General features: G+C 47.4%; 5 protein-coding genes across 10 annotated transcripts; 3 read left to right on the forward strand and 2 right to left on the reverse strand.

Moving 5' to 3' along the window:
- Nucleotides 1-20,298: 20,298 nt before the first annotated feature.
- Nucleotides 20,299-26,292, forward strand: CASP14 (caspase 14). The gene is made up of 7 exons (XM_014853549.3): nt 20,299-20,449; nt 21,879-21,948; nt 22,752-22,901; nt 22,998-23,223; nt 23,381-23,497; nt 23,673-23,776; nt 24,282-26,292. Exons 2-7 carry the CDS (start codon nt 21,922-21,924, stop codon nt 24,384-24,386), a joined length of 729 nt encoding a protein of 242 aa, XP_014709035.1. The 5' UTR covers nt 20,299-20,449; nt 21,879-21,921; the 3' UTR covers nt 24,387-26,292.
- LOC139046385 (uncharacterized) lies at nt 23,233-90,631 on the reverse strand. 3 transcript variants are annotated; one of them, XM_070519265.1, is made up of 3 exons: nt 77,576-78,577; nt 76,513-76,571; nt 23,233-23,392 (listed from the first exon to the last, which is right to left on the reverse strand). In XM_070519265.1, exons 1-3 carry the CDS (start codon nt 78,454-78,456, stop codon nt 23,301-23,303), a joined length of 1,032 nt encoding a protein of 343 aa, XP_070375366.1. In that variant the 5' UTR covers nt 78,457-78,577; the 3' UTR covers nt 23,233-23,300. The 3 variants fall into 3 exon arrangements, 1 of the variants encoding a protein (XP_070375366.1); XR_011506374.1 differs by lacking the exon at nt 77,576-78,577 and adding an exon at nt 90,496-90,631 and having other exon boundaries at nt 23,265-23,392; XR_011506375.1 differs by lacking the exons at nt 23,233-23,392; nt 76,513-76,571; nt 77,576-78,577 and adding exons at nt 80,865-81,003; nt 90,496-90,630.
- On the forward strand, nt 73,263-75,771 carry OR1I1 (olfactory receptor family 1 subfamily I member 1). The gene has a single exon (XM_014853577.3). It carries the CDS (start codon nt 74,830-74,832, stop codon nt 75,769-75,771), a length of 942 nt encoding a protein of 313 aa, XP_014709063.1. The 5' UTR covers nt 73,263-74,829.
- Nucleotides 84,882-90,858, forward strand: SYDE1 (synapse defective Rho GTPase homolog 1). Of its 3 annotated transcripts, XM_070519264.1 has the most exons (9): nt 84,882-85,089; nt 86,666-87,007; nt 87,107-87,432; nt 87,559-87,751; nt 87,931-88,145; nt 88,751-88,877; nt 89,084-89,244; nt 89,848-90,073; nt 90,455-90,858. In XM_070519264.1, exons 1-9 carry the CDS (start codon nt 84,996-84,998, stop codon nt 90,856-90,858), a joined length of 2,088 nt encoding a protein of 695 aa, XP_070375365.1. In that variant the 5' UTR covers nt 84,882-84,995. The 3 variants fall into 3 exon arrangements, with proteins under 3 accessions (XP_070375365.1, XP_044635279.1, XP_044635280.1); XM_044779344.2 differs by having other exon boundaries at nt 87,107-87,751; XM_044779345.2 differs by lacking the exon at nt 84,882-85,089 and adding an exon at nt 85,339-85,514 and having other exon boundaries at nt 87,107-87,751.
- Nucleotides 90,859-91,835: 977 nt separating this feature from the next.
- On the reverse strand, nt 91,836-101,291 carry ILVBL (ilvB acetolactate synthase like). 2 transcript variants are annotated; one of them, XM_014853547.3, is made up of 16 exons: nt 100,762-101,291; nt 100,488-100,609; nt 99,189-99,390; nt 98,938-99,065; nt 98,713-98,851; nt 98,512-98,623; nt 95,867-95,966; nt 95,634-95,731; nt 95,382-95,518; nt 94,321-94,455; nt 93,249-93,363; nt 92,987-93,156; nt 92,840-92,910; nt 92,688-92,759; nt 92,412-92,517; nt 91,836-92,282 (listed from the first exon to the last, which is right to left on the reverse strand). In XM_014853547.3, exons 2-16 carry the CDS (start codon nt 100,599-100,601, stop codon nt 92,104-92,106), a joined length of 1,878 nt encoding a protein of 625 aa, XP_014709033.1. In that variant the 5' UTR covers nt 100,602-100,609; nt 100,762-101,291; the 3' UTR covers nt 91,836-92,103. The 2 variants fall into 2 exon arrangements, with proteins under 2 accessions (XP_014709033.1, XP_044635282.1); XM_044779347.2 differs by having other exon boundaries at nt 99,189-99,578; nt 99,995-100,609; nt 100,762-100,788.
- Nucleotides 101,292-143,111: the final 41,820 nt, after the last annotated feature.

Consider the following 143,111-nt stretch of genomic DNA (forward strand, 5'->3'; position numbering starts at 1 on the left):
GCAGCTCAGGTGGGGAGGTGCAATAGTCCCATTGCCCTCTTCTCTATTTACCTCTGGGGTGGAGGGGAAACTGCTCCTTCAAGATTCACAGCATCCTTCATTGGTTTATTGAGACCCTACAAGTGTGAGGTTCTGAGCCAGGCACAGAGTGCAGCAGTGAGTGGAGCTGACTGGTCCCTGCTCTCAGGGAGCCCACAAGCTGATCAGGTGCAGCCAAAATGGTCCTTTTGGATGCAGATCTAGTGTGGCCTCCTATAGGAAGCCCACCTGGCTGCATCTGCCCATCCAGGCATAGCTCAGTTTCTCCTCTGTCTTCTCACAGCCTTCTGGACACTGTCCCATCACAGAGCTCCTCACAACAAGCTATGAGAATTATCTTCTCTCCAGGGGGAGACTCCAGGGTGTGGCATACATACAATAGGGGGTTCATTCAAGCCACAAATACTTCCCAAGCACCTGCTCTGTACCAGAGGCTGTTAGGGGAAATGGCAAAGACCAAAGCAGACATTCCTCCCCCTTGGAACTGATCATGCATATGCCGAGGATGGCCCTCATGAACATTAGCTTTTTGGCAAAGCCAGCCAGTCACATGACACAAGTAGTCCAGCTGACATTTTACAGAGAAGGAAATGCAGCTCAAGAAAGTGAACTCCTTTGCCCAAGGTCACACAGCCAGCAAGGGACAAACAAGGATTTACACCCGGGTCTGAATCCATGCTCTCTCCTTTGCTCCGCACTGCAAGCATCAACCATGGTCTCACCATCATCTTCATTGGTCCCCATGACAACTGAGTGGAGATGGGGTAAATTATGCCCATTTGACAGAGAAATACAGAGGAAAAGGGAACTGCCTGCCGAGGATCACAGAGTTGAGAAGGAGTAGAGCTGGGGAGGGGGTGGAGGGGCATCAAACCAGCTGTATCTCACTCAGAACCTTTGGGCATCCCAGCCAGTTCCCTTATCTCAAGGGGAATTTCACAGCCCAGGGGTCACCGGATGCTCCCTGGGGCTCAGTCTTCCCTGGGAATGTTCTTCATGCACTTCTTCCTTGTACCAATCAGGATGCCACAGGAAGAAGGGAGCACATCCAACTTGAAGGAAGTTTAACAGAGATGTCAGTCGATCCCCACTATTTGCAGATTCCATATTTGTGAATTCACCTAAATCACTAAAATTTATTCATAACCCCAAAAATCAGTACTGTGGCACTTTCACAGTGATTTGCAGATGTGCACAGAGCAGTAAAAGATTTTAGTGGCCGGGCCCAGTGTACACGTTCCCAGCCAAGGTCCAACAAGGTGACACTCTCCCTTCCTGTTTCAGCTCTCATACCTACACATGTCCTTTCCACAGTCTACTCAGTGCCACATTTTTTCCTGCTTTTGTGAGTTTTGTTGGTGACTGTTCTGTTTACAACATCCCCTAAGGATAGTGCTGAAGTGCTGTCTAGTGCTCCCAAGTGCAAGAAGGCTGGGAAGTGACTTACAGAGAAGCATGTGTTTGACAAGCGTTGTTCGGGCACGAGTTATAGTGCTGTTGGCTGTGAGTTCAGTGCTAATGAATCATCAGTGTATAGTAAAGAAGTGTCTTTAAACAGAAACACACACAAAACAAGGTCAGGTATTGATCAGTTGACAAAAATGTTGTGACCAGAGGCTCACAAGGACCTGCCCTTGTAAATCTCCCCAGGAAGCCATGGTTCACTACTCAGAGACCTTATAGAACACAACTACCACGGGTAATGAGAATGGACTGAATTTTCAAAGGTGTAGGCAGGGTGGAGGGCACCCTCAAAGGGTAGCACAAGACCTGAGTGCTAGCTATTGTGGGGAGCCACCTTTGCCACCCCTAAATCTGAAGGGACAAGTTAGTGAGAGGCAGCCAGACTTGCAATGCTGCCGTGTAGATGCTGGGGGAATAAACGCTTCTCCTCCTCCTCCCTTCGTTGGCCCATGTTCCCTACTGGTCAAAGCCAAAGAGAAAAGGAGCCCCTTGGTGCAGTCCATATATCCTCCCAGGGCCCAGAGCCCCCATCACCCTGCCGACTTTGAGCCTCTTGCTGATCCTCCCCAGGGTCAGGGATTGTCCCTTTGCCTGCATCTTTGTTCATCCATCATGCCCATAATCCTTGCCTGGGATGCAAATACTCCCCGCACATACAATGCCGTGCCCTCTGGGTTGCAACCTGCCATCCCCGTCCTTGCTGGCACAGCCCGTTTGCCACCTCAGCTCACTCGATGTTCCTCTACAGCGTTTGCACAATTCCCTCAGTTGCCTCAGAGCTGAGCTTTCAGCTGCTGCCCCAGGTCAAGTCGTGGGCACTGGGCGAGCCTCTCAATGACACCCCAAGGTGGGTGTCATCATCCCCAAGTTAGCAATTAAGAAATAGGCTCAGAGCAGTGGCAATACTTAAAATGCCACCCAGCAAGGGAGGGGTTAAGTCTGGACTTAAATTGTGTGGGGATGTTCCCACATGGGGATACACCACTGCCCCCAAAGAATGGTCCAGGTACCCTTTGCATGAGAACACCTACAGTGCCTGTCAGTGACACAGATTCCTGGGCCACACTCCAGACCTACAGAATCTGAATCTCAGGGAGCAGGGCCTAGGAATATGCATTTCTAGTGAGCTTCCCTGGGGAGTCTCACGCACGCCAGTGTCCGAGATGCATTCCCTCCCTGCTGCCAATTTCTGCACTGGCCACAGCCAACACTGAGGGATGTCCTACAAAAACGTTTTAATTTTAATTTCTTTTAAAGTCAGAGGAAACATAGGAATATATAAAAGTAGATATGTCATATTGCATATTATCTATACTATATATTTATACTCTATAGTATATATGTCATATAATTATATAATATAAAAATTAAAATTATTAAATAATAAATCCAGCCTGGATTATTTTCATCTTTATGCCAATGCAGTGTTTTTTTCCATTTTTTTAAATTGTGGTAAAATACATATAATATAAAATTTACCATCTTAGCTATTTTCCAGTGTATGTTTAGTAGCATTAAGCACATCCACATTGTTGTGCAGCCGTCCCCGCCGTCCACCTCCAGAACTCTTTTCACCTTGCAAAACAAACTGTGTCTCCACTGAACACTGACTCCCCAGCCCCTCCCCCAGCCCCTGGTGCCCACCGACCTACTTTCTGAAAAATGATTCTGAGCACTCGAGGGACACATATATGTTATACCACTGCAGGTTTTAAATACATTTTTAATATTTGTTTATGGAGGAAGGGGCCCAGGAAGGGGAAAGTGTCTCCGGCCCATGAAAGTCATAATTTGGTCCTACAAATTCTCCCTTAGGTATTGGGCACACCCAACTCATTCATTTAGTCACTCGATCAACATCATTTGGTGGCATCAACTGAAGCCAGCCACTATGCTGAGCACTAGGAGAAGAGTTTTTGCAATCAAGTGCCCTGTTGATATTACTCCTAATGACTTTAAATCTGTCTCTTTTCCTCCACCTTCTGGTCCAGGCCACCATCAGCTCTTGCCTGGGTGGTCCTACAGCCTCCTAACTGGTCTTCCTGCTGCTGTCTTTCCCCGTAATGTGCAAACACGTCTCAGCCAGCACAGGCATTTCAGTCCACAGAGCAGGTCACTGCCCTGCCACCACCACCAGCAGCACCCACTGCCCCTGGAACATGGTCCTCCTGTCTTAGTCCATTCAGGCTGTGATAACAAAATACTACAGACTGGGTGGCTTATATACAACAGAAATTTTTTGCTCACAATTCTGGAGGCTGGGAAGTCCAAGCTCAAGGTGTCAGCCTGGTCACATTCTGGTGAGGACTTTCTTCCCAGCTCACAGCCGGTGTCTTGTCACTATGTCCTCACATGGTGGAAGGGGCCAGAGAGCTCTGTGGGGTCTCTTTTATAAGGACATTAATCCCATTCATGGGGGCTCCACTCTCAGGACCTAATTGCCTCCCAAAGGCCCCACCTCCTAATACCATCATCTTTGGGAGTTAGGTTTCAACATATGAATGGGGGGGGGGCGAGCACAAACATTCAAACCATAGCCATCTGACCTCACTGCGGACTCCCTCTCCTGCCCCCCATCATCTCAGACAGCTCTCCCCCGCCCCTTCCAAGACTTTGAGCTTCAGCCATTTTCATTTTTGTGTGAATTTCCTATTGCTGATGTAACAAACTATCACCAAATTAGTGGCTCAAAACAATGCAAATTTAGACCTTACAGTTCTGGAACTCAGAAGTCCAAACTGAGCTGAAATCAGTGTGTCCACAGAGCCACAGTTCCTCCAGAGGCTCTGGGGGAAAACCCATCTGCTTGCCTTTTCCCGCTTCTAGAGGCTGCCTGCAGTGCCTGGCCCCTCCCTCCACCTTCAAAGCCAGCAGCAGCATCTCTAAATCCCTGTCTGACTCTCACTCTTTGCTTCCGTCATCACATGTCCTTCTTCTGACTCTGGCCCTCTTGCCTGCCTCCTGTAAGGAGTCCTGTGACTTCACTGGGTCCACTCCAATAATCCAGGACAATCTCCTCATCTCAAGATCCTTAATCACGGGTGCAATGTCCCTTTTACCATGTAGGGTAACATATTCACAGATTCCAAGTATTTGAACATGGACAATTTGGAGGGAGGAGGGATCACTATTCAGGTGACCACAGTTTCTTCCACACGTCAAACTTTCTTTGGCCTCAGAGCATTTGCAGATGTTACTCCCTCTGCTTAGAAATTTCTCTCCCACGGTATTATATCAGTAAATGGAAGGGGCACATGCATGTGGTGATGGGTGGCAACTAGACTTTTGGTGGTGAACACGATGTGATTGATACAGCGGTTGAAATATAATGAAGTACACCTGAAATGTATATAATGTTATAAGCCAATATGACCTCAAAAAATAAATAAAAACGTGGCTGTTTTTGTTTAATATTCTAATTGGTGGGATAAAACAGTAGTTCTTCACTGTGGTTACATGAAGGGGTCAGCGTTGCAAAAAAAATCAGCAATACATTGTTTTCTTTTAAGGAGTCAGCAATATATGGTTGCATTAGTTATCTATTTCTATGTAACAAATTGCCCAAAACGCAATGGCTTTAAACAAAGACACGTGTTATCTCTCAGTTGTGTATCTGAAGGTCTCTCACCAGGCTGAAGTCAAGATGCCAGCCGGGGCTGTGGTCTCATCAGGAGGCTCTGCTGAGGAGGCTATGTCTCCAGCCTTGCTCGCAGGCTGTGGGCAGATTCAGCTCCTCACAGGCTCTGGCCACGGCGGCCTCTCCAACGTGGCGGCTCACGTCATCGAAGTGTGAAAACCAAGGGAAGCAAGACAAGCCAGAGAGAGAGAACAAGGCCGGAGTCGTGGGCTCTCTGTAACCCAGTCTCAGAGGTGCCGGCCCATCACCTTTGCCGTGTTCCATTCACGAGAAGTGAGGCACTAGGTCCAAACTACACTGAAGGCGAGCAAGTTACACAAAGGAAGGAAGGACATGGGGACCATTGGGAGCAATGTCAGAAGCTGTCTATCACAGGGCCCAATATTTAACATATCTGGGGTTTAGTGCTAAGCAAAACTATTTAGCGATTTGAGAACAGACAAGGTGCAATTTGGGGGTGGTTTTCTGAGGATGCACAGTGTTTTTCTGACTGTGATACAGTGTGCATGCTCAGCCACAAGGGGAATTTGGATAAGCTAAGGGTAAAATGAAAGGATCACTTGCCAGCTTCATTCTTCTCTTTTGGAGAAATTTCCTTGTTTTGTCCTCCGGGACTCCTTGCTTTTTCTCTGTAGGTGTCTCCTTGTCCATCTTTCTCCAAAAGTAGGTTTTAAGTGGGCATAAGAGACGGAAACTTGGGAAGGAAGCCTGTAGATTTCAAACTTCACCTCCTGCTGGTATCGACTTAGAGCCAGAGATGTTTTGGAGTTTGAACAACCATAGGCTTTTTGACACAAGCCACACGTATAATTTCTTCAACAATAAAATTCTCCCAAAAAGTTAGTAGACTTCCAGTCTCTTGATGTCCAATCACATCCATCTGTGAGGAGTCACTATACCCAACAAGTTCATCTACACACACTTAATATGCCTAAAAAATCTCCTACGTTCACAATGTTGTGCAACCATCACCACTATCTAGTTCTAAAACATTTTAGTCACCCCAAAATAAAACGCCATACCCATTAAGCAGTTGCTCCCCATCACTCCTCCCCCAGCCCCTGGCAACCACAAACCTACTTTCCGTCCCTATGGGTTTGCCTGTCCTAGACATTTCACACAAAAGAAATCACAATATGTGACCTTTGTGCCTGGCTTCTTTCACTCAGCGTAATGTCTTCTCCTTCTGTTTCTGTTTGCACACTGGCTGGTTCCACTTGGAGTCCATCTTTTGCTTTTATAGGACTTTGCTGACAGCAGCAAGAAGCAGTCAACACATTCCAACATCCTAAATTTGTAAACCATTTTCTCTAGAGCTGCAGCCTTGCTCACATTGTGATTGACAGACTTACCAGGGGTTTCATCAGAGCAAAGTGTGAGTGGTCAGCTTCCCAGCATCCCTACACGTGTCCTCACCACTTCCTGCTAAGCCCCAGTTTCTCAACTGTGACACTGTTGACACTTTGGGCTAGATCATCCTTTGCACTGGGGGCCTGTCCTGTGTCTTGTAGGATATTCAGCTGCATCCTTGGCCCACTAGATGTCAGTAACATCTCCTTCCAATTCAAGATAACCTAAAATGTTTCCTGATTTTGCCAAATGTCCTGGGGGGAGGGGCAGACTGCCCCTGATTGAGAATGACTATACTAAACCAATGTCATATATTTGGGGTTCTGTTGAGGCAGCCTGTTTCTCCTGGTACCAAATTCTGTGTTAGTTAGGATACAGATTTGTTTTTTTAAACACGGAGATCCAGTATTATGGAGCAGCAAGGGAAAGTTCTGGGTGGGCAGTGCTAGCCTGGAGTGAGGATGGGGGCTCCATGACTCTCTTGTGATGGCTTCTGCCTCGTCTTCCACGACCGCTGCCCCAGTGCCCCTCCTCACACCAGTGACCAGCAGGAAGTGGGAAGGAAGAAGGAAAGGACATGCTCCTCCCCTTTAAGGGAGGGACCTGGAAGTTGTATACACAAGTTCTGCCCACTTCCTCTTGGTCACACGACCACCCTTAGCTGCAAAGGAGCCTGGGAGATGTAATCTTTAGCTTGGCAGCCACATTCCCAGCTCAGGCTTATATTACTCTGCGTAATATGGAGCGTGGACTTGGGGGAAAACTTGAAGTTTTTGTGACACCCTCCATCCATCAACAAAGGTTTAGCTGAGGCTTCAGGCTTTGAGGTAATGCTTGAAAGATGGAATGGAAAGTTGAGCAATCTGGGGCTCAGAATAACCATTGGTGGAGTAGGAGCAAGCTTCTCAGTCCTAACAAAGGTGTTAGTCCCTGGAATTCTGCAGAAGATGGTGAGGAACTTTCTAGAACCTGGAAGGAGATGAGAGAATAGGTGGGAAATGGTGCAGTTACCTCATTTTACAAATGGAGATCCTGAGACCCAGGAAGGAGAAGCAATTCTATTTAGGTCTCACATCAAGCTTGTACCAGGTTAGGGCTGGAATTGAGGTCTCCTGACTCCCTGCTCAGAGCTCCCTCCACAACCCTGGTCAGTCTCTAGGGCTGCTGTCTGAGGAAGCAACCCTGAGGCTTGTGGCTTTGACATGTGGGTATCAGGACACCACTGGATCTTTGCTAAGGAAGATCTGAGCTGAGGATGGGTTGGGAGGGCATGGAGAATCCAGGCATGCTAGGTGTGGCTATGGAAGTATATTCTGGCCTATGAGATGTGAGTCGAAGCTACATGTGCAGTATGCTAGTCATTCTCTTAAAGGAAGGGAACATGTACTTCCCCTCCCCTTTCCTCTTTTCTGCTAACGGGAATGTAGGCTATGATGGTGGGAGCTGGAGCAGCCATTTGGGGCCACAAGATGAAAGCTGCATACTGATGGGAGCCGAGCAACAAAATAGAGGGAGTGTAGCTACCTGGTGATGGCTGAGCTTTCATTCCAGCTCTGAACCACCTATCTCCATTTTTACATGAAATGAAAAATGACTTTCTATATCTTAAGCCAGTTACAACCACCAAAGTTATTTTCTAAATAATATATTTTTTTAAATATGATTCCTTTTCGTTCCCACCTTGTGTTAGCAGGAGAAATTCAGGGTCTGCTTTGTCTCCTTCCTCTGGGGACATAATCTTGCACCACTAAGCAGCTGTCTGCCCCACTTTCCGCAGTTCATCACCTGAGTCACCCACTGACTCAACCCTCACACACCCCTGCAAATCATCATATCCCTCTAGTGAGAACCAGCGTGGGGTTAATGATCCCTGTTTTCTGGGATAAGCTCTGAGTGCCAGGGTGGCCTGGAAGTAGCAGGCCCGTCTTGCTATTCTCTTGCTCTGAGAAGCCCCTGCATAAGTCTCCAGGCTCACACCTCTTCCTTCTGTGCTACAAGAAGTAGTGAATAACATGGATGCTGGAGTCAGATAGCAGTTCAAACTCGGGTGCTGCCAAGTATTAGTTGAGAGACTTTGGCCAACTTATTTAATCTTGCCATGCCTCAGTTTCCCCAACATATAAAATGGTCATAATAGCAGTTCTTACATCTCAGCCAAGAGCATTAAATGAGATGATACATTTAAAGTGCTTATGATAGTGCCTGGCGCACAGTGAGCACTCCATAAACAGGACAAATTTCAACCTGAGTAATTAGAAATGTCATAAAGGAGAAGAGTAAGGTGTGACAGATGCATGAAACTAGGGAGATCTTATCTAACAGAGAAAAGGCAGGTCAGGAAATGCTGCCCTAAAGAAGTTGCTATTAAAGCTGTCACCTGGGGGCCGGCCCCGTGGCCGAGTGGTTAAATTCACGCGCTCTAATCCTTCAGCAGCCTGGGGTCTTCCCAGTTCGGATCCTGGACGCAGACATGGCGCCGCTCATCAGGCCATGCTAAGGCGGCGTCCCACATAGCACAACCAGAGGCCCTCACAGCTAGAATATACAACTATGTACTGGGGGGCTTTAGGGAGAAGAAGAAGGAAAAAAAATTAGAAGATTGGTAACAGATGGTAGCTGAGGTGACAATCTTTAAAAAAAAAAACTGTCACTTGAAATATGAACAGGAACCAGTTAGGTTAAAAAAAAAAAAAGGAGGGGTGAGGGGAGTGGAGAAGAGTGTTTTAGGAAGGGAGAACAGCCTGGGCAAAGATTCCAGGGCAAGAGAAAAAGCAACTGACACATTTGAGAAGCTGAAAACTATTTTCAGGATGGCAGTGGATGAGGCTGGAAAGGTGGCCAGGGGCCCAATTTTGCAGATCAGATTCCTGTTTGGATGTGGTCCAGGTGCTTCTTCCCTTGTATTCATTTAATTTGGGACTCCCCCTCTTCTTCTGCACATCGCTCATTGTTTTCCTCACACTGGTCTCTTGGAAAGTCGCTTTCTTCCATCAGGAATTCATTAGCATTGATGGAAATTTCTGCACTCCATCAGTATACTGGAGGGTTCAAGCACTGTTGGGATCAGCCACTCCGAGTACCCAATCTTTATGAACAGATTCCTAAAGAGGTTCACTCCCTCCAGGACACTTACAAAGCACCTGGCCTAATGCCTTAAAAATTGGGAAAAGGCTTTTCAGGGTTTGATTTGATTGATCTTGGAGCTACGTCTATCTCTTGAGTCCTGACTCTGCCAGCTGCAGCAATTGGATGTCAATGTAGGGAGATCTGATTCCATTCCGTTTGGAGGAAAGAGTCATTTTAGGACACAAGTCTGCAGGGCCAGCTTCTGCTTCTCTCTCTCCATCACATCTCAGACCACTCCCCCATCATCCCTCTCGTTGGCTTCTTCACCAGCCCCAGGGCCTTTTGTCCCCATTGATTCTCTACCTGGGCCACTCTTTCTCTCTCCACTCCCCCGACACACCTCTGCCCAGAAGATCCCCACTCAAGTCTGTCTCTTCTCCAGGTAGCTCTTCCCAGACCTCTTAGTAGCCTCAGCTGGTCTCTTTACATTCTCATAGCCGCCTACTTCTCCCTTCAGTGTAATTTTCTCAGCTTCTGACTATGTATTCATGAATGTGGTTGTTTCACTAATGACTGTCTCCACCCAGTAAGTGTAAAGTCCTTGACAGCATGGACCATATCTAATTTTTCTCCAATATATTTACCATGCCTGGGATCTAGTAGGCAGCTAATAAAGATAGCAGGAAAGAGAGACGGAGACAGGGAGGGAGGAAGGGAAGGACGGAAGGGAGGGAAGGAAAAGAAAGGAAGTCTTACCTAAAAACATTGCCCTCAATGTGGAAAATGGCCCTTTTTGTGTAACATCGTTAAGCGTCCCCCAGCAGAAGCAGCTCCACATCTTGCCCACAATCAGGAGAGCTTCATGAGGTCAGCCTGGAAGATCTGATTTCACACAGACACTTTCCATTTCTGGTGGAAAGGCCCCAGAAGGCCTCGATCTGTCATCAATAGATACCGCTGAGGTTCAAGATGTCTTCCTAGTTGATGTGCAGCTGACAGCATTGGGGCTCCAGCTCCATCCGTCTTTGGAGAATGGCCTTGTGCGGTCAGTTCTACTGCGGCCCCTTTTCCAGCAGTGACTTTCCGCCCAAGCACCCTCTCACATACTTGCTGGGGTTCCCTCTCACTCATTTGTCTGTTTCCTCACCCATTTTTGAACACAAAAACATGTTTGTGTCTGTTCACTGCAAGAGCAACCACAAGTGCCATTTCTGCTTGTTCGTGGCACTAACACACTACAACTATTCTTTTCTCTTCATCTTGTGCCTCATTAGTAGCACAATCATTGTAGTCACCATTAACAGCTTTTAAGTGACTGCATCCTACAGCGATGTGAACCAGCTTCCTCCCCAGGAGGCTTGGCTCAGTCTACGGATAGTGTCAGTGTATGGCCCCCTCCTTCCCTTCCCCTTTCCTCCACCCTCGCCATGAAGAAGACGCACAGTGCACACACCACGCAGCTTCCACAACACAACCCGCGGACCAGAGCCAAGCTCCTTGTGTGTACTGAAGAAGCCGGTGTCCCGGGGTGCAGCAGGGGCTTGTCCAGGGCACACAACCAGCTGGCAGAGATCAATTAGGAGTCTGCAGCTGCCATCCAGGTCATGGATGTTAGCCATCTCAATCAACTAGGAAGTGATGCTGGAGAGAAAAGGATGAATCCAAGAGGTATTTAGGAAGTGAAATAGAGTGCTTTCTAAATAACAAATGCTTTTCTAAGTGCTTTGGATATATTAACTCCTCGCAACACTCAAGCACAGTGGGCATTCTTTATGGACGAGGACATGGAGCCACTGGGGCCGGGCATCCTAAGAGTCTGATCCCGAAGCCTCCATCTTTGCCATTATGCTATTGTGCCTTCTGCTCAACTATCTGCTTGCTACAGAGTGAAGACCGCCCACTTATTTGCATCCTTCCACCTGAACCGCCCCCTACACACACACTCATGTCTACAGTAGATTGGCAGGAATGGAAGCAACTGAGACGTGTAGATGCCCAAGGGGTGGGCCAGGCCAGAGAACGCGGCTGTGCAGCGTGGGTGCACCCAGTCACAGCCAGAGAGAGCACTGCCTTGGTTGCCAGATCTGCTTCAGGCCACGCTGAGCAGCCTGGGCTGGCTCGCTGTTCTGCTGAGCTCGTGGGACCTCCTCCAGCTGGACTTGGGAGAGGAGCCGAGCCCTGCTTTGACTTCTTTTTCACTGATCTGACCCTTGGGCTACGAAGGAAGGGAAATAAGAGGATTCAGGAGTCTGAAACAGCTACCCTCTGAGCCCAGCTGTGCCACTTCTGAGCCGCCTTACTTAACGTTTGTAAATCTGTTTTCTCCGTGCAATCTCACAGTCCCTGTCAGGATTCGAGCTCCCATTTTTCACATGCTCTGAGGAGCCATAGCTGCATCCGTGTCCTCCCCGTCGTACTGTGAGCTCAGCAACTTGCAAAACTTTGAGACGTTCAGGGAGGGAAAGAGCGCCGGAGGCACAGGGGTGTCTCCCCAACTGTGGCAGACAAAATCCTGCCTGACGAGACGCCACCTTAGCCTCCTCTTGTTGGTTGCCTATGGGTTGTTTACCCCCAAGGAGCCAGGGATGATGATGACAAGTTGCCAAGTCTTTGAGCAACACCACCTCCCTTCATCACAATGAGACCTCACGGCAGCTCCAGACACTGGCGAAGAGAACCCAGAGGTCAGGACCTGAGGTTGAAGGGAACAACAGGATGGTGACACAGGTGAGAATAAAGACATCAAGCAGAGAAAGGGTTCTGTTTTTGCAAAGAGGAATTCAGGGATGTGCCCATGGGCTGAGCGTGAGCTCTTTGGGTACATGGCCATTCTCTGGCAGTGGGTGAAGGCAGGACACAGCCACCATGCCTGTGAACTCACAGGAAAGTGGTGCCTGGGAAGGGCATGAGTGTTTATTGAAGCATCTTCCCTCATTCTTCTGCAAAACAGCCCGAGAGACTGGGCAGCTTAGGGACTGGCACCCTTACCCACATTTGCTTGGAAAATAAGACCGTTTCAGGCCTGGGATGTCATTGCTGACTGTGATGGTAAACAATGTCAACCCACGCCTGGGCATCAATGTGGGATTTTTGTTTTGTTTTGTTTTGTTTTGGTGAGGAAGATTGGCCCTGAGCTAACACCAGTTCCCAATCTTCCTCTTTTTTGTTTTTTTCTCCCCAAAGCCCCAGTACATAGTTGTATATCCTAGTTGGGAGTCCTTCTAGTTCTTCTATGTGGGATGCCACCACAGCATGGCTTGATGAGCAGGTGTAGGTCCACGCTCAGAATTCCAACCAGTGAACTCTGGGCCACTGAAGCAGAGCTTGCAAACTTAACCACTACACCAGTGGGCTAGCCCCGTCAATCTGTTATTGATCAAAATCCAATATGGTATAAGATGGTGGTTCACAAGCTTTGCTGCACCTCACAGTCATCTGGACCTTTTAAAAATCTCGCGGCACCATGTACTATGTGGCCTTTTGTGTCTGCCTCCTTTTGCTGAGCATACAGCATTGAAGGTTCATCCTGAGGCATGTATCACTGATACACTGAGGCATGTATCAGTGCTTCGTTCTTTTTGACATCTGAGTAATATCCCACTGTATGAATCCAGATTTTGTTCATGGAGTCATTCACCAACGGACGTTTGAGTTGCTTCCACCTTTTGGCCATTGTGAATAAGAATAAGTAAATCCATAGAGACAGTGACTAACCCAGATTAATGGTTGTAAGGGCTGAGAGAAGGGGAGGATGGACAGTAGTTTCTTAATGGGGCAGGGTTTCCATTTGGGGTGATGAAAACATTGTGGAACTAGATAGAGGTGATGGTCGCGCAACATTGTGAGTGTGCTCAATGCCACTGAGTTCTTCACTTTAAAATGGTTGCAATGGTAAATTTTAAGTTATATTTGTCCTGGGCCCCAACTAAACCAGATCTCTGAGAGTGGAAGCCTGCATTACAGTTCCTTAAAACTTCTTCAGTAATGCCAATGTTCAGCCAAGTTGGGGAACAGTGGTGTAAGGAAGGGGGAAGAAGCCACGTGAATCGAGCCCCCACATTTCCCTGGGCAGGTGCTGTTTCCTCTGAGGCCCATGCCAACCGTCCTGTCACCACATCTGGTCCTTCCCTGTCACCTCATCCGGGCTGTCTCCTTTTTAAACGCACATCACCATCTGCATTATCTGGTTCATCCACTTGCTCGCTTATTATCTGTCCCCTCCCACAAAACCAATCACATGGGCCCCTTTTTAAAAATACCAATGTTGGGACCCCACCTTGATCGCTTAAATCAGAAACTCCTGGGGGAGAACCCAAGAATCTGTATTTTTAAGAGCTCCCCAGGTAATTGCAACATGCAGCCGTGGAGGAGAAGTGCTACCCTGTAATGTGAGCCTGCCAAAACTGTGTCTGCAGCTCCAAGAACGGGGTCAGACCCAGAGCCTGCCAAACTGCCAGGTGATGCCGGGTCACTTCACAGAAATTACTTCATTTCATCCTCAGAACAGTTCTCAAGTAGGTTTTAACAAGTGAGGCAATTCTGGCTCAGAAAGGTTAGGTGACCAGCCTGCAGCCACACCAGAACAGGAACGAGTCAGGGATAGCCCAGCTTGCTTTCTGTGCCGGGCTGGGTCAGGGGTCTCCTCCCAGCTCCACGGCCTCCTGTATCCCCATCTCAGCACTGGTCACTCTAACCTCTGTCTACGGGCTCTCTGGATCCCCCCAAAAGAGCTCCAGGAGGAGAGTTCACCATCAGAAAATAAAACAATAAAGTGAAGATTAGACGACTATTGAATTAGTAATAATAATAATAATAAATGTAATAATAGTACATAATAGTAATAATAAATGTAATTCATCAACTTAATTAGGTGACTAATTAACTAGTGATTGCTCATCCTTTTCTGCCTTACCCTTCTGGCTTGTGCTCCACTAATACGTCTTGAGCATTTATTCTTCAGCTCCCCGCCCCAAGTCCTGTGTCAGATGATTTCATACTACAGTCTCGATGGGGAAGCTGGCATTATTCCCAGTTTATACTTGAAAAATTAGGGAGCACGAGTATCAATTCTGACAATGCCAGGCATTTGCTCCCCATCCACAGACCTTTACTGAACATTTTCCATGAGCCATGCTGTGTGCTAGGTAAACATAACATGTGTGGCTCATGGTCTCACCAGCCAGCTGTCCTTTGGGGAAGGCAGACATCAAACCAGCATTATAAGAGCAACGTGATTGCCCAAGAGAACTGCAGGGAGCCCTGGAAATTGGGATCTGACCTGGTCCAGGGAGAGTTAGAGACGGCTTCCTGCAGGATCTTCATTTTACCTGAGATCCGATTATCTTCTAACAACCAATGGTTATCGTATCACTCCCTAGCTCAGAATTCCTCAGTGGCTCCCCATTTCCTATTGGATAGAGGACCAACTCATTTTGCTTTACCTGAGACTTCTCCAGGTTTTTTGGCACTGAAATTTCTGCATCTTGGGAAATCCATCAGCCCTAGGAAAATCAGAATGGTCGTTCTCCCTACAACCCAGCCAAACCCAGACTCGTACAGAGGCTTCAAGTCCCTTCATGATCTGACCCCTTCCTAGACTCACCTTTCACTACCTGGGCTCACCTCTCACCACCACCATCCCTTACACTTTATTTTCCAGCTACACGGCAGCAGGCATGGTACCTTGAAGGCACCAAGCTCTCTCCTTCACCTCTGCTATTGCCCACACTGGGATCCCTCTACATGGGCTGCCTTCCCCACGTGCCCACCTGGAAAGCCCCTCCTCATTCCTCAGGTCTCAAATGAAACACCAGCTCCTCTGGGAAGCCAACCTGCAACCTTATCATCTTAGACATGGATCCCTCCATGGAGCCTTCACACCAGGTTGTCCTTCTCCAGCTAACTAATTGTCAGATAGCTCTGATGAATATAATTAATTTAACTCGTGAGTTAATTAATTAGCAAATAGTTGGTCCAAAAAATGTGTAGTGACACATCCTTCTCTCACACACTGACACTGTGTAAATATGTGTCTCATCAGAGGAGCCAGGACATTCTGAAGTCTCGTCATTGATGGATTAAAGGAGGAACTGATGAGGAACCATCTCTGCCATCACGGCAGTGCATTCATCCACCCAGCTCTTCCTTCTTGTACACCTACTATGGCTTTGAGTGAAATGTTCAAAGCTGGCCCTCGCCACCAGGGACTGGGCTGTCTGGACCCACCTGCTTTCCCGAAGAAAGGCTGCCTCAGGAAATACCCTTTTCAGTGCTGGGCACATGGGGTTGGACCCTCTTAGGACTCCCTCTGAGACACTCAGTGGTGTGCTGCAGCCAGCTCTTCCCAACTCCACATTCAGTGATGCCATGAAAGTGGCATCAGCCGCCCTGGGAGTATTTACACCATGGATGTTGGCACACACTACAAATCAGGACTTCTTTTGCTTTTTGTTGTTTGCTTCTTCGTTTACAGCAAGCCAGTTGTTAAATGTTTTCCAGCACATCGTTGCAAACATTCACATCCCCTATTCCTTCTTCTAAGATCCAGGCTTCTTAGCTGACCAGGCTCTATGAAAGAATGAGATTTCAAAAAGGGAGAAGGTCGCAGAAGCAGAGTTTAGCTAAAATGTTTGGCATGCAATGTTGGATCCAGCTTGACTGGGTCCTTCTCTGGTTTTTGTTTCTCTTCCAATGAATGATGTGTGCTTTCTATACCATCACAGACCAAGGCGACAGCATGTCTCCCAACCTCTGAAGATGACTCCATGCACTCCCAGGGGTATTGGTCTATCCTCTCCTGAAATGGTCAGACCTTCCCTGGGTCAATTTGAAGAAACATAAGAAAGGATGCTTCCCAACATGCTTCGCATTCACAGCCTGACAACCTGCAAGCTCTACCCCTGCACAGAAAACTTATGTTTGGGACATGATCTATAATTAATACTTGTCATGGTGCTAGGGATAATAACGAACTTTGCAAGATCTATGGGTGCTCTTGGTGACAATGAAGATGGAGGAGGAGGAAGAGAAAGAGAAGATGACATGAGATTGTAATTGGCACAAAGATAGACTACATCAGTTTTATTTACTAATGTTGACCCAGCATCAGACATAGTGCTCAATAAATATTTGTGGAATAAATTGAACAAAGAAGGAGGAGAACTAGGAGGAGGAAAAGGAAGAGATGGAAAAGAAGAAAACATAGCATTCTCCTCTGCCAAGAACAAGCACGGCCAGGTGCTTTACATACAGCATACTTTTCTGAATCCCCCCTGCAGCCCCAGAAGGTAGGTCTTCTTTCTCACATGAGTAAACTAAGGCTCAGTGGGAATATTCTGTGTTGTTGAGGATTCAGGGAAGTGGACACTCTGTCATATATTGTTTGAGACGGAAGGCAAATTGCTAAAGCCTTTGGGGAAGGTAAGTTGGCAGCCAGAATTTATCAAGATTTTTGATGCCTATGCCCTTTGAACCAATAATTCCACCTCTAGGAACCCCTCCTCTGGAAGAAGCTCAATCTTGTGCCTAAGGAGGAATGTACAAGGTTGTTCACGGCAGCATTGTCCTGGTGAAAACTGGAAACGCCTGAAACATCCATCAGCAGGACAATGACTAAACAAGTTACCATATGTCCATTCTGTGGAATATTGTGCAGTTTATAAAACCAATGATGTAGCAAATGCACTGGAATGGCTTAAATGAAAAAGATGAGGAGTACCAAGTGTTGGCATGGACCTGGAACCTTCATGCACTGCTGGTGGGACGGTTAAAGTGGTACAACCCTTTGGAAAATGATTTGACAATAACTACTTAAGGTACACATGTGCATTCCCTATTATTGAGCGGCTCCACTCAAGTATATACCCAACAGAAATGTGTACATATATCTATTGAAAGGCATGTACTAGAATGTGCATCACTCCATGGCTTGTGATCTCCACAAAACTAGAAACTACCCAAATGCCCATCAATAATAGATTGGATAAATAAGTTTCAGTATATTCACAAAATGGAATACTATAAAGCACGTGTCCTCAATGAGAGCAACATTCTACCTCCACAGGGGCAAAAATTGGTTTGGGGGGAGTAAAAAATATACATATATACATACAATATAGAGATATAAATAGAGATAGATGATAGACAGACAGATAGATAGGTATAGATGATAGATGATGGATAGAGATATACAGTATATCTGTGGTATTAAATTTCATGGAAGTAATTATGGAAAATGCCTAAAACGGGTTGTTGGGGGGCAAAAGTGAAAAACAAGATTGAGAAATACTGCTATTAAGAAATAAGATTGAAGATCTACAGACGTGTGCAAAAAGATTGAATCCCGCAAACATAATGTTGAATGAATGAAGCCAGACACAAAAGACAACATACTCTGTGACTCCATTTATGTAAAGTACCAAAAGCAAGAAAAGTTCATGTCTAGTGTGTTCCATATCAAGGTAGTGTTTGGGGAAGTCAGGGGAAGGGTAGTGACAAGAAAGGAAGCAGAAGAGGAAATCCAGGGGCAGGGAGCTGGTCACATTCTTTTCCTTAATCAGGTCCTGGCTGCACAGATGTGTTCAGTGTGTGAAAATTCATCGAGCTTCATGCTTAATATTTGTGCTGTTTTCTGCATGGAGGTGACTCTTCAATAAAAGGTTTTTAAGAAGAAGACAAAAAATGAGTTTGTTCCATATGTACCAACATGGAAAGATGACCCAGGCATGTAATTAAGTGAACAAAGCAAGTAACAGAACAATTCAGTAGAATGAGCCAATGTATGTAACAAACAGCTATAAATGCGAAAGTCAATGCAAAGATGGGGATTTGGAGAAACACTGCCCAGGCTGGTGCCTGAGTTAGTTTGAAACAAAAGGAAGAATTAGGGGAATGAGAATGTTCCAGTTTTTCAAATTTTGTTCAGTGGCAAAATGTACAAACGTGAAATTTACCATTTTGACCATTTTTAAGTGTACAGTTCAGTGGCATTAAGTACATTCACATTGTCATGCAGTCATCACCACCATCCACCTCCAGAAGTTTTCGTCCTGCAAAACTGAAACTCTGTCCTCAGGACACACTAACTCCCCATGCCCCTCCCCCAGCCCCTGGCCCCACCATCCTACTTTCTGTCTCTATGAAGCTGACTCCTCTAGGCACCTCATATGAGTGGGATCACACAGTATTTGTTTTTTTGTGTCTGGCTTATTTCACTCAGCCTAATGTCCTCAAGATTCATCTATGTTGTGGCGTGTGTCAGAATTCCCTTCCTTGTTAAGGCTGAAAAATATCCCATTGTATGTATACGCCACATTTTGTTTATCCATTTCTCTGTCAGTGGACATTTGGGTTGTCTCCACCTTTTGGCTGCTGTGAATAATGCTGCTGTGAACACTGGTGTACCAATATCTCTTCGAGTCCCTCTTTTCAATTCCTTTGTGTATATACTCCAAAGTGAAAATTGCTGTATCAAATGGTAATTCTAGATTTAATTTTTGAGGAACCACCATACTGTTTTCAACAGCTGGTTGTAGCATTTTGTGGGAATGTTCTAGTTTTTCTGAATATATTTCAGTATTGTTTGAATATTCCACTTCTAGGTGTAAGTCCAAGAGAAATGAAAACAAATCCACAGAAAGACTTACATGCTAATGTTTATAGCAACATCATTCATAATAGCCAGAAGGTGGAAATAACCCAAATATCCATTAATGGATGGATGGATAAACAAAATGAGGTATATCCATAGAATGGAATATTATTCAGCTATTTTAAAAAATGATGTAGTGATATATGCCTCAACATGGATGAACCTTAAAAACGTCATGCTAAGTGAGAGAAGCCAAACGCAAAAGACCACATATATGATTCCATTCATGTGAAACGTCCCTAATAGGGAAATCTATAGAGACAGAAGGTAGATTGGTGGTTGCCAGGGGCTTGGAGGTATGGGGGCAATCACTAAAGGGTAGAGGGTTTATTTTTGAGGTGGTGAAAATGGTCTAAAACCAACTGTGGTGATGGTTGCAACTGAAAATATAGTAAAAACGATTGAATTGCATACCTTAAATGGGTGAATTGTATGGTATGTGAATTATATCTCTTCAAAGCTGTTAATATAAAATGAATTGAAGTGAAGTGAAATAAAGGTTGAAAAGGAATACAGGAGGAAGGTCACGAGGAAGAGAAGACAGAGGCCGAGGAGCTGTAAAGCATCAGTTAAGGCAGTTGTATTGGACCGTGTGGGGCTGGACCCTCCTGGATCTGAATGCCAACTATGCCGATTACTGGTGGAGTGACCTCGGCAGTCGTTTCACCTCTGTGAATCTCAGTTGCCTCTTCTGAAAAATGGGAGCAACGATGCTGATATCTTGGGGCTGTTGAACACCCGATGAGTTAATAAAAAGTGAAACTGGTGCTATCTCACAGTTGAATGTGGAAGGGATGGAAGTGGACATCATGGCGGAAATGATGGATTGATGATAGCCAGATGAACTGGACCTGGGGAGTGCTTTGTGGTTAGGCTGGCATAAAAGCCCTGGCCGATTTGAGTACTCTGTCTCAGCCTCCTTACCCAGGGGATGTTGCCTGAGCTTTGCCGTGACTCATTCCGCGGGCGTTTGGCTCCATTTCTTCACAAAGTCTGTGCCAAGGGTGTGTCCCTCCCATCATGAGGTTTCTCAAGTGACAGAAAACTTGCTGGAAATAAAGGGCCAGATGGCTGTGCTGCCCAATTCATAGACAGGCCTCTCGGGGGAAACCTGGGATGGTCCCGCACTGTCAGCCTCTTCTCTGAGGTCAGCAGGTGGGCCTGACCCCTCCTCAGTGCCTGTTGGCAACGAGGAGAGTGACAAGACTCGGCCTGGCTTTAGGGAGCAGCTGGTTCTGGAGCCGGTAAGTGACTTGGCAGATATCAGTCCTTCTCTCTCTCAATCTCAATCTCTCTCTCCTTCTCATTCTCCCCCCCTCCCTTCACGAATGGATGCTCTGGCCAGTTTGGGGAGAACTTAAGAAATTTGCATCCATTCATCCTTCCTTTCATTTGTTCATTTGTTTTTTATTTGTTTACTCAACCAAAAGCTCTGCTGTAATGCAAGCATAAAGAGTCTGGAAAAAGGGAGAAGTAACTTCCAGTGAGTTAACAGGGATCATAAAATCTACCTTGCTAGATTGTTGAAAGGCATCTAGCACTCTTTCAAGGTCCTTTTCAGATGGAAAAACCAAGACTCAGAGAGGAGAGTCCGATGCTCAAGTTCCCTAGCTGGGAAGGGGCCAGAGGCAGGACTCCACCATCCTGGTGTGTCTGGCTCCAGAGTCCATGCTCCTTCCACTCTCTCTCACAGTATTTGGTTCCTCTGTCCTCACAGCACTGGCTCCATTGCACGTGTGCATGTGTGTGTGTGTGTGTAAGAGAAAAAGAGAGACAGAGAGGATGTTCATTTCTGTCATAGACTAGAGCTACATGAGGGCAGGGAGCATGTCTGTCTTACAGAGTGTATTCCCAGTGTCTAGCACATAGTAGGCTCCCAGAAAATATTTTCTGGATAGATAGATGTATGAGTGGTTGGATGGATAAGTGGATGGATGGATGGATCAATCGATGGATGAGTGAACGGTGGGGGAAGGCATAGCAGACATTATGCCACCCAAATTGGCAAAGAAGCATTCCAAGCTGAGGAGGAAGTGTAAGAAAAAACAAGGAGATGAGAAAACGCCAAGAATACGGCAGAAGTCATTCTGTTCAGCCAGAGAGTAGAATAGGACTCAGAGATTAGAATGAAGAAATTGGACAGATGTTCAGGCTCGAGGCAGACAGAGGGAGCTGGATTAACTTGTTCGGATCAGAGACCCACTGGGACAGTTTCAAAGTAGTATTACCACTTTGATGACATTCTCATTTTAAACCCAACCCCAAAGCATCTCCTTGTTGATGTCTCCCCAGACAGCCACTCCTGGTTGGCAGAGGGGAGTCCACGGGGCCACTGGCCCCTCATCAGTCCAGGGTCTTCAGGGGGATGTCCAGTCTGTCACAGGCTGGCGAGTGTCTGGAGGGAAGGGTAGGGAAAGTCTCACATAGGTGGCATTGTGGGGCAGGCCTAGCAGGGGCTCTGGACATCCAGGGATGGAAGACACCATTGGAGTGTCACATTAAGGAGGACACACTTTGTGGACTGTCATCTCTTCCCCAGGTCTGACCATAAACCAAGTCCCCACCACTGGCATCTTATATAGCCTCAAAATTCAGACAAACAAACTAGTCTGTCCCCTGCGCCCCTCTTCCTTCCTTTGGAGACCTTCAATCTATCTTCTCTTCACCCCCCAGGATCAGCCAACGGTGCTGAAAGCCACTCAGAGTCAGAGGAAACATGAGCAATCCTCGGCCCTTGGAAGAGGTGGGCTGGGTGCGGGTTGGGGGTGACGGGCGGGAGCATCTGTGGAGGGACGTGAGGAGCATAATGCTTCGGAGACAGTGGAGGGGGTGAAAAGTCATGACCTGGATTCAGAGCTATAGGGTGCTATGTGATCATTCAGACAGAGAAAAACACTCAGAGATGGAACCCAAGTCTGGGGGAACCCTGAGACATCTGTTTCAGCGATCAAATTCTCATCACTGCGCTGCCCAGGATCCTACTCCTCTTCTGAACAAGAATTTTGACCCCCATATCCTTCTTCCTCAGACAGCATGAGATAGGGTCTCAGTATTAGCTTCAGAAATTCTAAGACCTCTACAAGCGAGAAAGTAACGCTCGGAACGCTTTTGGGAAGAATGAAGAGAGACAAAGCCACCAAGTGTGACAACTGGAAAGGACTTTAAAATCACACACACACACACCCATGGTCCATATTTGGAAACTGAGGCTCAGCTAGGAGCAGTGACTTGCCCAAGTTCACACACGGATAAAACAGAGCCAGAACCCAGGTTGAGTCGCCAGATTCGGCAAATAAAAATAATGGATGCCCAGTCAAATTTGAATTTCAGATCAATAACAAATAATTTGTAGTAAAAGTATATCCCATGCAATATATGGGTTATACTTATGCTAAAAAACTTAAATTTTTTAATCTGAAATTTGAGTATAACTGACCATCCCATATTTAACCCGGCAACCCCAACCCCAAGCCTCTTTGGAACACACCGCCTGCTTCTCCTTGACCTCCCTCCTCATCTGAGGATTTTTGTCATCTCTTGGCCCAGGAGGCATACGACATGTCAGGCGCCCGCTTGGCCCTGACGCTGTGCGTCACCAAAGCCCGGGAAGGTTCAGAGGCGGACCTGGATGCCCTGGAGCGCATGTTCCAGCAGCTGGGGTTTGAGAGCACCATGAAGAGGGACCCCACCGCCCAGGTATCGTGCAACCAGCCCCAGGCCAGCGGGGAGGGGCTGGACCAGAAAAGTGGGCTCTGGGGCCACACCTGAGTCTGGCCATTCCTCTCACTCCAGCAATTCCAGGAAGAATTGGAAAAATTCCAGCAGGCCATGGATGCCCGGGAAGACCTCGTGAGCTGTGCTTTTGTGGTGCTCATGGCACACGGGGTGGAAGGTCGTCTCAAAGGGGAGGATGAGCAGATGGTTGAGCTGGAGAGCCTCTTCCAGGTTCTGAACAACAAGAATTGCCAAGCCCTGAAAGCCAGGCCCAAGGTGTACATCGTGCAGGCCTGTCGAGGAGGTGGGGACAGAGCCGGGACCACATAGCTTGTGCTCCTGGTGCAGCCCCATCCTAGATCCGGTGCCCCAGCTGAGCCTTCATCGCCAATCTGTCTTGTGGCCTTCCCCTTTTCCTATCTTCTTTCTGACTTGGCCTCTTCCTCTCCTCGGTGCTTCAGAACAAAGGGACCCTGGTGAAACAGTAGGCTCAGATGACATCATGATGATCGCAAAAGACAGTCCCGAAACCATCCCAACGTACACGGACACACTCCACATCTACTCCACCGTGGAGGGTATGACTCCCAGCTGACGGGGTGTCCTTCTGCTCCTAGGCCTCACCCACCGCTCCTGACCCCCGAGACGCTCTTCCAGGACCCACCCTCTTTCAGGGCCTCCTGCACCACACACCCCCCCACCCGCCTGCCCCCTGTGGGAGTTCCCCTGAGCCCGCTTTTCTGAAATCCCCAGGGTACATCGCCTACAGACATGACAAGGAGGGCTCCTGCTTCATCCAGACACTGGTTGATGTGTTCACAGAGAGGAGAGGCCCCATCCTGGAGCTGCTGACGGAGGTGAGTTGGAACGAGGTACCTGGAACCCCTACCCAGCCTGAGCAGGGAGCAACAACAGTGGGCTGAGCCTCTTCACACCTTCCTGCTTTTCCCCCTCCCCCGCCGCAGCCCCAAATCCAATCTGAGTCCCAACACAGGAACTAGGACGCTCATCTCCCAGCAACGACTTTCCCTAAAGCAGGGAATGTCAAAGCCCACGGTGTGTGCCATGATTTAGACGAAACACGCGCAAATTTCTGTGAACAAAATCCTCAGGTTTAACCAATGTTTGAGCACTTTTTTCTTCCAATGGTTATGTGCTTTTATGGTGGATTAGGGAAAAAACATAACAAGAATGTGCAACCAGTGATTCCATAGAGATTATAATTCAAGATGAGACAATAAAGGTCTCCCATCTTAGGACATGGAGACCCGCCCACCCTGTTCTCTAACCTTCTCCTCGTAAGCCCATTACCCCAGCCCCCGCAGTGACCCAGGCCCAAGCTGACCACCTCTGTTGCTGCAGGTGACCCGGCGGATGGCTGAGGCAGAGCTGGTTCAGGAAGGAAGAACGAGGAAAGTGAACCCCGAAATCCAAAGCACCCTTCGGAAACGGCTTTATCTGCAGTAGAAGTAGAAAGGGTAGCAGGGGCTCTCTTTCAGGTCCTCTGTCTGCCCCACAGATATTTAGAGGCAGCTTTCACCACTTTCCCAAAATTTTCTTTCCCCAAGGCCAAATGGCACCAGCCCCTCTTTCATCACATCCCTCATGCAGGCCCTCCTCCAATCCATTCCTGTCCTTCTCAGAACAAGCCAGGTAAAACTGAGCACAAGGCATGGTGGTAACATTAACAGCACCTCCCTCAGGCTGGAATCTCTACCTCTATCAATGCAACCTAAGAGCCTATTCACTTACCCTAATTTCTGCTCCTATTTTCAGCTGACAACCTCTGCTTTCTCCCATGAATCATACCTATGCAAATGTAACTGCACAAGGCTCAAGACTTTCCATCGATAAACCAATGCCCACTCACCACCTCCCACCCCAACCAAACCCTGGCTGGCTCCTGAGTCTCACCCGGAGTTGTAATGTCCTCCTGAGAACCACATCCATCCCCCTCTCCCAGAGACTCCCTTCCAACCCTGGAAATTCAGTAAGACAAAAATTGTTCTCTCGCCAAGATCCTTCTTCCCTGGCTTAGCACGCTGGTGCCTTGACACAATTCTCCTTCTAGCTCATGGGCTTTCTCTGGCTAACGGAGCTGCCTCCTCCATTTCTGGGTCTCTCCCTCCCAATTAATGCCATGCACACACACACACACTGCACTCTGCTCTCTCTCCAAGAAAATCCATCTGCTCATTCGTTCTCACGGTTTCAACTTTCAACCACCGAATCAGAGTACATTGGAGCTATGGCAAATCCCCTAGTGTCACCTGCTATATTTCAGACAGTGTGATAGACGCCCAGAGAGGTTAAATGGCTTGTCAAACGCCATACAGTGAGTCACTGGGAGGGTCCAGGTCTGGCTTCCAATCCAGCTCCCTTGCCCCTGCCAGCTAAGCCTTGACCCATCAGACAACTTTTCTGATTAGAGGAACTGCCTGATAAAAGTTCTCCCTACCTTAGAGGTAGAAGGTCCCTGGAAGACTCTTAAGGATCTGTGATAACCAGCAGTCAAGGTTGCCTCGCTGGGATTTCGGCACTGGGCTGGAATTTGGAGCAGATGCACTGCCTTCCAAGTCTCTGATGCACGTCTCCCCATCTCCAGCCCTGACCTTTCCCAGTCAAATAGCCTGTGGGCAGATCTGCCATCATTGAAAATTCATGGCTAAAGAGGAGTCCTTCCTTGCAGGCCCCTCCTCCAAGTGTTCCCTGACACTCTGGACCTCAGACCCTAGGTTCAGAATTTCGTAGTTTTCTATGACTTTCCTCTTCTTCCATCTTCATATGCCACTAACCACCACAACCAGCCCAGCCTGACTTTGAAACAGTTTTCATATCTGTCTTCTCATCTCTTACACGTCGCTCTTCAGGCTCAAGTCCCATCCTCTCACGTCTGGGTCTTTGCACCTGCTGCCTTCCTTGCCTCTCTGCCCATCTCATCCCTCATCTGCTCTCCACACCATCAACAAGTCTCGATCTTCCTAGAACACTCAGGAAGACACAGCAGCACCCCACTATTTACAGACCAAGGTCAAACTTCACATCCTGATTTCTCACACCCTTACAATTCCATCTCCTACCAGCCATCAGCTAAATTCATTCCCCATCTCCCGCTCCGTGAATTCACTCTTCCAACAGAAATAATGTCCTCATACTCATCCTCCCTTTGCCAAGCTAGAGTGCCTTCTGTCTCCCTTCACCCCTTTCCACTACGTCCCACCTCTACTTATTCCGGAGAGCCACTCCCAATATTCTTTCTAGTTGATTCCACTCTCTGGCCCAGGATGAGACACTGACGATTGCAGTTTCTTAAGGGCAGGGGGCAAGTCTTTGATGAACATAATGGGTGTTCAATAAACAGTTGTCAAAGTTTAAAAATATGTGTTGGAATCTTGCCTCTGTGCTTAAGCTGGTGGGCTGATGTGAAAGGTGTTATGGGTTTGACTTCTTTTTCTCAATGGTCAGCTACCTCCCAGGTGTGTCTATTGTTCCCAGAGAATCCAGAGCCTCCTCCCTTCTCTTTCATAAAAGCAGATATCTTGGGATTTTGTAAAGTTACAAGCCACGTTTCCATGCCAAGTGGCTATATTTTGCATGATTGTTCCATCTCCAGAATCCTCCAAAGGAAGCCTCCAGACACAGAACTGTAGCTTCTCAGAACCCTAGAGGACCTTGGAGATCAGCTAGTTACAGGATCACAAATATTTAGCAAGTGTGCCATCTCTCTCTATCCAGGTGTCCATGGCAGACATGACTAATCGAACACATCTTCTTTCCTGTGGAACTCAGGTGTGGCCTCAAAGTCTTTCTCCTCTCAGCCTACAGGAAGCATAGGTACGTCAGGCCTGATCCTGTTGAACCCCTTCACTGGGGAGTGACTTCTCTAGGGTCACCAAGTTCTTAAGTAGTAAACCCAGGGCTCCTCATTCTACAGTATCAGCCATGGCAGCAGCTGGGGCTTTATCCAAGGGAATAGCAGAGCAAGTGGCTGAGACAGGCGTGAGTACACAGGGCCAAGTAGATCTTGGATGATGCATATACTCAGTCTTATACACCCACCATGTATAAACCTGTGGTCCAAACACCCCATGATTCTGGAGTCTCTGAATACAGGGGTCAGCAAATGATGGCCGACTCACCAAATCCAGCCTGCAGCCTGTTTTCACAAATAAAGCTTTATTGGCACACAGTCAAGCTCATTCATTACATATTGTCAATTTCTACCTTTGCCCTGCAACAGCAGACTTGAATAGTTACAACAGACAGCACACGGCCTGCAAAGCCAAAAACATTTACTGCCTGGCCCTTTACAGAAAAAGTGTGCCAACTCCTGCCTTAATATCCTTCCAACAAATTCCCATTTTGCTGAAGTCAGCCGGAGTTGGTCACCACCAAGAACCACACCTGACACAACAGGTGACACAGCACTGAAATCCATGGCTTAGTTCTTCAAGACCCCTGATTAAGGATTTCCCCCAAGTGAGGACTGAAAAGTTCATCCTGGAAGTTTATTACTGAGCATCCAAGGCAGATCCAGGTTTTGCAGGACCTGTATGATTGGTGCGGGAGGAGTTCCTCCTTAAGAAAAATACAAGAATACCAACACGGAGTTAGTACAGCCACATAAGCACATTCTCAGTCTCTCCAGGGCCTTGGAGGGTCCGTAAAGTGAGAGTCCTGCTGTTCATGCTGTGTTCACTTCACAGCAAGTCCACCTCTGTCCACCTCTGTTCTCCCGGTCATTTTCCAACAGCAGCCAGAATAGTTATTTTGAAATGGAAATCCGACCTGCTGCATGACTTTTTAGAGTCTTTCGGTGGTTTCCCACTCTTCTTTGGATGAGTAAAAAGTCTTAATTTGACTTCTAGGTTCTCATCTCTAACCCTTCACTTTTTTTGTCCCAGCCACTTTGGCCTTCTTTTTTTCCCCCAAATAGACTTTTTCCCACCTCAGGTACCTCTGCCTAGATCATTCCACCCAACCACCTCTTCATCCTCCATTTTAAAGCTCCAGTATCATTTCTTCAGGGAGTCTCCTTGTTCATCACCCCAGATGAGACCAACACTTACAGTTCTCTGTGGGCTTTTTCTTCCAACCACAAGTCCTGCTTTAAAATTATGTCTTTAGTTTTGTGATTATTTATTTATAATCTAGCTCCTCCATTTAAAGGCTTCAAGACTAGATTTCTGTTGCCATAAGCCAGTGAGCTTCAGGGGACGATTTGTTACTACAGCATAACCTAACCTACGCTGACTGATATGACAAGCAAAACTGCAGCCTAAAGTGGAGGAGCCAGGTCTAAGAAGTACACATTACAATGAAAGATGCTCCAAGGTCCCCAGCAGCCAAACAGGAAATTCAAAGCCTCCATGAGATAAAAACAAATCTATTTCCTATATTTATGAGTAGTTTATGCTGAGCCAGGTTAAAAGTTTATCCACTTAAGCATTTTGCATTATACGCACGTATCAAATCATCACATTGCACACCTTAAACTTCCACAATGTTACATGTCAATACTATCTCAATAAAGCTGGGAAAATTCTTAATCACCAAGTTTTTTTTAATTTTTAAAGTATATCCACTAACAAAGGAGGCACAAGGAACTGATGGCCTAAGCCATTTAAAGGCCTCAGTTCAGCCCAAGACAGGAAAGGGCGCGGACATCCAGCTTTGAGAACTGGGAATACAAACCGGTCTGCCTTCTTTCTGACTGGCTGAGTTATTTAGAGGGTAAAACATTTCGGCTGCTTATGAAGTTGCTCTTCCAGATGATCAGTTATAGGAAATGAAGTCACCCTTATGTCGGCCGATTAATTAAACCAATCGCCCTCCTGTGTAGCTCCTTGCCCACAGTCCACACTATGGCCTCAAGGTGAGCTCCTTATGCCCAGGTGGCTTCTTGTTATGTTCTAACAATATCAGATACAAGAGGGAGACAGGAAGAAGGAAGAGGGACACACGACTTGGCTCTTCCCATGTTGGTGACCAGCAGCATCGGATCATTCCATTATTCAACTTTCTTGGCCCACGTGCAAAACGAGCATCACTGTGCCCCCTCAAATATACCAGGACCAGCTGGTGAGCAATGGGTGCCAGATCCACATGGTATCCTCCATTCCCTCATCTAAGCTTGTAGGGTCCGGTAACCACAGCTATTCCCTTCTTTTTCAGGCCTAGGCTGCTCAGTTGATTCCACAGAAACCCTCCCTGTTTCAACTCTAGTAGGGCTTTCTTATCTTTCTGGTCATCCAGAATCCACACATTCAATGCCCTCTCTTAAAATATCTTGAGTGCTTCCAAAAGTCCCATGCACCCGTATGTTCATTGAAGCATTATTTACAATATCCAAGATGTGTGAGCAACCTAAGTGCCCATCAACTGATGACTGAGCAAAGAAGATATGGTATATGTATGCAATGAAATACTACTCAGCTATTAAAAAGAATAAAATCATCCCATTCACAACAACATGGATGGACCTTGAGGGAATTATGTTAAGTGAAATAAGCCAGATAGAGAAAGACAATCTCTGTATGACTCCACTCACATGAGGAATTTAAAAATGCAGCCAAAGAGAACAGATTAGTGGCTACCAGGGGAAAGGTGGGGTGGGGGGTGGGCACAAAGGGTGAAGGGGTGCACCTACAACAGGACTGACAAACATTAATGTACAACTGAAATTTCACAAGATTGTAAACTATCATAAACTCAATAAAAATTAACTTAAAAAAATACCTTGAGTGCTTCTACAACATGAATGAATCTTGAAAATGTGCTAAGTGAAATAAGCCAGACACAAAAGCACATATATTGCATGATTCCACTTATATGAGGTATCCAGAATAGGCAAATTCATAGAGACAGAAAGTATATTCGAGGTTACCAGGGGCTGGAGGCAGGGGGAATGAGGAGCTCTTGTTTAATGATTACAGAGTTTCTGTTTGTGGTGATGAAAACGTTTTGGAAGTACATAGCCCTGTTGGTTGCACAATATCATGAATATAATTTATTCCACTGAACTTTACACTTAAAAATGGTTAAAATGGGGGGCTGGCCCTGTGGCTGAGTGGTTAAAGTTCCACATGCTCTGCTTTGGCGGCCAAGGTTCACGGGTTCGGATCCTGGGCGCAGACCTACTCCACTCATCAGCCACACCGTGTAGGCACCCCACATGCAAAATACAGGGAGACTGAAAAAAAGAATACAGGAAGATTGGCACAGATGTTAGCTCAGGCAGAATCTTCCTCACCAAAAAAAAAAAAAAGATTAAAATGGCAAATTTTACATTATATATATTTTACTGCAATTTTTAAAAATTAATAATGTAAATAACTGCTCACCCAAAGAAAAATAGAGTTAGTGCCCTTGCACATTACTAACAGAGTGCTTTTTGAATAGAGAGCATGATTAACTTTGGATGGGAAGGCAAGTTTTTACTGAGGAAATGTAATTTAAGGTATAAGAGGAGGTGGTGCTATCTACACGAGACAATGGATGTTAACTAAACCCACTGTGGTAATTATTTCACAATATATGTAAATCAAACCATCATGCTGTACCCCTTAAACTTACACAGTGATGCATGTCAATTATTTCTCAATAAAACTGGGAGAAAAATAATAATGTAATATACAAAAAATGATGAATTATACACTTTAAGTGGGTAAATTGTATGGTATGCAAATTATATTTCAATAAACTTGTTTAAAAATTTTCTTGAGTCCTTTAAAGTGAAGAAAACTACCTTAACCAAATGAAGAAGGTTAACATCAACAGGGATTCATATGGATTTTGTGTACCCTCTGATACGATGTAATTAAAGAGCATTTCACCTCTGGGGTATTCTTTCCATAAACCCACAACCCCATCTAATCATGAGAAAAGCATCAGACAAATTCAGACTGGTTGACAACTAAAGGATAGCTGGCCAGTCCTCCTCAAGACTGTCAAGTTCATAAAGAATAAGGAGAGACTGAGTAACTATCACCAACTGAAGGAGACTGGGGAGATAGACAAATACAATGTGGTACCCTGGACTGGAGCTTGGGACAGAAAGAGGGCAAGAATGGAAAAATTCATAAAACCTTAATAAAGTCTAGAGTTTAGTTTTTGAGAAATAAATAAATGGGGCATTCTCTTCCCAAAATTCCATAACCCCATGCTAACAATGAGAAAACTTCAGGTAAACCTAAATTGAAGGGCATTCTAATACCTTATCACTACTCTTTAAAACCATCAAGTTCATGAAAAACAGGAAAAGGCAGAGAAACTGTCATGGATCAGAGGAGAATAAAGAAACAAGATCGCTAAATGCAACGTGGTATCCTGCACTGGATCCTGCAACAGAAAAAGGACATTCGTAAGGAAACTGGCGAACTCTGAATAAAGTCTGGAGTTTAGACAGAACTGTGTCAATGTTAGTTTTAATGAATGTACCCTGGTTACGTAAGATGTTAACATTAAAAGAATAGAACAGGAACTCCCTGTATTATTTTTGCAACTAAAAGTATTCCAAAATGAAGAATTTATTTAAAATAAATGAAAATAACAACTGGGGTAGTTTTCGTTTCCCTGACAACTCTGATTGCTACAGGGTGTAATTATCATCGATTATAAAGTAGTAGAAATGGACCTACAGTATGTAATCTATGTAAGTGAATTCACCAGTTTTAATCTGTTGCTATTAGAATAGAATGTAATTTCTGAGGCATGATAAAAGAGTGGCAAAGTGTACAATTTTTTTACTAGACATTTGTGCAATGATAATTTTTTAGCATTTTAACATTTTTTCCAGTTTTATTGAGATATAATTGACATACAGCACTGTATAAGTTTAAGGTGTACAGCATAATGACTTGACTTACACATTTTGTGAAATGATTACCACAATAAGTTTAGTTAAATACATCAACTCATATAGATACCAAAAAAGGAAAAATAAAAAAATGGTTTTTTCCTTGTGATGAGAACTCTTAGGATCCACTCTCTTAACAACTTTCAAATCACCATCCAGCAGTGTTAGCTATAGTCATCAGGTTGTACATGACGTCCCTAGGACTTATCTATCTTACAACTGGAAGTTTATGCCTTTTGACCACATTCATCCTATTCCCCCTCTTCCCACACCCACTTTTGGTAACCACAAATCTGATCTCTTTTTCTATGAGTTTGGTTTTGGGTTTTTTCTTTTTTAGATTCCACATATAAGTGAGATCATGTTAAATTTTGACATTATACTTGACTCGAGAAAAATTTAGATTTTGCACCTGGTTCTGGGGTTAGAACACTACGGTACCAAAATGAATTATCATTCAACCGCTCAACACCATCCTGGGTGGGTTTAACCCTTTAAGGCAACGTATCTATTCCTTTGGACAGATTCTTGGGGATGGCTGGAGGAGACTAGGGAACTCGTATTGAGCATTTCCTGGCCACACCCAACATTTTCCCACCGATTGTTCTCTAGAATATGGTGAAGCTAGCGTTCATGGGAAGACTGAACGAATGATCCTCCCATCCAAACCACAGAATTAAAGAAGGTTTGCAAACCCAGAAGACACGCCCCTGGTTGTTCACATTGATTGTGCAAATATCCAAGTGGGGTTTTTATGTCACAGTTTCCCAGACTTTGGTCTTTGGCATGCTGTGTCTACATACCCCTGTACTGTTAGTTTGCTTATATTTCTCTTTAAACTGATTCTTTCTTTTACCACTTAAAGGCAAACTGTTGTCCATACAATGGAATATTATTTGGCAATTAAAAAAATGAAGTACTGATGCATGTTATAACATAGATAAACCTTGAAAACATTATGCTCTTAAAGGAGAGGCCACTCTTTCTGGCTTCAGGTGAAGCAAGGACCAACAGGCAGAAATGTTGAGTAAGCAGATTTTAGCTTACCCTGAGGAAGAACCTTCTAGCCCTGTAAACTACCCCCATTGAAACTGCCCAGCTCTGAATTTCAAGACCTCCCTGCTCAGCACCTCTGAAGCTGTTTAAGCAGAGCTCACCCACAACAAGCCCCAAAACAGACTCTGCAAACCCCAGGCCAGCACATAGGAGTTATTCTGCACTGGCAGGCAAAGAAATGCAAATTCCACCAGCCCTGCAGGGAGCTGTTAAAACCCTAACCAATTAGCTCAGAGTTTTATGAGCTAGCAGTAAAACTCCTGGTGGCAGTATAAATTGTTAGAAGCTTTGGGAAGTACTGACTTTGTCAAAACCTATAAAAATGTTCTCTTCTTTTGATCCAGTAATTCCACTTTGGGAAAGTTGACATAAAGAAATAATTCAACAAAAGAAGAAAACATTTAGGGGCCAGCCCAGTGGCACAGCAGTTAAGTTCACACATTCTGCTTTGGTGGCCTGGGGTTCGCTGGTTCGGATCCTGGGTGCGGACCTACATACAGCTTGTCAAGCCATGCTGTGGCAGGCGTCCCACATATAAAGTAGAGGAAGATGGGCATGGATGTTAGCTCAGGGCCAGGCTTCCTCAGCAAAAAGAGGAGGATTGGCAGCAGATGTTAGCTCAGGGATAATCTTCCTCAAGAAAAAAAGAAGAAGAAAAAATTCTAAGTGGTTATCTCAGCCTTATCTACAATTTTAAAAAGTAACAAGAAGGTTAAGTGAATCTTTATTTATGCACTCCACGGGATATTAAGCAGCCATCGAAGTGGTAATCATGAAGACACATGGCAATAGAGAGGAGAGTGATCATGGAACATTAGGTAGGGGAAAGCGCAGGAGAAAATGATATGTCCTGTGCTGTTCCAACCAAGTGCAAATACACACGCAGATGGGCCTAGAGTGGACGGAAACTAAACGGGGTGAGATTCTCTAAATACAGCATTACTTTTTGCATGTGCTATTTCCTCTGCCTGGAATGTTCTCACACATATAGACACACACAAATGCACACATTCACATGCACACATATACACTCACATATACCCATGCACATATGTCCACACAATGCACATACAGATACATAAGTACACATTCACATACACACATATGTACTCGTGCATAACATAACTCATGTTATGGGCTGAATTGTGTCCCCCAAAATTTATATGTTAAAGTGCTAACCCCCAGGACCTCAGAGTGTGACTGTATTTGGAGACAAGGTGTTTAAACAGGTGATTAAGGTCAAATGGAGTCATTAGGGTGGGCCCTAATCCAATATGACTGATGTCCTTATGAGAAGAGGAGATCAGGACACAAACAGTTAGGGAAGACGATGTGAAGACAGAGAGAAGATCACCAGCTAACAGTCAAAGAGAGACACCTTGAATAAATCAACCAGGTCGATGCCTTGACCTGACACTTCCAGCCTCCAGAACTTTCAGAAAATTAATTTCTGTTGTTCAAGACACCCATTGTCTGATATTTTTTAATGGCAGCCTTAGGAAGCTAATACGCACACAAACCTATGCCTACACAATAGACATACACACGTATATATCCATATACACACACACATGCCCACACAATACACATACACACATATGTACACATTCGCACACACACGTAGACACTCGTATGCACACACATGTGCCCACACAGTACACATACACACATGTACACATTCACACACACGTAGACATTCATATACACACACATGCTCACACAATACACGTATACACACATGTACACATTTTCATACACAGACACTCATATACACACACATATGCCCACACAGTACACATACACACACATATACACATTCGCACACACGCGTAGACACTCATATGCCCACACATATGCCCATACAGTACACATACACACATATGTACACATTCATACGCACACATGTATACACTCATATGTACACATAGACATATGTCCACACAATACACATACACAAACACTCCCTTCTCCTTTAAGACCTGGCTCACCTCACTACTTCTCTGATTGCATTCCCTGGCCCTTTCATAAGTTCCTTTTTCTTCCATTATCTAACCAGTTTATTCATTCTTTCATCCCACAAATATCTGTTGAGCACTGACATTCTTCCAAGAGCTGGTAATACAGCAGAGACCCAATCTCTTCTCCCTGGCACTCACACTCAATTATAATATGTATCTCATTGAGTTGGAGTTTTTGTTTATATGCCTACCTTCTACCTCAGACTATGAACTCATAGGATATCTAGCAAATAATGCTTGTATCTGTAGAGAAGAGACTTAATAGATTTCTGTTGACCTCATAGGTAGATAGATGGATAAATTTGCCAAATAAAGAATTGTCTTAGGTTGGTGGAATCTGGGTTTCTTGATTTGATAACTTGGATTCCCCTAAAAGCAACTGCTAAGACAAGTCTTTAGGTGCAAGATGACTCCAGCAATAATGATGAAGGAGCTGAGAAGTGAGATGGAGCAGGGAGGCAAGCCAGTAAAGAGAGAGTTAATGAATTGAGCCTCAATTCTGCTGGAGGCCTATGGGAGACGGAACAGAACATGCCTCATAATTGTCCCACTGAGTGGCAAAGGATATGGGTATTTATCCATCATCTGATTGGCTTGGGGTTGCTTCTGTGGGTTTTAATTCCCTTGACATGTGCAGTCCTTCTCATGTAGGACCAAGCACGCTTAGGCATCTGATGAATCTGGTCAGGCAGAAAGATGCAAATGTTGGAGGCAAGAAGCCATCAACATATGCAGGATCTGTCCCCCAAACCTGAAGGTGACCTCTGAGGTGGACAGGTCACAAGTCCCTGACAGTATCTACTGTCCTTCTGTTTCCATTTTTTTAATTTGGGAAGAAGTTGGTTTCTGTTACATGTTCTTTCAAGGAGAGGTGGTGTCTGTGTGTGTGTGCGTGTGTGCATGCGTATGCTTGCAATTTTGGAAGGAAGAAGTTCTGTGCCTACTCAGTATCTCTATCTGTCATAGTATTGCAGAAAAGATTCCTGCTTTGGGTGGGATATCAACCTAGAACAGGGGTCAACATACCACGGCCCACCAAATCTTGTCCAACGCCTGTTTTGTAAAACAGAGTTTTATTGGCACAAATTCACTACAATTCTTTCACTTGTTGCCTATGGCTTCTTTTGAACTACAAAGGTAGAGATGGGTAATTGCAGCAGAGATGGTATGGCTCACAAAGCGAATATATTTCTCTCTGGCCCTTTCTAGAAAAAGTTTGCCAACCTCTGAGCTACACAACTCTAACACTCATTCTTGTTTCTCTAAGACCATTTTAGGGGCTCCCTGGAGCTACGGATAAGTCATTTCTCCTTTTTTTCCTACTCCAAGTTGCTGCTTGACTGGTCAGGAGAGAAAATAAGAGGAAGAAACAGGCAGACACGTTCTCTTAAAGGGAAAGGAAGTGACATCACTGTGAACCTGTATGTTCTTCACATGCACCCCTCATTTAACTTCCTGTCACAAGGAGCCTGCACAAGACGTGGCTACCGCCGATCTCTGTCTTCAGAGAAGAGATTAAAGCTTTGAGAGATGAGAGTATCACAAGCCAGTAAGTGACACAAGCCAATTCCATCTGTGCTCTGAACTCTTCCCACATTTAGTTTTCTTAAAAGGGCACCAATATTGATCAGGCTTCAGACCCAGGACAGGAACAGAGACTCCAGAGCAAACATCTGAGCCACTGTGAGTCAGGAACAAAGGAGATGGAGAGGGAGAGACCTGAGGCCAGTGTCAGGGTGTGGTAAAACTGATACCAACCCTGACATCAGTTTTTCCCTACATTAAACCCAGCATATATGGGGTTAAAACCAAAACACTCATTCCCTGCTTACTCCCTGGCTTCCTGGCTCCAGAATCTACTATCCTCCATGGAAACAGACACAGCCAGGGATAAGCACCTGGACTCATTATCTCCTCCCCACAAAGAGATACAGGCTGGTGGGAAAGCTGCCGGCCAGTGAGGTCGCAGGCTCCCTCCTCTCTGCAAGTCGTCTCAAGGTCAAAGACAGGCTGGCGGGAAAGCTCTGACCAGCAAGACCATATGTGTCTTGAAATTGACTTGCTGTGCAACGGGTGAGTGAACTCACTTCAGGTTCGATATCAGAACCTTATTCTAGCTGTTGGGAAAGAGCTTGACTTTCCAAATCTTGGGGGTGGCCCACCATGCCCTGCTCGCAAGCCTGCTAGTCATCAGGGTATCATAGAGCTAAAGCAATATGCTTTACCTCACCTTCCTTCTGCTGATAAAGCCTAAATGGGAGGGGGCTGAGCCTCAGAGATTCCTCACAAATACAGTCATGTGCAGCATAACAACGTTTCAGTCAATGACAGACTGTATATATGACAGTGACCCTATAAGACCAAAATGGAGCTGAAAAATTCCTATCACGTAGTGATGTCATAGACATCATAACGTCATAACACGATGCATTATCACCTGTTTGTTGTGATGCTGGTGTAAACAAACCTACTGCACTGCCAGCTGTATAAAAGTATAGTACATATAATTACGTGCAGTACATAATACTTGATAATAAACAAGTATGTTACTGGCTTATGTATTTACTATACTACACTTTTTCTTATTATTTTAAAGTGTGCTTTTTCTACTTAGAAAAAAGTTTAATGAGCCAGCCCTGATGGCCTAGTGGTTAAGTTCGGTGCTCTCACCACTTCAGCAGCCCGGGTTCAATTCCCGGGCACAGAACCATGCCACTCGTCTGTCAGTAGCCATGCTGTGGTGGTGGCTCACAAACAAGAACCAGAAGGACTTACAAGTAGAATATACAACTATGCACTGGGGCTTTGGGGAGGGAAAAAAGAAGAGGAAGATTGGCAACAGATTGCTTTGCTCACCATGGTCCCTAAGTGTAAAAATCCACTGCTAGTGTTGCCAGTAACAAGCTATGTTGAAATTAAAAGTGATTAAGGACTGCAAAGGTTGAAAATCAGTGACGGTTATTGCTCACCACTCAGGCACGTTCCATTCCACTATAGCTACAATTTTGAAGAACAAAAACAAAGTGATGGAAGCTGTTAAAGGATCTGCTTCATTGAAGGCAACAAGAAGGGCCTGTATCAGACATGGAGAAACTTCTGATGACCTGGACTGAAGACCAGACACAGAAGCATATCCCTTTCAGCACCATGACAATCACGGCCAAAGCAAAAAGTTTGTGATGTTGAAAGAAAAGGCTGGACTTGACTACAAAGTGGAATTTGCTGCTAGCTCTGGGTGGTTTAAACAACCCAGGAGGTGTTATTCATTACATAATGTGAGGGTGAGTGGTGAGTCTGCAAGTGCTGATGTGAAGGCATCTGAAGAATTTGGGAAACTCTAGATATGCTAATTATGAAGGAAATCTCTGGAAACGGATGCTTGAAAGGCTTCCATCCATAAGAAGGCCAAGTCAATGCCAGACTTCCAGGCTTTTCAGGACAGGATAACAGTCTTGCTTGGGGGCACTGTCACAGGCCACAAATTGAAAGCCTTTGTGATCTGGCACAGTGAAAACCCCAGGGCCTTCAAGTCTATCAATAAGCACACACTGCCAGTGTACTACAGGAGCAGTAAGAAGTCATGGATGATCCAGCTCCTCTTCCAAGATGCCCCCCTGTAATGCTGTGCCAGCAAAAAGGAGAAGTACTGTTTGGAGAATAACATACCTCTCAAGATTTTGCTTATCATTGATAATGTTCATGGATATCCTCTTTTTATTGGTGATCTTTATCCCAATACTAAAGCAGTGTTTCTCCCTCCAAATACCACTTCTTCTACCCAACCAATGAATCAAGGAGTTATAGAAGCTTTTAAGGCCTTCTACCTGAAGAGAACATTTGCCCAGGCTATTGCTGCAACTAAAGAAGATGCTGAGAAGACACTGATGCAATTCTGGAAGGATTACAACATCTATGACTGCATCAAGAACTTGGCTTGGCTTGGGGTGATGTCGCCAAGAAGTGTATGAATGGCATCTGGAAGAAGACACTCAAGAGGCTCATCCATGACTTCAAAGGACTTGCCAAGGATGAGGAGGTTGCAAACATCAACAAGGCTGTGGTTGGGATGGCAAACAGCTTTAACCTGGGTGTGGATGAGGATGACACTGAGGAGCTGCTGGAGGTGGTTCCTGAGGACTTGACTAATGAGGAGTTGTTGGAACTGGAACAGGAACGTATAGCTGAAGAAGACGCAAGAGAAAAAGAAACAGCAGAAGAAAAGGAAGAAGAATTCCAGAGAAATTTCACAGTGAAGGGCTGAGCAGAAGCTTCTGCAGACCTCAACAAGCTCCTTAAAAGGTTTGAAAACATAGACCTCCAACACCAAAAGGTTTTCATTAATAGAGAGGAATGTTCACGGTGCGCTATCTGCTTAAAAGTAAATCTATGATGAAAAAAAGAAACAAACCAAGCAAACCACCAACGACATATTTCTTAAAGGAGTGACACCTCCTCAAGAAGAGCCTCAGGCAGGTCCTTCAGGAGGTGTTGCAGAAGAAGGCATTGTTATCACAGGAGATGACAGCTCCACGCTTGTTCCTGCCCTGAAGACCTTCCAGCAGGACAGGATGTGGAGGTGCAGTGGTATTGATGACCCTGACCCTGTGTAGGCCTAGGCTAATGTATGTGTTTGTATCTTAGCTTTTAACAAAAAAAGTTTAAAAAGTAAAAAAAGATTGAGAAAAGCTTATAGAATAAGGCTATAAAGAAAGAAAGTAGTTTTGTACAGCTGTACAATGTGTTTTGTGTTTCAAGCTAAGGGTTATTACAAATTAGTCAAAAAGTTTTAAAAAATTAAAAAGTTTATATAGTAAAATTTGCAGTAAGCAAAGATTAATTTATTATTGAAGAAAGAAAAATATTTTTCTATAAATTTAGTGTACCCTAAGTGTATAGTGTTTATAAAGTCAACAGCAGTGTCCAGTGATGTCCTAGGCCATCACATTCACTCACCACTCACTCACTGACTCACCCAGAGCAACTTCCAGTCCTGCAAGCGTCATTCACAGTAAGTGTCCTATAGAGGTGTACAATTTTTATCTTTTATACCCTATTTTTACTGTACCTTTCTATGTTTACATACACAAATACTTGTCACTGAGTTACAATTGCCTATAGGATTTAATACAGTAACATGCTGTATAAGTTTGTAGCCTCAGAGCAATAGGCTGCACCATATAGCCTAGGTGTGTAGTAAGCTATACCATCCAGGTTTGTGTAAGTACCCCCTATGATGTTTACACTATGATGAAACTGCCTAACAACACATTTCTCAGAACGTGTCCCTGTCGTCACATGACCCATGACTGTATTTATAGTCACCTAGATATTCTCAGACAATAGCAGGCAGAGAAGTCCTTAGCTCCATGGTCCTTGACCCTGGCTGTACCTCACACTCCCAAACCCAACAGTTCTGATTCAATAAGCCTGAAGTAAATCCAAGGCAATTACATTTTTTTTTTATTGAGTTATTGATAGGTTACAATCTTGTGAAATTTCAGTTGTACATTAATGTTTGTCAGTCATGTTGTAGGTGCACCCCTTCACCCTTTGTGCCCACCCCCCACCCCACCTTTCCCCTGGTAGCCACTAAACTGTTCTTAGTCCATAATTTTAAATTCCTCATATGAGTGGAGTCATACACAGATTATCCTTCTCTCGCTGGCTTATTTCACTTAACATAATTCTCTCAAGGTCCATCCATGTTCTTGCAAATGGAATGATTTTGTTCTGTTTTGCAGCTGAGTAGTATTCCATTGTATATATGTACCACATCTTCTTTATCCATTCGTCTGTTGCTGGACACTTAGGTTGCTTCCACGTCTTGGTTATTGTAAACAGTGCTGCAATAAACATTGGGGTGCATAGGACTTTTGGGATTGCTGACTTCAAGCTCTTTGGATAAATACCCAGTAGTGGGATGGCTGGATCGTATGGTAGTTCTATTTTTAATTTTTTGAGGAATCTCCATACTGTTTTCCATAGTGGCTGCACCAGTTTGCAATCCCACCAGCAGTGTATGAGGGTTCCTTTTTCTCCGCAACCTTTCCAACATTTGTTGCTATTAGTTTTATATATTTTTGTCATTCTAACGGGTGTAAGGTGATATCTTAGTGTAGTTTTGATTTGCATTTCCCTGATGATCAGCGATGATGAGCATCTTTTCATGTGCCTATTGGCCATCAGTATATCTTCTTTGGAGAAATGTCTGTTCATGTCTCCAGTCCATTTTTTGATTGGGTTGTTTGATGTTTTGTTGTTGAGTTGTGAGAGTTCTTTATATATTATGGATATTAAGCCTTTGTCAGATATATGACTTGCAAATATTTTTTCCCAGTTAGTGGGTTGTTTTTTTGTTTCAATCCTGTTTTCATTTGCCTTGAAGAAGCTCTTTAATCTGATGAAGTCCCATTTGTTTATTCTTTCTATTGTTTCCCTTCTCTGAGAAGGCATGGTGTCCGAAAAGATCCTTTTAATACTGATGTCAAAGAGTGTACTGCCTACGTTTTCTTCCAGAAGCCTTATGGTTTCAGGTCTCACCTTTAGGTCTTTGATCCATTTTGAGTTTATTTTTGTGAATGGTGAAAAAGAATGGTCAATTTTCATTCTTTTACATGTAGCTTTCCAGTTTTCCCAGCACCATTTGTTGAAAAGACTTGGCAATGACATTTTTTAAAACTCCCCAGATGATGTTAACATGCCACTTGGGTTTGTGTCCTTCTGCTAATTGACACCTACAAAATAGTGTTTATAGCTTGCAGAGGCCAAACATCCAGACAGGAGTGGAGTCTGTGAATCCACCTTTCCCTGGAAGGTGGGATGCTGTTACCATCAAGCCAAACCCAGTTGTCTCCTTTACTTGGGATTGTGAGAAGCCAAAACAAGGGATTGATTGGGAACTTACTCCCACCCCAAGAGTATGCTTTATCCAATATGGAAGCAAGTATATGGATTTGAAAATCTGGTGCTGTCACTCACTCTATGAGTGAGACTGGGAAAATCACATGACCAGCCTGAGACTCAGTTGCCTCATCAATAAAATGGAGTGAGACTCTCAGAGGGGTGACAGCAGCATCATGGTGGAGTGAGTTGTTCCCTTTTGCTCTCCATTCTAAGTTACAACTACACAGACATCCATTAAACAACAGAGGACTCCCTACACAACACAATAGGACACCTGAGAGATCCACACAGCCGTACATCTGAAGGTGGGTGTACTGGATCTCCAGGAAGTCATGAAACTAGGTGAGGGAGCCCTTCCCCCTCCAGGACAACAGCGATCCAGGTCATAGGTCCTCACACAATGGCTGGCCCAACTATAAGAGGAGGTGAGGGCAGTCAACCTGAGAACAAATGCTTTCAGAGTGGTAGCCTGGCCCACAGGAGCACCCACCATGCAATGGCAGCCTGGCCCATGACACTCGCCACAGAGTGGCAGCAGATCAGCCTTTGTGAAGGGACCCCCCCCCCACCTAGCACAGCAGCTCAGCCAGTCCCCCCCTCGAAGTGCAGTTGTCCCACCTGCATGACAGTGGTCCACTGTCAGAGCACAGAGGCCCTGCCTGTGTGTGCATACATGACCCACCAAGTGGCTTCAGCCAGCAAAGAAATGCAGAGCACGTCTACTGGCACAACTTCTAGCAGAAGGGGCAGGATCAGAACACACAACCAACACATAATACACAACCAGCAGTGGCAGGTGGAATCTGCGACCTGAAACTACCACAAATGCATCATGAAAGGATCAGTTCATCAAACACCATGAAGAGCTACATTAACACTCCAGAGCAAAAGGAAAATGACAAGTCTCCAGAAACCAATCCTGAACTCACAGAAAGTTACAATCTAAACGACAGAGAATTCAAAATAGTTATCATAAAGAAACTCAATGAGTTAAAAGAAAACTCAGAAAGACAGTTCAATAAGCTCAGGAATAAAATTAATGAGCAGAAGGAATACTTCACCAAAGAGACTGAAGCTCTAAAAAAAAAAAAAACAGAAATTCAGTATATGAAGAACACAATTAATGAGATAAAAAATAATCTAGAGAGAGATGTCAGCAATGTAGCAGAGTGAGCTGTTCCTTTATCTCTCTCCCACTTTGAACTACACCTAAATGGATATTCATTGACCAATGGAGGACACCACACAGCACAGAAGGACGCCTGAGAGACCCACGCAGCTGTACATCTGAAGGTGGGCGGACTGGGCCCCCAGGAAGTAGTGGAGATAGGTGAGCCCACCTCTATCCTTCCCCAGCAGCCTCGTGCATGCATGTGAACACTTTCCCAGGCAGCGAGAGCACCCACAGTACCTCTGCAGTCCCGCAAGTGGGAATGCACCTCAGCAAAACTGTAAGAGGAGGCAGCAGCAGCCCTAAGCCCACACACAAACACAAGTGAGTGGGAGAGCCCACCATGCTGATGTGGTCCCAACCAGTGGTCCAGACTCGGACTCTGTGAAGAAGCCCTGCCTACCAAATACAGTGGCTGGCGCAACCGTAAGAAGAGATGGCAGCAGATCTACACACACGTGAGCACTTCCCAGCAAGTGAGAGTGCCCATAGCAATGCTGCAGCCCCACACATGGGAGCACGCCTTGTTGCGACTGTAAGAAGAGGTGGTGGCAGCCCCGGGCCCACACACAAACACTTTCCTGGCTGGTGGGAGAGCCCACTGTATCCCCACAACTTCTGGCAGATGGAGTGAGATCAGAAACACAGCTCCTGCTTACCCCCAGCAGTAGCAGATGGACTCTTCAACCTGATACTACCTCAAATGCACCAGAAAAGGATTAGTTCACCAAACACCATGAGAAACTACAGCAGAAATTCAGAGCAGAAGGAGAATGACAAGGCTCCAGAAACCAACCCTGAAGTCACAGAAATTTACAATCTAAATGACAGAGAATTCAAAATAGTTGTCATAAATAAACTCAATGAGTTGCAATAAAACTCAGAAAGACAGTTCAATGAACTCAGGAATAAAATTAATGAAAAGAAGGAATACTTCACGAAAGAGATTAAACTATGAAAAAAAACAAGTAGAAATTCTGGATATGAAGAACACAATTAATGAGATTTAAAAAATCTAGAATCCCTTAAAGAAGATGTGGTATATATACACAATGGAATACTACTCAGCCATAAAAAAAGACGAAATTGGCCCATTCACAACAACGTGGATGGACCTCGAGGGCATTATGTTAAGCGAAATAAGTCAGTCAGAGAAAGACGAACTCTATATGACTCCACTCATAGGTGGAAATTAGTATATTGAGAAGGAGATCTGAACGGTGGTTACCAGGGAAAAGGGGGGGTGGGGGGAGGGTACGGAGGGGGAAGTGGTGTACCCACAATATGACTAACAAAAATGTACAACTGAAATCTCAAAAGGTTGTAATCTATCATAACATTAATAAAAAAAAAAATCTAGAATCCTTAAAAAATAGAGCAGACATTATGGAGGAAAGAATTAGTGATTCAGCAGACAGGAATGTACAAATGCTTCCAGTGGAGGAGAAGAGAGAACTAAGATTTTTTAAAAATGAAGAAATTCTTTCAGAAATATCCAACTTAATTAGGAAAAGCAACATAAATATTATAGGTACCCCAGATGGAGAAGGGAGGGAGAAAGGGGCAGAGATCTTGTTCAAAGAAATAATAGCTGAGAACTTCCTAAACCTGGGGAAGGAACTGGACTTACAATACATGAAGCCAATATAACTCCTAATTACATCAGTGCAAAAAGACCTTCTCCAAGACGTATACTATTAAAACCGGCAAAAGTCAATGACAAAGAAACAACATTATGGGCAGCAAGGCAGAAGAAAACAACCTACAAAAGAACCCCTATCAGGCTTTCAGCAGATTTCTTGGCAAAAACATTACAGGCTAGGAGAGAGTGGAATTATATATTCAAAATGCTGAATGACAAAAACTTTCAGTCAAGAATATTCTATCTAGTGAAACTATCCTTCAGATATGATGGAGAAATAGAATCTTTCCCAGATAAACAAAAGCTGAGGGAGTTCCTTGCCACTAGACCTGCCTTACAAGAAGTGATCAAAATGCCCTCCTACCTGAAACAAAAGGTAAAGGTTTACAAAGCTTTGATCAAGGAGATAAGTAGACAGACAATTAGAAAACTGCAGCTGTCTTTCAGAACAGGAAAGCAAATACGTAGTTATAAATTAAAAGATAAAGGGAAGGAAAGCATCAAAAGTAACTATAAGCACTTAACTTAGTCACAAACTCACAACAAAAAACAGAATAATTTGTGACAATAACTCAGAAGGAGAAGAGGAAAGGGATGGAACTTCCATAGGCAAATGGAGATAAGAGGCTATCAGAAAATGGACTATCTCATCTACGAGATCTTTATACAAATTTCACATTACCACTAAAAAAAAACAGAGCAGAGTCACAATTCATAAAAAAAGGAGAAAATGACAAAACTGTAAAGGCAGTCAGAAATAGAAAGGAAGAGAAACAATGGAGATACAGAACTGGAAAACAAGAGAGAAAATGGCAGTATTTAGCCCTCATATATCAATAGCTACTCTAAATGTAAATGGATTGAATTCTCCAATCAAAAGACACAGAGTAACTGGATGAAATAAAAAACAAGATCCAGGGACCAGCCTGGTGGTGTCGTGGTTAAGTTCACGCACTCCACTTTGCAGGCCCGGACCCTGGGCATGGACATATCACTACTTGTCAGGCCACAATGTGGTAGCATCCCACATAAAGTATGCGAAGATTGGCACAGATATTAGCTCAGTGACAATTTTCCTCAAGGAAAAAGAGGAAGATTGGCAACAGATGTTAGCTCAGGGCCGATCTTACTCAAAAAAAAAAAAAATAGGACCCAATAATATGTTGCTTCCGGGAAACACATCTCAGCTCTAAAGACAAACATAGGCTCAGAGTGAAGGGATGGAAGACAATACTCCAAGCTAATGGTAAACAAAAGAAAGCAGGTGTTGCCATACTTATATAAGACAAAGCAGACTTCAAGATAAAAAAGACAATGAGAGACAAAGAGGTGCAGTATATAATGATAAAAGGGACATTCCACCAAGAAGACATAACACTTATTAATATATATGCACCTAACACAGGGGCACCAAAGTATATAAAGCAACTATTAACAGACCTTAAGAGAGAAATAAACAGCAACACAATAATAATAGGGGACCTCACCACCCTCCTACATCAATAGACAGATCATTCAGACAGAAAGTCAACAAGAAAATGGTGGATTTAAATGAAACACTTGATCAGATGGACTTAATAGACATGCATAAAACATTCTATCCCAAAATAGCAGAATACACATTCTTCCCAAGTACACAAAGATCATTCTCAAAGATAGACGATATGTTGGGAAACAAGGCAAGCCTCAACAAATTTAAGAAGAATTGAAATCATCTCAAGCATCTTTTCCAACCACAAGGCTATGAAACTAGAAATCAACTACAAAAATAAAAACTAGAAAAGTCACAAATATGTGGAGACTAAACAACATGCTACTGAACAACCATTGGATGAATGAATAAACCAAAGGAGAAAAGAAAAAAATACCTGGAGACAAATGAAAATGGGATGCAACAAAAGTGGTTATAAGAGGGAAATAGATAGCAACACAGGCCACCTCTACAAACAAGAAAAATCTCATGGGCCGGCCTGGTGGTGCAGTGGTTAGGTTTGCACATTCTGCTTCAGCAGCCCGGGGTTCGCCAGTTTGGATCCCAGGTGCAGACATGGCACCACTTGGCAAGCCACGCAGTGGCAGGCATCCCACATATAAAGTAGAGGAAGAAGGGCACGGATGTTAGCTCAGGGCCAGTCTTCCTGAGCAAAAAGAGGAGGATTGGCAGCAGATGTTAGCTCAGGGCTAAACTTCCTCAAAAAAAAAAATCTCAAGTGATCTTAAACTACATCTAACAGAACTAGAAGAAGAAGAACAAACAAAGCTCAAAGTCAGTAGAATGAGGAAAATAATAAAAATTAGAGCAGAAATAAATGAAATAGAGACTAAAAAGAAAAACCAGTAGAAAGGATCAATGAAACTAAGAGCTGGTTCTTTTAGAAGATAAATAAAGGGGCCGGACAAAAACAGACACACAGATCAATAGAACAGAATCGAGAACCCAGAAATAAACCCACACATTTATGGTCAGCTAATATTCAACAAGGGAGCCAAGAGCATACGATGGAGAAAGGAGAGTCTCTTCAATAAATGGTCTTGGGAAAACTGGACAGCCACATGCAAAAGAATGAAAGTAGACCATTCCCTTACACCATGCACAAAAATCAACTCAAAATGGATTAAAGATTTGGATGTAAGACCTGAAACCATGAAACTTCTAGAAGAAAACATAGGCAGTACGCTCTTTGACAGCGTTCTTAGCAGCATATTTTCAAGTACCATGTCTAACCAGGCAAGGGAAACGAAAGAAAAAATGAACAAATGGGACTACATCAAACTAAAAAGCTTCTGCACAGCAAAGGAAACCATCAACAAAACGAAAAGACAACCTAACAATTGGGAGAAGATATTTGCAAACCATATATCAGATAAGGAGTTAATATTCAAAATATACAAAGAACTCATATAGCTCAACAACAACAAAACCAACAACCCAATTAAAAAATGGGCAAAAGATCTGAACAGAGATTTCTCCAAAGAAGACATACGGATGGCCAACATGCATGTGAAAAGATGCTCAACATCATTAGCTATCAGGGAAATGCAAATCAAAACTACAATGAGGTATCACCTCGCTCCGGTCTGAACGGCTATAATTAACAAGACAGGAAACAACAAATTTTGTAGAGGATGTGGAGAGATGGGAACCCTCATACACTGCTCGTGGGAGTGCAAACTGGTACAGCCCACTATGGAAAGCAGTATGGAGTTTCCTCAGAAAATTAAGGATAGATCTACCATATGATCCAGCTATTCCACTGCTGGGTATTTATCCAAAGATCTTGAAAACACAAAAGCATAAAGATACATGCACCCCTATGTTCATCGCAGCATTATTCACAATAGCCAAGACTTGGAAGCAATCTAGGCGCCCATCAAGGGACGAATGGATAAAGAAGATGTGGTATTTATACACTATGGAATACTACTCAACCATAACAAATGATGAAATCTGGCCATTTGTGACAACATGGATGGACCTTGAGGGTATTATACTGAGTGAAATAAGTCAGAGACAGAAAGTCAAATACCACATGATCTCACTCACAAGTAGAAGATAAAAACAATGACAAACAAACACATAGCAACAGAGAATGGATTGGTGGTTACCATGGGGGAAGTAGGGGAAGGGCAAAAGGGGTGATTAGGCTCACATGTGAGGGGATGGACTATAATTAGTTTTTGGGTGGTGAAGATGATGTAATCTACACAGAATTCGGAATATATTATGATGTACATCCAAAAGCTATATTAAGTTATAATCCAATGTTACTGCAATTAAAAATACAAATAAATAAATAAACAAACAAACAAAATTACCTGTAACTGGGAAAAAAAGGTTTTTCAAGTTACAAGAATAAGGTCTGGGGATGTAACGAACAGCATGGTGATAGTGAAAGTTGCTAAGAGAGTAGATCTTGAAAGTTCTCAAACACACATCTTGTAACTATGTGAGATGATAGAGGTGTTAACTACCCATATTTTGTGGTAATAATCATTTCACAATATATACATATATCAAACCATCATGTTGTATTCCTTAAACTTACACAATGTTATATGTCAATTATATCTCAATAAAGCTGGGAAAATTTTAAAAATAAAGGGGCTGGCCCCATGGCCGAGTGGTTAAGTTCCTGCACTCCGCTTCAGCAGCCCAGGTTCGGATCCTGGGCACAGACTTGGTACTGCTCACTAGGCCATGTTGAGGTGGCGTCCCACATGCCACAACTAGAAGGACCCACAACTAAAATATATAACTATGTACTAGGGGTATTTGGGGAGAAAAAAAGCAGGAATAAAAAAGAAGACAAATCAAATTGACAACTCTTAGCCAGGCTCACCAAGAAAAAAAGAGAAGGCTCAAATACATAAAATTATAAATGAAGGAGAAATTACAATGAACACCGCAGAAATACAAAGGATTATAAGAAAATACTATGAAAAACTATATGCCAACAAGTTGGATAACCTAGAAGAATTGGATAAATTCTTAGACTCATATAACCTCCCAGAACAGAATCAATAAAAAATAGAGAATCTGAATAGACCAATCACAAGTAAACAAATTGAAACAGTAATCAAAAACCTCCCAAAGAACAAAAGTCCAGGACCAGGTGGCTTCTCTGGAGAATTCTACCAAACATTGAAAGAAGATTTAATACCTATCCTCCTCAAACAACTCCAAAAAATTGAAGAAGATAGAACACTTCCTGACACATTCTATGAGACCAACATTACCATGATGCCAAAACCAGACAAGGACAACACAAAGAAAGAAAATATTGCTGATGAATATAGATGCAAAAATCCTCAACAAGATATTGGCAAACCAAATACAGCAATACATTAAAAGGATTATACACGATGAACAAGTGGGATTTATCCCAGGGACACAAGGATAGTTCAACATCCGCAAATCAATCAATATGATACACCACATTAACAAAAATGAGGAATAAAAACCATGTGATCATCCCAATAGATGCAGAGAAAGCATTCGACAAGATCCACTATCTATTTACAAACAAAACTCTCAATAAAATGGGTATAGAAGAAAAGTACCTCACCATAATAAAGGACATATATGACAAACCCACAGCCAGCATCATACTTAAAAGTGAAAAACTGAAAGCCATCCCTCTGAGAACAGGAACAAGACAAGGATGCCCACTCTTGCCACTCCTATTCAACATTGTACCAGAGGTTTTGGCCAGAGCGATTAGGCAAGAAAAAGAAAAAAAAAAGGTATCCAAATTGGGAAAGAAGAAACAAAGCTCAGTGTTTGCAGATGACATGATTCTATATATAGAAAACCATAAAGAATCCATCAAAAAACTATTAGAAATAACAACTAAAGCAAATTTGCAGGGTACAAGTTCAACTGACAAAAATTAGTGGTATTTTATACAGTAATAACAAACTAGTAGAAAGAGAAGTCAGAATACAATCCCATTTATAATCACAACAAAAAGAACAAAATATCTAGGAATAAATTTAACCAAAGAGGTGAAAGACCTATACACTGAAAACTATAAGACATTATTGAAAGAAACTGAAGAAGACATGAAGAGATGGAAAGATATTCCATGCTCATGGACTGGAAGAATAAACATAAAAATAAAATGTCCATATTACCTAAAGCAATCTACAGATTCAATGTAATCTCGATCAGAATCTCAGTGATATTCTTCACAGAAATAGAACAAAAAAATCCTAAAATTCATATGGAACAACAAAAGACCTCAAATAGCCAAAGGAATTCTGAAAAAAAAGAATAAAGCTGGAGGCATCACAATCTCTGACTTCAAAATATACTACAAAGCTATAGTAATCCAAACAGCATGGTACTGGCACAAAAACAAACACACAGATCAATGCAACAGAACTGAAAACCCAGAGATGAAATTATGCCTCTATGGACAGCTAATCTTTGGCACAGGAGCCAAGAACATACAAGGGAGAAAAGAAAGTCTCTTCAATAAATATTGTTGGGAAAACTCGACAGGCATATGCAAAAGAATGAAAGTAGACCGTTATCCTGCACCACACACAAAATTAACTCAAAATGGATTAAAGACTTGAAAGTAAGACGTGAAACCATAAATTTCCTAGAAGAAAATATAGGCAGTACACTCTTTGACATAGATCGTAGCAGCATCTTTTCAAATGCCATCTTCACTCAGGCAAGGGAAACAAAAGAAAAAGTTAAATGGGACTACATCAGACTAAAAAGCTTCTGCAAGGCAAAGGAAAACACAAACAAAATGAAAAGACAACCTGCCAACTGGGAAAAATATTTGCAAATCGTATATCCACAAGGGGTTAATTTCCAAAATATATAAAGAACTCATACAACTCAACCACAAAAAAACAAACAACCTGATCAAAAAATGGGCAGAGTATATGAACAGACATTTTTCCAAACAAGATGTACAGATGGCCAACAAACAAATGAAAAGATATCCAACATTACTAATTGTTAGAGAAATGCAATTCAAAACTACAATGAGATATCACCTTACACCTGTCAGAATGGCTATAATCACCAAGACAAAAAACAATAAATGTTGGAGAGTATGTGGAGAGAGGGGAACCCTCGTACACTTCTGGTGGGAGTGCAAACTGGTGCAGCCACTATGGATAACAGTATGGAGATTTCTCAAAAAACTAAAAATAGAAATACTGTATGATCCAGCTATCCCTCTACTGGGTACTTGTCCAAAGAACTTGAAATCAACAATCTAAAGAGACTTATGTACCCCTATGTTCATTGCAGCATTATTCACAATAGCCAAGACATAGAAGCAACCCAAGTACCCTTCTATGGATGAATGGATAAAGAAGATGTGGTGTATATATACACAATGGAATACTACTAAACTATAAAAAAAAAAAATCATTCTATTTGCAAGCACATGGATGGACCCTTGAGGGTACTATGTTAAGTGAAATAAGCCAGACAGAGAAAGACAAATACCGCATGATTTCACTGATACATGGCAGATAAATGAAAACATGGATAAAGAGAACAGATAAGTGGTTACCAAGGGGAAAGGGGCTAGGGGGTGGGCAAAAGGCATAAAGGGGCATATATGTATGGTGACGGATAAAAATTAGACTACCAGTGGTGAGTATGATGCAGTCTATACAGAAATTGATAAACAATAATGTACACCTGAAATTACACAATGTTATAAACCATTATGATCTCAATAAAATAATTTTTTAAAAAAGAAAATACTTTCAGATATGTTTCAAAAATAAATAAATGCAAACATAAGCTATCGATAAAAGATATGCCTAAAATAAAAAATAAACGAAATAAAAATAAAATGGAATGATAATATCTGAAGTGCAGGGTTGGTGAAATTATAGATAATGTGTGTAAAACGCCTGGTGCAAATATGTTCTCAATAAATAGAACCCAATACTACTATTTATTCCCTCCCAAGAAAAGCTATATTCCATACTAATCCCCAGAAGGCTGAAAGCACAAAATTAAGACTCAAATGCTGGTTCAAATCTCAGCTCTGCCACTTCCTACCTGTGCAATATTAAATAATCAAGTTCAGCTCCCTGACACTTGTCTCATCATATGTAAACCAAAGTTGGTCATGCCTACTTCATAGAGCTGTTGTGAGGATTAAATGAGATAATTAACATATGTGACGTGTTTAGGACAGTGTATGGCACAAAGTACTCAACAAAGAGTAACATTGTCATTATCCTAAAAACAGAAGTCTCTGAATTTCCATCCACAATTGCTTTAAGTTCAGACTTCATCGGTGATATTTCTAAAACTCTAATTCATTATTCTTGCATTCCGTACAAAAGCTGAAGATGCAACAGCTCCCATTGTTCAAATGTGCCTGGGAATGCCATCTCTCACCTTCTTAGACAGGAAGTGCCTTGTAACTTCCCTGAGTTTGGAGGAAAGAGGGTATTTCAAGCATGAGTACCTTCTGGAAGACCCCCTTCCCATACTCTAAAGGAACCCCAATTTTTATTTTTTACATCTCTTTTCTAGAATGTCAGGTAGTCTCTTCCAAACACTTTCAGATCAGATTAAATTTTGTACCCAAAAAAATAGTCCTTAGGGCTGGCCCGGTGGTGTAGTGGTTAAGTTCTTGCGCACCACTTCAGTGGCCCGGAGTTCACAGATTCAGATCCTGGGCACAGACCTACACACCACTCATCAGGCCATGCTGTGGCAGTGTCCCACATACAAAATAGAGGAAGACTGGCACAGATGTTAGCTCAGGGACAATCTTCCTCACCAAAAAATAATATTCCTTATAGTAAATTTCTACTTACACAGAACTCAGTCGAGAGGATACAAATAATCAGATGTTTTCCAAAATATTGTACAATAAGTTATTGTTATGATGATACCAAAGTTCTGTGAGTATACTTTTTATCATCAAAAAATAGCATATGATCAGAGTATTCTGTATTGAATGTATTTTATTGTATTCTTAGACTCATAATTTTTAAGTTAAATACTTTTTAGTTTTGAGTACACTGATTGGAGCTCTATGGTTCCTTCCCAGGTTTCCTCATCCATATAGGCCATACATATTCTCCGATCATACTCCAGTGAAAATAAAAATGAATAAATGAGTAAAAAAATAAATAAGGTGGCCATGATATCAAATTGTTACTATTTGAAAATTGAGTAACATTGTGATAAGCTTCCTCGAAACATCCCCAAATAAAATTCTGGTTATAAAATCCCAACAAAGAGCTAAATGCTGCTTAAGTAACCCATTTTGTTCATCTGTGAACAATGTCCCAAGAAACTAAAGTCTTAATCCAGTGCCATGTATCACTGAATCACAGTCAGCAGTTAGCTGACATGGATTCACATAGTGTAGACAGGAGACACTAAAAAAATTTAGCTCCTCTCTCTAGCTCCATGCCAATTAAACTGAGACTTTGTCATTCTCTTTAAAATCATGGTGGCAGTGATTTTAATACTAGACAGCAAAGCCAAAGGGTTGGAGTCTCATGCAAGACTGAATGAGACTACACCTATGTGCTCAGGTATGAAGATCTAGCTAATTGAGATGGCCACATCAGTGTCACAAGGATACAGCACTAACACTGGGATTTGTCCTTGACGTCAACTAATGACCGTTGGTGGAAGCCTAAGTTCAAAATCAACTGAGAAGAGGATGTTCAGAAGTGAACGATAATTGGATGACAAGGTCTTTGGCAAATCAGAAGATGAACTTGAAGCCCTTGGACGGGTCATTCTGGTTTTCAAATGTAAGTTCTTCTTGCTGTGGGCTAGAGAAGAGGCTGTAGGGGTGCAATCAAATTCCAATCTAGAAAATTCCACCGGGACCAAATGTGAAAACTAACCCCAGCATTCCCAAGACTCCTCCTGGGACCAGGAAATGTGTGCATTTCTTGATACAACTGTTGCGTGCATGCTAAGTAAATCCAGAGCTGCTGCACCTTCTTAGGACAAAGGACTTGCTGTGAAATCTTGGTATAACTCACATGACTCAAACATGCTTAATGAACATGCTAGAAGATCTTCAAAAGTCTCTTGCATAACTCTCAGAAAAAGAAAATATTTAAAATCTTACAAACTATCAAAAAAATGAAAAGGAGAACACTTCATACCAAATAGATGAGCCATTGTTAAAACTGTTCTTAGAAGAAAACCTATAAACTTAAATGTCTGTTATTAAATAAGAAACATTAAAATGAAGAAATTAAATGTCCGGGGCCAGCTCCGTGGCCGAGTGGTTAAGTTCACAACTATATGTCAAAATGTATAGAAAATAAGTCATTTGAAAATGTATAGAAAATAAGTGATTTCCTAACAAAATATAATTCAGCGAAGTTGACCCAAGAATGACTGGTGTAATTGCTGTGATAGAGATTGGAAAATCATTACAGACTTACCAAGACAAAAGTTCTCAACCTTGACTACATGTTGGAATCACTTCAGGAGGTTTAAAACAATGTCCCAAGAAACTAAAGTCTTAATCCAGTGCCTCCTGAAACCTCCTGAAGTCATGGAAGAATAAAAGGGTGCAGCTGCTGTGGGAGACAATTGGCAATTCCTCAATAAGTGAAACACAGAATTACCATATGACCCTGAAATTCTTCTCCTAGGAATACCCCAAAAGAATCAAATATAGGTGTTCAAACAAAAGTTTGTACATGAATTTTCATAGCAGCACTATTCACAACAGCTACAAGGTGGAAACAGCCCAAATGTTCACCAACAGATCAGTGGATAAGCAGAATGTGGTAGGTCCATGCAACAGTTGTTATTCAACCATAACAAGGAGAGAAGCACTGATACACGCTACACCATGGACGAACCTCAAAATCGTTATGCTGAGTGAAAGAAGCCAAACACAAAAGGCCACATATTATAGGATTCCATTTATATAAAATATCCAGAATAGATAAATCCATAGGCAAAGAAAGTAGATTAGTGGCAGCCAAAGTCTAGGGGACAGGGAATGGAGAGTGACTGCTAATGGGTATGGTGTTTCTTTTTGGAATGAGGAAAATGTTCTGGAACTAGACAGAGGTGGTGGTTGCACAACATGTGAGTGCACTAAATGCCGCTGAATTGTTCACTTTCAAATGGTTTAAATGGTGACTTTTATATTATGTGAATGTTTTGTTGTTGTTAGTGCCATCAAGTCAGTTCCAACTCCTGGTGACCCTGTGCACAGCAGAGTGGAACCCTGCCTCGTCTTTCTGTGCCATCGTCTCACCTTTTGGCACTATATCAGACAATGCTGCACTGCTAATCATAGGGTTTTCATGGCCAATTTGTTGGAAGTGGTCCTTCCACCTTATCTGTCTTAGTCTGGAATCTCAACTGAAACCTGTCCACCATGGGTGACCCTGCTGGTATGTGAAATACTGGAGGCATGGTTTTCAGCATCACAGCAACACACAGCCACTACAGTATGACAACTGACAGACACATGGTGTGTTGTGGTTTTCTGACCAGGAAATGAACCCAGGCCCAGCGCAGAGAGCACCAAATCTTAACCACTAGACCACCAGGGCTGGTTAACATGTGAACTTTACCACAATAAAAAAAATTCCTGATTCCTGGGCCCCGTGCCAACCACCCAAACCCAGGTCTCTGGGGTTGGGGCCCAGGCATCGGGAGTCAAAGCTCCGCAGGTAATTCCCATGAGCAGCCAGGGCTGAGACAGTCGGGTGTCTAGAATCCACTTAAAGCAGGTAAATGTGTCAGGGTTAATGTTATCATGCACAGTTCTGGGGCCACATAACACTTGTAACAAATAAAAGATAAATATTTATGACATACAAAGAGCTCTTGCAAATAAAATACAACCCAAATGTGCCCAAATATGTAAATTATATTTGAACTGGGCAAGCACAAAAGAGGAAATCTTTAAAATAAAATGAAATAAACAAATGAAAAGAAGTTCGACTTCACTAGCAGTCAGGAAAATGAAAATAAAAGTATCAATGTCTTCTTACTTTTCACTCATCAGATGAGCAATAATTTTAAAAAATTATTAAGACCCTGTGCTTACAAAGATGTGTTGAAAAGGCACTCCTGTATATTGTTAGTGGGAATACGACTTATTACTGCAATTTTAGAAAGTTAATATGACAATACCTATTTGAAATCCCATATCTGGGACTCCACCTTATAGAAACACGTTTACCAAAGAATTGTTTTTAGTGACAACAAAAAAAAACCTGGAAATAACCTCGTGCCCTCAAAGGTGGAATGGCTGAATAATCAGAATACACTCACAACATGGGATGTTAGGCAGCTATTAAAAATAATGAGTTAGACAGCTATCTACTCACCTGGAGGAATTCCACGACTTATGTACTGCCAAATTAAAAAATAAAATAAAGAGCTAATTTTAGAGAAATATACTGTATGATCTCAGGTAGGAAGAAAACACCAGGATACATCGTGCTGTTAATACTAATCACCTAAAGGGAGGTGTAGAGCAGGGCAAAGAGAAATAAGAAGGAAAAACAAGTAGCATCAAAGTAGCAAATATTTGTGCATGCTGTTGACTGAAAGCCTGGAACATACAGTACTGTGATGTTACTGCTCATATTCTGAAACTGACTATGCACATGAACTTGCACTATTGAATAATTTTTGTCTTGAATTGTTATTTAAAACGCTGTTGGCAATTAAATAATTTTCATTTTTTAAGAATATATTCAAATCATTAAAAAACTATTTCAAGCCATCCCTTATGACAACATGATAATACTCTGTTGGTGTTTCATGCCATATTTAACCAGTCTTTCAGTGGACATGTAAATGACTTCCAGTTCCTCACCATTTCAAAAGCAATTCAGTGAACATCACTATACTTACTTACATTTTGTCCATAGCTCCAGTTATATAAATTATCCCCAAGGGGTTGTTGTTAGGACAACTTAGATGGTGCAAGTGTTGGCACCCTGGAATAATAACAATACGTATTGAATGCTTATCATTAATATTTCTCTCTATCCAGCACTCTCAGTAGAAATTCAGACTCTAGCCTACTCCTAAACTGAACACCTGCTAGTTTGCTGAACAACTAAATCCTGCACCTGCTTTTGCAAAACCTGCAGTTCTCCACCTGGCATCATGATATCTTGCATGAGTATCAGTCATGCTTCTGTCCATAAGTAGCTCTTATGGTATTATAGTATCTTAACTAGTTATAAACAAATACAGATTTATTGACTTTTAAAATTTAGAAAAATCTGGAGCCACATGAAGAATAAAAATCAAAATTATCCCCCATTCCCAGATGCCAGAGATAAACAGCAGGAAAAATTTTTCCTGTGTATCCTCCTATTCCTGCTCTATTCCTGGGTTTCCCAACCTCAGCACTATTTGAGGCTGGATAGTTGTTTGTTGCGGTGGGGTCTGTCTGGTGCACTGCAGGATGTTGAGCAGCATCCCTGGTTGCAACAACTACAATGTCTCTAGACGCTGCAAGTGTCCCCTGGGGGAAAAATAGTCCCTGGTTGAGAACCAATGCTCTATACATATGTGTGCATACTTTTTTACACAAGGAAAATCATACTGTAAAATAAAATAAATAAATAAAAACCACTGCTTTGTAAATTGAACAACACAGTTTAAACCATTCCACCTAGCTATAAAAAGAGTCAGATAACACCGCAATACAATATACACCATGTACTATAATGGCCATGATACTTGTTTGTTACAGAACCTTTTTTCCTTATAATTTCTTTATCTCATTTGATCATTCCCACAGTCTTATTAGGTAGGCATTATTATGGATCCCACTTTATAGATGAGGAAATGAGGTTAAAGAATAAGACTCAATGGAAAGAGCAAAGACAGGAGATAGACAGACATTGGGTTCATATCTTGGCTCCTCCAATTACCAGCCATGTGTCCTTTGACAAATCACTTTATCTCACTAAGCCTATGTTTCTCTGTTTGCAAAATGAGAGTAGAAATAGCTACTTTGGAGAATAGTCACGAGACTTAGCAGCAAAGCCTGAAGTGTGCCTGGTACACTGATCACTCAATCAATGGCACCTCTTATTAGCAATGAGGATGAACAGAATCACATGTGAGTAAGTGGTGGGGCTAAGTCTCAAATGGTGTCCTGCTTGACCCCTCCATTCTGCCTCTTTTTCCCTCTCCCCTCACAGTGCTCACCCTCACCTTCCCCTTCTCCAGACAGCACGTCTGCTGCTGCTGAAAATTACGTCATAAGAACCTTTGGGAACTTTCTGTCAACACACCATCTTCAGCCTTCAACCTTGGAAGCATTTCTCAAGTTGCTCCTCACTTGTGGGCCCTCCAGGGTGGTGACTTATCATTCTCCACAAGCAGGAACTGGCTCTGGTTTGGGTGGATGTGCGACTGCTGTGGTGAGACTTGGTTAGTCACAAAGAAAACACACACCCCAGCCTACATCCTCATCAAAGCCTGGGACCTGGCCTGAGTGTGTGATCCCAGGTTACATTGTTGTCATTAAACAATGCCACTGTGTCAAAGAAGGGTTGGGTCCCTTGTCCACATGTTTGCAAGCATCAAGGGGCTTGTTGGAAAAGCAAGAATGTGTTGAATTTCCCCCTTTGAGGCGTTTGTGTGCAATTCTCAGAGAAGCTAGTCATCGGAATGACTTTGAAACTGGGTCAATGTCACTCTGGCTTTCTCTCCCAGAGACACCATGTTTTAATTTCAAGGGTGAGCCCTGAAAAGAAATAGCAGCCTTGACATCTCACAGCTGGGCCTCATGATAATCAATTCCATGAACACCAACATCAGACAAGGCCACTCTGACTGTGATGGGACAGAACGAAAAGAAGCACTCTCCATAATCGTCTGAGCACAGACAAAACTAGAATATTGCCCAAGGCACTTCTGAGTAGTATATATCCAAGAAAATTAAAATCAGGATCTCAAAGAAATATCTGCACTCTCATTTTCACTGCAGCATTATTTGCAAAAACCAAGATATAGAAATAACTTAAATTTCCATTGATGGATGAATGGATAAAAAAATGTGGTATATGTACAATGAAATATTATTCAGACTTTAAAAAAGAAAGAAACTGCAATATATGACAACATGGATGAACCTGGAGGACATCATGTTAAGTGAAATGTGCCAGTCACAGAAGGACAAATACTGCATGATTCCATTTAGGGATCTAACATAGTCAAACTCATAGGAGGAAATAACAGAATGGTTGCTGGGGCTGGGGGAGAGAGAAATAGGAAGATCCTGTTCAATGGGTATTAAGTTTCTATTATACAAGATAAATGAGTTCTAGAGATATGCTGTACAACATTGTGCCTATAGTTGACAATACTGTATTGCACACCAAAAATTTTAAGAGGGTAGATCTCATGTTGCATTCTTACCACATGGAGAGGTGGGGGGAGGGTAAAAGGGTGGGAGGGAGGAAGCAAGGAAGGAAAGAGGGAAGAAAGAAATGAAGGAAGGAAGGAAGGAAAGAAAGAAAGAAGGAAGAAATGGCTTCTTTCCACAGCTGAGAGTAGGTCCAGCAGATGCTGCAGATGCCCCACCCCACAGCCCCTTGGCTCACCCCTGAGTTCACCTTACAACAGCAGAGGATGCAAGCCTCTGTGACTCTCTTCTCTGCCTAGAGACCTTCTCCAGTACCACGGGAGTTTGCTTGGCCAGTGTGTGCAGCAGTCCAGATGGCAGGGGATTTAACACCCCCAGGGACCACCCTCAACAAATGAGGGATGGGAGTCAATGGTAAATACCCAGGGACTCTTCCTTCAGTGGAATAATTCTGAGAGCATGTTCTACATGATACCTCAGAAGGTGCCCAGCAGGACTGAGCCTTGTTGCCCACACAAGGAATCTGTTTGTTAACACACTCCCTTCCCTGCTTCACATTCCCCTCTCCTGGGACCAACTGCCCAATAAAGCACCTGCACTCAAGTCTTTATTAGAGCCTACTTTGAGCCCAAATCAAGACTCTCAGTTCCACTTGGTCCCTGACACACCAGGAGCCCACCCCAAGAATTAAATAACCCCTAATTCTTCTAGATTCTAATCAAGGAAGAAAACCAGGGGATGCATAAAAAACTTTTAGTTATTGGATAGAAAACATTTGTGGTTGTACAAATGGGTGGAGAGTGTCTGGAGTCCAAGACTCTGAGAGACGTTTGGACCTTGGTCATAGAGAGGATAGCATGAAGCAGAACAGCACCAGGCCTGGTGCCACATAAAGACTGTGAGACGCTCCCAACCCAGTCAGCCACTGGACTACAAACCAACACAGACTAGAAAATTGGGTTCTGGAAGTGAGTGTTGGAGTAATCTCATTTCACATCAATTTCTCAGGGGGCAAAATATTATTTTCTGATAACACGATAACATTTTTGATAAAATTATATCAAAACAAAAGGCTCTTTTTCCTTCCTGAAAATACCTCTGGCTGGTACTTGTTCCTATTTATCTCCTGTGTCTCCCTTCTCCCACTACTCCTTCTATAGCTGGTTTCAGAACTCGTAGGAGAATTTGAATGAGAGACACAAGTGTCCTACCGTGGCTTTGGGTGAAATACTTCTTCAGGACCCTGGACAATAATAAATGTGTGGTCCTTCTCCTGGCTTTTTAGTTGGGTTTCCCTCTAGCTTTGGTTTTAAACTGAGAGCAATGATGTGGCCCCAAAGGGGGGAGCATGACAGTGGGAATGTGGGACCAGGTGGCAGCAGTCCTGAGCTCCTGCGTGATCACACTCTCATCCAGTGGGAGAGTCCACAGTCCCACTGTGGTCCCAGGGAGTGGCTCTGGCTAGGACCCAGTGGGGAGACCCCACCCAACAAGCACAATGGCTGGTGTGACCTAGGAGCAGATGGCGGTGGAGCTGCAAGCCAAAGCGAACAAACTCCTGGCTGCCACAAACGCCCATAGAACCACTGAGGCCCCAAAGTGGGGAGCACATCTCGGCAGGACTGAGGGAGTGGGAGGCAGCAGCCCTGAGCCCCATGTGATTGCTTTCCCATCTGGTGGGAGACCCCACAGGGCCACTGCAGTCCCAAAGAGAGGCCAGGCTTGGTCAGGCACAGCTGACAGGGATAGCAGCAGGCTCAGATTACACAGCCCCTGCCCTCCCCCTGCCCCGTGGTGACGAGTGGAACCTGTGACCAGATACTATCACTATGCAACAGCACAAATCCACTCCATCAAATAGTATGAAGAAATATGTTAAGACTCCAGACAAGAAGGAAAAAGACAAACTCCCAGAAATCAATCCTGAAGGCACAGAAGTCTACAATCTAAATCACAGAGAATTCAAAACAGCCATCATAAAAATCTCACTGAGTTACAAGAGAATTCAGAAAGACAGTTCAATGAAATCAGGAACAAAATTAATGAACAGAGGGAATTCTTCACAAAAGAGATCAAAACTATAAAGAAAAACCAATCAGAAACACTGGAGATGAAAAACACAATGGATGAGATAAAGAAAAATCTAGAGTCCTTAAATAACACAGCTCATATTACAGAGGACAGAATTAGCAGTCTAGAGGATAGGAATATAGAAATGCTTCAGATGGAGGAGAAGAGAGATCTAAGACTAAAAAGAAATGAAGAAATTCTCCAGGAAATATCCAACTCAATTAGGAAATGCAACATAGGATTATAGGTATCCCAGAGGGAGAAGAGAAGGAGAACGGAGCAGAGAGCTTGAGAACTTCCCAAACTCGGGGAAGGAGCTAGAATTACAAGTAAAAGAAGCAAACAGAATTCCTAATTACATCAATGTAAAAAGACCTTCTCCACGGCACATATTAGTAAAACTGGCAAAAGTCAATGACAGAAAAATATTAACAGCAGCAAGGCAGAAGAAAATAACCTACAAAGGAATCCCTATCATTTTCAGTGGATTTCTCAGCAGAAACCTTACAGGCTAGGCGAGAGTGGAATGATATATTTAAAATTCTGAAATACAAAAACTTTCAGCAAATAATACTCTATCCAGTGAAAATATCCATCACATATGATGGAGAAATAAAAATTTTCCCAGATAAACAAAAGCTCAGGGAGTTTAGCACCATAAGAGCCCCTCTACAAGATTTGATCAAGAAGGCCCTCATATCTGAAAAAAAAGAAAGAAAGAAATGGTTTACAAAGCCTTGAGCAAGGAGATAAATAGGCAGACAAAATCATAAAATTGCAACTCTCTATCACAACAGATTAGCAAACACTTAATTATAACTCCAAATATAAAGGGAAGAAAGATGTCAAAAATAAATATAATCATTTTAACCACAAATTCACAACACATAAGAGAATAAGTTGTGACAACAACAACTCAGAAGGGGAAGAGGAAAGGGATGGAATCACCTTAGTCTAAGAAAATAAGAGGCTGAGAATGGACTATCTCATCGACAAGATCTTTTATACACACCTCACAGTAACCACTAAACAAAAAATCAGAACAGAGACACATGTGATAAATAATGAGAAAACCATCATAGGGAGCCACCAAACTGAGTTGGCAGTCCGAAATACATGGGATGAGAAACAAGGGAGATACAAAACAGGAAAACAAGTGATAGAATGGCAGCACTAAGCCCTCATATATCAATAATCACTCTAAATGTAAATAGATTGAATTCCCCAATCAAAAGACACAAAGTGGCTGGATGGATTAAAAAACAAGATCCAACAATTTGCTGCCTCCAGGCAACACATCTCAGCTCTAAAGACAAACACAGGTTCAGAGTAAAGGGATGAAAGATGATACTCCAAGCTAATGGTAAACAAAAGAAAGCAGGTGTTGCCATACTTATATCAGACAAAGTAGACTTCAAGGTAAAAAAGACAATGAGAGACAAAGAAGGGCAGTACATAATGATAAAAGGGACACTCCACCAAGAGGACATAGCACTTATAAATATATGTGCACCTAACACAGGAGCACCAAAGTACATAGAGCAACTATTAACTGACCTAAAGGGAGGCATTAACAGAAACACCATAATAATAGGGGATCTTAACACTCCACTGTCATCAATGGATAGATCCCCCAGACAGAAAGTCAACAAGGAAACAGTGGCACGAAACAAAAAACTAGACCAGATGGATTTCATAGATATATATAGAACACTCCATCCAAAATCAGCAGAATACACATTCTTCTCAAGTGCACATGGAACATTCTCAAGGAGAGACCATACGCTGGGAAACAAGGCAAGCCTCAATAAATTTAAGAAGATTGAAATCATCTCAAGCATCTTTTCCAAATATAATGCTATGAAACTAGAAATCAACTGCAAGAAATATGCTGGGAAAGTGACAAACATGTGGAGACTAAGCAACATGCTACTGAACAACCAATGGATCATTGGAGAAATTAAAGGAGAAATCAAAGAATATCTGGAGACAAGTGAAAATGAAAATACAACATACAAACTCATATAGGACGTAGCAAAAGCAGTCCTAAGAGGGAAAGTCATACCAATACAGGCCTACCTCAACAAACCAGAAAAATCTCAAAATAAGCGATCTTAAACTACACCTAACAGAACTAGAAAAATAAAAACAAAGCTCAAAGACAGCAGAAGGAGGGAAATAGTAAAAATTGGAGCAGGAATAAATGAAATCTAAACCAAAAAAACAAAAACAGTAGAAAGGATCAATGAAACTAAGAGCTGGTTCTTTGAGAAGATAAACAAAATCGACAAACCCTTAGCCAGACTCACTAAGAAAAAAAGAAAGAAGGCTCAAATAAATAAAATTAGAAATGAAAGAGGAGAAATCACAACAGATACCATGAAAATACAAAGGGTTATAAGAGAATACTATGAAAACTATATGCCTACAAATTCGGTAACCTAGAAGAGATGGATGAATTCTCAGACTCATACAACCTCCCAAATCTGAACCAAGAAGAAATAGAGAATCTGAACAGACCAATTACAAGAGATTGAAACAATAATCAAAAAACTCCCAAAAAATAAAAGTCGAGGACTAGATGGCTTCTCTGGAGAATTCCACCAAACATTCAAAGAAGACTTAATACTTATACTCCTCAAACTACTCCAAGAAATTGAAGAAGACAGAATTCCTCCGAACACATTCTATGAGACCAACATTACCCTGATAACAAAACCAGACCAGGACAACACAAAGAAGGAAAATTACAGACCAATATCGCTGATGAACATAGATGCAAAAAGCCTCAACAAAATATTGGCAAGGTAAATACAGCAATACATTAAAAGGATCATACATGAAGATCGAGTGGGATTTATACCAGGGATGCAGGGATGGTTCAGCATTCACAAATCAATCAACGTGATAGACCACATTGACAAAATGAAGAATAAAAACCACATAATCATCTCACTAGATGCTGAGAAAGCATTTGACAAGATCCAACATCCATTTATGATAAAAATTCTCAATAAAATGGGTATGGAAGGAAAGTACCTCAATATAATAAAGGCCATATGTGACCCACAGCCAACATCATACTTACTAGGGAAAAACTGAAAGTCACCGCTCTGAGAATAGGAACAAGACAAGGGTGCCCACTCTGGCCACTCCTATTCAAAATAGTTCTGGAGGTTTGGGCAAGAGCAATTAGACAAGAAAAAGAAACAGAAGATATCCAAATTGGCAAGGAGAAAGTGAAATCCTCCTGTTTGCAGATGATATGATTTTATTTATAGAAAATTCTAAAGAATCCATCAGAAAACTATTAGAAATAATCAACAGGGGCCAGCCTGGTAGCGTAGCAGTTAAAGTTCACATGCTTCACTTTGGTATCCCGGGATTTGCAGGTTTGAATCCCAGGCACAGACCTAGTACCACTTGTCGAACCACACTGTGGTGGCATCCCACGTAACATAGAGGAAGATTGACACAGATGTTGGCTCAGTGACAATCTTCCTCAAGCAAAAAGAGAAAGATTGGCAACAGATGTTAGCTTGGGGTCAATCTTCCTCACCAAAAAAAAAGAAAGAAAGAAAGAATCAACAACTACAGCAAAGTTGTAGGGTACAAAATCAACTTACAAAAATCAGTTGCATCTCTATATCCTAATAATGAACTAACAGAAAGAGAACTCAAGAGTACAATCCCATTTACAACTGCAACAAAAAGAACAAAATATTGAGGAATAAATTTAACCAAGGAGGTGAAAGACCTATACAATGAAAACTATAAGATATTATTGAAGGAAATTGAAGAAGACATAAACAGATGGAAAGATATTCCATGTTTGTGGGTTGGAAGAATAAAGATAGTTGAAATGTCCATACTACCTAAAGCAATCCACAGATTCAAGGCAATCCTGATCAGAATCCCAATGACATTCTTTATGGAAATAGAACAAAGAATCCTAAAATTCACATTCAGCAACAAAAGACCCCAAATAGTTAAAGAAATCCTGAGAAAAAAGAACAAAGTTGGAGGCATCACAATCTCTGACTTCAAAATATACTACAAAGCTATAGCAATCAAAACAGCATAGTACTGGTACAAAAACAGACACACAGCTCAATGGAACAGAATTGAAAGCCCAGAAATAAAACCACACATCTACAGACAGCTAATCTTTGACAAAGGAGCCAAGAACATACAATGGAGAAAGGAAATTCTCTTCAATAAATGGTGTTGGGAAAACTGGACAGCTACATGCAAAAGAATGAAAGTAGACTATTATCTTTCACCATACAGAAAAATTAACTCAAAATGTATTAAAGACTTGAAGGTAAGAGGTGAAATCATAAAACTCCTAGAAGAAAATATAGGCAGTACACTCTTTGACATTGGTCTTAGAAGGATATTTTCGAATACCATATCTACTCAGGCAGAGGAAACAAAACAAAAAATTAACAAATGGGGCTTCTTCAGGCTAAAGAGCTTCTGCAAGGCAAAGGAAACCATGAACAAAACAAAAAGATAACCCACTAACTGGGAGAAAATATTTGCAAATCATATATCTGATAAGGGGTTGATCTCAAAAATATATGAAGAACTCATACAACTCAACAACAAAAAAACAAACAACCTGATCAAAAAATGGGCAGAGGATATGAACAGACGTTTTTCCAAAGAAGATACAAGGATGGCCAACAGGCACATGAAAAGATGTTCAACAGCAGTAATGATCAGGGAAATGCAAATCAAAACTACAATGAGATATCACCTTACACCTGATAGAATGACTATAATTACCAAGACAAAAACCAACTCCTAAATGTTGCAGAGGGTGTGGAGAAAAGGGAACCCTCACACACTGCTGGTAGGAATGCAAACTGGTAACAGCCACTATGGAAAACAATGTAGAGATTTCTCAAAAAATTAAAAATCGAAATACCATATGACCCAGCTATTCCACTACTGGGTATTTATCCAAAGAATATGAAATCAACAATTGAAAAAGATTTATACATCCCTATGTTCATGGCAGCATTATTCATAATAGCCAAGTCATGGAAGCAACCCAAGTGCCCACTGACTGATGAATGGATAAAGACAATGTGGTATACACACACACACACACACACACACACACACACACACACCGTGGAATACTACTCAGCCATGAAAAAGACAAAATCATCCCATTTGCAACAACATGGATAGACCCTTGAGGGTATTCTGTTAAGCTAGATAAGCCAGATGGAGAAAGACAAACACCATATAATTTCACTCATATTTGGAAGATTAACAAATACACAGACAAAGAGAACAGATTAGTGGTTACCAGAGGGGTGGGGGTTGCGAGGTGGGCATAAGGGGTAAAGGGGCACATACGTATGGTGACTGATAAATAACAGTGTACAACTGAAATTTCACAATGTTGTAAACTATTATGACATCTCTTTAAAAAAAGAACAGCAACGAGGTCCCAGCATCAATTTATGTCTCTGTGTATCCAATGTAAAGCCAGGCTGCCTTGTTCTTGATTTGAAGCCAACCTGCCCAGAGCTGCACTCCAAGATATATAGTCCAATGGCCAACATTACCAGGAAATGCCATTCTAATGCTTACTAAAGCCCCTAAAAGAATTTCAAAAGGGATCCTACATAGGAAAACGTCCTAAAATCCATTTCCTATTCATTTTCTGCATGCCTAAAGATTCAGCAATTCCTACACCAAGTACAAACCTCCAGAGAAACTCTGAAACATGAAGTGGTGTGTTCGAGGATGTTCATTATAACAAAGAGATGGAAACAACCAAAATGCCCATCCAGAGTGGCATGAAAAATAAATGTGATACCTATATACAATGCAACAATATACACATGTTAAAATGAATGAATGAATTCTACATATGTAGATGTTGATAGATCTTGAAAATCTAACTTTGAGATAAAAAAGCAGGAGACAAAAGGAAATATGTGTACAATATCATTTATGTATTTTTCAAAAAACAAAATTAAACAAAACTATATTTTTCATGGATATACAAAAATGTATGTAGAGATTTGGATGGTCAATTGAATGAACACACAATATGAGCACGTATGACTAGGAGTGAAGGGAAATTAAATAGAGACTGAAAAATAGAGGTCACTCCGGGACTGATAGAGAAGGTGAACCATGAAATGAAGAGTAAAATTGATCAACCCAATCCAATTATGTACACTTTGGGTTGAAATCTGCTGAAAGAGAGAGAGAGGAAGATATATCTTTACTCCCCACAGCTGCCCCTAAATATTTCTTCTCCCTTTTCAGGATTTCCCAAAACTCTCCACAAGCCCAGCCTGCACTTTCTTGTCCCAGGTCTTTCATGCCCCAGGAGTTGTCCATCAACTCCAGACAAAGGTTGGTGCACTGACCAAGGAAGATGGAAGATTCTGGAAGCAGGTTCACTGCAGGGCTGGGCTGCCCTGAGAAGGATGCACTTAGGGTGTACTGGATACCCATTCAAGGCAGAGGATTGAGACTCAGGAGGTAGGAGGGTGCACAGAAACCGTCATGAGAGACAGGCAGTGATGAATGTCAACTCCTTTTGACAGATACAGAAACTGAGACCCAAGAGGTGACATCACTTGTTTACATTCCCAAAACAAGTAAGAAATGGGGATGATATTCTGCAATCTACTTGCAAAGCCAGAGCTCTCCCCATCCAGCCCACTGCTGTCAGTGGAAAATCCTAGAGATTCCCAATTACAGCAACAAAGCCTTAACGATCTGTGTCCATGGTGCTGAAATGGTCCAGCATATTCGCCTCCCTGGCCGCCATAGGCATCAGCTCCTAGAAGCCCAGAGGTACAAAAGAACAAAGTCAGAGGCACATGGTGATTGGTCAGCTTTGCCCAGCAAGTTGGGCCTGTTGCCTGCAGGAGAGCCAGAGAACAGCATTGTTCAGCACTTCTCCTTACAACCATGACACTTCTTCCCATGGGCACATGTTGATCAACAGCAACAACCAAAATTAAGGAGAGGCACAGTCTGAAACTTTCTACTTTTGCCTCAAATGAATCAATTCCTCACTGACTATATAACTGGCCACAGTCAGTCAGCCTGGTCAGAATAGCCTTTCTCTTCCCTTTCCCCCCTACTTAGACTTTACTCCTTCTTGCCTAGATCTGACTAAAGGATATGACTTTGAGAGTTCAATACTGTCAGTTTAGCTCTAGGGGAATATCTTGGCTGCTGGAAATACATGCAAACCTGCTGAGCTCCAGAAATCCTCATTCAAAGGAGCTACAGTGAAATAATCACAGGAACTTTTATTAAGTGTTGACTGTATACAATAGCTGCCCTATGCACTTTACATATATTGTGCCATTTAAGCCTCACAACCTGCCTGCAAGGTGAGTGATAGGTAGTACCATCCTCTTATATCAGTAAGGAAAGGAAGCCTCAGTGGTATTTCAATCACTTCCCAAGGATCTCACAGCTGCCAAGTGGAGTGCTAAGGCTTGTCTGAGTTTAACCGTCACACTCCTGCCTCCCAACGTTCCCGAAGACCAGCAGACATATACAGAAGATGGTGCACAGTGCCACGGAAACAGTTCCAACGGACTGGGCTCAAGTTCAGACTCCACCATCTTCAGCTGAGTGACTCTGAGCCAACCTCTCACATAACGCTTATGGAATACCTATGATGTAGGTCCTCAGGCTTTTGGAGTATTTTATTTGTGATGCTCATTCAAATACTGGATATCAGTTTTAGGGATCCTTCTTTCCAAGTAAAAGGAACACAACTCAAAATATCTTAATTAACTCATACTACAGCAGTGAGAAGAGATGGACTACTTCCATATACAACTGGGATGAATCTCACAAATATAATGTTAAGTAAAATAGAACAGGAAAAAAGTGTACATACTATATGACTGAGTTTAAATAAAGCTCAAGAAAAGGCACAACTAATCTATGGTGTTAGAAATCAGGAAAGTAGTTATCTTTGGGGAGAAAAGATGGAGTAAGAAAGTGGAGGAATGATAAAGCGACTTTAGGTGCTGGATAGATAGAGAGACAGATAAATAGATAGATTAAATATCTATAGTTTTATATATACAGTTTCCTATAAATATATAAGATTTACATATATTCATATATATATATATATAGTTTTTATAGTTAAACATACACTTAACATACAACCCAGCACTCATACTCCTAAAGATATGAAAATGTATGTCCACATAAAAACCTGCACAGGAATGTTCATAGCAACTTTATGTTTAGTAGCCAGAACTGGAAACAACCTTCAATGAATGACTGGATAAACACACTATGGTTCATCCATACCATGGACACTGCTCAGCCATAAAAAGGAATGAACTAGATACACACAACTCGGATGGATCTTAAGAATGTTATGCTGAGGGTAAAAAGCCAGGCTTTGTCTAAAGGCTACATGCTGTGTGATTCCATTAATATAACATTTTGGAAGTGACAAAGGTAAACTATGAAATGATGATGTATATCAAGTATTCATTTTAGCAAAGACTGGAAACATCCATCAATAGAAAACTGGTTACATAAATTATGGCACCATCAATAGAAAATTAGTTATACAGATTACAGCACCATCTGTGCAATGGAAAATAAGGGGCTGTAAAAAAAATAAGAATATGAAAAGATCACAAAAATAAATGGAGTGATAAATACGAGGTGCAGAACAGAATTATGGTATGTTATTTTTATGTACAAAATGGAAGGAGAATATACGTGTGTGTGTATGTGTAAAGAGACTCTGGAAGGTTATACAAGAAACCATTAACAGCTTATCCACTGAGGGTGCTTGTTAAGAATTGGAGGGATGGGGACCTGGATTTGGGGACGGCACTTCATTATTTCATTCCATGACTACTTTCTTAACCGAATTAATATTTCACATTTAAAAAGATAAATTTTTTTAAATCATAAAAAAGCCAGTGGGGGAGAAGGTAAAATTAGAAGGGTCCTGGGAGATAGAGCAGCTCCCTGGGGAAACATAAATGGGGGTCATGGTGTGGGCGCCCCAACAGAAAAGAACAAAGCCCACCAAAATTGTTGATGAGCAAGAGTAGAAGAGAGATTCCCTAATCCTCATCCAGAGAGGGCTTGGTAGGGACTAAAACAGGTTAATGAAGACTGAGCCCTTCCTCTGGCTGTTGGGAGGCGTCTTCAGCAAGCATGTGTTTTGAAACCCCAGTGCCAAGCACAGCTCCTGACCTATGGCAGGTGACCGGTAAGTGTTTGACAAATTCATCCATTTGATGTACATTTATTGACTATTTCTTCCCAGGAACTTTCCTTGGTGAACCCAACAGTATAAATTCCCTCCCCTCATGGAGTTTCCATCATGATGGAATAAGTGAAAGGACATCTTTGATTCAGGCATCTGAGTGCCCTGTGAAGGACTTGGACCTCCAGACCACCCTGCCTGGGAACTGCCATGAGGGGGGTGTCCTTGTGAGAGTGAATGCCTAGTGACTTCTTCATCTCCTCACACACTCCATCATCCCAAAGTGCACAGACCCGAGAGAATAGGCCACAAGTGGCAAGAGTAGAAACAAAATAATTAGCATCTACCCCTTAACAAGGAGCCATGGGAATGGAGTCCCCAAGAGCCCCCAAACTGTAAATATCCTATTGTGTCCCTGGCCCCCCGCTCATCTGCCCCAGGCTGGGCAGGGGAAACACATGATTTCCCCCCATAGATACCAGACTTGTCCCAGCCATCATAGCTGACTGGACTCCCCACACCCTTCCTGGGGGCTTAGTGCTGATCTCAGGATCCCACGGCAATCAGTGGAGAAGAAGGTTTGCCAAGACCACCCTCTTGGTGAAACCATCCTGGTAAGTCAATGAGGGGTGGAGAAGAAGAGTGAGCTGGATGGGATCGGAGAAGAGAAATCTCTTTCCTTCCTTCCTGGAGAGAGAGAGAAAGAAGAGAGAGAAGTGACTGAGACTAACTCTATACCCTCTGAATGGACAAAAGGTACAGAGGGCAGACCCTCCGTGGCTGATCATGTGGAGGAAAAGCATCTATGGTCTGTGGTTGGGGGACACCTGCACAAATGGGTGAGATGCTAAAAAACAGCTTTCTCCAATGCAGTGGTTCCCCAGGTGTGGTCTCAGGCCAGCAGCAGCCGCATCCCCAGGGAATCTCCTAGAAGTGCTAATTCTTGAGCTCCACCCCGGACACTCCAAGGAGTGGGCCCAGCTACCTGTATTTTATCCAGCCCTCTCCCTATGGTATGCTGAGGCACACTCAAGGGTTGAGAACCACTGCTCTGGTGCAACCAAGGACTTCATGTCAACAACCGAGGACTATTGCAAAGACGTTGCTGGGAGGGGTCCCACAGTAGCATATGCAGCCAAGAGAAAGCTGAGCGTCACCTTGCAAAAACCTCAAACTCAACTCTAAAAAACCTTGAAAAGTAATATAAGGCTTTGCTGGAGATCTCTTGAGGTTACCAGAGGAGATTGTGCTTCTAACCTTCCTAAAAGCTCCCTTTTGACACCTCTTCCACCTCCAAGGGTCCTACTCCTCTTGGCAGGTATTTGCATCTCTCCCTTGTTCTTGCAACACCTTGGAGTCATCCATAGCCTTTCTTACACAGACCCATCTATGTGCTATGTTTTCCCATTTACATCTTGATCCCACTCCGAAAACCTTAACTCTTTCTGGAGACTAATGTTCCTTGGGAGACAGGAAGACAAAAATTTAAAACACCTACAATTGAATAGTTTTCCCCAGCATGTGTTGACAGCACAGAGTTTAGCCTTGAAACACCTCCACCCATAATGAAGTGTGAGTGGCCACGTTCAGAGAGGCAATGGGGCATGAGAGGGTGAAAATAAATCTCAGTTCAAACGAGAGATCAAGCACTTGCAAGCTAGCATCTCTCTCAGCACCTCCCATCTTCTCATCATAAGTTGTGGCCGACACCAACTCCTTCTCAGAGTTGTGAGACCTACACGTAAAGAACTTGTGATTCCTAAGAAGGCTCAACACTTTACAGATATTGTCACTAAACTCCCCTGATGTGTTGTTACTGGCTATTGATTATAAGACACAGGGACCTAACCAGGGAAGAAATGAGTTAAGCAAAGAAAAATTCTCTCTTTGCTGGAAAGAGACAATATTGAGGTTTTACAAGGACTTGGTGAGTCATGCCATGCTGGGGTTTTTTTTCTATTTCATCCATGTCTTATAAGAGGAACAGATAGTGCCCGACACCCAACACATTCTTCATTAATGTTCATTAAGTGAAATAAAGGATAAATACGCCCACTGGGAAATGGAGACTTAGAAAGGCAAATGCAGCCAGGCTTCGGTGGTCTTGTACGGATGGGATAAAGGTCTGCTTTTGACACGAAGCTGCTCCTAGGTCCCAAACTGCTGACGCCAAAGCAGAGAGGAGTTCAAAACTTGCCTGTAACTCTACATATTAAAACGCCCTCAGATGAACTCCAACTTCCTTGCTAAATAGATGGGGAAACAAAACCAGGGTCATACTCATTAGCAATTTAAAATGGATGAATGAGAATATTATTGGAACGTGCCTAAGAGTTTGCGTTTCTTTAAATCTTGCTCTCACGTATTCACCACTTTAGTTGCAATTTTACTATTTGTTCACATAAGAATTTTATTTCATAAACTCGCTTTTCTTGGATCATAGTGACCACAGGAATAAGCACAGTGCACACCTATCTTTCCATCAAGGAGGCATTCGAGCACACTTTTGTCGCTTTTATGAAAACAGCTTATCTTTGAACAGTCCAGGATGCGTCTGGAAGTTTTATTTTGAATAAACTTTTTTAACAGCTGTTTCAAGTGATATAACAAGGTATATTTTACTGAGGGTGCAAAACTGTTTCAATTGGCAGTGACAGTCTGTCTAGAACATAAGAAAACACAAATTTTTTTGTCCCACAAAGCTACTGCTGACGGCAAAAAATACCTCCAAAATACCATTAGCTTTAAAGCTCAACGTGTTTTCCTTTTATTACCGTGAACACTCTCTTTAAAAATTCCACTTAAGCAGCTTTCTGGGTTCATCCATGGCTTCTATCTCCCCTGAAGATATACTGATTGCTGTCCTGGCATGCTGAGTGCTCATGGCCAGACGGCTACTCACCTGCTCGCCGAAGCATTTCTGCTCTCATCAGTTGAGTTGAGTTGTTTGAAGTCATCCCAAGCCTGACAGAGTTGCTGCTGCAATTGTATCACTCAACTGAATGCTAGGTAAATGAAAGAACCACAGGAGAAAGAAGGAGGGAAGGAAGGAAGGATGGACAGAATGAAAGCAGGAAGGAAGAAGGGGAGAGAGAGGGAAGAGGAAATGTGGTTTTGTGAAATCCAAACTGAATGTTTTGGAAAGGCTTAATAAAAAGGAATCACTAAAAAAGAAATTGCCATCAAATTAGATGTGAGCAAGATAACTAAACACAATTTGGGTGTAAATTTGTAAAACTCTGAAAGGATTCTGCAACAGATTGTTTTGCAAGGATCCCTAGTTTCTTGTTCCACCGTAATGAAACAAACTGGAGCATAGATAGAAGCCAAGATAGGCTGAGGCAAGAACGTTGATACAGATCCGCCACCAATGCATCACATGCTCAGAGAAGAGACCTTGCTCCCCATCAAAGCCCACTGAATAAATTTACATACTTAAGTTAAGACGTGGAAGGCAAGTTTGTGCACATTTACGTTCCCACCCTTTGCAAGCTTTTCCAACACTGGTCCTCATCATGACAAAAGAGAGTGTCTACTGTAGTGGTCATGTGGTAGCAGGTCATAAAGTGCCCCCAAGTAAATTTGGGGTTCACTGGAAGCAGAGAAGGAGTGCTATTCGTCTTCACATCCCTAGTCTTTAACACAAAATTGACGCTAAAATTATATCTTGTTGATGCAGGGATGAAAGGGAGGGAGGAGAGAAGAGAGAGAAAGATAATGGGAAAGGGAGAAAGGAGGATGGTCAGGTTTCGTTTTATCATGCCAGGTTTCGGCTTAGGTTTGATTCCACTCAATTTTGTTTCTATGAAGCTTTGCATCGCCACTGAAGAGAAATAATGATGTTTATTAATAATATTCAACTTACGTCTAAACAACCAAGTTAGGCCTTTGACACACAGAGTATCTCAGGCAAGGATGGTTTCATTTAGAGAAAGAGAAATCTACTGAAGAGAGTGTGACACAAAGAGATTTGCTGTAAGGATCCCGTGGATTTACACAGACCCCTACCGACCTCAGTGGCGAGCTGGGACCAGAACTCCGTCTCCAACTCCCAGCTCGATGTTGCTTCCCTCTCCCCTTCTTTCTTTTGTAGTAGACACAGGCTGTCCATGGAACCAGAAAACCAAACAGTAGGCTCAGAATTCTTCCTCCTGGGACTCACAGAAAAGCCAGAGCATCAGACTCTCCTCTTTGGGCTGTTCCTGTCCATGTATCTGGTCACGGTCTTTGGAAACCTGCTCATCATCCTGGCCATCATCACAGACTCCCATCTCCACACACCCATGTACTTCTTCCTCTCCAACTTGTCCCTAGTCGACATCTTCTTCTCTTCTACCACCGTCCCCAAGATGCTGGTGAACCTCTGGACCCAGAGTCGAGCCATCCCCTTTGCAGGCTGCCTCACTCAGATGTATGCCTTCCACCTGTTTGGGACCATGGACAGCTTTCTCCTGGCCGTGATGGCCATTGACCGATTCATAGCCATAGTCCAACCTCTGCGCTACTCGGTCATCATGAGCCCTCGTGTCTGTGTGCTGCTTGTGGGAGGGCCGTGGCTGATCACCAACTTCCAGTCGCTTGTGCACACCTGCCTCATGGCTCAACTCACCTTCTGTGGCGGCTCTGAAATCCCTCACTTCTTCTGTGACCTCATGCCCCTGCTGAAGCTCTCCTGCTCAGACACACACACCAACGAGCTGGTGATCTTTGCTTTTGGCATCATCATGGGCATCAGCCCGCTCTCGTGCATCCTCTTCTCTTACACCTGCATTTTCCGAGCGGTCTTCAAGATCCCTTCTGCTCAGGGCAAGTGGAAAGCATTCTCCACTTGTGGCTCGCACCTCACTGTGGTGTCACTGTTCTATGGCACCATCTTCGCTGTGTACTTGCAGCCCACATCTGCCGCCTCCTCCCAGAAGAACAAGGCAGCCGCCCTGATGTGTGGGGTGGTCATCCCCACGCTGAACCCCTTTATCTACAGCCTAAGGAACAAGGACATGAAAGTGGCCTTGAGGAAGCTTGTCAGCAAAGCAGCCCCTCCTCGGTCCTAGGGCAAATAGTGTGGAGCACCTACAGTGTCGCAGGACCACTGCTGGGTGCCAGGCCACAGAGATGCATGCCATCCCTGCCCTCGAGGCATTCAGAGTCTAGTGGGATAGAGGCGTATAAATAAATCACTACAGTGCAATGTGGTAAATGTGTCACAAACAGATGAATGAAGTGCTACAGGAACCCAAAGCGGGAGGTGCACATTTTCTCCACAATTTATTTTTCCAGTGAAGATCAGAGTACCAGGGAAGACTCGGAAGTGGCCTTAAATTAGCCCCTCTGGGGATTAGGTTTATAGGATTGCTATGTGGATAATACTAGTCAAATAAAAGGTTGGCTACTCTTATTTTAATATTGATAAAGACAATGCGTATTAGCCAGCTACGTCACTGTGCTTCCTAAGTGACTTGGGGAAGGAGTTTGGAAGCATCTGCTAAGATTAGCTCACTTGCTGTTTGCTTCACCCACCAGCCTTGGTCTCACTGGGGACCTTGTGGCCAAGACTTCAGGAGAGGATTGTTGTCATCAGCACCCCACCCCCACCCCCTGCCCCCGCACTGGATCACAGGAGTTGTGGGCACTGGGCTCATGGGGACTGTGAATCAATGGGCTGGCACTGGACCCCTGAATCTGCTTTTACAAGCTCTCCAGGTGGCTAATGTGGGGAGTCCACAGACCACATTTTGAGGACACAGGCCCTGGACTAGCTCCGGAGCCCATGCGTTTCCTTTGATGTCACTCACCTGGACCCAAGCCGAACATGATTCTACAGGTGCCCTCGGCAACAAGCAGGTCGGGCGGCCTGGAACGGATGGAGAGTTAGTGTTAGCGGTTGAACTGTGTCCTCCAAAAACAATACGTCAAAGTTTATCCCCCAATACCAGAGAATGTGACCTTCTCTGAAAATAGGGTCTTTACAAAGGCAATCAAGTTGAAATGAGGTCATTAGGGTGGGTCCTAATCCAGTATCACTGGTGTCCTTATAAAAAGGGAGAATTTGGATACAGTCACACACACAGGGAGAAGGCCACATGAAGATGAAGGTGGAGATGGAAGTGATGCTTCTACAAGCCAAGGAATGCCAGAGACTGCCAGCAACCGCCAGAAGCTTGGGAATCGGCATGGAGCAGGTCCTCCCCCAGAGCGCCCAGAAGGAGCCACCCTGCCAGCACCCTGACCTTGGACTCTGGCCTCCAGTCTGCAGAGAGTACATTTCTGTTGTGTGCTGTTACGGCGGCCCCAGCAAACTCATATAGTCAGTTTAGGACGAGCTGATACGCTGTGAGGGCCATGCCCTGAGGCATGCTCTCAAGTCCAAGACCTGCTGTGTGTTCTGGTTAAGGGAGTCTGTGCTCCAGCTGGAGAAGAAGATGAAGGGTCTGAACCGCATGGCTTAATCTTCTAGGTCTTAGGGTGACACCGAATGACGCCAACAGCTGACATTTACTGCGTCCACACAGGGCTCAGCCCTTTCCATGCGTTACTCATTAAATTTTAAACAACCCTCACGAGGTGGGTAGTAGAATTCCTTATTTTACAGATGAGGAAACTGAAGCCTGAAAAGGGAAGCTGCTGATGGTGGCCACCGAGGTTCAAGCAGAGACCCAGGTCTGAAGGGCATATGATACTTTGTAGGACTCGGTGTCTAGAGTGGGGTTTGCAAACTGTGGCCCGTGGGCCAAATCCAGCCTGAGGCCTGCTTTGGTACAGCCCGCAAACTAAGAACAGTGTTTACGTTTTTAAATGGTCAGAAAAAAGCAAAATAAGACGATTGTGTGACAGATTAAAATTACAGAAAATGCTAACTTCAGCGCCCGGAAACAGCGTTTGACCGGAACACAGCCCTGCCCGCTGGTTTGTGTATCATCTCCGGCTGCTTTCAAGCTGCACAGCAGAGTCGAGTAGTCTTGACAGAGTCTAAAATATTTGCTATCCGGCCCTTTACAGAAGGAGTTTGCTGCCTGTTTACTATGGAAAAAGTACAGCGTGATACTCAAAGTGGCTCCTGAATCAGAAGTCCCACCATCACGGGGGGTCCGCCAGCAATGAAGACGCAGACGCCATTCCAGACCACCGAGGTGTAGTTTCAACAGCCCAGCGGGTGTACGTGAGCCTTCAAGTTTGAGGATCCCTGGGATCCATGGGGGGCAGGGGGCGGGGTGTCGAGATTTGGGACCGAACGGGCCTGCAGCGCAGAGACGCAGGCCCGCCGGGTCGGGGACGCCTCGGGCCTGCGCGGCGCGGTCCTGGGCGGGCTGGGCGGGGCCCGAGGAGCGGCGACCGGCCGGCGGCGCCGCCCCCCAAGGCGGTTCTAAAGCGGCTTTCTTTGGAGGCACTTTGCCGGCCGTGAACCGCCCGCCCCGGGAGGGAGCGGCGTATGCGGAGGCTCCGCGGGGGGCGAGGCGGGGCTGCTCGGAAAAGACGGCCCCGCGTCCCCGGCCCGCAGGAGGGAGCCTGCCGCGGCCGCGGCCGGTCCCCAGGGTGCAGGGACCGCGATGAGGTCCAAGCGGGGGCGGGAGGAGGGCCTGCGCGCGGGCGAAGCCACGGGCGAGCCTGAACTGCGTTAGGGCAGAAAACTTTCTGTAAAGGGCCAGAGAGTAAATATTACCGGCCTTATGGGTCACGCAGCGCCTGCCACGTGACTCGACCCTGCTGTCACAGCGTGGAAGCCACCACAGACGGGACATCAAGAACGGCGCGGCTGAGCACCCGTGGCCCTCTCTTATGGACACTGAAACTTGAGTTTCGTGTCATTTTACATGTCATGAAATATGGCCTTTCTTTTTTTACTGTAGCACTAAAAGATGTGTTGATGTCATGAAAACGATTCAGAAAGATTCCCAACTAATACCCACCTTCTGTGTGCTCCTCTTCCCCAAACTGTCGGGATAAAATATAACTTGCAGCTCTCTTTTTTAAGAAAGTAAACTGTATTGCAAAAACGGGTCTGGCTGTTTGAGTGTTAGTGACTGGTATGTGTTCAGTCCTTTCCTCCCCCTAGAAACCCCCCCAGGGCTCGCCTCTTCTAATTTGGCTACCTGGCCACCGGGGTCCCCAAATACCTCCACCGTCACCCACAGACAGGACATCAGAAGGAAGGCTCCGTCTTCCGCATCAAAGGCCAGTCTCCAGGATTGCTGAAAAACCCTAATTAATTTGGGACCCAGAAAATCCTGTCTAAAATCTGCCATCCAGTGTGGGCCTTCTCAAACTACCTATTACTGGACACATTAATCCTATGGTACCACAGAGGCTGCCCTCTTGGACACTAGGTTTGAAATTTTTAATTATCAAACACAGTTATCAAAAGTTGCATGAAATATGGTTCATGAAATGTAGTCTTTTGATTTGTTTCCAACTGTTTTAAAAATTTAAAAACATTTGTGGCTCGAGGACCGCAGTTGGCCCATGTCCATAGTTTGCCACCCCTGGTGTAGATGAACAGGAGTGACAAAGGCAGGGAGGCCAAAATGGACTGAAAAATGAGAAGCGAGGCGGGCTGAATCCCAGCATCAGAAAAGGCAGAAACGGACGGGGATGGTGCCACAGGATCATTGCACGTGCCACTCACTCCTTCCTCCCCACCTCTTGCCAGAGCTCATGTCTCTTCAGCTGTGAGATTTCAACACAAACCCCACTTGCTCAGAGAGGCGCCCCCCCCCCACTCTCTCCCTATGCCAGCCACATCAGGGCCCCTAGTACACTCTCTTCCTCCTCATTCCCCTCATCCTACCAGGGATTTTATACCCGTTTGTGTGATTCTTTGATGAATGTCCATTTCGCCGCTTGACTGTGAGCTGAGACTGCATTCTCTTGTTTATCTTGCCCAACTCCATACCCACATGCTTAATTCATCAGCCACTCCAAATGTATTTGTTGACAGGATGAATGAATGAATGAATGAATGTATGAATGAATGAATGAATAGGAAGCAGTGTGATGGCAAGACTCTAGGATGCCAGATGAGGTAACTGAGCTGGCTCGGTTGAAACCAAACCGTCTAACAGTCAAGGTTAAGTGGCTGCGGTACACGATGTCCACCCCCCGCCCCCCGCCACTCCCTCAGCCTTCAGCAAAGCTACCCCACACGCAGGAGCCTTAGGGAAACTGAGGACAGAAGCTGGAGCCCCACCCCATAGACCAGGAATTGTGAGCTCAGTGGCACTCCTTAAGTGAGCAATAGCAGGAGACCACGAAAAAATAACCATGCAAGAATTCTCCAAAATCGGGCGAGGGCATTGGAAGGGGTTTGAGTCACCTCATCCAGATCTGAAGGAGCAGAGTGCCCCTAGCTAGTCTAAAGCACAGCAACACTTCTTTCTGTACAGGATTTTACTGGATGAATCAAAGCAATTTTAGAGACCCAGACACAGGCTCAGAGAGGGAAAGTGACTGTCCCAAGGCCCCATGCTGGAGCAGGGCAGAGGGGGGACTCCAATCCAGCCTAGTGTGACCCCAAAACCTGACTGCTCCTTCCACCATGACGCTGGATGTCCTCCCAGGGGGTGGCTTGCCCAAGGTCATGCTGCAGCTGGGAACAGCTCAAGCCCTGCCCCAGGCGGGGCTGTGGGGGCCGCAGGTGGAGAGCTGCTGGGAGAGGCTGGCAAGCCGCTTCCAGCAAGGCGTGCAAAGGACTCGGGAAGGCTTGAGGCCGACGTCCTGGATGGGGAGCTCCTACTCTCAAATGTACATTTGCCACGGATCTGGGGAGTCGCTTCCGTCTCTGTGAACCTGAGTGGTGGGAGGTCCCTGAGACCGCCCTCTGGTTCAGTGATTGACTAGAAGGACTCACAGAACTCAGCAAAGTTGCCATGCTCATGGTTTATTAAAGGGAAAGGACACAGACGGAAACCAGCAGAGGCAAAAGGCACAGGGTACATGGTCCAGAAGAGACCAGGTGCAAGCTTCCGGTGTCCCTCCCGTGAAGTCATGTGGACACCACTTAATTCTCCAGCAACGATGTGTGACAACACACATGGTGTGCTGCCAACCAGAGCAGCTCACCGAGTCTTGGTGTCCAGGGTTTTCATCGGAGGTCAGACACTGTATTAGTTTCCCAGGGCCGCCATGACAAAACACCACAGACTGAGTGGCTTAAACAACAGAAATTTATTTTCCCCCAGTTCTGGAGGAGATCTGGAGATCAAGGTGTCAGCATGCTTGGCTCCCTCTGAGGCCTCTCTCCTTGGCTTGCAGATGCCGTCTTCTCCCTGTGTCTTCACATCGTCTTCCCTCTATGGGCACACAGGTCTGTGTCCAAACTTCCCCATCTTATAAGGACATCCGTCACACTGGATTAGAGCCCACCCTAATGACTTCGTTTTGATTTAATCACCTGTTTAAAGACCCTATTTCCAAATACAGTCACATTCTGAGGTACCTGGGAGGCAGCGGATTAGGACTTCAACACGCAAATTTGGGGGGATATAATTCAGCCCAGATTAGCAACATAGACATGGTTGACCACACATGTGGCTGACCTTAGTCACTCAGTCTCCAGCCCCTCCCGAGGTCAGGCTGACAGAGTGTGGCCCAAGGCCCTCCCCATAAATCACACTGTCATCATAAACTGTCCGGCATGCCCCCAGGCATACAGAGGTTCTGATCAGGTAGGCTACTCCAAGGGCTTCGAGGCTACCTCCCAGAAGCCGGTCAAGGGCCAGACCTTTCTTTGGAATGTGCAGAAGAACTCAGAGACCTGGGAGGCAGGAAGGAGGAGCTAAGGAATGACCTAGGGTCTCTGCCTGGCCCTACCCACCCCAGGCCACTTGTCCCCACCTGACCAGCCACCTCTCTCTAGGCTGCTTCCCCTTCCTCTGGGACAACCAGCATCTATGAGGCTTCGGTGGCCAGGCCGGCCCCCTTAGGCCCTGTAAGCTGGGCACCAGGGCAGGGCTTGGCACGCCCAGATGGCCAGTGGCTGAAGGTATCCTGGGGCCTGGTCAGCAGGAGAGCCCAGCCGGCCTGCAGCTGATAAAAGGAGGGCACTGCAAGGATGACAGGGGCCCTGCTGCACCTCAGCTTCAGCCCCACAGCTGCCTGGCTGGGCTTTTCCAAGGGCCAGTGGGAGGCTCTGGCCAACATATGCTGCTCTGCTTACTGCCTCCCAGCTGACACCACATCCTGTCTCAGGAAGCTGCCTCACAAGTACTTGACTGCCTTCACTCCCTCCAGCTCCTCAACGCTGCCCCAGTGGACCCTGGAAGATGCCAGATGCAGGTGAGCCTCAGGTGCAGGGACAACTGGGAATGACAATAGGGAGTAAAGGAAGCTGGGGGCCTGCTCCCCATAACCTTTTCCATATTCCATTTCCCAGGAATTAAGGACCCTAAGGAGGTGGCAAACAATGGACCTAGCCCACAGACACATGTCCCTCCCCTATTACAGCCCACTCCTACAGCCTTGACAGCAGGGGGATTGCTTTGGATTAATGAGGAAACTGAGGCATAGAGAGACTGTCTATGCTTGGAGTCCTCCAGAAGCCAACCCTGAGATAAGGATTCATGTGCAAGTGTTTTATTTGGGAGTGACCCAGGAAACGCTGCAAAGGTGGTGGAGAAGTGAGACAGGGAAAGGAAGGAAGTTGGTAAGAGCGTGTTGACGTGCAAGTTTCCACTGTGGGCAGCTGGAGCTCAATCCCACGGGGATCTCAGGGGGTCAGTGCAGAGCACACCCCTCAGTCACTCCACACAAGGGGCGAGGGAGCTGGGTTATTTATCCACCAACCCCCACTGTTGGCTCTGCACCTCTGCTCAAACCTAACCAGCCCCCTCCACCTGCATTTCTTCTTCCAACACATCCGCATATATGCTGGGGGCTGATTTATCTATCAGGCACCATAAGCACAGCACATCAGGCCTGCAGCCAGTGACAACATTTGGGGAAAGAAAATACACATACACACAGGCTCCAAAATCTGAAGAGCAACTACCAAAATCCAGATGAATAATTGTGCAAACTTCACCAAGTGTGAAATTTACCATTCATAACCATTTCATTACATACAGTTTGTAGATTACTTGTTCTCACTTATCAAGAATTTCTGATTACTGAGAAAGAATCATAGCAAACTATGAATTAAATGAGCTATATGTAGCCAAATAAATGCAACAAGAAAAATACAGAAACCCTGTCAAAAGGGTTTGCCAAGAAAATAATAAATACTGATGTGTCATGTGAGTGTTTTTTAATCATTTGGTGTGACATGGGTGAGGCCAAGGAGCGCTCTCACACCTATGTCAGCCTCCGGCTCCTCTGAGGTTCTAGAGAACCCCAGTAGGACCCTAGTCCTGCACTCCCTGCCTTGGACTTGTGAAGAGGTGTTTTCTTGGCCCCTGACCTCTCTGTCTACTGCCAGAAGCTGCCTCAGAAACATCCAGCGGGGATCTAAATGGGGTGCACCCCACCCTTCTTCAGCCCGACTCCTCCCAAACACACACTTCCAAGCAAAATGAACAGAATCTAAGAGATTTGTGGACACTGTCAAGCATACCAACATACACGTAATGGGAGTCCCAGAAGGAAAGAAGAAAAAAGGGTCAGAAAGAATAGTTGAAGAAATAATCGCCAAAAAACTTCCCAGAGTTGATGAAAGAAACGAATCTACATCCAAGAAGTTCAATGAACTCAAAGTAGGATAAACACAGAGATCTACATGAAGACGCTTTAACAGCAAACACACACAACCTCCTCTGTCCAGGCCTCTTGGCCAGCTGCTCCTGTCCAGGCCTCATCACCTGGCACCTGGCCATTCAGCAGTGAACAAGACAGACAGGCATCTGGTGAGCCCCAGTCTAGACAAGGAAGCAGATAAACTAGAACAATCTACTGGAGCTGTTAAGTTCAAGCTGTGGCAAGTGTTCAAAGAAATCAAACACGGTGATGTAACAATGACCAGACATCGGTGTGCTCAAGGAGGCCTCCCAGGGAGGCGCTGTTGGAATGAAAGGATGAGAAAGAGGCAGCTTCCAAAGAACCAGGGCTTCCCAAACAGAAGGAACTGCATGTACCAAGGGCCTAGAGCAGTAACAGTTTGATGTGAAGGAGGACCAGAGAGGAGACCACCGTGAGCAATGGGGACAACAAAGGAGATGAGGTCAGAAGTCTTGTTAGGCCTGGATGTTATTCATGGGAGTTCGGATTTTATTCTAGGTGGGGTGAGCAGTCATGGGAAGACTGCTCAGCAGGGGCATGCAATGATCTGATTTCAGCTTTAGTCTACTCCAGGCCCTGCATAAAGAATGGAATGCAGGAGTGAGGTGGGTTACGTTTTCCAAGACGGCAGCAATAGTATCTCCCATTCCACATCCTCTTGCACAAGGTCACCTTGACACACCACCCGCTGAGAGAGGTGGGGTCTGTGTCCCTCCCCTTGAAGCTAGCACCAGAAGTGACAGGGCATGACACCCGAGGCTGGGTCAGGGAAGGCAACACACTTCTGCCTTGTTCACTAAGGAGCCCTGGGAGGCTGTGTAAGGAGCCCAGCACCCTGACTTCTGCCCTGCTGGGAGGAAGCCCAAGCTGCACCCAGAGGCCGTGCAGGGGCTCTTGTCCACAGCCCCTGCGAAGCCCAGCCCACAGCTGGCATCAACCACAAGACCTGCAAGTGGACACGCCTCCAGATGATTCCAGCCCCCCATTTGTTGAGTCACCCCTAAACCTCAGTCTTTCCAACTGAGTAGAGACAATGTCAGCTCTGCCCTGCCCAAATTCCTGACTCAGAGCGTCTGTGAGCACCATAAAATGGTTGTTTTACACCACTAAGGTTTGGAATGGTTTCTTAAACCACCATCCCTAAGGGGGAAGGGGTCGGGGGCTCATGGAACAGAGTGATGCCCGTGCCTGCACCAGGCCGGAGAGGACGCGGGAAAGAGAGAGCGTAGGTGCAGGATGCGTTTTGGAGTTAAACCCAAGAGAACTTGCTGTATGCAGATCACCAAGGGAGGGTGGATAAGAGGGAAGCCAGGGCCCGGCGAGCGCCACGATGTTCAGAGCTGGAGCCCCCATCCCCTCCCCTCCCCTCCCGGCCCGGGCGACTACATCTCCCGGCATCACTCGCTCAGGCCGCGGGAAGGGGAAAAAAAAAAAGTTTGGGCCAAGTATTCCCGGAATGCGCTTCCTGCTGGCGCGGGGCGGGGGGCTGGCGCGGAGGCCCGGGCGGGGCGGGGAGGGCGGGGGCGGCGCGGCCGGAGCCCGGGGCGCGCACTCGCCCGGCCCGGGCCCCAGCATGGCCGAGCCGCTGCTCAGGAAGACCTTCTCCCGCCTGCGGGGCCGGGAGAAACTTCCCCGGAAAAAGTCGGACGCGAAGGAGCAGGAGCGCGGTGAGCCGGGGAGGTGGCGGAGGCGGGGGGGCACCGAACCCCTCCCGGCCTGGGAGGGTGTCCCGGGGCCCCAAGAAGGGAGGGCGTGGGGTATAGGGGTAGTCCTGCGGAGCCCCCTGTGGGCCGGGGCGGGGGGGCCGGGGGCGGGCAGGGGTCCTGGAAGGAAGGGGCTGGGGGCAGAGGGGGCGCGGACCGTTATGTGCGCCTGGCCTGGGATGCCAGCACTGCGGGCTCCTTGGGAGGCCCGGGAGGGGGCCTCGCCCCTGACAGGAAATGGGGCCTAGACGGAGCGCCTGGAGAGAGGGGAGGAGGAGCTGGAAGGCCGGGAAACTGGAGCCCGGTCAAGCCAGGCAGAGGACTCCCTGAGCCCTGGAGACCCAGGATGGGAGATGAGGGGCTACTCCTTCAGAGGAAGGAGAGAGGCGGTATGTCAATCATGGTAGATACCCCCATTCCCTTCCTCCCTATTAACCAGTGACTGGGTAGCTGCTTCCACCTTAGGCAGCCCCAGGAAAGTGTCCCTTTTATACAGATGGGGAAACTGAGGCACAGAGCAGTTGAGTAATTTGCCCAGAGCCAGTGAAGTGACTTATACAGCTCTTTGGTCTATACTACTAACAGAGACCTGCTGAGACAGAGACTGGGGGGTGGAAATCGGAGGTGACCAGAGGAGGGAGTCAACAGGCAAACAAGACAAGACCTAAAAAATGGGAGCTGCATGGGACAGGAAGTCTCCAGAAGGAAGGAGTTAAAGGAGGGAGGCCAGACGGCTCCACGGATCTGACCTCTCCCCCAGCCCTTCCCAAATATTCCCAAGGTTCCCAGAGCAGAGAGAAGGGACAGGGGTGCCCACGCACAAAAACAAAGGAAACAGCCCCGGATGTCAGAGAGGGGAGGATGGAGCAAAGGGGTGGCCACCAGGCGCTGACCAGGAGGATCTGGCCTGGGCTGAGAGACAGGGCCCACTCCAGGATGGGGGCAGAGTTTGGAAGACAGGCTTAGGGGGTGGGGGTGACATGCTGCAGGGAAGGGAGAACCGGGCGCTCGCTGTCATGCCTGCTCCTGTCTTCCAAGCAAGCAAGCCAGCGTCCACTGTGGGCCGTGTGCTTTACCCTGATGCCAGGGATGAGGAAGCGGCCCCCACACCCAGCTCCCTGAAGCTCCCCTGGAGGGGGCCATCAAAGCCTGCATTTCATGAGAGGACACTCAGCTCAGAGATGGGAAGCGAGTTGCCCAAAGCCACCCAGTGAGAAGGCACAGGGGCAGGGCTCCACGCCGGGGTGCGTGAGGGGGCTGGGGAAGCAGAGAGAGGAACGCAGGGCCCACCGCACCCCTGAGGCTGGATGGTAGAGGGTCAGTCCCATTCCGGAGCCAGGGACTGACATCGGGCGGGCTCTAAGCTAGCCACCGATGAGACTGCTGGCCTGAGGCCGCCCTTTCCAAATAAGCGAGTGGTGTGAGGGCCGCGCTGAGAGCACCCAGCCCCTGCCCCTGCTGGGGAAGAGCTCTGGCTGGGGCTGCTCCGGGGGCAGCCAGAGGGTAGGGTCTGGGTCTCATTACCTGTGTGCTCTACCAGGCCGCCCAGCCCAGCACCCGGAGCCCAGCCCTCCAGAGTCAGAGCCCCAGGCTGCTGAAGGGCCCCAGGTGGGAGCAGAGGGGCCCCCCAGCCCTGAGGCACCTCGCAGCCCCGCGCGGGGAGCCTACCTGCAGAGCCTGGAGCCCAGCAGCCGCCGATGGGTGCTGGGCGGGGCCAAGCCACCAGAGGACGCTGCTTTGGGCCCCGGGGCACCTGGCAGCGGGGAGCCCGCCGGAGAGATCTGGTACAACCCTATCCCTGAGGAAGATCCTAGAGCCCCGGCACCGGAGCCCCTGGGGCCACAGCCAGGCTCGGCTGAGCCAGAGGGCCTGGCCTCCCAAGGTGAGCTCAAGCCTCAAGGCCCCGGCCCACCAGATGACCGCGGCATCACCCCCGTCCCAGTTGCAGGCTTCTGGACCCTGAGGTCTGCCGTTCCCACAGGCGCAGCCCCCGCCAGCCCCCCCACCAAAGCCTCGCGCACGAAGTCCCCGGGCCCGGCCCGGCGCCTCTCCATGAAGATGAAGAAGCTGCCGGAGCTGCGGCGCCGCCTGAGCCTGCGGGGCAGCCGGGCCGGCCGGGAGCGCGAGAGGGCCGCCCCCGCGGGCTCCGTCATCAGCCGCTACCACCTGGACAGCAGCGTGGGGACCCCCGGGCGCGCGGCGGTGGCCGGGGGCCTGCGGGGCCCACGGGCTGGTTACCTCAGTGATGGCGACTCACCGGAGCGCCCAGTGGGGCCCCCGTCGCCCACTGCCTTCCGTCCCTATGAGGTGGGCCCCTCGGCCCGGGCGCCCCCGGCCGCGCTCTGGGGCCGCCTCAGCCTGCACCTGTACGGGCTGGGGGGGCTGCGGCCGGCGCCCGGGGCCACTCCGAGAGACCTCTGCTGCCTGCTGCAGGTGGATGGGGTGGCCCGGGCCCGAACAGGGCCCCTGCGCGCGGGGCCGGACTTCCTGCGGCTGGACCACACCTTCCACCTAGAACTCGAGGCTGCCCGGCTGCTGCGGGCCCTGGTGCTGGCGTGGGACCCCGGCGTACGGCGGCACCGGCCCTGCGCCCAGGGCACTGTGCTGCTGCCCACGGTCTTCCGAGGTAGGATGCGCGCGCAACTACAGGGGAGAAACCGTAGGGCATGGGACTCAGCTCATGGCTGCCCTTGTCCCCAGAGCGCCCCAGGGGACTAAGCCAGGGTGGTGGTGTGGCTTGGAGTAGGGGCCCAGGACCCAGGAGCTTAGGGGACAGATCCCACTCAGGTCCCCTTGTGTCGTCAGGATGCCAAGCCCAGCAGCTGGCTGTGCGCCTGGAGCCCCAGGGGCTGCTGTATGCCAAGCTGACCCTGTCAGAGCAGCAGGAAGCACCGGGCACAGCTGAGCCTCGTGTCTTCGGGCTGCCCCTGCCGCTGCTGGTGGAGCGGGAGCAGCCCCCAGGCCAAGTGCCCCTCATCATCCAGAAATGTGTTGGGCAGATTGAACGCCGAGGACTGCGGGTGAGCCCCTTGTGGATCACTTGTTCAGGCACCTACCTCTTTGGACTCAGGAAACTCTGACTCCTCCTCAGCTCACTTGTCACCTCCTCCAGGAAGCCTTCCCTGACTACCCCAATGAGTAGGTCAGGTGCTGCTTTAAGCTCTCCCAGCTTCTTCCCTCTTATCCCAGCCACAGTTTTAGGTTTGTGAGTTATTGGAGTCCTGTCTTTCCCCCATCAGACTCCGAGCTTCAGAAGGGCTGGGATCCTGTGTTACTAAATGGATGGATGACCCATGGGTTCTGGGCTGGGTGCTATGATCTGGGGGGAGCCTCCTGCCTTTGTCTGGACTGAGATAGGACCTAGGAATATCCCAAGTGGGGTGGGAAGGAAGGTCTGGCCTCTGTACACTGGGTGTCCTGGGGAGTGGGTCTGAGGTCTGGGGGCCAGCTGGGATGGGGTGAAGGGGTGTCAGAGGAGCCAGAAGGCAGCCAGTGAGGCTACAGCCAGCCCCCAACCTATCAGCCCCCTGCCACCCTGGCCCAGACCTCCAGCTCCCACCCCCCTGGGCCCTGATCAGTGTGTGGCCCTGCCAAGAAGATATCCCGTCTGTGCTCCCACCCCCAGGTAGTGGGGCTGTACCGTCTGTGCGGCTCGGCAGCCATGAAGAAAGAATTGCGGGATGCCTTTGAGCGGGACAGTGCAGCTGTCTGCCTCTCTGAGGACCTGTACCCCGATATCAATGTTATCACTGGTCAGCATGCCCCTTCTCTCCCCTGCCTGCTCCCCACCTAACCCTCACTTCAAAGCAGTCCCTGTGGTCCCTCTGGGACCTCACCCCTTCTGTCTTTTCACTTTCCGGCACCTGTCCTCCTCCTCTTCCCCCATCCCAGCCCCAGCTGACCCCTCCAGCCTCGAAAGCCAGGGGTGCCCTGACCAGAGTGGGCCCTGTGTCTGCAGGCATCCTCAAGGATTATCTTCGGGAGCTGCCCACCCCACTCATCACCCAGCCCCTCTATCAGGTGGTGCTGGAGGCCATGGCCCAGGGGCCTCCAAGCAGGGCTCCCCCCAGCACTGAGGGCACCCGTGGGCTCCTCAGCTGCCTGCCAGATGTGGAAAGGGTGAGTTGGGCCCGGCAGGAGCGGGTGGGACAGGGAATGGGCTGACATCAGTAGAGCACTTCACCCATGCCTGGTCTGGTGATAGCTGTGAGCTTGTTGCATCATCACAACCCTAAAAAAGTAGGTTCTGTTAGTATCCCCACTTCACAGATATGGAAACCAAGGCCCAGAGCAGTTGAGTGAGCTACCCAAGATTGCACAGACAGGATGTATCAAAAACACAGATTCTGAACACAGTTCTGTCAACCTACTACAAAGGAGGTTCCTGGCTGTGGGGTCCTGGACAAACCCGGACCCTCTCTGTGCCTCAATACCCTCATCTGTAAAATGAGCCTAAACACACAGAATCTGCCTAACACACAAAAGAGTGGGTTCAAGTCCACACTCTGCCATTCCAAAGCTAAGTTACCTTTGGCCTCAGTCTCCCTTCCAGCAAAATGGGATCCTAATACCAATACCTAATGGTTAAGTCTTTGCTCAGTCATCTCCCAGCTATGAGACCTTGAACCTCAGTTCCCCCATTCGGAGCCGCCTTAGTCTCCCTCAGATGCGAGAGGGGACCGGTTTTGCTCCCCTCATGCCCGCCCAACCCTCTCCTCTCAGGCCACGCTGACGCTTCTCCTGGACCACCTGCGCCTTGTCTCCTCCTTCCACGCCCACAACCGCATGACCCCGCAGAACCTGGCCGTGTGCTTCGGTCCCGTGCTGCTGCCGGCTCGCCAGGCACCCGCCAGGCCCCGCATCCGCAGCTCCGGCCCGGGCCTCACCAACGCGGTGGACTTCAAGCGCCACATCGAGGTGCTGCACTACCTGCTGCAGGCCTGGCCAGGTGAGCCCGCCCCCGGCCCGCGCGGCCAATCCGGGCCAGGCCGCCGCGGCGACGCTTTCTCAGGCGGCCAATTAGAGTCTCGGACTTCAGGACGGCCACGCCCCCTCGCCTGAGTAAACCGGTACCTGGTTGCCTCAGCAACTATTTCAGATTCCACCAGTCCACGCTTGACGCGGTCAGAGGCCCTCCCTCTTACCTGCCAATTAGACGGCCGGTTGCCTAGGCAACCGGTTCTAGCTCAGCCAGTGAAACCCTGATCCGGTCGAAGGCCTTGCCTTTCGGCAGACCAATCAGGGACCTGGCTGCCTAAGCAGCCAATCAGAGGCCTGGTTGCCGCCGCTGTGCGTGACGCCATCACGAATGCTCCCTCTCCTCCCGTAGATCCCCGCAGGACCCCAGACGCTCCGGACCTCGCCCCGTACCTGCGGCCCAAACGCCAGCCGCCGCTGAACTTGCCCTTGGCGGGCCCCGAAGTAGTGACTCGGCCCCGCGGCCGAGGCGGCCCCGAGAGCCCTCCGAGCAACCGCTACGCCGGCGACTGGAGCGTTTGCGGGCGGGACTTCCTGCCCTGTGGGCGGGACTTCCTGTCCGGGCCGGACTACGACCACGTGACGGGGAGCGACAGCGACGACGAGGACGAGGAGGCCGGCGAGCGGGCGGGCCCCGCCGACTTCGAGGACGACTTTGAGGCGCCTTTCAACGCGCACCTGAACCTCAAAGACTTTGACGCACTCATCCTGGACCTGGAGCGAGAGCTCTCCAAGCAGATCAACGTGTGCCTCTGAGCGGGCGGTCGGGCGCCCCGACGACCGCGGGGAGCGCACCTGCTGCTCGGGGCCGGGCTCTGGCTGCCGGCGTTGCCTAGCGACCAGCCAGCCCCCGGCTGAGCATCACTCCTCTCTCCAGCGCTCAGTACTTGGACGCTGGTTGCGGAGGCCGGAGACTGGGGATTTCCGGGACCAGCTGTTGTGGCCGTCTTTTCTGAGTACCAAGGGCTTCTCCCCCGGACTGCCACAAGGCAGTTCTCCCGCTTGCTGGGCTGGCCTCTTGCCTCCCCTTGGCCGGGGAAACACCAGTTACTGTGAGCATCACCCTGGGATGGTAAGACACCCCCCCAGTCAGTCCTCTTGCTGCTGCCAACCAAATCAGTATTAGCTTTGAGCATTGCACTCTGCTTCTCCCTGCCTCTAAGAGCCCAGGGACTATCAGGAGGTGCCATTTGGGGCAGAGTTGGGGGAAGCCCCTGTCCTGGGCTCCAGCTGGACAAGGGCAGCCTGGGGTTATAGAAAAACAGGTGGTTCCCCCACCCTCTTTTCCAGGGAAAACCCCATGATTGCCTCAAACCAGCAAATGGAGATAGCAGAGTCTGGCCCTTCCCCTCCCCTATTCTTGCTCCCCATTTCTGAAGAAATTGAGCACTTATAAGACCTCCCTTTTGGAGGGGCCCCACTTGAAGTGTCAGGCTGGGGGCATTTTGGTACGGAACATATTTATTTCCTCCGTGCGTGTGTGTCTGTGTGAGGATTAGTATGCATGGACATGTCTGGAGCAGGTGTATGGGGCTCTTTCAGGGACCACAGAGGTGGGCAAAGAGTTCAGTGTCCAGGAACCCTGAAATCCCCAGTAATGGTGCCTCAGTTGTGGCCACTCAGAGTTCCAGTGGGAGAGTAGGGTCCCCTCCTGTCTCCCCTCTTTCCCTCACTTCCATCTTGTGGACAATAAATCAATATGCACAGGTTCTGGATGAGTACTTGGGCCCAAGTGGATCAAAGGTGGTTTATTCAGTGCATAAGAGAGGGAGAGAAAAGGTGCAGAGTTGGGCCCACAGAGAAAAAGGCCCAAGAGCTGTCCTGTGCTGCCAGGGAGCCTCTTTTAGCTCTGACCCCTCCAGCCCCTCGCTGTCCTCAGAGAGGGTTGTAGCATCACTGGGCCTCATGGAATAGGCCTAGGGCAGGCAAAGATGAGACTCCAAACCAGCTAGGCACAGTTCCAGGGTGGGAAGGGAGCCAAGGGTACTGACCCACAAGGCCCTACACAGCAATGGAGCCGTCTCGGAAGTCCGTCCTCCCGATGAGGATGTTGACCACAACTGGGTGGCCATCTCGGCACTGCTGCTGGGCATCACGCAGCACCTTGACCACCTGATCCTCATTCTGCCGTGAGAGCAGCAAGCCCTGGGCCCCTAGTCCCATGGCTGCCTTGTGATAATCTAAAAGGGGAGGTCAAGTCAGATGGTGGCAGGGGCCCAGCCCACCATGCAGCCAGTCCAAGACAGAAACACACGCCCAGCACAGACTGAAACAGCTTCCCCCGTCCCCACCCTGCCCAGGCCACTCACCAGTGTAAGCCAAGCCACAGGCCACATTGCTGCCCAGACAGGGCACTTGCTCCCGTGAAATCTGGGTCCAACCAGCATCATTCCCTATCAAGGCCATCACTGGGATCTGCAGGGAGAGCACATGCCACAGCCTTCAGTCCCAAGGCTTGGCCAGAGGACAAAAACAGGGCCAGGATCTCTGCCAGACAGAAGCAGCTCCCTCCCCAGCCCACCCCACCCCTGATGACATCTCCCAGAACCCCAAGCTCTGAGCTTCCCCTGGGGCAGCCCAGTCACCTTGTGTCTGACGAAGGTGTCAAATTCGATGAGGCTGTAGCCAAATGCTCCATCCCCAAAGAGGCACCAGACCTGGGGCGGGATCGAGGATGGCTGGGGTGGTTCACAGCCCAGAAAGCAGCAAGCCCCCTGCCGTCCGCACCCTGACTCACCTCGGCATCTGGCCGGCACAGTTTGGCTCCAAGTGCAAATCCTGCACCAACCCCCAGCGTCCCGAAGGCCCCTAGGAGAACCAAGAGCAGGTGGGTGTGAAGGGGCCAGGACAGTGCAAGCTGCCCCAGGCACAAGACCTTCCTTACCAGGATCGAGCCAGCGCAGGGGGCCACGGGGCTGCACCAGGTGGGCAGCAGTGCCCACGAAGTCCCCACCGTCGACCACCAGAATTGAGTTGTCAGGCAGAGTTTCCTCCACCAGCTGCAACACCCGTACCGGGTTCAGGTGCTGGGCTGCAGGCATCAACGCCTTCTCCCTGCAGCGCAGCGGCACAGGTCAGCAGGGCCCGTGGCAGAGCCTGCCGGGAACCCACAACCCCACCCCCCGTCCACTCCAGCCAGCCCCCACCGAAAGGTCTGTTCCTTCTGCCGGTCGGCTTCCCGAAGCTCCTCTGCCCAGTCAGAGGCCCACGTCTGGCCCTCAAGGCCTTCCACCAGCTTCACCATGAAGGAGCCCACATCTCCTGGAGAAAGAGGAGGGTGTGGCTGCAGGGAGGGGGCCACCTCCTGCCCTGCCAGCAGCAGAGGCCCAAGGACAGCAGGAAGCTGACAGCGGCATTCGAGCAGGCAGCCAGGAGGCAGGCCAGGGGTGTTCCTGGGGCAAAATGGGTCAAACACACCCCAGAGCCTGCCAGAACCAGGGGTGAAAGGGAAAGCAAAGCCAGAGAAAGAGATTTAGGAAGCACAAAGGTTAGAAACCCAAGCCAGCCTCGTCACCTGCCTGCCCCTCACATCCCAGATCACGCCATCCTGCAAATTCTGCCTCTGAACCACGTCACTGAAAACCCCTGCCTCTGCCAAGCACGTGTATGAGTGAACAAGCAGACGAGCCAGTGGCATCCTTCTTGCCATTCCCATTTGAGAAATGACCACGCAGAGGCTCAGAGAAGTAGAGTTTCTTGTCCCCAGCCATCCCACTCCAGGCCTCCTCATTTCTATCCAGGCCTGTTTAACAGCCCCTTGCCTCTGCCTGGCTCCTCCAACTCAGTGCCCACCAGCTGTTACAAATGCAACGGTGCCACCTCTCTGTTTGACACGAGCGTCCCCTGTCGCTGCACTGCAGCGTGGAATTAGCATCCTTGGAATGAGAGGCAAAGCAGCATGGAAAGGCTGTCACAGGGGACTGAACAGGGTGGAGGGGCATGACAGGAGAAGAGAGCGGCCTCAGCAGCCAAGAAGTGAGCTCTGTGTCCTAAGGGCAGTGGGCAGCATGGGAGGCAGGGGACAGGATCACACGCACAGTCCAAGGCCTTCCCTCTGACACACACCCCATTTGTTCATCCATGTCTCTGGCTGACTGGGTGCCCCTGGGGCAGGGTCCGGGCCTTATCACCAGCACCCAGCTCAAGCCAGCTGCAGGAGAGGCCAGGAAGAGAGGGACGAGGAAGAGCACGGATGTGTGGGGGCGTCTGGGGGCTCACCCCGCACAGCCTCCTGGGGCTTCCAGAAGATGTCTGAGTTGATCAACATGTCTTTCCGGTTACGGTTGACAATGATGATCTTGCTGCTGCGGCTGAGGACACGGCCATAGGAGAGGCGGAAATCACAGATGATTCCTGGGGTGGGGACAGGGTCTCAGTGGATGGAGGGCCAGCGTCCTGGGGAGCACCCACTACCTCACTTAACCCACCGTGGTAGACAATGCCAAGAGGTGCCTGCTCTTGACCTCTCCCTGTACTCGCACCGTCTGCAGACTTTGCAGCTCCCCACCCTGCGCATCTGGACTGGCCTCGGATGTGCTTTGGCAAACAGAATGTGGCAGAAGTGATGGCACAACCTTCAGGAGACCAGGCTTCAGGAAGCCTCGCAGCTTCCACTCTCTGTCTCTTAAATAACCACACTCCCCGAGCCCTGCATGTTTCTCGTCCTCCACCAAGTGAACAAGCCCAGGCCAGCCTGCTGGATGATGTGAAACACTGAGGAAGGAGGGTGGAGGGGAGAACTCGGTGATGGCAGATGAGGCCAACCCCAGGCGTGTGAGCCGGCCCAGCCTGGATCAGCATGGCTGCCTTCCAGCCTCCCCAACTGCAGACTGAGGAGCGAGCCCAGTGAAAACCAGAAGAACTACCACCTAACCTGTAGGTGGGTCTTGAGAAATAATAATTGCATTTTAAGCCATTGAGTTTGGGGATGGTTATTACACAGCAATAGCTAATGACTGAAAGCACTTGATGTGAAACTGTTAATGCTGTCTGTGGACACGCTGTTGAAATGCTGTACATGAGCTCAGCAGCTGCCTGCTGTCTGTGCACCGTCCTCTGTGTAGAGCCAGATCACAGCACACAACTGCAGCCTGGCGAGAGTTCATCTGAATTTCAGGTCCAGGGTGTTCAAAACCCTTCACAGGGGAATGTGGGGCCAGAGGTAAGAGGGTGGGTGATTATGAGGGTGGAGTGCCAGCGAGTAACTGACTAGAAGAGGCAGGGTCACAGAGTGAGGGGTGTCTGGAGGGGGGCGGGGTGCAGGGTAGGCTGAGGCCTACCTGCCAGCAGGACGACGTCTGCCTTCTTCAGGGCGGCGCTGCGGTTCTGCCGGATGTGGAGGGGGTGGTTGCGGCCCAGCAGCCCCCGTGCCATCCCCCCCAGAAAGCAGGGGACACCCAGGGTCTCCACGGCAGCCCTGGGGGTCCAGGAAGAACAGAAGCAAGTGTGGCCAAAGGCCTGCACGTCCCCACAGGGCCTCAGGGGACCAGGGACCAGGAACATGATAAGAAGGGCAGGCTGAGGCTTCTCACCGAAGCTTGTCAGCAGGTATCGGGGGCAGCAGGGCCTGGCTCCCCAGCAAAATAAGGGGCCTTTTGGCCCGACTCAAGATCTCCACACAGCGCTGAACCTAGGGCGAGAGATGGGGCTCAACGGGCCAACCCTGAGTCACCATCAGCCCCCTAAGACTACAGCCCCAGTACTGACTCAGGGAGAGGCCATCCTGCCAGGTGGGGGTGCCTGGCCAGGGAGGAGAGACAGTCACCTGCTGGGCGGATGCCTGGGGGATGTCCAGAGGCAGAGGCCCCTCGGGCTGAGGCTCCCAGGCTCCTGCAAAGAGGTTGGCCAGGTGATTCTCTAAATACCTGCAAAGGAGAGAGGAAGGGGCAGTTACCAGGAGGAATCCCCAGGGCTCTAGGAGCTGAAGGAGGACAGGGACCAGGAAAGAGGCAGGTAGGGGAGCAGGACAGGCGCAGGGCTAGATGAGCAACCACCCAGGGGCAGACGAAGCCCATGGCCAGGTCTCCAGCGGCCTGCTTCCCTCAGAAGCTTCTGATGACCACCCCAACTGGACACAGACCCTCAGAAACAAGTGACACAGGCATGGAGTGCCAGGATCAGGACCATGGCTGCAGGTCAGAGGCATGGGCTCAAGTCCTAGCTGTGCCTCTTCCCAGCTGTGTGACTTTGGAAAGTGACTTAACCTTTCTGAGCTTCCTCCTCTGTAAAATGTAAAAGGAACCTATCCCTCCTCAGGTTCAGTGATCTATACATTCAGGATATAAAGCACTTTGCAAACCATCAGTCAATGGGAGTTATTAACATCGTCAGTATTCTTGCCTCTTCTCCAGCTTCAGACATCTCCTTCTCTGTCTCCTTACTCATTGGGTCACAGGGCCCAACATTCCATGAGGCCCTGTGCAGGGCCCTGGAGAGACAAGGGTAAATTCTGCTCAGCCTCGCCCTCAAGGGGCATCTCATGCAGTCAGATACAGACACATGGGCGTGTCTAACAGTAGGAGCCAAAGCTTCTGTCAAGGTTGCAGACAATGATAACAGGCCAAGGATAGAACCGTGGGGAAGCCTAACATGAAAAGAAACAAAAGTCCCCTTGCAGGGGGCTGAGGAGGGGCAGCCGAGAGAGGGGTGAGGTGGGGAATGGAGTGGGGCGGAACCAACAGGCCAGGGAGCAAAGAGACTGTCACAGCCACAGAACAAATCCGCTTAAAAATTCAGCCGACCTGACACGGTCACCAACCACTTCCTGTATGTGCAGGACCCCTGAATCCCCCTCTTTATTTCTGGTTCCCTACCCATGTTGGAGGAAGTATGGGAGACACCCTGCCTTGCATCTGATATGAGACTGGACTCAGCCCTGTTCTTATTTAAGACAGTAATGGTCAATTCTTTTGCACTTCAGCATTTTGCACTCTCCAAATGATCTAATTTTATATTTCATAAAATCTTGGTCTAAAGAGAAAAGCAGGCAACATTCACCCATTTTACAGATAAGGAAGCTGAAGTCAAGAAAGGTTTAATCACAATATATGTAAGTCAAATCATTATGCTGTATACCTTAAATTTAGACAGTGCTACATGTCAATTATATCTCAAAAAAACTGGAAAGAAAGAAAAGGAAAGAAAGGTTTAATCCGTTGCTTAGGTTAACACAGCTAGTTGGCGGCAGTCCTGGGATTTGAACCCATGTCTCTGGACTTCCATTTCACTCATCACAGACATCACGTAGCTCTGCAGGTGATGCACTGAAGGCGCCCCAGGTGAGCCATTAACAGGACGGATGCAAGTCATTCGGCCTCCTTGGGTGTCAGTTACCTAACCTATGAAAAGGGCGTAATACCTCACTGTCTTAAGAAAGGCTTGTTACAGAAGACAGGTGAGCGAAACCTCTACTCCCTGAGCTTCATGCAGGGACCGGCCTGTGTGGTTCATGCCCATCCTGGACTCTAGCACAGAGCAGCACCACTAAAATATTTGGAGGAGGAGTGGAAGGTGGAGGGGCGAGAACAGGCACAGGGAAGGGACAGGAGAAGGACGAGGAGGAGAGCGAGTCTCCCTCCTATGCCATTTCAGCCAGGCCACCTCAGTGGTGACGAAAAACGGATGCCTTCCGCATACCTCTCCTGGAGCTATGTCCCTACCTGGAGCCCCTTCTATCCTCTCAACTGAAAGATGCCCCCCTCAAACTTGCATCTTTTCCAGGAAAACATTCAAGCTTGTCCCACGCCAGCCCTGCTGCCCTGCTCTCTCCAAGATCCTGCCAGTAACCACTCAAAATCCTCCAGAGGCCCCAGAGTGAGCTGTACCCATGTCACCGGCCTGTAATCCACTGTCCCCTTATTCTGGCCTGATGGAGGTCCAGACACTGATACGTGACCCATCCACACCTCCGCATCCCACAGCCACCACCCAGATGGAGGCCACCATCACCTGTCATCCTGCTGACCGCCACACCTCCTCCCTGGCTCCCCGGCTTCCACCCGACCCCACTGTCCATTCTCCAGCAGCAGCCAGAGGGAACGTAATAACAAACGGAGTCAGGGCCCCCCACCTCTGCTCAAGGCCCTGCAGTACTTCTCAGTGGATCTCAGATTAAACAAAAAAGCCCAGGCCATCCCCGGGGCCCCTGCTGGCAGCTCTGAGCTCAGCCCTGCCCCTTACCCCTTTGCTCACCTTCTGCCACAGGAGCCACCTTTGTTCCCAACCCATCAAGTCTGTCCGTGCCTCAGGACCTCTGCATATGCTATTCCCTCTACCTGGAATGCTCTACCTGCGGCTGGCCCCTCTCAAATTATGTGCAAATCAATGAATGAGTGAATGAGAGATGCTGGCAGGAGGTTACAGGGGAGGGCAGGGCATGGGGGAGGGCACGGCAGGCATGGGGCTACTCACCAGGAAACCACTCGACCCATGAGGCCCTTGGGTGGCATGGCTGGCACCACCTCCTTCCGGACGATGAAGTAGGGGTACAGCACGTCAATGGGTAGCTCCACAAATACTGGGCCTGCAGGGGCAGGAAGGACGCTGAGCTTGCCAAGCCTCCCTAGACCCCAGGCCCTAAGGCCTGACCGCTGCCCAGCCAACCCCACCTACCCGGGGTGCCCGACTGAGCAGCAGCCGCCGCAGCCCTCAGGGTGGGCACGATGTCCCGCACCCTCTGCACGGAAGCACAGAACTTGCAGAGAGGCCGGAACAGGGACATCTGATCAATGGCTTGGAGGGCACCCCGGTTCTGGTGGAGACAGGAGTCCGGGGAGTCAAGACGTGAGGCCCTTTGAGCCTCCCTGGGGCCCCCACCGCCCCCCAAGGACAGGGCACCTGCAGCAGGGTGCCGGCAGCGCCCCCCAGAAGCAGGACTGGGGACTGAGCTATCTGGGCATTCTTCACCGCAGTCACCGTGTTGGTGAGGCCAGGGCCTGCCGTCACCGCCGCCACACCCAGCGTCCCTGGAACACAGACCTCGTCACAGCCGCGCCCACTCTCTTGACCACTTCTGAAAAACCCCTGCCCCTCAAAGACACCCCCATCCCAGTCTCAGCAGCCCCCAGCTCTCCCTACTCTGCCCTCACCAGTCAGGCGGGCCACAGCATCGGCAGCAAAGACGGCCGTGACTTCGTGGCGCGTGTCCACCACACGGATGCCCAGCTTCTCACAGGCCACCAGCAGTGGGGAAATGTGCCCACCAACCAGCGTGAAGAGGAACCTTACACCGTGGGCCCTCAGCACGGCCGCCACACTCTCCCCACCATGCTGGATGCTTGCCGTGTCCACCTGAACCCAAGCAGGGGGAGGAACAAGATGGTCAAGGAGCTGGACCAGGTGAGGAGAGGCAATCCTCCTCCCCCAGGAAGGAGGGCGGAGCACGTCAGAGGTCACAGGAACCTCGGTGTTGGTTAGGCACATATCATGCTATATACAGGTCCTCTTATCAGATCCTCTTGTCATTAATCTTCTTACAGCTAAGGAGACCAAGCAAGATTCAAAGTCCCATAGAATCCACGCTCTTAAGCGCCCCACTCTGTTCCAGCTCCGGGAAGGGAGGACAATCAAGGAGAGAGGGGAGGGAAGGTGGATCTACAGAACCCAGGGGAGCTTGGCCAAGGGCACGGGGCAGGGACCATCTGTTGGGACTCCAGAACTACGTCCCCTGCAGTGTCAGGGCCGGTAGCCTCACCGCTGACTGCAGCCTACCAGACTCCCTCCCAGGCCCTGGGCAAGGTCCAGCTGACAAGCTGCCAGCCACCAGGTGCCTGGCATGGAGCCGGCCTGCTGGCACAGGAAGTGCTGGGCCTCCCAGCCCCAGCTTCCACACAGCCCCACACAGCAGAGGCCTTTGGCGTCGATCTCCCTAAGTCCCCAAGGCTAGTGGCCTTACTTCTGGATAGGTGAGGAAGGGCTGCTCCAGGCTCGGAGACGAAAGACTCGGGAGAGGGTCTGGGGAAGCGGTAAATTTCTGAGACAGGACCAAGTAGTTCAGAGCGACACCCGTGGGGTCAGATCTTCCGCAAACCTACGGTAAGCTACCGCTCAACCTCTTGAGCCTGTTTCCTCTCGTGGAAAAGGAAACAAGAGCACCTATTCAGGCACGCATTGAGCGATACATGAAAACTGTCCCTGCACGGCCGCCCGTCCCGCGCCTGCCTTTCACGCGCTCTGACCCCACCGGGTTTCGAGAGCCTGTAGAAAGGGCCCCGGGGAAGCAGTGTGCGCGGGCGTTCGTGCCCAGCCAGCGCAGCTTCCGGATTATGTCTTGGTGGTGGCAAAGTGCAGGCCCCGGGGCAATGGGGACAGAACCGTGAGCAGACCGTTCCTCTCGGGCGCCTTGGGTTAGTCCCACTTTCCTCGCCGGCAGAACGGGCGCGCCTCACCGTGTGCACCAGCCGAGACAAGAGCCCCAGGCGCTGCGCCGCGCCCAGCACGGCGATCACGAGCGCGCCGAAGGCTAGCAGCAGGACGGAGAAGGCGCCCGCGGAGGCCTCCATGAGGCGGCCTAGGAGGGAAAAGGCAGTGCCAGGATCCGGACGTCACGGCCAGACCCCTGCCCCAGCGAGCGTCCGCGCCCAAGCCCGACCCCCAACCCCAGGCCGCGAGTCGAGGTCACAGCACACCCGGAGGGTCCTCCGATCCCCAAGACCCTCTCACCTTGCACGCACTGCAGGGCGACTCAGGAACGCCACGCCCCTCGCGTCACTTGCCCGGCACACGGCCACGCCCCTCCCACCCGCGGTGGGCGGTGCCCCGGCCGGCCAGATGCGCAAGCACACGACCACCGTGCTGCGGCCGCGGCGACTCCTCCAGCGCCGGTGCCCGCTGGCCACCCGCGCCAGGCCCCGCCTCCCCTCGCCTTTCATTGGCTGGCACTGCAGGCCCTCTCCCGCGGCCTTGCCAGGGGTCAGGCCCCTCCGCGTCTTCCCGGAGCCCGATGCTCGGGAGCCGGCCTTGCGCGGCCTTCTGCTGGCGCGCCGGAGGCTTGCAGGTTCGGACCTTTCGGCGCGGCCCGTGTTCCACACCAGCCGTGCCGTGAGCCCCCCCGCCACGTTGGCCGGCGCGGACGGCCACGGACCCGCTCCCCGGAGGCCACCATCCGGGCACTCATCCCAACGAGCCCCGGCCCGGCCTCCCACCCCGCCGCGACCCGGCCGAGGCAGAGGCCCCGCCCCTCGGCCGTAGCCCCGCCTCTCCGCTGGACCCGCGCCCCCTCCCGGCTGTCTCGGGGTTTCTCCGCAGCGAACGCGGAGGGATAGACGCTCCGAAGTAGGCTGGTTCCTGGTTCCAGCGCGCGCTCCCCAGCCCTCCAGCCATCCGGCCTCTGGGAAATGATCTCTCCATCAGTGAAGGGGAGTAATACGGCTACCAAGCGCCGTGCGTCTGTCCAAGACAGACTCTGCCATTGTAACTTTGGCTCCCATCCCATCCCAGTCAGCTGCTGGGATTTCCCTCTGAGGATTCCAGCCCACCATTAATTTTATCTTCTGTTGAATCACTCCTGGGTCTTAATTTCGCCCATTAAAAAAAGAAACCTCATCTCCGCTTGTCTCTGTCCCTTTACTCCTCTTTTTAGCAAATTCCTCCGATGGGTTATCCTTGCTGACTCTATGAGCCCTCCTCCTATTGCCTCTTTACCACCTCCGAACAGGCTCTTCGCCGCCGCTCTGGGCTGGCTGTGCTGGATTATTCCGATAGTCTCCAAGCCGGGCCCGCTGCCTCGTGACTCTCACCTACTGGTTCAACCTCACTCTCCCTGCCTATAATTAAGAGAATAAAACGCAAACCTCCTAGAAGGGCATCCCATGCCCATTAAACTCCCAGAGCCAGGAATGAAATAGTGATCGTGAGTTTTTGTCAAGCACTTACTGTCTGCAAGGGGCTGTTCCATGCACTTTTGATATATTAATTCATTTAATCCTCACAACAGCCCTGTAAGGCTCGTGGTTATCATTATCCCATTTGACGGATGAGGAAACTGAAGCACGGAGAGGTTCAGGAACCTTCCCAAGGTCACACAGCTTGTAAGTGATAGAGGCAGATTGTGAACTCAGGCGGTGCTGCCCGGGCTCCCAGCCTGGGAGCACCCGGAGCATGGGTACTGAGCTTCACCCACGTGGCTTCCCCAAGCCTATCGCAGTGCGAGGCCTTTGGGGCCCATCCAGAGCCCCACCTGCGCTTACCGCTGATTTTATTCTAAGTGAGTTGGGAAGCCAGAGTGGATTTTGGACAAGGTAAGTCACATAAAACCTGCACACGATTGTTCATAGGGACTTTATTTGTGATAGCCAAAAACGGGAAAATCAAAGTGTTTCTCAATAGGTGAATGGTGAAACAGACTGTGGCCTATCCATACCATGGAACACTACTCAGAGATAAATAGGACAAACTATTGAAACATGCAACAACTTGCATGAATGTCAAAGTAGCTGCGCTCAGGGGACCAGCCCGGTGGCCTAGTGGTTGAGTTCGTCCACTCTGCTTCTGCAGCCCCAGTGGGTTCCCAGGCACCACACTGTGGGAGTGACCCACATACAAAACAGAGGAAGATTCGCACACGTCAGCTCAGGGTGAATCTTCCTCAGGAAAAAAATTAAAATAAATAATTTAAATTTTTTTTAAAAGAGGCTTTAAAAACAACTGCTCAGAGAACAGATTGGTGGTTGCCAGAGGCTGGGCAGGGCTGGGAGGAGGCAGCTGCTGGAGGGGAAATGGGTGGAGGTGGCCAAAAGGGACAAACTTCCAGTTACTTACTCTGGGGCTGTAATGTACACCGTGGAGACTGTAGTTACAAGACTGTATTGTCTATTTGAAAGTGGCTAAGAGAGTAGATCTTAAAAGTTCTCATCACAAGAAGAAAAATTATAACTATGTGAGGTGATGGATGCTAACTAGAGTTATTGTGGTATATATGCATATTGAATCATTATGTTGAATGCCTTAAACTTATACAGTGTTACATGTCAATTATGTCTCAATAAAACTGGAAAAAAGTCTTCTCTACCCACAAGCTAAAAAAAAGATTATGCTGAGCAGAAGAACCCCATCTCACAAGGTTACATAGTATATGATTCCATTGGATCTGATGTTTTCCAAATGACAAAACCATAGTGAGGGGACATCAGTGGCTGTCGGGGGTTAGGGAAGGATAAAGGGGGTTTTTTGGGTCCTGGAGCCATTCTAACTCCAGATTATGGTGGTGGTGGCATGTGTTAAAATTCATTGAACTGTACACTAAAAAACACCATTTTCCCGTATAATACTTGAAAAATAAAATTATACAGATATTATACACAGTATGTAAATAAATATATGTATTTTAAAGATACACTAGCACCAAAATGAATTTTTTCCTTGAAGTAAGCAGTAGCCTTGAAAGAGAATTTGGAGATGGAATAAAGTTCTGCCTGTGTAATTCGAAGGTCCCTTTAACGCCACGTGCAGAAAACGCTATTCTTCAGTGCTTCACACTTAGGGAAACAGTAAACTTATCAGACCTTCATATCCTCAGTAATCCTCATGTTCATGTTCAGAGAAAGCCTAGGATCCACAAATGTCAAGGAGGGAAGAGATCGTCGGTGCCAGGTCCTCCGTTTAGCGACCTCAGACGCGGAGACAGGCAGGGGCCTTCCCGCTCTCGGCGAGCGGTCCAGCGCTACACCGGCACCCAGCTCTCCAGACCCCGGTGCAGTGGGCGTGAAGGGACCTGTGCTTCTGAGGGCTCACACAGGCTTCGCGATGGAGCCCCAGGCACCCGGGACGAAGCTCCGAATCCTTGCTTCCTTCTCCTTGATCGAAAGGCAACACCACCCAGGCCCCCAACCACCCTGAGGACGTGCCCGTCACACCTGGCCCCACCCCTGCATGAGGTGACGCCCAACAGCGAGGGCGGAGCCCACATTCCCATCCGCCTCCCCAGAGAAATGAAAACCCATCAGTCCTGACAACCGGAAAAAATTAGAAGTCCACAGAAACCACTAAAACATTACTAAAGGAGTTGTTAGTAATTTATATATCACCTAATTCCCCGAACTTAAAAAAAAAATGGAGGCAGCCCACAAAAATGTTAATGTGCTTAATATGACCCTTAAAATAGGAATTGAAATCAAACGTCCTACAATCAGCTTTATTTGTAATACTCAAAAATTGGAAAAAACAGAATTCCCCTCAATAGGTAAATGTTAGACTGTGGTCCATCCACACCACGGAACCCTCTCACCAACGGAGCAGGCAGTCGTTGTAGGGAGAGAATATATATATAAATGATATATAATAATGTTATACATTTATTTACTGTTTATTATAATTTATTATATATTACATATTTATTACATCATATATATTTGTTATATATGATATATATTTATTACATAATATATATTATATTACATATCGACCATAATATAATAACATTATATAATGATATTTTATCTTATATTATATATTACAAAATGGAAGGCAAAGAGAAAAGTGTTCTGGAAAACACAGGTTACCCAAAATATCTGTCTCTTTAGTCATGCCCAGTGGCTGAAGGGAATAATGGAACGTTCCATTCCCAGAAAGTTTTAACATTAAATAATCATGAATACACAGGATCTAGAAATTGGTTCAGACTTTATTTTTCTCTCAAGTCTCCCGTCAGTTCACCTGGGATAGAAATCCGGGAATTTCTTCACTTTAATCTTCCTTCCTCTTCTCATCCATTTTCCTTTGGACGGTTTTAAGTCTCTTGGTTCTGCCCACAGGGTCCCTGCCCCCAGGGAACTGGTTAATACTAATAGCTCAGAGCACCACGTACTGAATCCCAGCTTAGCTTTTCAGTAGCTGTGTGATATTGGGCAAGTTTCTTAAACTCTATTAGCCTCAGTGTTTCTCATCAATAAGATGGAGATGACAACCTTCCTTCATGGGGATGATGCAAGTAATGTGTTGCTGCTTGTCCACCAGAATTCACTCTCTCCTTCCTCCTTTAAAAATGCAACACATGGTAATCCACCTAAATCCATGTGTCCGGACACCCTTGCTGCCAGCTGTAGCATGTGTCATAGTTTTGGCCAATGGGATCTAAATGGGAGTGACGACCACCACATCCACAGTGTGCCCTTAAAAGGAAGGGCTGTGTGCTCTTTGGAGCCTTATGCCCTTTCCTGTAGCCTGGGATCTAGATGCAGTGGTGGAGCCAAAGAAGTTACTTTGGGCCCAGAGATGGAAGCCATGATTTAAGGAAAGCAGCATCAGTTTACAGCCCTGAATCAATCACCACCTCTAGATTGTTACGTGAGCAAGTCGTAACTTCTATCCAGGGTCAACTACTGTCTTTTGGGGTCTCTTTGCTGTAGCAGCTCATACTGTACAATGAGTTACATAGAAGTTAATGCCAGATGTGAGGTTCTGCTATAATAAAAATCTAAACTGTGAAGCATTAACTTCACAATCAGGCAGTAGGTCACGAGGACACGTATACGTGGTGGAAAGCCAGGGATCCATGTTGTGGCAGACCATTCAGCAGAGCTGTGACGTTTTGCATGACAGACTGTGTGCCTGTTGAGTCTGCAGCCCTCTGGAAAATGGTTGGGAGAAGCCGGATTATTTGTGCGTGTTTGCTACTTCTTGCCACTGTTAATAAAAAGGGCGGCAAGCAGAAATGGAAGGACCCATAACGATACTAAGGCAGGCTCTCTCCGTGCAGGCTCTAATTCAAATTGCCTGGGTCTGGTGATTCAGGGCTCACAGGGAAGGCGTGATACAAGGTGGCCACAAGGAGGCAATTACAGTAAGAGATCAGCCCTTTTTCAGCAGCCTCCAGAGAATGCCAAGGTCCAAGAGCGGAGGCCAGGAGACAAACGAGGGCCACGTTCAGGTTTCAGAACTAAGTCAGATAGATGGATGAAGCTTGAGGACGTGATGCAAAGTGAAATAAGGACAAAGCCTGTTTGTTTCCCTGAGCCCAGGCCACAGCAGCAAGAGCCCGAGTCTTGACCACTAGACCACCAGGGCCTGCTGCATGAGGCACTCAGAGCGTTTAAGTCACGCAGACAGACAGCAGATGTGTTTGCCGGGGCCCGGGGCGGGGGGTGGGGGGGACGGGGAGTTAGTGTTTACTGGGGACAGGGTCTCACTTTTAGAAGATGAGAAAAGTTCTGGAGATGCACGGTGGTAACAGTTGGACAACATTCTGAATGAGTTTAATGCCGCTGAAACGGTACACTTAAAAAGGGTTAAGATGGTCAATTTTATGTTAGGTGTATTTTACCAGAATAGAAAAATAGGAAAGAAAAGAATTGGGTCAGAGGGACTCTTTGGCTGCAGTTGCTTGCACAAGGAGCTGCCTGGGGACAAAAAGATGGAACACCTACTAAATTTTAGAGAGAAAAACATGAGCCTGAACTGGAAAAGACTGTGACTGGCCCTAAAACAAGGCCCCCAGGCTGCACCACAGGGCCCCCAGGCTGCACCAGCAGGAGATGAGACGAGACGGTTTGGTAGCAGCCATGGGGGACAGAGGACAGTGAGGAGCCCCCAGTAGGCACAGCCAAGGACCACGAAGGACAGCGGACAGAGAACTTACCCATGGGACGGGCAGGAGGCTTCACAGTTCCTGCCGGACAGAACTTTAAAATTGCTAAGTTTCATTCTAACGTTTATTTTGCATGTAGATTAGAAAATCCTGTAAGTTTGTAGGTCACCAGGCCATGAGAAGCCATCTCAGGACTTGAGGAACAGATCTTATACTGTGACGGGATGCAGTGACAGGCTGACTCACGGGCCAGGTCCTCGGAGAGGCTGCCACAGGCCGGAGGAGGTGGGGAAGACGCTGTGTGAAACTGGGTGCGGCCGCACCAGCGCTTTTGGTTCTGCTTGTCTGGGAGGGGCCTTCAGACCTTTCAGAGCCAAGATGTCTGCAAGACAAAGAAGCCCTTCTCGCGCTGAGACTGACTGCCTCTCATAGCATAACTTTTTTAATTTTACTCACGGTAAAATACACATAACATGAAATTTACCTTCGTAACCATTTTTAAATGCACAGTTCAGTAGTGTTAAGTGTATTCGCATTGCTGCACAGCCGTCACAGGTGCCATCCACCTGCAGAACTTTTCATCATGCAAAACTGAAACTCTGTCCCCATTGAAAAATGACTCTCCAGGGGCTGGCCCCGTGGCCGAGTGGTTAAGTTCACGTGCTCTGCTGTAGGCGGCCCAGTGTTTCATCAGTTCGAATCCTGGGTGCAGACATGGCACTGCTCATCAAACCATGCTGAGGCAGCATCCCACATGCCACAACTGGAAGGACCCACAACTAAGAATATACAACTATGTACTGGGGGGCTTTGGGGAGAAAAAGGAAAAAAATGAAATCTTTAAAAAATCACTCTCCATTCCCTCTCCCCCCAGGCCCTTGAAACCACCAGTCTACTTTTTGTCTCTATAAATTTGACCACTCTAGATGCCTTATATGAGTAGAATCACGCGGTGTTCGTCTTTTTGTGACTGGCTTATCAGAAGTAACATAATGTCCTCAGGGTTCATCCCTTGCAGCACGCATCAGAGTTCCCTTCCTTTTTAAGGCTGAATAATATTGCATACACCGAATTTTGTTTATCCATCATCTGTCATGGACAGTTGGGTTGCTTCCACCTTTTGGCCACTGTGATCATTGCTGCTATGAAGATGGGTGTACAGACATCTCTTTGAGGCCCTACTTTCTGTTCTTTTAGATACATACCCAGAAGTCGAGTTGCTAGATCATATGATAATTCTACTTTTAATTTTTTGAGGAACTTCCGCAGTGTTTTCCACGGCAGCCACCCCGTTTCATTCCCACCAATAGTGCTCCAGGATTCCAATTTCTCCACGTTCTTGCCAACACCTGTCATTTTATGGGTTTTCTATACTAACCGTCCTAATGGATGTGATAGCATACCTTTTCATTCATCATTTTGCCAAGAGTCATTCTTTCTTCGTTTTGCCAGCGCTTCCCTCAGAGAAGAGACAGGATGGAACCCGAATCCCGCCCCAAACACACGCATCCAACCCCGATTTCCCAGAGAGGGCTGAGGGCAGCCCAGTCGCACTGAAGAAACACTGCGATCCACGTTGTCAACCTGACATTCACGTACTATCTGTGACTAATTTGTTTCTAGAACAAGCCCCCAAACCCCAAAGTTGTACCAGCAGGAAATGAGCTGAGAAACTTCACTGGTGCCTATGGACAGAGGACAGTGGGAGCCTCCTGAGGACAAAACCAGATACGGAAAGAAATAGGCCATCTTCACTCCTATGTCTTTTCGAGTCTTGCCCCTCAGTCCTTGGCCTCTGCGTGGTAGCAGTGGGAGTGGTTGGAGAGTAAAACATCACTTCAAACGTCAGTTTTGGTTTCAGGAACAGGCTTTGGGCCGCAAGTACCAGAAACCCCAAAGGTAAGTGGATTTAAATGATATGGACAATTTATTATTTCACTTGACAAGAAGTGTCATCAAGAATACAGATTTTTTTTTCCTTCGTTTCTACTCTGCCATCCTCAGATGTTGTGTCACAAAATGGTTGCAGAAGCTCCAGAGATCACCTTCTCACACAGGCTCAGATAGAGGAAAAAACCAAAATGACTCTTCTCACAACTTTTTTAAATGCAAGGAAACTACAGAGTCCCCCTCCACTGACTTCCCTTCCACTTTTATTGGCCATTATCTTGCTCCATGTTGCCCAGGAAGAGAATCCTCTCTTTGTCCAGCTTATCCATGCTCTACACTCTACCCGCCCATTAGTCACTTAGTCACCATCTTCCTTATCAGATTGACTGTCATGGTATCGCAGTGCTTATGTTCAAGTAACCGTTATTTTACTGAATAATAACCCCAAAGTGCAAGAATGATGATGCTGGCAATTTGGATATGGTAAACAGAAGCCATAAAGTGCTTGCTTTAAGTGAAAAGGTGAAAGTCCTCAAGTTAATAAGAAGAGAAAAAAAATCATATGCTGAAGTTACTAAGAGCTATGGTAACTTTCATTACAGTATATTCTTATAATTGTTCTGTTATATTATTCGTGATTGTTGTTGCTCTCTTACTGTGCCTAATCTATGAATTAAGTTTTACCATATGTGTGTATGTACAGGAAAAAACACAGTATATATAGGGTTCCACACACGTGAGTTTTCAGGCATCCACTGGAGGTCTTGGAAGGTGTTGCCCACAGATAAGAAGGGACTACTATATTTTGAATGATTTCACTCCTTCGTCAGTGTTCAGTAAAACGAAAGCGAACTACTAAACACACTGAGACACCACTTCATGTCTACTAGGATGGCTATGATTTTGAAAAATGGAAAATAACACGTGTTGGCAAGGTTGTGGAGAAATTGGAACCCTCATACATTGCCGCTGGGAATGCAAAATGGTGCAGCCACGATGGAAAACAATTTGGGGATTCTTCAAATAGTTAAACATAGAGCCACTGTATGATCCAGCAATCCTACCCCTATGTGCACACCCAAGGGATTGGAAACAGGGACTCAAACAGACACTTATACACACAGGTGCATAGCAGCACTAGTCACAGTAGCCAAAAGTGGAAACAGCCCAACTGTCCATCGAGAGATGAATGGATAAACAAAATGTGGTCCAGCCACACAGTGGAATATTGTGCAGCCATAAAAAGGAGTGAAGTTGTGACACGTGCTACAACATGGATGAACCTTCACAACATTATACTAGTGAAATAAGCCAGACACAAAAGAACAAATACTATATGATTCCTCTCATGTGAAATTCCTAGAATAGGCAAACTCCTAGTGACGGAAAGGAGACTAGAGCTCACCAGGGGCTGAGCGGGGAGAACAGGGAGCCACTGCCTAATGGGCACAGAGTTTCCATGTGGGATGATGAAAACGTTACAGAAATAGATGGTGGTGTTGGTTGCACAAAATTGTGAATCTAATTAGTGCCACTGAATGATACACTTAAAAATGGTTAAAACGGCAAAACTTACGTTATATATATTTTGCCACAATAACTTTTTTTAATTCCCCCTTCTTTCTTTTGCTCCCATCATACACCAAAGAGATGAGGGACCAAACAAGGACAGACAGCTACAGAATAATCACGCAGACAACTGCGTTCAAGTGTGCGATTCCGACAGGAGAAATAAACAAAGGCAGCCTTGGGTTGGTGACGGGAAGAGCCCCCCTTCCAAAGAAGAGAGAAAAAACTTGTGAGTGAGACAAATAAAGGGATGCTGGACCTGGTGCCCATCCCTGTTCTCTGCTGGCTAAGCACTGCTGGCTAAGCACTGCCCGCCAGCCCGGGGCAGGGTCCGCGGCGCCCTCCGCTGGGGACCGTCCTGCACTGCAGACAGCGGCGCATCCCAGCAAAGTCAAGGACTTGAGACCAAGCGAAAAGGCAGCCTTTACAGAGTCAGCCAGGTCTCAGCACTGTTTGATAACTGCCTCCTGGAATGGGCTAGTCCATGTGAGGTTCTGGGAGTGGCCTCTGTTTTCCAGGTGGGGAATCGGAGCGTCAGGCGGAGCGCACATTCATGAAAAGTCTGGAGGGGGAATGCAGAGCAAGTATCTACTTAAAAACCCCGCGGCTTTGTGCCAGGGTCCTCCTCAGAGCCACCCGCAGGTCCTGGTTCCGCAGGGTGTACACCACGGGGTTCAGCAGCGGTGTCACCACCATGTAGAACACAGCCACCAGGCGGTCCTGGTCGGGGTTTCCTCTGGACTCAGGCCGCAGGTAGATGATGGAGATGCAGCCAAAAGGCACAATGACCACGGTGAGGTGGGCCGTGCGGGTGGAGAAGGCCTTGTGCCGGCCGGCTGCCGAGGGGATCCTCACGATGGCGGCCACGATGAAGGCGTAGGAGAGAGGATGAGGAGGAAGGAGGCCAGCACGACGAGGATGCTCAGGAAGAAGATGGCCAGCGCTATGCCGGCACTCTGTGCACAGCTGAGCTTCAGGACTGGGGCAATGTCACAGAAGAAGTGCTCCACGCGGTCGCTGCGGCAGAAGGGCGCGGAGAAGATCATGCTGGTCTCCAGCAAGGCCACCGAGAACCCGGAGCAGAAAACCAGGGCTCCCAGGGACAGGCAAACGGTGGGTCTCATGATCACGGAGTACCGCAGGGGGTGGCAGATGGCCACATAGCAGTCGTAACCCATCAGGGTGAGGAGGAAGCAGTTACTGCACCCCAGGCCCAGGAAGAAGAACATCTGAGCACGACAGCCAGCGATGGAGATGGCCTGGCTCTCCACGAGCAGGTGAGCCAGCATATTGGGGATGGTGACCAGTGTGTAGCAGGTCTCAGAGAGGGACAGCACCGCCAGGAAGCGGTACATGGGAGTGTGCAGGGTCCTATCCACGGGGATGACGGTGATGATGGTGAGGTTGCCACTGAGGGTGATCAGGTACGCGAGGAGGAACAGGGCAAAGAGGGTGGTCCTCAGGTCTGGGAGGTTGGAAAAACCCACGAGCACAAACTCTACCACCAGCCAGGTGGCATTTTCCCATTGCTTCTCAAGAGCCTGAGCAGAGAGGAGACAGTAAATGAAACAGAAAAATTACTAAGGCTCTGCCATGCAGCAGGTACTGGTGGAGAAGGGCCGTCATCCCTGTTTTACAAAAAAAGAAAGAGCAACTCAGAAATGAAGTCACTGTTTTCCTACTATCACCCAGCTAGCAAGTATCTCTTCAATAGACAAGAAAATCAGGGGCCAGCTCTGGCCTAGTGGTTGAGCGCCCACACTCCGCTTTGGCCGCCTGGGGTTTCGCTGGTTCGGATCCCAGGCACGTACATGGCACTGTTCATCAGGCCGTGCTGAGTCGGTGTCCCACATAGGACAAACCGAGGCACTCACAACTAGAATATATGAGTATGTACTGGGGGGCTTTGAGGAGAAGAGTTAAAAAAAAAAAAAGATTGGCAACAGTTGTTAGCTCAGGTGCCAACCTTTAAAAGAAAACAGAAGAAAGAAAATCACAGGTAAGGAAACAACCTAAGCACCCATCCACGGATGAACGAATAAAGAAGATGTGGTATATGTACACAACAGAATATTGTTCAGCCATGAGAAATAAGGGCACCCTGCAATTTGTGACGACATGGATGGACCTGGAGGGCATTCTGCTGAGTGAGCTAAGTCAGACAGAGAAAGACAAATACTGAATGACCTCACTCATAGGTGGAATCTAAAAGAGCCAAACTCGTAAAACAGGGTGTGGAACAGTGGTTCCCAGGGGCTGGAGGTGGGGCAATAGGAGAGATGCTGTTTAAGGGGACAAACTTGCAACTAGTGGATAAGCAAATTCTGTGTATCTAATGCACAGTGGAGTGAATACAGACAACAATATCGTTGTAATCGTCAAACTTGCTGAGAGACTAGATCTTAATTATTCCCACCACAAAAAAACAAATAATAATTCCGTGACATGATAGAGGTGCTAACTGTCCCCACCAGGGCAATCATGTTACAAAATATAAATGTGTCAAATCCAGATGTTGTCCACATTAAACTCACACAATGTTATATGTCAAATGCATTTCAATAAAAAAGAAAAGAAAATCAGAGGCACCGTATAAGGAATAGCTACCATATTTAAGGTGGGGAGAGACGGTGAGAGCATCAGGGGCTTACCTTGAGTTTCCCCAGAAACAGATCCTGAGGCAAGGATTCAAGAGCAAACAGTTTATCTGGGACCAGATCCCCACACAGGGGTGGGGAGTGGGGAAGCAGGCAGGGAAGAAAGACAGATAACATCAAGGTGCACACCTCTGTGCACACCTGGAATTTAACCCCACCTGGGGAACCCTGAGGGGCAGTGAGGAGACTGGGTGTTTGTCTGTCAATCCCCGTTAGTTGTTGCTTGAGAGTTCCCACGGGGCCCATTGGTCTTCCAGGAGCTCAGACTGGCCACATGCACAGGGAATTCAAGGTCTGGCTGGTGAGAAAGGAAATAATGAAGGCCAGCGGGATGTGGCCAGGAATTTACAGCGTCAGCCCCAGTCCGAATACCAGAGAAAGACAAAGCCTGTAACACTGACTCCTGAAATAAGCAAAATGACACCTTTAGGAATCCTGACACCCCGGGCTCCATCAGGGCTCCCAAGGGCCACAGGCACTTTTGTTGTCACCACTAAAATTTTTTTAAATTTATGAAATAAATTAAATCTGATTTCAATTTGATTTAAATGTATTTAAATTTTCTAAAAATTTTTAAATTTTCTATTTTAGGACTGTGTTTTTGTAACGAAGAATACAATCTTCAATCCTAAAAGTTCATTTATTTCCTCTGATCTTGAAAGAAATTTAAACCACTTCATAGGCCCCCCCAGTATTTTTGGGGGCCCCAGTCACCATGACTAATGGACACATCTGTGTTAATTAAATGGAAACTAACTCTGAAATGACTGACCATTTTCATTCAAACAATAAGGCTTCAGTAGAAATCCTAGATTGACCATGGTTTTATCATTTTATAATCAATTAACCTACCGTCTCAGAAAAGATATACCTCTATCAGAATGTTTTGGAAGTATTTTGCTCTCACTTGGAACACGGGGCTTTGTTTTCAGGAAAAGGGTCCTAAAGCAATCTTTCCCTGCTTATCAAGAGTTAACTGGTTTAGAGACAAGCCATGTTCAGCCTCTGAGATCCTCAGACACTAACTCAGAGACCTGGAGGGCAGGGTGGGTGGGGAGGAGAGTCCTGACTCATGTGCCGCCTGGTGGCACTTGGGGTGACTTGCAAGCCAGTGACCCTACAGGAAGAGAAAAAACAAACGGCAGTGCCCTGCAAGCACTCACCCACAGCCGCAGGATGGGAGGAATTGAGAATGACCATCCAAATGTTTTAGAAGTTTGCTGCAGTATTAACTGGGAAAAATAAATTTTAGATTTGAGTTCTGAAAATACATAAAGTAGAGAAAAACAAAAATGTGCTTGGTGAAGTAACCAGAGATATTCTGGTTACGAAGAAAAGACAAGTCAGACTCATCAAAGAACTGAACAGGAGCAAAGAGACAATGAGGGAGGCATGCCCATTTTTTCCTGAGGAAAGAAAAACCAGGAAGCAGGGAGCCAGGTTTGGATTCAGAATTCCTGGGCCCTGTAGAGTTCCACATTGGAATGTGGTGTGTGGAGTGCCTGGCCCTGCCCCTGACCCTGGACTCTTCCCTTCTCCCGCCCAGGCTCCATCCAGCACTTCCATGGCCTCATGTGCACCTGTGTGGACGCCCCAACTGAGCAAGTGCAAGCTGCACCCACACCCCCACCCGCAGCTACTCCTGGGCCACACCCAGGGGAATGCAGCCCAGCAGCAAGGTCCACGTCAGGCAGGGATGGGTCCAGAGAAGGGGGACACTCTCAGGCCCTGCTAGTGGCTTGGAGACACCTGGGCGGGGGTTCTGGGATCTCATAGACCGTTGTCTGCAATGAGGCTATCAGTTTAAGGTCAACACGTTCTCTTGGCTTTGTGGACAGTTCGCCCCTTGGATGGAGTGGGACAGAAGAGGGTCAGAGTAGAGTCCTCAGAAGTGTCAATACAGGGTAGAAGATTGTCTTCCCAGGGATAACAGTGGATCTCTAACACCCCAGTAGACATACGAGCAGATGGAAAGTGCAGCGGTCCCATATCCATATGGAGGGCATTTTAATCCTGTGGGAATTAAAGAAACGCACGTTAAAACAAGACAGTCAGTTCCTCAAAATTAACCATAGAGTTACCACAGGCCCAGCACTCCCACTCCTAGGGGCACACCCAGAACATGGAGACAGGGATCCAAACACGGCTGTGCCCACGCATGTTCACAACCCCCAAAAGGGGAGACACCCGAAACGCCCACCAACAGAAGAGGGATGAGCAAAATGTGGTCCATCCACACGACGGGACACACGCTGCAACGTGGGTGAACGTTGAAAACATCGTGCTGAGTGAGGGAGGCGGCTCAAAGCCACACATTGTGTGACTCCGTTCATGTGAAACGTCCAAAACGCTGAATCCACACAGATAAAAAGCAGACTGGCGGTCGCCATGGGCTGGACGAGGGAACGCAGAGTGACCAGCATGGCCCAATAGTGTGATGGACTGCACTAAATGCCACTGAACTGTGAACCTTAAAGCGCGTCATTTATCTGTTAGGTGAATTCTACCCCAATTTTTAAAAAGATAGCGTTTATAAAAATATCAAATTGACAAAGATCAAAAAGGAAAATGTGGGCTGGCCTGGTTGCATAGTGGTTAAGTTCACGCATTCCACTTCGGCGGCCTGGGGTTCGCCAGTTCAGATCCCAAGCATGGACCCAGCACTGCTCGTCAAGCTCTGCTGAGGCCACGCCCCACGTGGAAGAACTAGAATGTACAACTGTGTACTTGGGTTTGGGAGAGGAAAAAACAGAAAGAAAAATGGAGGATTGGCAACAGATGTTAGCTCAGGGCCAATCTTCCCCACAAAAATTATTAAAAAAAAAAAAGAGGAAAATGAACGCTGTGTGCTGTGAGCATGAGCTGAGCTGAGCTCTCTGCTACCCTCTCTGCATCACTGGTTGGAGGAGCACACAGTGTGTCCGTATCTATCTGATGTCCTACTCTGCGTCTATAATTCTGCTTCTAGGTTTTTCTCCTAAAGAAATTATCTGACTACACATACAAGGATGTTCATAGTAACATTATTTAAAGTTTAAAAGGAAAGGAAACAGCCTAAGTGTTCAATAGAATGCCCTTACAAACCATTAAGGGGAAAAAACCCTAAGACTGATAGAAATGAAGATGAAGGGTAAAAACAATAGGAGCCATTGTTTCAGTCATGTCTCAAGAACCATTGATGACGCAAGAAATCTCATGTATGTATTCTGTGGGAAACAAGACAATAAGATTCTAACTGAGTTGCTGCATACGCATATGTGCTCTATTCTTTTTGGTATGTCCCAATTTTTCTACATCGAGTGGGAATTTTTATAAGTAGAATAAATAAAATTTCTTAGAGGGATTATTTTTCTCTTAGTAAATTATTTTATTCTTCTTAATGAGGTTTAGTAAGTCTGGTTGGACAGAGGGAGCTAAGGGCGGAGATGAAGAGGTTCCTGTCCAAACGCACAGTACGCCGACACCACTTGTGAGGAACATTTTCAATCTATGACCCGAATGGCAAATGTCTTGTAAAAACTGCGGACAGGTGGTGACACGGCTCCCTGACAGGCCGTGAGGGGGGCTTTTTAGGACGATCCTAGGAAGCCATGTGTGGGGACCTAAGCAAGTCAGAGGAATTTTCCAGAGTGAGAGAACGCTTTTTAGAGGGAGAAGTCCCAACCAGGTTGATTGAGTAACAACTGTTAGTCGTCGTGTGGAGAAAGGGCCCCTCATGTATGAACACAAGCTTCCTCCAGGAATAAGTCAGCCCTTCTTGGGCATCTTAAAGGGGGAGATTGGAAAGGAAACCTCCTCAATATACACTCACTGTAAGAGTCTCTTCTGCTGCAATTATCCAGACTCTCCTTGCATGCCTCTAATGACAAGGAGGTCACTACCTGACAAAAATCTCCATCACATAGAGCAGAAATTCTGTCTCAAGACAGCCCTCAGTGACCTGTGGGGACAAGAGGGTCAAGCTCTGGAATCAGACAAGTCTGGATTTGAAGTTGGTGCCCCCGCTAACTAGGAGCAGCTACCACAGGCAGCTAGCTGGCTTTACCCCCTGAGCCTCACCTGTGAAAGTGGAGATGGATTCCGTGAGCTCGTGGATAATTGTCAGTAAGCTTCCCTGAACAGTGCTGCAAACGCTCTGGTCTCAGATTCCTTGCCAGGACAGCGGGGCTGTTAGTCTCATCTGTGCAGGGCTGGGAGCAGGGAATAGGGGGTGATCCACTCACGTTCTCACAGTCGAGGTGCCAGGATTCAAAGCCGGGAGCCAGTCCCCGGAGGCTGCGCTCTCAGGATGGTGAGCTGCACAGGCTCCCCTGCCGCTCTGCACACACTCACTGAGCACCTGTCTCAGCCGGGTGCTGCTGTGGGCACTGAGGACGCAGCAGAGAACAGACAGAGACCCCAACCCACGGGAGCAGAAGGTTCTAGGGAAGTAAATCTGGCAAGAAGCAACGAACGTGAGAACTCAATAAGGGAGACTGTGTCAGAAGGTAAGTGCTGCAGGAAAAGGACAAGCAGAGAAGTGGGAGGGTGAGACAGGGTCTAGGGCACCTTTTACACAGGATGGGAGGAGAGGGCTTGTTGAGTTTCAGGCTCAGTCACTCTGGAATTGCCTGTTTCCTGTGTGGCCAGCAGGTGCGGCCTCTCCTTGAGCCTCCCCAGGGGCCCTCCTTCACTTGCTGGGCAGATTCACGTCCTCCGCCCCACGTTCTGACACCCACAGAACACAGAGCTGCACCCCTCTCTGGCAAACGCCGTCCAAGTCCAGCCCTGTTGGCTGTTTTCAGATTAACACTCGGTCACTCCGGCGCTTCTCTCTCCCTGCACTTGTTTTCGGATTTTAACTCTGGGGCCACAGACGGTCCAGGCAGCTTCTCCAGCCTGGCAGAAGCCCCGAGTCCACACTCACCATGGGGGAGCGAGGTCCCGCCTGCCTTCCCGCCTAGCTCTCTGCTCCCGCCTGAGAGGGAGGAGCTGAGGACCCAAGTCCTGTTATCCATGGGTCCTGGAGCTGCTGTCCCAGGGGTCTCCCAGCCACTAACAAGCCCCCAGGGCTCAGGCTGGTGACACCCTGCGGGGTTTTTCCCTCTTGGAAACTCTAGACCCCAGGGGTCTGCTTCCCCATCCCCAGGCTCTGATGGCAAAAAGTGGAGGAAAGACTAATTAGGATGTCGTTTTGTGGATGGCGGCGTACAGGCGCTCCTCACTCCATTTTCCCCTGTGCCCCTCAGTGCCCACCGTGTCCTGCACAAGGCGCTCCCCGAGGACGATACAACCCCGCCTGCCCTCAGTGGGGAAGGAAGAAATGGACTTGATTACGTTGCACTCAACTCAATGTTGACCAGGCTTAACTTCTCACAGTGGCCCCAACCTCCTCCATTCCCCTCCCTGCTTTCCCCAGAATTAGTCTCCAATCTCCATTCTTCCTCCTCAAATTCCCCGCATCCCCTCGGCCTCACCCTAACTCAAGCTGCGTCCTTCTCACCTGTTCTAACACCTGCAGTGTCCCGCCCTCCCATCTGTCCTCTGCACTGGCCACAGGAACAGGAGGCTCTGGCTGTGTTCCCTCTCTAGTCAGGGACCTTCCATGGCTCCCCATTGCCCGCCGAGTAAAGGTTAAAATTCCCCATCTTCACTTTCAAGACCCTTGTGATCTGACCCCTGCTACCTTCTCTATTTCCAAATCCAGCCATTGCTCCATGCAAACTGACACACATCCATTTATTCAATTAACAGTAAGTAATTAAGTGAGGAATTTTCCAGAGTGTTCTGTTCACCCTTCCTCTGAGACATCCCTGCTGTTTCACACCATCTGCCCCTCCCCATGCTTTCCCTCAGGGGTTTCTTTTCCCCTCCTCCTAGCCTCCTGGCAAACTCCTACTCTTCCCGAAAGCCACATCTCTAGCATCACCTGCTCCAGGAAGGCTCTCCAGTCACTCCGGGCCAGCCGCATGCAGCTGCTGTGCCCCCAGATGTCCTGGGTGTCCCTCTCACAATGTCTGTGAACTGGTGTGTCTTCCCCCAGCCTGTGAGCTCCCTGGAGCAATGCTCACCCCCTTCCACCTCCCAGGAGCTTCAGACCCGGATGACAAACCCCCTGCTTGCAATGCCTGCCTCTCTTGCTTTCCAGGGTGCCTGCTTCCTCTCTTCCTCTCTAGCCACACTTTTTCAGTATCATTCTTTCGCAACTCCTGAAATTAGAATTCCCCAGAGTTAAGCCCTAAGCCCTCTTCTCTCTCCCTGGCTGAGAAATTTATTTTTTCAAATTTCCCCCCAGTATATTGAGATATAATTGGCATATAATATGGTGTAAGTGTGAGGTGCACAGCATTTGATCTGATACATTTATATTTCGAAAATGGTTACCACTATAGCATAACTAACACCTCCGTCCTGTCACAGAATTACCATTTCTTTTTCGTGTTGAGAACATTTAGGATTTACTGTCTTGGCAACTTCCAAGTATTTAATACAGTATCATTAGCTATAATCACCACACTGTACATTAGATCCCCAGAACTTGTTAATCTTATAACTGGAAGTTTGTTCCCTTGACCAATATCTTTCTTTTCCCCCAACGCCCCACCCCTGATAACCACCACCCTACTTTCTGTTTCTCTGAGTTTGGCTTTTTTAGATTTCACAAGTAAGTGAGATCATACAGTGTTCATCTTTCTCTGTCTGACTTATTTCACTTAGGCCACACCCTCAAATTTCATTAAAGTTGCCACAAATGGCAGGATTTCTTTCTTTCTCATGGCTGAACGATATTCCATTGTGTGTATATATACCATCCATATATATTGTATACATATGTATGTATGTGTATATGTACATTGTATGTACATTATACAATTCCATTGGACAGACACCTACATACATACATATGTATATATGTTGTATAGATATACTATACTATGCCATTGTGTGCATATATACACTTCTATATGTTTATAGCCTCTTTTTCTATCCATTCATCCATTGATGGACACTTTCAGTTGTCTCCACATCTTGACTGTTAAGATAGTGCCGCAATGAATATGAGAGTCCAAACTGAAAAATTTAACCTCATCAGTTAAATTTCATGACGGGACGTGAGCACAGTCTCATGGTTTTGCATACCTGCTCTATACCAACAACCCCCATCATAGCTTGCATTCCCCTGGAAGCAGACACTGAGACAAGGATTCGAGTGGAAGTGGGTTTATTTGGGAGGTGACCCCAGAAAACAAAAGCGGGGAGTGGAGACATGAACAAAGAAAGGAAAGAAGCCAGTAGAGCATGTGTCATCAAACAATCTGTCCCTGTGGCTCCTGGGGTTCACTTCCCAGAGGAAGCAGCCTGGAGCCTCCCCTCAGAGGGTGAGGGAGCTGGGGTGTGTATACAATCACTCCAGTTGGCTGTTGTGGAGGGCTGGTCCTGGGGCATTAATCCCCCAGGACGCCTGGCCTGCTGCACATGTGAACACAGTAAGCTTTTGTGGCCAGAGAAAGCCCTCAGACAGACAGATGCAAACCCTGGCTGTTGGAAGTCAGGCTGGCATGCACGGACGGGGTCAGAGCAAGGAGGTGTGGACAGGGACTGAGGGCATCTGCTGCACAACAGGCTTCGTCCCCTTCGTCTCTGACCACGCGTCTCAGGCACTCCCTTCTCCACCCAACTCTCGTGCTGGAGCTGTCCAGGGCTCCAGTTCTGACTCTCCCCTCTCCTGGCTGATCAGTACAACCCTACGGCTTAAATATCCTCCTATGCCAATGCTCCCCAGATCTGTATCCTACATCAGTCATTCGCCCTGAGCAGAGCCATCATCCAACCATCAAGAGTCAGTCAACATGAGGAGTGATGTCAGCAAAATGTCAGAGTGATGATCTCCAAATCTTCTCTCCTCCACACAGCAAGGAGAAAACTGGAATTAGATCAAGGTCCTGGAATCAGATACTGGTAGTGATGGCACAGCCTTGAGAATATACTGCAATCCACTGAATTGTACACCTTAAAATGGAGAATTTTAAGGCCAGCCCCATGGCCTGGTGGTTAAGGTCAGTGCACTCCGCTTCAGCAGCCCAGATTTGGTTCTCAGACAAGGACCCACACTGCTCATCAGCAGCCACACTGTGGTGGTGACCCACATACAAAATAGAGGAAGACTGTCACAGATGTTAGCTCAGGGCTAATCTTCCTCAGGAAAAAAAAAATAAGAACAATTTTATAGTATGTTAATTATATCTCAATTTAAATGCCCATCAATGTAATCTAATCTAATTAACACACTAAAGGAAAAATATATAGTTATCTAATTGACAGAAAAAAAGCACTTGAAAAAATCTAGCACCCATTCATGATAAAAGCTCTTGGCAAACTAGAAATAGGAGGGGTTTCAACAACTCGATGTACTGCTCCTGCAACAGACCTACAGCTAACACTGCACTTCATGGCGAAGGATTGAATGTCTGCCCCCAATATGTAAAACAAGGCGGAGATATCTCCTTTCACTCCTATTCAATATCACACAGAGCTCCTGCCTTGTGCAAAGAGACAAGGACTTCCTAGATATGACAGCAGAAGCACAATCCATAAAAGAATTTTTATTGGATTTTATCAAAACTAAAAACTTCTAGCATGTGAAAGACACCATCAAAAGAATGAAAAGACAAGCTACAGACTGGGATAAATATTTTCAAATCACATATCTGACTAAAGATTTTTATCAAGAATATATAAGGGGCTGGCCCTGTGGCCAGTTGAATTGGTACACTCCACATCGGCGGCCCAGGGTTTCACAGGTTGGGTTCCTGGGTGCCAACATGGCACCGCTCATCCGGCCGTGGTGAGGCAGCGTCCCACACAGCACAACCAGAGGCTCTCACAACTAGAATCTACAACTACATACTGGGGGGCTTTGTGAAGAAGAAGAAGGGGGAAAAAAGAAGACTGGCAACAGATGTTAGCTCAGGTGCCAATCTTTAAAAAAAAAAAAGAATATATAAGAATTCACACAAATCAACAGTAAGCAAATAAAACAACTCAAATTTTAAAAATGGACAAACACACTTGAACAGACATTTCATCAAAGAGGATATACAGATGGCAAATAAACATACGAAAATATCGTCAAATGATTAGCCATTAGAGAAATGCATATGAAAACGACACTGAGACACCTCTGTGCATCTGTTAGAATGGCAAAAAATAAAAGCAAACAACAAAACAACCCTGACAATACCAAGTGCTGGTGAGGATGTGGAACAACTAGAACCTTCTGACAGTGTTCAGGGGAATGCAAAATGGTACAGCCTCCCTGGGAAAGGATGTGGCAGTTTCTCATGAAGTTAAATGCGTCTTCACCATGTGACCTAGCAGTCCCTCTTCTAGGTGTACTTCCTAGAAACTCACATCCACGCAAAAACCTGTACACGAAATGCTTAGAATAGCTCTGCTCATAATGGCCCCAAGCTGGAAACAACCCTAATGTCCTTCAACAGGTAAACAAACAAACTGTGACACAGCCATATGATGGAATGCTCCTCAGCCATGAAAGTGAGAAACTGTTGAAACATGCAACAACGTAGATGACTCTGAGAGACCGTCATGCTGAGGGAAAGAAGCAAATCTCAAAAGGTTACAGACTGTGTGATTCCATTGCTATGACTTTTTGGGGGACAAGCCACAACTGAAATGATGGAGAACGGATCAACGGTTGCCAGGGGTTAGGATTTTTACCTTTCACTCTGTTAATGAGATGTATCGCGTTTATTGGTTAGCATATTCTGAGCCATCCTTGCATCCCAGGGATGAATCCCGCTTAATCGTGGTGTACGATCATCTCAGTATGCTGTTGAATTCAGTTTGCTAGTATTTTCTTGAGTATTTTTGCATCTATACTCAATAGGGATATTGGGCTATAGTTTCCTTTTCTAGTAGCGTCTATATCTGGCTTTGGGATCAGAGGAATGCCAGCCTGGCAAAATGAATTTGGGAGTGTTCCCTCCTCTTCTTTGACTGCAGACAGCATTCACCAGTTTGGCAGGGTGGGAATTTGCTCCCTGCTTGCGAGAGGCCATAGAGCACACTCCAAGTGCAGTGTGGCTCCATGGCGGGGGACCTGGATCAGGCAGAACTGTCCTCTGCGCTCCCTGGACAACAGAGGGCACTGGCGTGGCTCTGCAGATGCTAGAGCTGCTGGCTGGGATCTTCACTTGGGCGCCAGAGGAAGAGCAGCTGTGTGACGGGCTGCACAGCTGTCTGGGACCCCCGGCCAGGCCTCCTGGTCTGGCAGGTCTGCCAGCTGTACTCAGGATCGGGTGGGGCTCCCAATGAGCTCCCTGCAGGGACAACTGTATCCTGATATCTCAATAGCTTAACACAACAAAGGTTTATTTTTTCTCTCACAAAGTCCAGTTGGGATCAAGAGGCTCTTCTCCACGTGGGACACGGGGATTCGCTTGGATTGTGCGGCTCCATCATTTTGGCATGAGGCCTCTTTGCTGCTGGAGTGGAAGAGGCTGGAAGACCGGGCAGGCCTCAGGCACGCACCCATGTCGGCAACTCCCCACTCGCTAGAATTCAGCCACACGCCCCGACGATCTCACATGGAGCCTGGGAAACGACCGCCCATGAGCCCACATGCCCAGGGAGGGGAGCTGGGGACATGGCATCGCACTGTCCCTGTCCCATCGCATTGTCCCCCCGAGGTTCCTCTGTGGGCCGTCCGACACACTCGGTGGTGTGGTATGAGTGTCCACAGTCTGCTCCAAATGAGTTCTGACATGGTCTAACCACAGAGCACACATCTTTTTTTTTTTTAATTAAGATTATGATAGTTAACAACCTTGTGAGATTTCAGTTGTACATTATTGTTAGTCATGTTGTAGGTGCACCACTTCACCGTTTGTGCCCTCCCCCCATCCCCTTTCCCCTGGTAACCACCGATCAGTTCTCCTTGTCTATATGTTAACTTACACCTATGAGTGGAGTCATACAGAGTTCGTCTTTCTCTGTCTGGCTTATTTCACTCAACATAATAGCCTCAAGGTCCATCCAAGTTGTTGTGAATGGGACGATTTTGTCCTTTTTAATGGCTGAGTAGTATTCCATTGTGTATATATATGCCATATCTTCTTTATCCAATCATCAGTTGCTGGGCACTTAGGTTGGTTCCATGTCTTGGCTCTTGTAAATAATGCTGGGATGAACATAGGTTGCATGGGACTTTTGGAATTGCTGATTTCAGGTTCTTAGGATAGATACCCAGTAGAGGGATGGCTGAGTCATGAGGTATTTCTATTTTTTGAGGAATCTCCATACTGTTTTCCATAGTGGCTGCACCAGTTTGCATTCCCATCAACAGTGTATGAGGGTTCCTTTTTCTCCACAACTCTCCTACATTTGTCACTCTTGGTTTGGGATATTTTTGCCATTCTAACAGGTGTAAGGTGATATCTTAGTGTAGTTTTGATTTGCGTTTCCCTGATGATTAGTGATGATGAGCATCTTCTCATGTGTCTATTGGCCATCCGTATATCTTCTTTGGAGAAATGTCTGTTCATGTCCCCTGCCCATTTTTTGATCGGGTTGTTTGATTTTTTGTCGTTGAGCTGTGTGAGTTCTTTATATATTATGGAGATTAACCCTTTGTCAGATACATAACTTGTAAATATTTTTTTCCCAATTAGTGGGCTGTTTTTTGTTTCAATCCGGTCTTCCCTTGCCTTGAAGAAGCTCTTTAGTCTGATGAAGTCCCATTTGTTTATTCTTTCTATTGTTTCCCTAGTCTGAGGGCTTACAGTGTCTGAAAAGTTTCTTTTGAAACTGATGTCAAATAGAAGACTTATTGTTTCAAGCCTACTCTTTAGGTCTCTGATCCATTTTGAGTTTATTTTGGTGAATGGTGAAAAAGAATGGTCCATTTTCATTCTTTTACATGTGGCTTTCCAGTTTTCCCAGCACCATTTGTTGAAGAGACTTTCTTTTCTCCATTGTAGGCCGTCAGCTCCTTTGTCAAAGATTAGCTGTCAATAGACGTGTGGTTTTAGTTCTGGACTTTCAATTCTGTTCCATTGATCTGTGCACCTGTTTTTGTACCAGTACCATGCTGTTTTGATTGTCGTAGCTTTGTAGTATGCTTTGAAGTCAGGGATTGTGATGCCTCTGGCTTTGTTCTTCTTTCTCAGGATTGCTTTAGCAATTCAGGGTCTTTTGTTGCCCCATATGAATTTTAGGATTCTTTGTTCAATTTCAGTAAAGAATGTCATTGGGATTCTGATTGGGATAGCGTTGAATCTGTAGATTGCTTTAGGTAGTATGGACATTTTAACTATGATTATTCTTCCAGTCCATGTGCATGGAATGTCTTTCCATCTCTTTATGTCATCATCAATTTCTTTCAAGAACATCTTATAGTTTTCATTGTATAGATCTTTCACTTCCTTGGTTAAATTTATCCCAAGGTATTTTTTGTTGTTGTTGTTGTGATTGTGAATGGGATTGAGTTCTTGAGTTCTTTTTCTGTTAGTTCATTGTTAGCGTATAGAAATGCTACTGATTTATGTATGTTGATTTTATACCCTGCAACTTTGCTGTAGCTGTTAATTGTTTCTAATAGTTTTCCTATGGATTCTTTGGGGTTTTCTATATAAGATCATGTCGTCTGCAAACAGCGAGAGTTTTACTTCTTCGTTGCCTATTTGGATTCCTTTTATTTCTTTCTCCTGCCGAGTTGCTCTGGACAAAACCTCCAGTACTATGTTGAATAAGAGTGGTGAAAGTGGGCACCCTTGTCTTGTCCTTGTCCTCAGAGGGATGGGTTTCAGTTTTTGTCCGTTGAGTATGATGTTGGCTGTGGGTTTGTCATATATGGCCTTTATTATGTTGAGGTACTTTCCTTCTATACCCATTTTATTGAGGGTTTTTATCATAAACGGATGTTGGATCTTGTCAAGTGCTTTCTCTGCATCTATTGAGATGATCATGTGGTTTTTGTTTCTCATTTTGTTAATGTAGTGAGTCACGTTGATTGACATGCGGATGTTGAACCTTTCCTGTGTCCCTGGTATAAATCCCACTTGATCATGGTGTATAATCTTTTTGATGTATTGCTGTATTCGGTTTGTCAGAATTTTGTTGAGGATTTTTGCATCTATGTTCATCAGTGATATTAGCCTACAGTTTTCCTTCTTTGTGTTGTCCTTGTCAGGTTTGGGGATCAGGGTGATGTTGGCTTCATAGAATGTGTTAGGGAGTGCTCCATCTTCTTCTATGTTCTGGAATAGTTTGAGAAGGCTAGGTATTAAATCTTCTTTGAATGTTTGGTAGAATTCTCCAGAGAAGCCGACTGGTCCTGGACTCTTATTTTTGGGGAGGTTTTTTATTACTGTTTCTATTTCTTACTTGTGATTGGTCTATTCAGATTCTCTATTTCTTCCTAATTCAGTTTTGGGAGGTTCTAAGAGTCTAGGAATTTATCCATTTCTTCTAGGTTGTTCAATTTGTTGGCATGTAGTTTTTCATAGTATTCTCTTATGATCCTTTGTATTTCTGAGGTATCCATTGTGATTTCTCCTCTCTCATTTCTAATTTTATTATTTGAGACTTCTCTCTTTTTTTGTTAGTGAGTCTGGCTAAGGGTTTATCGATTTTGTTAATTTCTTCGAAGAACCAACTCTTTGTTTCATTGATCCTTTCTACTGTCTGTTTTGTTTCAATATCATTTATTTCTGCTCGAATTTTTATTATTTCCCTCCTTCTACTGACTTTGGGCTTTGTTTGTTCTTCTTTTTCTAATTCTGTTAGGTGTCGTTTGAGGTTGTTTATGTAAGATTTTTCTTGCTTATTGAGGTGAGCCTGTATTGCAATGAATTTCCCTCTTAGGACTGCTTTTGCTGCATCCCAAATAAGTTGGTATGGCATGTTTTCATTTTCATTTGTCTCCAGATAATATTTGATTTCTTCTTTAATTTCTTCAATAATCCATTGTTTGTTCAGTAGCATGTTGTTTAGCCTCCACATTTTTGCCCCCTCCCAGCTTTATTCTTGTAGTTGATTTCTAGTTTCATAGCATTATGATCCAAAAAGGTGCTCAATATTATTTCAATCCTGTTGAATTTATTCATACTTGTTTTGTTTCCCAAGATATGGTCTATCCTTGAGAATGTTCCATGCGTGCTTGAGAAGAATGTGTAACCTGCAGTTTGGGGATGAAGTGTTCTATATATATCTATTAAGTTCGTCTGGTCTGATTTTTCATTTAATTCTATAATTTCCTTGTTGATTTTCTGTCTGGATGATCTATCCATTGGTGTTAAGGGGGTGTTGAGGTCCCCTACTATTATTGTATTGTTGTTGATGTCTCCTTTTAGTTCTGTTAATAGTTGCTTTACAAATTTTGGCGCTCCTGTGTTGGGTGCATATATATTTATAAGTGTTATGTCATCTTGGTGGAGTGTCCCTTTTATCCTTATATACTGCCCCTCTTTGTCTTTCTTTATCTGTTGTACTTTGAAGTCCACTTTGTCTGATATAAGTATGGCAACACCTGCTTTCTTTTGTTCCTTATTAGCTTGGAGTATTGTCTTCCATCCCTTCACTCTGAGTCTGTATTTGTCTTTGGGGCTGAGGTGTGTTTCCTGGAGGCAGCATATTGTTGGGTCTTGTTCTTTGATCCATCCTGCCACTCTTTGTCTTTTGATTGGAGAGTTCAATCCATTTACATTTAGAGTGATTATTGAAACATGGGGGCCTACCACTGCCATTTTATCACTTGTTTTCCGGTTCTCTTGCATTTCCTTTGTTTCTCGTCCCATGATTTTTGGATTCCTAATTCAGGTAGGTAAATTTCTGTGTTGGCTTTCTTCTTCTTTGTAATTTGTGTCTTTATTCTTGTTATTTGTTTAGACGTTACCAGGTGGTTTGTATAAAACATCTCATGGATGAGATAGTCCATTTTGTGATAGCCTCTTATTTGCTTCAATTAAAATGTTCTATCCCCTTTCTCTTCCCCTTCTAGGTTGTCATTGTCAGATTTTTTTTTCTTCCTCCTTCTTGTGTTGTGAGTTTGTGGTTAAAATGACAAGGTTATATTTAGTCTTGGTGTTTCCCTTCCGTTTATCTTCAATGTTTTATTTAACTTTTGCTAACCTGTTCTGATGGATAGCTGCTACTTTCTGTTATTGTCCTTCTACTTATCGCCTTTGTTCCCGGTTTTGTAACCCCTTTCCTTTTTTTTTATTTTTCAGGTATGAGGGTCTTCCTGAGCATTTCTTGAAGAGGAGGTCTTGTGGCAACGAACTCCCTTAACTTTTGTTTATCTGGGAAAGTTTTTAATTCTCCATCACATTTGAAGGATATTTTCGCTGGGTAGAGTATTCTTGGCTGCAGGTTTTTGTCCTTCTGAGTTCTGAATATATCATTCCACTCTTTTCTAGCCTGTACGGTATCTGCTGAGAAATCTGCTGATAGCCTTATGGGGGCTCCTTTGTAGGTTATTTTCTTCTCCCTGGCTGCCCTTAGTATTTTCTCTTTGTCGTTGACTTTTGCTAGCTTCACTACTATATGCCTTGGGGTTGGTCTTCTCACATTGATAAAGTTTGGAGATCTATTGGCTTCTGTCACATGAAGTTCCATCTCTATCCCCAGGTTTGGAAAGTTCTCAGCCATTATTTCTTTGAACAGGCTTTCTGCCCCTTTCTCCTTCTCTTCTCCCTCTGGGATACATATAATCCTTATGTTGCATCTCCTAACTGAGTCAGATAATTCTCGGAGAGTTTCTTCATTTCTTTTTAGTCTTAGTTCTCTCTCCTCCTCTGTCTGCAGCATTTCTATATTCCTATCCTCCAAATTGCTAATTCTGTCCTCCATATTATCGACCCTACTGTTCAGAGGGTCCAGATTTTTCTTAATCTCCTCCATTGTGTTCTTCATCTCCAGTATTTCTGATTGGTTCTTCTTTATAGTATCAAGCTCTTTTGTGACACAGCTCCTGAACTCATTGAGTTGTCTATCTGAATTCTCTTTTAACTCATTGAGTTTTTTAATAATGGCTGTTTTGAATTCACCATCATTTAGGTTATAGATTTCATTGTCTTTGGGATTGTTTTCTGGCTACTTATCATTTTCCTTCTGTTCTGGAGATTTAATATATTTTTTCATACTGCTTGATGGCATGGATTTGTGCCTCCGCATAGACACAGAGTTTAGTTACTGCTTCCACTTGTTTCAACTGGTGTCGGGGGGGAGCAGCTGTTTAGACTGCACTGACCAGGAACCCTGTCAGCTGTTACTGACTGGACCTGGGCCCCTCCCCATAGTCACGGTGGTCCTGTGGGGGTCCCTCGTCAGTTGTGGGAGCAATCGCAAGGGGACCTCAGGTTGCTGGTGCCTACTGTTGCAGACCACCTAGACGCACTCCCTCCTTGGGGTCTGCAGAGGTGTTATGGGCTTTCCCAGTGGCCGGGAGCAGGATCACCTATAATTGCAGCTCTTTCACTGTCAGAGCCCACAAGATCTCACTTGTCCACTATAGGTCCCAGCAGAGCTATGGGTATCTTCTGCAGTCTGTCGTTAGCTCACCTCACTGTGCTACTTTTGCCCCAGGGCCTTCCAGCCTTGTGATTGCCGTTTGGGGCCTCTCCACTAGTGTTGTGCAGAGGCTTTCACTGAGGCTGCTATAGGAACCTGGAGTTTCCTCCTGGGCCATGGAGCCAGGCCACTGGAGCTCTACCCAGCCCCAGACCACTCCCACGGAATCTCTGGGAGCCCCTTGCCCCATCTGGGACACAGCTGGAGTCCATGAGTCCAAGAGCACTCACCTTTTTAAAGGGTTTTCTAGTGCTCTCTATTTCAGCTGTGCATGTTGGCCCACAATTGTATCTTGATTTTTCCCTAGATAAACTTAACCTTTTCTGTGATAACCCTATGGGTTTTGAGAGACTGACCTTCCTCAGTAAAGAAGTGTCCCAGATACAAGGGAGAAGATAACAAGGACTTGCACAGTTAGGAGGGGCTAGCATACGTTCTAGTTCTATAAGTTTTTTCCCCACAGAGGTAATGCGATATGGAATTTTCCCATATCCATGAAACTGAGTGGGTGTGTGGGGAAGGAGTTGTGGCTGGGTGGGGTTCAGTGGGGGGGTAAGTGCTATGTACAGAGCACCCACTCCGTGCACCAGGCACTGAATTAGAAACCTATGAAGTCAACAGATTGATCCCATCTTACAGACAGGGGTCATGCACAGTTCAGGGTGATGGCAACCCACACATTAGAGGATGTTTTCAACTTTGTATAAAGATTCTTCCTTTTGCTCTGGATCCCCTTAAATCCAGGGCTGGCAAACTACAGCCCATGGACTAGATCAGGCCCACTGTCTGCTCTTGTACAGAATTTGACTTTCTGCATCTGGCTTATTTCGCTGAGCACAATGTCCTCCAGGTCCATCCATGTTGTTGCAAATGGCAGGATTTCCTTCTTCTGTACAGCTGGCTGATATTCCATGGTGTGAGTCTGTCACCTGTCCTTCATCATTCCTCTGTCAGTGGACACCTCGGCAGCTTCCACATCTTGACTCCTGTGAATATGCTGCAGTGAGCACAGACATGCAGTCACCCCTTCAACACCCTGATTTCAATTCCTCTGGACACACACCCAGAAGTAGCGTTGCTGGATCACATGCTGGTTATGATTTTTGGAGGAACCTCCATACTGTTTTCCATAATGGCTGGACTAATTTACGTTAACACCAACAGTATGCAAGAGTTCCTCTTTCTCCACATCTTTGCCAACATTTTCTATTTTTAGTTTCTTTGAGAATAATCATCCTAATACATGTGAGGTGATGGCTCATTGTGATTTTGGTCTGCATTTCCCTGATGTTTAGTGATGCTGAGTGCCTTTTCATGTACCTATTGGCCATTTGTATGTCTTCTTTGGAAAAATGTCTACTCTGGTCCTCTGCCCCATTTTTTAATTGAGTGATTTGGCTTTTTGCTATTGAGTTGTACGAGTTCCTTATATATTTTGGATATTAACCTCTTACCACATACATGGTTTGCAAATACCTTTTCCCATCCACAGGTTGCCTTTTCATTTTGTTGATATTTTCTTTGCTGTACAGAAGATTTTTGGTTTTATGTGATCCAACTTGTTTATTTTTGAATTTTTTGCCTGCGTTTTTGGTGTCATATCCAAAGATCTATTACCAAGACCCTTGTCAAGGAGCTTTTCTTCTGTTTTATTCAAGGAGTGTTACAGTCTCAGGTCTTACATTTAAGTCATTATCAATTGATCCATTTGGAGTTAATCTGTGTCCTGGAAGTTAAGGGTCCAATCCCATCATTCATACATGGATACATGCACAGCCATCCCAGGGGCTACACGCTCTGCCAGATCGGGCCCAGCCGCCCCTTTGGGATGAGTCAGTAACAAAACAACTGAGTTTGCAAACTGGTGATTGTCTGACCATGGACCTCAGAATCACACGGGCCGAGACGTCACCCTGGACAGCAAAGGAGAGTGTGGGTCCCTAACTGGCCAGGATGATGGTCTAGGATCCTCGTAACAGAACTCAACTGTGATCCATCAGGTTTCAGGTAGGGAGGAGCGGCCACCATGTGGCGTTCTAGGGAATTTCTGCCCTAAAAAGAATTGCGTAAGGAAGTGCAGGGATTCTGGAAACCCTAGTTCACAGGGAGTGGTGGTGTTTAGGGAACAAGGCCCGGGTGTAGCTTTAAAAGCTGCATCACCAATCTTCCCCCCTGGACACGAAACAAGCAGGAAAGGAATTTGGAGTCATGGGCCAGGATCCCAGGGGATTCCAATCCAGGTCAGGGGTGAACAGGGAGCCCCTATAGGGGCCTGAGGAGGGGGTCCCGCCAGCCCTTAGTCCATCTGCACAGGAACTTCCTCTGGCCTCGTCCTCTCTACACGCACTTTCTGTGCTTTTTACATTCTTTTCCCCACTTGGAGCTGATGCAATTCCAGAGTCTGAACTAGGAAACGACAAGTTCCTAATATTTTGTCAAAAGAAACCTCAACAAGAGAAGCAGAAGACGTTCCTTCTTTCTCCAAGCTGTAGAAACACAGCCAGCGTCCTGCAGCAGGACGTGCTCCTGGCTGCAGCTACTCAAAGGCACCCGTGTTTCAGTGGTGGCACTGTGTCTGTGACAGTCCCTCCAACCTCTGAATCCCAGGAGCTCTGAGGGGCTGTCTCTACTGTTGGCCCAGGGAAACTACAGTGAAACAACCCCATCCTCTGAGGAAGGGCACTGGGGCTGTCCTTCAGCAGCCAGGGAGGGCGCTGGTCCCTCGCCCTTCTTGCACAAAAATAAACTATGACTCTGCAAGATCCCTTCATTTAAGGAGAAATATGGGATCCTGTATGTCATTCAATGAGCACAGGAAGTGGAGAAACCACAGCGCCACTCTCAGGCTGTAAAAGAAACAGGATTTTAACATAATATTAAACTTAACACTTACCATTTGCAACAAAAAATATTGCCCCTCCAAATAAGTAAGTAAGGGCTGGGGGAGAGGGACGAAGGGGATGGGGGGGTCTATCCCTCCCTTGTGGCCTTCGGGGACCCCAGAAAAAGGACCACAAAGCTCTCCTTCTGATCAGAGGAGGCAGCCCAGTGCACCTTGAGTGTCCTAGCTGTGTCCCTGTTGCCGAGGAAGAGGCTGCTGTGGAGCTGGTCTCAGGAGTGTCATCGGCCACTGGAACTGGACTCGGCGTCGGGGACCTGCTGACTGAATAGAAAAGACTGATTATCAGGGGCCTCCCCAGGATCATGGCCCCCTGCCCCACACCCACTGTGCTCCAGGCCTTGTGCTGATGGCTCAGTGGGCCAACAGCACCCTGTACGTCCCTGCCATGGGAGCTGTCATTTCACAGAGGAGTAAACTGAGTCCTGGAAAGCTGAAGGGAACCGCCCGTCACAGGACTCATCAGTAACAGAGCGGGGATCCCAGCACCAGCTGTGCAACTTCTCAAGACCACATTTGTCCCGAAGTTCCACTGTCCGCTGGATTCAGCCAGATGCTCGCGGGGCCCTGAGTTTGACGACGCCTGTTTCCTCCTGGCCTTGAAGAGCAGTCGCATGCTGCCAAACCAAGGGTCAGAGACTCCAGACTCAAGGACAGGCTGTAGCTTCAGGACTGAGCAGCAACAGGGAGGCCACCAGAAGCCACACCTCAGGTGTCCCTCCCAGCACCTGCCAGCAGCTGGAGTCCCAGCGCCCCAGGGGTCGCCAAGCAACAAGGCCTGGGGCTGACCAGGGAGCCACGGACACAGGAAAAGTCCTCCCCTGCCCGCCCCCATCTCCTGCCCAGCCTCACCTCCTACCCTTGCAGAGCTGCTCCACAGCCGGAACCAGGCCCCAAATCCCTCCTCAGGCTCGAGGGTGTAGATGTTTGGAGCCTCCTGGAGCAGCAGGATCTCCCTCATTACTTTGTATTTCCGGGGCCAGAGGGAAGGAGAGGATGCAGACAGGACCTGGGTAGGCATGCTGCAGGGCCTTGTAGCAGAGGGCGGGGAGTCGGGCAGGGCCCAGTCCTGGGTCTTTGCTCACAGAAGAATCCTCCTTCCTTCCTCTTGCATCCAGACCCTACCTGTTCTCAGAGACGGGTATAAACAGCCCCTCCTCCAGGAAGGTTTCCTTGATGCCATCCCCCTTCCCCCACCCACCAATTGGGTGGGTCTCCCCTGCTCTGTCATCAAACTCTCCCCATCAATGTAAGATGCAGAGGACACAGCCGAGGGGTGCTCTGGCCGGAGGGTCTCTGATGTCCACTCCCCTCTGCTCTCCTGCAGGGAGGCCACAGCCGCTCACCTCATTCTTTTTCTCCAGGTTGAGCACATTCCCCTGGAAGGCAGACAGGCCGAGTCCATCAGAAACAGCCCCCTGAGCCCATATCTAGCCCCCGTCCACACCTCTTCCAATGTTGCATGACCACCAGCCAGCAGGCCCTTCCAGAGACAGGACTTGGACCTGGGCCAGTGTCTAGGCTCCAGAGCAGGGGGCACAGAGCAACTGAGGCAAGAGACCTTGTAACCCAACCCTCTCTGATGACACGTGGGGAGACTGAGGCCTCAGGCAGGAAGGGACAGCTCAGCCACTGATGTGCTTCCTAACTGGGATGGGCCCGACTTCTCTTCCCTCATTGGCAGGGCCAGAGGGGGAGGCTGAGTCCAGCTCAGACACCACCTCCTGCGGCCACACAGTCAGGCAGCTGTGAGCCTCACCAGCCCAGGGAGCCTGGACTGTGGCTTATGCAGAGCCTGACGCCCCAGCTCCCACACGAGGCTGGAGGCCCTTCTGGGAGGACCTTTGCCAGATGCAGGAAGCTCAGGGCTCAGGGCAGGACTCTCTCCTCCCTACCCTCAGGAGCCTGAGCTGCCGGACCCACCTCCAGGCTCACTCACCTCCACATAATCCTTCATCGTAGTGTCGACGAAAATAATCCATAACCAATCTATAAATGAAAATTTGGGAAAGTTTATTCTGAGCTAAAATGTGAGGACCATGGCCTGGGGCCTTTCTTCCCGAAGGAAGAAAGGGCACTGAAGAAGTGGGGTGCACAGAGTGGTTATATACCCCCAAAGAGGATCTTTCACATATGATTGAAATGTCCCTTTCATGATAGTCACGAGACAGCTGTGTCGGCACAGCGATTGATGGACACAGCAGGTAGGTCTGCTGTCTCGGTGGACACAGCAGGATGGCAGGTCTGTTGCCTCAAGCTGGTTGGTCACAGGTGAGCACAGCAGTCAGTTCTTAGCCTAAGGAGAGATGCTTATCCCTAAGGAAATGCCAATGTGGGGGGAAGTTGCACCTTTATCTTAAGGGCATTTGCTCTTGCCATAGGAAATGTTTAAAGCAGATATACAATGCATGCTCAACGGCCAAGGTCAGGCCCTTTTGGAAAAAACAAAGTCAGGCCGAATTAGGTTTACACCAAATGGCTTCCTCATATACTCCAATATATCCTATTGCTTGCCATTTTTATTTGTCAGTAGAGTCCAGCAGCTCCAAGGAACTGAAGAATGTCACCAGGGAGGGGACGGCACCCTGTGCTGTCATCGGGGTGGGGATGGTGATGAGCTCCCCCTCTCAGGTGCCCCCGTGAACCCTCCCCTGAAACCCCACACCCAAGCCTCCTGCCCACCCCAAGCTCTCACACAGAGCAGCCTGGGATCCTTAGCAGCCGCCCCTCAATTTCCCCAAGAACGCCAGGCTCCTCCTAATCCCCTCCCAGGGCTTGGTTTTGGCGAATCACAAGGTACGTGGTCCCTGCCCCTCCCACCCCCCAAATCCACCCTGTGCCCTGCTCTTCCAGGCCTGCTCCTGGTCACTTCCAGTGGAGGGTCTCAGGCTCTGTGGGCCCAGGAGGCAGGGCTAAGGAGGGCCCTCCTCTCTTGATTTGAGGCCTCGATTGGGAGGGCCCCTCCTAGGACCCTGGAGCCCCTCCCCCACAGAATCCTCACCTGCTGCTGCTGCTGCTGCTGCTGCTCCTGGACTCTCTGAGGTTCACCTCCAGGGTGGAAAGCTTGGAGGGCCCTCCTGCCAGGGTTGAAGACAGGGCAGTGAGGCCATACACCCCCCTACCCCCGCTTCTCCTCAGCACTGATGACCCAGGACCCTGGACGTCTGGCCTGGACCCGCAGCAGCAATGCCGCTCCATCCTCCAGCATGTTCTGATTGAGAACAAGCCCAGCTCCAACTCCCACCTGGACCGTGACCTTCGGCCTGCGGCCTGTTCCCTCATCTGGAGAGGGTGAGTCCTCCACCTCCCTCACAGGGTCTCCTGAGGATGTGTGGCATGACTGTCATCACTGCCCTCCCCTCACCCCTCCAGGCGGAGCAGAGCAGAATGCTCCACACGCTCCTTTCCCCCCTTTTACCCCATCACCCGCTGTGAGGCCCGCGCCACAGGACCATCATCTCTGCATCTCCCCGATGAGGAGACAGAGGCCCAACAGGGGCAGAGAGCTGCTCAGGAGCCACAGAGGAGAGGCTGCTTGCCCCTCCCAGCCAGAGGCCCTGTTCCCATGTGCTCACCTAATCCCCAGCCCCACCCCTGACCGGAGCCCTGTGCCCTGAGCTCTCAGGTGTGTCCTCGGCTGAGCTGTGGATGGAGAGGGACGGGGTGTCCTGGGAGCCTGGGTGAGTGGCTCCTGCCTGGCCCAGCCCCTGGAGTGTCTGGCCCCTAGCCTGGAACAGAGGCCACGCCAAAGCCTTCACTTCCCTAAAGAGCCCCTCAGGACATTCCCCTGCACAGAACTCTTTCTTCATCCACTCAGGACGTGGACCCCAAGGTGCCACGTCTGATCAACAGGCAAGGGGGTGACAGGGCTCCCTCGTTCAATGAAGCTTCTGACATCCCATCAGGAAGGGTCAACTAAGACTCCATCATGTCCCCAGACACTTATCCTCAGCCACTGGGACATGTGTCCTTGCCAACTGGGCACTCAGGTGGGACTCCTATGACTGACTGGCCGTGACTGCTCGAGTGGCCCACTGGGGAGTCCCAGAACACACCCGGATCTGTCTCTGGTCCAGCCATTTGGACCCAAGGCTGAGCAGTCTGTTCGTCCACCTGGGCCGTGGGAACCCCCATCATGCCCAGGCCTGGGGCGGGCAGGGCGCCCTCCCCTTGGAGACATGGTGAGGACAGAAGAAGCAGTAGGAGCCCAGCTTCCTGAGGACAGTCTGGGCTGGTTGAGGGCAGACGGGAACCCCTGTCCACCCCACCCACCCCGCAGCCTCAAGAAGCTAAGCGCCAGCAGGATGGCCCCTCATGGAAGCCAGAGACCTGCTGATTCTGCCAGCTCAGCAACGCCTCCTGGACCAGCCCAGCCAAAACCACTGTGTCCCATGACCAGGACCTCCTGCCTACAAACGGCACCCGCCTGACTAAGGACCTCACAGGAAGAGCCCGCTTCCTGTTAATCTGGACAAGATAGACTGGAATTTTTCAGAGAAACTTCAAGTGAGAGACCGTCAAAGCCACACCCTGCCCAGTCCCCCTGGCCCTCGGCCGCCTCTCTTTCCAGCCTCCAGCCTCCACTCTGCCTTGGTCACCAGCTCCCTGCTCAGTGCATCGTCTTCACTACACAGCTTTTTAAATTCTCCTGCGCTTTCCCTGACGGGAGGGAGAGAAGGGAGAATAAATGAGGGAGAACGTGGAAGTGGGGGTTGAGTGCAAATGCCTTTCATTTGAAAACCCTGAAGAGTCAAACTGCATGGATGGTGTCTCACGGGATTCCTCTGAGTGTAAGGTCTCCATGGGACTGCGGAGGGGGTGCTCAAGTTGGTCACATGCGTCTCCGTTCCCATTTCTATTGAGCAGCTCTGGTGTGTTTTTTTTTCTTTTTTTTCTTTGAGGAAGATTAGCCGTGAGCTGACATCTTTTGCCAGTCCTCCTCTTTCGCTGAGGAAGATTAGCCCTGAGCTCACATCCATGCCCATCTTCCTCTACTTTATATGTGAGATGCCTGCCACAGAATGGCTTGACGAGCAGTGTGTAGGTCCGCACCCAGGATCCGAACCAGTAAACCCCGGGTCACCAAAGCGGAGTGCGCCAACTTAACTGCTGCACCACCGGGCTGGCCCCTGAGCAGCTCTGTTCTGACCAGTTTGGGTTTCAACTGTGCATAGAGTTCTGTTGCTATAAAGTCAACACTTGCAAATCTCCAATTTGGCTCAACCCGGGATCTGACATTTAAGGAAACTGATTTTTGAAGCAGAACAGGTACTCTAAGGACCCAGGGAGGATGTGAGACCCTGCCCACCAGCCCAGGCCTTGTCCCCAGGATTTGCTGCCTCCCAGGAAGTCTCAGCTGACTAGGGGGCAATGGCAGACATGGGGCAGTTCCCTCATCCACCCTGGTCCTCCTTTGGAGATTTTCCCCCATGTCTTCCTCAGATGGTGGATCGAGACGCTCTGCCGAGCAGAAGGGATTTCAGAGGACTTGGCGCTCCTCGGGAAGGGAGGAGAATGAGCTGCGAGGTGGGGCACTGGGGCCCCACTTGCTCTGGCTTCAGTCCCCTTCAATTTAAACCTCCCCTCCTGGATGAAACAGGTGCTCAGGGAGCTCCTGAAGGGCACATTTAGGACCCAAGGAGGAACACTCACAGGGAGCAGGATTTTAGCTCAACCGGGGGAAGGAGCCAGGTAGGAAGAGAGCATCCCACCACCAGGACCTGGAGTCCAGGTCAGCATGCCCCTGACAGGAAGGGCCTGGGGACCGTGCAGGGGCTTGGACCACATGCTTCAATCCTGAGACCTGATGAAGGAGAAGAGGCAGTTCCCAAGGCCCCAGAGAGGGACAGCACTGGCCTCCCACAGCATACCTGGGCCACCTGGATCCAGGGCTCCACCACCCTGGCCCTGTCCTGGGCCATCCTACTCGGGTCCCTGAGGCAGGTGGTCATGATGAAGTTGATTACCCTCTGGAAGTGGTCAATGGTGGCCCGGACAGTGGGTGCCAGGTGCTCATTCCCGGGCTTGATGCTCTTGCCCCAGGAGGAGCCCAGGCACTGAGAGGGCACCACCTTCCTGAAGAGCTCCTGGGGAGCAGGGGGAGTGTCACCTGGCCCTGCCACACCCCAGCTCCGTGTCTACAGCCCCCAAAGTCCCAGGCAGGATGTTCAGAGCTGGAGCTCAGGAAGCCGAGGATGTGGCCTGAGCCCTGTGGGAGTCCCTGGACGGTATTCTCTGTCCACTGAGGGCACCCAGCACAGGATGACCCAGGAACCAACACTGGCAGGGAAGGGAGAGGGCATTGGCACCCAGCCCGTCCTGGCTAACTCTGCGCTCCAGACGGCGGCTCAACTCAGCTCATCCCAAGGGGGCATCTTCCACCATCCTGATTGCCCGCTGGTCCCACTCCCCACTCTGATGCACATTCCCCCATGGCAGCTACAGCCACGGGCTTTGTATGTCTCCTTTGTAGTTAAGTACACATCAGGTGTTTAATAAGTGCTGAGGCACATGGGAGGGCAACCCACGGACCTGGCTGCGCACAGTGAGTCACCTACTGGCCAGGCCCTGCCCAGAGTTCCATCTGTTCTCCCTCACTGACCCAGCACAGGCACTTTGTGCAGTGGGTCCTACTCGTGTCCACCTCTGCCGTCCGCAGGGGGACAGTGAAGGCTTTGGGGTTAAGGAAGTTCCAGATCATGTGGTTGGTAAGTGTGGAGCTGGGATTTGACCCAGATCATAGGAGTGCAGATCAGAGATGGCAGATCTGGGGCAATGATGGCGGGGGCGGGGAGGGCTACCCCACCCGCCCTGAGAGCCCAGGTGCTCACCACATCCATCAGTCAACCGCTCTGCCTCCAGCTTGAGAGGGAAGGCTGAGGGCAGACTTCTCACTCAGCTGATTCCTACTGGTCACGGGCCTGAGGAGGACGCGTCTGGGGCTGGAGCTGGCTCTGTCTCTATTTTTGGAGGTGGAGATGGAATTCCCACTAGAACTGGTGGTCCAGTTGACTCCTCCTCAGGAGTTGGCAGTCCTGCTGGAGCTGAGGTTAGCCTCTGCTCCAGCTCCAAGCTTCTGATGGAGGGGATGCTGGCTCCGGCGCTAGACGCGGTCACATCAATGGAGCTGGAGCCGGCTCTACCTCCACAACTGGCCACTGTTCTGGCTCTGCAGGTGCCTGGAGCCCTGGAGCTGGCACTGGAGCAGGACAAAGAGAAAGAGGGCATTGGCACCCAGCCCTTCCTGGCTAACTCCACGCTCCAGACGGCAGCTCAACTCAGCTCATCCCAAGGGGGCATCTTCCACCATCCTGATTGTCCCACATAAGTGACTTTCCAAAAACAGGGAAGACCCCACTGCCTTTAAAGGAATACCCAGTCCATGAACCCCACTGCAGATAGTCCTCCCAGCCTGCAGCCCCCCTTACCCTGTGGGTCCGCTTCAGTGGGCTGCAGAAGCTCCAACTGGACCAGGACAAGAGGGTCATGGCACTTCAGGTCCGTGTTCTGCACATAAGCCACCTTTAGCTTCCAACAGGGACAATGCAGGAGCTTCCAGGAATTCTGCAAGCACTGCTCAGGCCAGGTGCCCGAGGTGGGAGAGAGGGCGCTGGGGAGAGTCGCGTGTGGAGAGGTGTCAGAGGCCTGGCCTTTCATTCCACACTTAGCTCCCAGAGCTCCCTTCTTTGGGCCGAAGCCTCAGAGGGTGGCCCAGGCAACTCCCAAGCCCTCTGTGGCTGTCCTTGCAGTGGAAGGCCTGGTCATGACCAGATCTGACAGAGAGCCTGTGTGAGTCCCCTCTGCCCACTGGCACTCTGCTCCCGAGGGCCTGGGCGCAGCCGACTCCAACCTTACGCACCTGAGCATCGGGACCGAGACTTGAGGCAGATTTGTGAGCAGGCTGCTCACCACACCTCCTGTTCTGGGCCCCAGTGGTGGGGGCAGGAGAGGTGGATGTGGAGAGGGGCAGGCAGAGCGAGACTGGACTATGGAGGGGATGGGTCTCTAGGGCCCGCCTCACCCAGCCTCCCCTCTGCTTCCCAGGGGCTGGGACCCCAGCCACAGCTCTTTTCGACTTATTTCCTTCTGCAGGGGAAGCCCTCAGACCTGAGGCCTCTTATGGGAATCCAAAGATGTGTGAGATCCAGGGTTCTGCCAGTCCCTCTCCAGCCACAGCCCCCGTGGTCCCCAGCCTGAGCTGTGGAGGCAGGAGATTCTCCTTCCAGACCTGAAGACCACTCACGTTCTCAGGTGGTCCTGTGACCCAGCATCCTGGTCAGAATATGGGAAGATGCATGCACGTCTAGAAGAGGCCACAGGGGTCCGGCATCTACCTTGTGTGGACATGAGTGCTTGTGATGTCTAGTGTGGCTGTCCCACACTCAGGCTAGGGCTGAGGCCCAAGGAGGAGTCCGCCTCACTCAGTGAATTACCTGAGCGTCTAGAAAGGACCTGCATGTAGCAGGCGTTTACTATACATTGTTCAACGAATACACCCCAGCCAGACCCTTCCCAGATATCTGAGCGGGCCTGGGGTCCCTCTGCTGCCCCACCAAGGACAAGGACCAAGGCCAGCTGGATGGAATCTCAAAACTCCTTACCAACAGGAAAACAAGCCGACCCCCCTGGACTTTTCCAAACTCAGAAAAGCCAAAGGCCAAGTGGGGGTGAGGCAGAGCTTGTTCTTTGGGGAGAGGATTAAGAAATATGGAAATGTCCAGCATGACCAGCAGCCCTTTCTGCAGAGCCAGGCACCAGGGAAGCACCTGTCGTGGCCAGCCCATGATTTCCTACCACCTTATGAGGCTCAATCTCTTACCTCTCCACTGCTCAGAGGAGCAAAATGAAGCTCAGAGAGGTGCATTGGCATTCCACAGACAAACGGTAAGTGGGTGGGAGACTCCCCACGGTGCTCTGGAGGGGGCCGCACTCACCCCTGGAGCAGCTGGTCCACGACCTGTAAGGTGATGTTGACGGCCTTGTATGCATGGAAGGTGGCGATGCAAGAGACCTTTCTATCCAGGAAGGCTGGTGCCAGGGACCCTGCCACCTGCTCCACTGTGCCTGTCTTCAGGGTCGGCATCATGCAGGCCTCACAGAGGGACAGGCTGGACTCCTTTTCACACCATGAGGACGAGGAGGGACACAGAGTCAGCGGCATCACCATGAGCCACCAGGAAGAGCACGGTCTGAAGCTGAGACCAGAAACTCCCATCACCTCAGCAACTTGTGCGAGATGAGGGACATGAGAGCCCACATGGGAAAAGGTTCTGGGCCTTCAAAGTACAGTTTGATTTTGGGGAGAGTGATAAACTGGCACCTTCCAGGCATTCTGTGAGCTGAGGAACAATGCCTCCTTCCTGTATTAACGGCCTATATTAAGAGCATTATCCCAGTGAGTCATCAACAAACTTGGCCACTGTAGATGTTGGGAAACAAACGGTTAGTAATTTGAGTGGCTGCTCAAGATCACACAGGTCAGACCCGAGAACGGTATGTGGCTGGGGCTGCTTGACACTCCCTCTCAACCGCCTGAGGCTTGGTCTGCTCCTGGCACAGAGGGGAAGGCTCTCAGGAAACCACATTCCTGTGAGGACCCCAGGGGAATCGCCAAATTGCAGTGTTGGTTCTTGGTCCACCCCAGTCATCTCTGGCTCCTGGGTGTGGAGACCCCTCTGTGCCCACACTTACCCCAGACCAGCAGTGGCTGCTGTGGGTGGCCTGGCGCATCTGCCCCTTGTCTGGGAAGATGGAATATTTACACAGTGACCAGCTCCTGGAGGATGTCCTGAGTGGAGCTCCACAAAGACAGAGCCTGTACTGGACCAGCAGGCATCAGGCACCTTCCACCCCATCAGTGGTCCTCTGTTATGGCCGACCCAGCAAACTAACCCAGTCTATGAGGACAAACTTCCAATGCCCCCTCAGCACTGCTGAAATGGCTCAGAACTGAATCCTGTCAACGTCCAACAACATCAAAGGGCTGAATGGCTGTGGCAAACGCCCTCTTTTATGGGACATTATGAAGGTGAGCAAGGCCACAGTTCCTGACCTGGCGGGCCCACAATGACTTGATTGGTTCTGTGAGATGGCAAGTTGCAGAGAAATGTACACACCACCTTACTCCCACCCCCAGTTTTGTACAAACTGCCCAATCAGGTGTGACAATTCCTAAGGCTCTGAGGAGGTCTGCAAGGACGTGGAGCTAACTGCTCCACGGGACACTTGGGGGCAGTTAAAGCAATCAGAACAGTGGCCAAATGCAAGACGACATAAAAGCTTTTCTCTATTATTCCAACAAATAGGCGAGGAGTGTATTTCTGCTCTACCACACAGCAGGTGGTTACGTGTGGAGGCCCAGACTCCTTTGGGAGCGGGCCTGTGGGACAGGCAGGTGAGAAAGCCCTGGGAGGGCCTCAGGGGAGTCCTGAGACTTGAGTCTGGGTTCTGGGCCTGCCACGATCACCTCCAGATCCCGGGTGTGCACACCCTCTGCTCCTGCTCACACCTCAGACCAGCACTGGGCAGTGCGGGCGGTCTGGTGCACTGGCCCCCTATCTGGGGAGACATGGTATTGGAACCCACCAATCAGCTCCTCAACGATGTCCTGAAGAGAGTTCTAGAAAGACAGAGCCTGGTAGCCGGGCCAGGAGGTATCAGGGACCTGCCTGGACATCGCCACTAGGTCAATTCCCAAAAGAAATCCTCAGTTCAGGTACAGAGGGGCATCTGCAAAGAATCTAGTCAGGAAAGGAACAAGATGACACCTCAAGGGCTCAGGATTAGCATGCAGACAGAGGAGCCTGGTCCCCAGCACCCACCCTCTCATCCCACCACCCATGACCTGGGGTATGAACATGACAGATCCACCGAGCTTCCAACACCTAACCACCTGCTCCTGCCCAGG

Source organism: Equus asinus, chromosome 10 (genome assembly GCF_041296235.1).
Source record: "Equus asinus isolate D_3611 breed Donkey chromosome 10, EquAss-T2T_v2, whole genome shotgun sequence".
Lineage (NCBI taxonomy): Eukaryota > Metazoa > Chordata > Mammalia > Perissodactyla > Equidae > Equus > Equus asinus.

Excerpts from the sequence above, each read along its gene's own strand:
- CASP14 (XM_014853549.3), top strand. The coding sequence starts at position 21,922 with ATGAGCAATCCTCGGCCCTTGGAAGAG. Across the intron at positions 21,949-22,751 it reads ATCCTCGGCCCTTGGAAGAG|GAGGCATACGACATGTCAGG; the intron begins GTGGGCTGGGTG and ends CTCTTGGCCCAG. Across the intron at positions 22,902-22,997 it reads AGAGGGACCCCACCGCCCAG|CAATTCCAGGAAGAATTGGA; the intron begins GTATCGTGCAAC and ends CTCTCACTCCAG.
- SYDE1 (XM_044779344.2), top strand. The coding sequence starts at position 84,996 with ATGGCCGAGCCGCTGCTCAGGAAGACCTTCTCCCGCCTGCGGGGCCGG. Across the intron at positions 85,090-86,665 it reads CGCGAAGGAGCAGGAGCGCG|GCCGCCCAGCCCAGCACCCG; the intron begins GTGAGCCGGGGA and ends GTGCTCTACCAG. Across the intron at positions 88,146-88,750 it reads TTGAACGCCGAGGACTGCGG|GTAGTGGGGCTGTACCGTCT; the intron begins GTGAGCCCCTTG and ends TCCCACCCCCAG.
- ILVBL (XM_044779347.2), bottom strand. The coding sequence starts at position 99,522 with ATGTGCCTAACCAACACCGAGGTTCCTGTGACCTCTGACGTGCTCCGC. Across the intron at positions 94,456-95,381 it reads AGACGTCGTCCTGCTGGCAG|GAATCATCTGTGATTTCCGC; the intron begins GTAGGCCTCAGC and ends TCCCCACCCCAG. Across the intron at positions 93,157-93,248 it reads CAGAAGGAACAGACCTTTCG|GGAGAAGGCGTTGATGCCTG; the intron begins GTGGGGGCTGGC and ends GCTGCGCTGCAG.
- LOC139046385 (XM_070519265.1), bottom strand. The coding sequence starts at position 78,456 with ATGTCCCGTCTGTGGTGGCTTCCACGCTGTGACAGCAGGGTCGAGTCA. Across the intron at positions 76,572-77,575 it reads CGCTGTTTCCGGGCGCTGAA|GCCGCCCGACCTGCTTGTTG; the intron begins GTTAGCATTTTC and ends CATCCGTTCCAG. Across the intron at positions 23,393-76,512 it reads CATGTTCGGCTTGGGTCCAG|GGTCCCTTTGTTCTGAAGCA; the intron begins GTGAGTGACATC and ends CTGTTTCACCAG.
- OR1I1 (XM_014853577.3), top strand. The coding sequence starts at position 74,830 with ATGGAACCAGAAAACCAAACAGTAGGCTCAGAATTCTTCCTCCTGGGA.